The following is a 108457-nucleotide window of genomic DNA, read 5'->3' as shown; positions in this document are numbered from 1 at the left end:
CTCCTGCCCCGCTTCCGCCCTCGCCTGGAGCGGGAACAGCAGTCACCTCCCTCCTCCAGTGCAGGTGTTTGTCCGGTCTCCCGGTGAGGGCCCAGCCCTCTGGCTCTTTCCAATCTCACAAGACCATTTTACAGGCGAGGAAACTGATGCGCCGCCAGCCCCCTTCAGCACCAGAATGACACCGGGCAGAGCCTGCTTTACGACCGGCGACCCTGTTGACTGTTCCCCGAGACTGTGACATCCCTAGGCTCCCAGAAGAGCCGCTAAGTCCAATATATGTTGATTGATTGACCATACCAAGTGAGCCCAGAAGGACTACGGGACAAGAAGAAAATAACTTAGGCCACGCTGACCCCCACCCTCCCAGGACAGGAAGGCCTCCTGCATTCACCCAGTGCACGTTGTACATTTGCTGAATACCCATGCCCAGGTCCCCAGGTGGCTCAAGTGTAAAGAATCCACCTGCCAATGCAGGAGACAGAAAGAGATTCCAGTTCGATCCCTGGGTGGGGAGGATCCCCCTGGAGTAGGAAATGGCAACCTGCTCCAGTATTCTTGCCTGGAAAATTCCATGGACAGAGGAGTCTGGCGGGCTACAATCCATGGGGCCACTAAGAGTCGGACAAAACTAAGCACATAGCACAGGCCTAGGTGTGTACACTTGCTGTATACACAGGCCAGGTCCAGTGCGTTCACAGGTGGACACTGGAGAAACAGATTTAAGGGTCAGATGTCACAAGACCAACTTCAGAAGTTGATCTTTGATTTTGGCCAAGTTGAAGCATCATCACTCATCTACCACCCTCTATTGAACACTTGCTGTATGCCAAGGCCTGTGTGCTGGGGGAAGGTTTAGGGCCTTCCCTTACCACCTCTAAGCTGACTGGACTCTCAGGGCGGATGGGAAACCACCACCATAACAGAGAAGCCCACCTTAGGTCAGTGTCATCATTTATTTTTCCTTTAAGTCGACCCCTTTTCAGCTTTTACTTCGGTAAATACATCTCCAAAGGGAAGCTTCGAGTCACCACCAGGAATGGAAAACCAGTTTCTCTTGCCATAAATAGAAGGAAACTGAAAAACGAAGAAATGAGAGCAAAACTCAGGCATTCCCTCCTTGGGGACACTCTGGGTCGATTCCGGACCCCAAATTTCCAGTATCCAAAAAATGTTAAAGGCTGGGAAGCCCCAAACCAAGAGAACAGGCATGTGTATTCACAGGGCAGGAAGGGCCGCAGGGACCCACACAGCATTCCAGTCTCCAAGGGGGGGTCAGCACACAGTAGGAGCTCAATAATGTGTCCAGCCTGGGTGATAAACACCTACTATAATATGTGTGGGGATTGCCTGCATCAGCCAGAATCCTCCCAAGGTCCCTGGAGGTACTGAGCTGTTTGGGGGGCAGGGGGGACAGATGGCAGTGGCAGGCAGCTGCCTCTTGGGTGTGCGTCGCCAGGGGTCTCTCTGAGGAGGCTTCCAATTGGTTCAGTGGAAGCTCTCATTTCTGCCTAAAGACCTTGGGGCTGCCCCACCCACACTACTGTGGGACCCTGACATCCTTCCCATACTACCTGGGTGGGGCTGGGGGGATGTCAGTCGTGTCTGACTCTGTGACCCCATGAACTGTAGCCCACCAGGCTCCCGTCCTTGGAATTCTCCAGGCAAGAATACTGGAGTGGGTTGCCATTCCCTGCCCCTGGGGATCTTCCCAACCCAGGGGTTGAACCCAGGTCTCCTGCATGGCAGGCGGCTTCTTTACCATCTGAGCCACTAGGGAAGTTGGGAATCAATGGATACAGTAACAAATAATTAAATGAATAAGTGTATAATTTAGTGAAGTAATGAGCAGATGCTTCCAGGAGGCCAAGATGGGAAACCCACTCCTGACATTGTTCTTTAAAAGCCCCACAGAAGCCCCCGAAGAGGGACGCCTGTCCCCGTTTTTCACATAAATAAATCGAGGCTCTGAGCAAAGCATAGGCCCAAACTTTGGAGGAAGACTGGAATCCAGGTGAATCTCGGGGAGCTGGGCATCTCGAGGAGATGAGGCTGGACCTGGGGCTGCGGGCCCTTGGCGTAAGGCACCACGTCGGCAGCTCTACAGGATCCTGGCCCCTGTAGGGGAGTAGATCGAACGGGGGTGAGGCAGCAGGGAGGAGGCGGTGGGGGCCCCCAGGGTGGGGAAGAGCAGGCGGAGTCCGCATCGCTTAGGAAGAGGCCCCAAGGAAGGAGCAGATTGGGGGCGAGGGCCTACATATGGGGTATGTATTAACGCCAGTCGTGCCCTTAATGGGCGAGGGGGCAGGACGACCCTTCCTCTGAACCTGAGGACGTTCTTCCGAACCCCCTCGCCCGTCTCCTCCTACTCCTCCCCCCAGGCCCCGCCGCCGCCGCTGCCTCTCCCAGGGAGGAAGTGGTGAGGATGCGGGGGGGAGGGCCCCCCATTCTCACTTCCCCTGGGGCAGGGCGGGGCCTGCAGGGTTCCCTCCCCCGCAGCAAGAATCGAGGGCCCCCATCCCAGCACACACACAGGGGTGGGGGCCAAGGAGGGCTGCCAGAGCTGGGACTAGCTAGGGTTGCACGCCCCGCCATCCCCTACCCAACCCCGGTACAATAAGTTCTCTAGGCTTTGACGGTTCTCATGTTAAATATGGGGGTAATGAAATAGAGACTTGAAAAACTGAAATAGTGAATTGCTGGGTGAGAGGTCCCCGTCCCGGGCCTGACGAGCCCCCCACCCTATCCATTCCCCACCCCCACCCCCGGCCCGGGGCGGGAAAACCCAGCCGGACAAGGACACGCCCAGCCTTGGAAGGGTCAGGGCCGGGCCGGAGGGAGCGATGTCGCAGTAAACACGGACTTGGAGGGAGGAGGGAGGCGCATTCCGCGGCGCAGGCAAAGACCTGATCCCGAAGGGGCCTCTTCGGCTCGCCTCGCGGCTGCGCTGCCCAAAACCTATCTCACGTCGGTCCCCGCAGCCTGGCCCCGCCTCTGGCGGGGATCGGGGAGAAAAAGGTTACGGCGGGGTTGGGGGGTGGGGGGGTCGGCGCAGCGGGCGGCAGCGCAAGAGTTAACCTCGCGCGGCGACCGGACTGTGTGGCGTGGGGGTGGGTGGCGTCAGAACCGACGTCAAGGCCAGGAGGAGCGGCGTAGACGCGGGTGCTCCGGCCGCCCGGCCCGCGCCCCTGCCGCTCGGGAGGCGGTGGGTGTGGTTGGTGGGGGGAGGCCTGCCCCCGCAGTTTCCCCCACGCCGTGCAAAAGGACGGGGCAACTGAGGCACGAGAAGGGGCGTGGCCTGCCTGGAAGCGCCGCGGGTCTCTGGGCTCCGGGCGCCCGCCCCTCGGCCCCAGCCCGCCCCTGTCCCACCTGGTCACCCTCATCCCTCCGGCCCCCCGCCCGGGGTGGCCGGGCTGGCACGGACTGGTATTTTAGTTTCGTTCTCCAGCACGCGGACAAAAGCGCCTAAACACTCGCTGGGCGGCCCCGAGGGGTGCCATACGTAATCGCCACTTCAACGTGGTCCTCAGTTTTCTCCACCCGACAATGGGAGAGAGCTGACATTTACTGCGAGTGCCCGCTCGGCCTTAGGGAGGGGGTTGGGAGGGGATTCCCACCCCAAGGGGCGGGGAGGGGAACCGAGAGCCCAGAGGTACGAGCTGGGGACTCTAGCCTGGCGAGATTCGAATCCCCCACTGGCTCCCGGCCCCCCTCCTTACCTCCAGCCCTCTCTGGTCCCTCTCCCTCCGTCCTCTTCCACCCTTCCACTTCTCCCCCCTCCTCCCCTCCTCCTTCCCAACGCCCCGCCACCCCCGGGCAGGCTTGGCCTCCCCGCGGGGCCGCTAATTAAATGCAGGGCTGGGGAAGGGAGGACCGCACGCCTTAACCCCTTCCATGCCGGGCCCTGGAGCGCTGTTACTGCCCGGGAAGGAGGGAGAATGTCTGCTGCCAAACTCCCCTCTGTCCAGAACTTCGGGCCCCAGGACAAGCCCATCTGATGAATGGGTTGTTGTTGTTTAGTCGCCAAGTCACGTCTGACTCTTGCGACCCCAGGCTCCTCTGTCCATGGGATTTCCCAGGCAAGAATGCTAGAGTGAGTTGCCCTTTCCTTCTCTAGGGGATCTTTCCCACCCCGGGATGGAACCCGAGTCTCTTGCATTGGCAGGCGGGTTCTTTATCACTGAGCCACCAGGAAAAACTGATGAATGGATCAGTAAAGGCTTAGGGGCTGGCCCCAAGATTCTGGACAAGGCAGACTCTTCATGGCCTCCTAACAGGAGGGCTGGAGCCGACAAATAGTTGGGAGGGGGAAAGGAATTATAGTGAACAAAGGGAGAAAGCCAGAGATGGAGGAGGACAGCAGGAGAGGGAAGGAGGCAAAGTCTGGTGGAGACAGAGACCAGAGAGAAAGGAGGTGGGAAGACAGACCAGTTATAGAAGGCAGAAGACACAGCAAGAGACACTTGATTGTTATAAAATCAAGCCAGTTTTCACTGGGATGCATGGTTCTTGGCTGGGGATTGGAACCAGTCTTCAGTCTTGGCATGATGAGAAGGTGACATTATAAATCCTTGTACAAGGAAGATACTATCTGAAGTGAGTGTCGGAGGGCAGCACAGTTGGAGCTAGTGAGGACATGGTGGCCCTAGTGGTGCTCAGTATGTGTGGTGATAAGGGATTCAGGAGGCCACCTTGCGAGCTGGAGGTCTCAGCTACCCTGGAGGCTCAGAGGGCAAGATCCCTGATGCTGGCTTCTGGCGGCGGTCTGGCTCACCCCCTGCTCAGTGACCTCTGACAGTGCTTTGTGGCCTGAACCACCCAGGGAGCTGTAGCTCTCACTCCCAAATCCCCAGCCTGGCCCTGCAACTTTGGGTCAGGTGGAGAGGACCCAGACACTGGCATTTCACTGCCTGGTTTCCCCTTCCCTCGGCACACTGGCTACTGCCATCGTTGGATAGACCGACAGTCTGAGAGGGGCCCGCATTCTTGGGGTGGGAATATCTGAAAACATAGGTAATATAGTATCTGGCAAGAGCTGTGAAGAAATCTCACCAGGAGGAGGGGAGTGGGGAATACAGAGGGCCCATGACCTCTGCAAGGAGGCACCAGGGAAGGATATTCCTAAACGCTGGGTTAGCAAGTGCAAAGGCCCTGAGGTAGGGATATAGGATGTGTTGGAAGACAATCAAGGAAGAGGCTGGAGTGGGGTGAGCAAAGGGGAGATGGGGGGAGGTAAGGGCAGGGGCGAATCACAGGGGCATCCATGTTGTCAGCTGCTGAGGTGGGGGTAGGTGGAGTCCTTGCCAGTTCAGGTAGAGCCTGTGACTACCCTCCCTGCCTCCGTTTCCCCACCAGTGCCCATGTTCCAGAGGATGCAGGGGAGACACTGGGTATAGAGGCGGCCCAGGGTCACAAGGGTCCATCTTCTGCTCTCTGTGAGTGCCCCCCTGGCCTCTTCACATGCCCTGTGGCTCCCTGCTCAGCCCATCTCCCTGTCACCCCCTAGCTCTCTGCCCACTGCTGCCATCCAGCCACCTAACCTTTGCCCATGATGTTCCCTCACTAGTGCCCACAAAACACTCTGCAGCCCCCCCATCTAGCTGAGCCTGAAGACTTTCCCTCGGCTGGCTCCCCAACCCCACTGGGCCCCTCACTCAGCCCCCTCACCCCATGTTTGGCTGCAAGCTCTGCAGAGAGGGGGTGGCTTAAGAGACAGAGAGGCTGACAGATGGGAGAAGGTGGGCATCGGGGTCTTTGAGCTCTGCCCGCAACCTGATTAAAAATAGCTGCCCCTCTGCTCCAGCCCCCTGAGAGGAGGTGGCAGTGACGGTGGCTGCAGTGATGGGGGATGTGCCCCGAGGAGCATCCGGCAGGGCCCGCGTTGCCATGGTGATGCTGACTCAGAGGCAGAGGCAGGTAGCGGCATCTGGTACCCGGCGGCCGCCTCTGCACGCAAGGCACCCTGCCCAACCCCCACCCTTCAGCCTCCACTCCACTCATCTTCTGAGACTAGAGAAGGGTGGGTGAGGCCCTCTGGCAGCTGGTTAAGCTCCTCCACAACCCCCATCCAATCACCTACTAGCAGGTGGGAGATCATGTTCTCACTGCAGTGACTGGGTACCAGCTCTTCCTCCCTCCATCCACCTGTCATCCTGTCCATCTGTCTGGCCATCCATCCATCCACCCACCTATCCATCCATCCCTCTGTTCATTCATCCACCTAACGTTTATGGACCACTTCCTGTGTGACCACACTGTTCTCAGCACAGGGCAGTTAACTCTTGCTCATGCAGTCAGAGTATCAGTGAAGGGTTTGGACTGAGAGGATGCTGGTGAAGACCCTTGGCCACTTGGGCCCAGGCCTCAAGATGCTGAGGCCCTCTTTTCTCCCTTCTGCTGTCAGTCTCTCTCTCTGTCTCTCCATCTCAAAGTCCAGCCCAGACCCTTCCCCACACCCCTCAGGCCTCACAGCTGTGCCCACCTCCCTCTTAACTTATCCTGCTCTAGCCACACCAGCCTTTGTGCCTTTCCTCTGGTACATCAGCTCATTCCCACCTCGGGGCCTTTGCACATGCTGCTCTCTCTGCCTGGAAGACCCTTAGGGTCTTCACCCGGTATCCGTCTTGTTTAATTCTTGGTTTCCTGATTATCTCTCTCCCCCACATCTTCAGAGTATATAGACCTAAGAGATGGCCTGTTGTTCCTTCGGTTCAAACACAGAGTAAACACTCAACCAACAGTCCAGGAGCTCATGAAGGATAAACACAATGTATCCAGTCATATGACATATTATTCAGCCAAAGAGAAGAATGAAACACCGATACACACCGCAACATGTGTGAACCTTAAAAATCCTATGCTGAGTGAAAGAAGCCAGATGCCAAAGGCCACATAGGATGTGGTTCCGTTTATGTGATATGTCCAGAACAGGTCAGTTCATAAACATGGCAAGCAGATTAGTGGTTGTCAGGGGCTGAGGAGGAGGAAGTGGGTGTGAGGCTTCTTTCTGGGGTGATGTTCTGGAACTAGGTACAGGTGGTGGTTACACAACATCGTGAATGTACTAAATACCGCTGAATTGCTCCCTTTTTGTTGTTGTTTTCAATTTGGCTGTGCCAGGTCTTAGATGTGCCGTGCAGGATCTTTGGTTGAGGCAAGTGGGATCTAGTCCCCCTGACCAGGGATGGAACCCTGACCCCCTGCACTGGGAGCCCAGAGTCTTAGTCACTGGACCACCAGGGAAGTCCCTGAATTACTCACTTTAAAGAGGTTGATTTTATGTTACTGAATGTTACTTCAATTGTTTTTAAAGCATTTTAGGTAAAAACTGTCTCTGTGTTAGCTGCTTGGTCATATCCAACTTTTTGCAACCTCGTGGACTATAGCCCGCCAAGCTCCTCTGTCCATGGGATGTTCCAGGCAAGCATACAGGAGTGGGTTGCCATTTCCTTCTCCAGGGGATCTTCCTGACCCAGGGATTGAACCCTGGTCTCTTGCATTGCAGGCAGACTCTTTACCTTCTGAGTCATCAAGTGTGGACTTTAGGCAATAATGCTCAACTTGCTGTGTCTCCAAGACACCCAGCATGTGCCTTCCCCAGGGCCTTTGCACCTGCTATTCCCTTTGGCTGGAGGCTTCAGGGGATAGAGAAGTGGATTAGATCCCAGTGGGCCAAGCCACATTCCAACTCGAATCATTCCCCTCACCTTCCTGGGGCCACAAGAAAGGTCAGGGGGCTTGGTGGCTAGGATGGGGCATGCCCGGGAGACTGAGTGGTTAGGATGATATCAAAGATATTTGGGTGCATTGGAGGGGGACAGCCTGCTCCCTGGGGGAGGGAGAAGGACCAATAACCTATGTGGGGTCCCAAAACAAGTGGGCAGGGGAGGCAACAGGATTGGATCCAGCTGGGGGCCCTGTCCTAGGAGCCTGCTTCCAGCAGCCTCATGAACACAAACAGCAAGATCCATTTTCTAATTTTGAAGGAAAACTGCTGAGTAATGAAGATCTCCCTGATCAATGTTGCTGCGCCCTGGCCTCCCTCTCCAGGAATCGAGACTTCTAAGGGTTGTGGAAAAGGCTTTGCCCTTCCAGAGAGTTCTGGGGAACCTTGTGGAGTCTCTCCATGGCAACAGGGAGGAAGCAAGGCCACCTCACCACACTCGACAGGGATGTGGGCACTTGGGGACCTCCCACAGCCCTGCTGGCCAGGGAGGCATAACCTGCTGGAGGGGTGTAGCATGGAGGGACGGGCCCCGGGGGTGCTTATAGGGATGGTTTTCCAAGGAACAGAGAAGGGACTGAGGGAGGAGAGATGCATGCCTGTATTCCCCAAGTATTTTTAGGCACTGAATGCAGCCCTGAAATATTTCCACGGCCACTCCCAAGAGTGAGCTGGGTGACTATTTTGGTGCCTGGTTCCAGCGGGGGCGGAGTGGGGGTGAGTCATCCCTGGGTGGCTGGGCCCAGACCAGGAGGGGGGTCTCAGGGCAGGACCCAGGGCCTGTAAGGTGACAGCTTTCGGACCCGGGGCCAAGCATCTGGTGTCGGCCTCTGGGGCACAGAGGACAGTGGCCTGGCCCCTCCCTGTGGCGTGGCACCACTGCCCGGGACCCCCTGGCCAGTCAGTCACGCTGCCCCCACAGCTTATGGAGATAAAGCGGGTCCCAGGTAAGGTTTCAGACATTCCACAGGTGCTCAGGGAGGCGCTTCTCCTGTGTTTTCAAGCAGGAATGAGAGACGTCCCCAGAGGTCCAGTGGTTAAGACTCCGTGCTTCCATTGCAGGGGGCATGAGTTAATTCCCAGTATGAAAAAAAAATTTTTTTTAAAAGCAAGTATGGAAAAAAAAATAAATAAAAGCAAGTATGGAGCACTGGCTGTATGTCTGAGGCCCAGTGGGGTTACATCTCCCAGCGTGTGTCCTGGGGTGGCTGGCTCACGCTCTCTGTGTTTGCGCATGGGCGCTGCCTGGGCCCTGCTCTGCCGTTCCTGGGACCAAGCCCCGGGGTCTGTCCGTCCTCGCTTCCCTCCCTGAGCAGGCCCCACAGTCTCAGGGGCTTTGTGTTTACTGCTCCCTGCTCTCTTCCCGAGGCCAGAGGCTTTCTGTTTTTGTTTTTTTTTAAGACTTTTTTGATATGGACCATTTTTAAAGTCTTTATTGAATTTGGACAGTCTTGTTTCTGTTTTATGTTTTGGTTTTGTGGCCCAGAGGTATGTGGAATCTTAGCTCCCTGACCAGGGATCAAACCTGCACCCCATGCATTGGAAGGCAGTCTTAGCACTAGACTTCCAGAAGAGTCCTGACCAGAGGCTTCCTGTCCTTCAAAAACCGATTTGACCATGTCCCCCTTCTAGTCTTCAGAAAGCTCCCACCCCAGCGTCCTGAGCTTGCAGAACAACCCAGTCTGGGCCCTCACGGCACCCCTGCCCCTTCCCCCGCCACCTCTGTGGCCTCTCCCGTGGGCTGACCCCACCCCTACCCCAGCACTGCTTCCCCTGGTCTCTTGGCTTCCACGCTTGCCTCAGTCTGTTCTGGAACCTTCTGTGGCTTCCTCTCTCACTCAGAGCCTGCGCTTGCCCCACTTCCTGCCCTCTCACTCTGCTCCTGTCACCGCCTGGCACAGGACCTTTGCACAGGCTGCCTCCCTGTCGGGAACACTCTTCCCCCACGGGTATGACTCCTCTGTCTGGAGCCCTTTTCTCAAATGTCACCCCTGGCCTGCCCTGACCACCTCTCTTCCCCACCCTCATTTTCTTCTTGGAATTTATGCATTTGGCCTGTCTGTTGCCACTCACCCTCCTGGAAGGTAAGGGTCCCTGTGGTGGGGGACTCTGTTTAATTCACAGCTTAGTCTCCAGTACCTGGGATGCGGTTGTGGCCCCAGTTCCTCCACCCCCAGCCAGGCCTCTCTTCCCGTTATGGTGAACAGCTGCCCCCATTGAGACCGTCAGAGTGGACATCAGACCACCTCCTGTACCTCCCACAGACCAAGCGGCCTTGTCCACGGAGGGGGGCCAGAGGACACGGAGACAGTGATGGGCGGGTAGGGACACATGGGCCAGGGCGTGCAGACCCCAGGGCCCAGCTGGATGGGTGGGGAGGACACCTGTCATCAAGCCTGCCTGGAGGAATTGGGAGGCAGCAGGCTGGGGCAGGGATTCGAGGGGAGGTGCTGATGGAGCAGCAGGTGAGGCTCAGTGGAGGAGGAACCAGTGCTGAGGGTTGTGCAGGCAGGATTGACACAGGAAGGCAAGAGTCGCCCTCCTGCCCACCACTACCTTGGGGGGCTGCTGTTTACAGCCGCCCACTGGCTCCAGCTCCCTGAAATGGACTCATGGCCCCAGGTTGAAGCAACAGGGCAATCCAGGCTGGCCCCAAGCTGAGTCACACCTGGGTGTGTGGGCCTCCCTGGCCTGACAGCTGGAACAAACTCCAAAGGGAGAAGGTCGGCCCACGGGAAACACCTACACTTCACCACCTACTCTTAAGGTAGCCCGCAGGCTGCAGGTTATGCAGCAGTCAGCTGATGGGGGCGCCAGCCCCCGGAGACAGACCATCAGGAGGGCAGAAAGGAGGCCGACTTGTGGGAACCAGGCCGGCACTTTTGGTTTCTCTTCTTGTTCAGGGCGTTGAGGCTGGTTTCTTGAAACCAACCAGGAAGAAGAACTGGAAAACCGGGCTGTCCTGACACCCAACTCAGGAAGACGGAGCCTTCCGGAAGCCCCTTGGCACCTAAGCGGCCAGTGCCGGGGAGGCGGCTCACGTCACCAGCGGGCTCGGAGAGAACTGGGCCGTGAGCCCGGGCTGCCCGGCTGGAAAGGTCAGGGGCGGCTGGCGGCGCGGGCAGGAAGCCGCGATTACGCACGCCGCCGGGGATGCGCCCCTGTGTGCAGACGGGGCGCGTCGGAGACCCAAGACCTTGAGCGGCGAAGGGGCCCTTGGGAACGTCTGAACGTGTTCTTGGTCCAGAGCTAAGGAAGAAAAACCAAACCGCGAACAGCAGGAAGGGGCGGGGCTTCTAAAGGGCTTTTCGTTCGCAGGATACCCGAGGCGGAGCGCCCGGCTCTCATCAAAGCCTCACCAGAGACATCAGACCCCTGGCAAGTGGGAAACCCAGACTCCAGACCAAGGCCCCCAAAGGCCATAATGGGATTCTGTGTCCAGGGCTATGGGGGAGGGGAGTTGTGAACCCAGCCCCCCCCCCCCCCCCCCCCCGCCATTCCTTTTGTGTCTTCCTACCAGCCTGGCCTGGCACCGCCCACGTCTGAGGGAGGTGGGTTCCCCGGGCCCAGGTCGCACTCAGTCGCACCCCTGTCCCAACCTATGCCAAAACGGACTCAGGCAGCAGCAGGTCGCTGAAGGGGTTGCAAAAGGAGAGAAGCAATGGTGAGGCACTGGCAGGGAACAGCGCTCTCCAGATAGGATCAGACTGAGAAATCGTAAGGGAATCTTTGAGATAGCTAGGCCAGTACTCTGCAGACCTAAGGGGAGTTTTACAGGCACCACCCTCTTTTCTTCCAATCACCCTTCAGAACCGGTCTCAACACGGTATCGGCGGCAAGTAGACTTCACATCCATAGGAACCAGCCTCTTAAACACCAGGCTGTCCAGAAGTATCGGTCAAAGCACCACATCACCGGAAGCGTTTTGCACAAGTGCTGGCTCAGCATCTCAGGCAAATCGCAGAGTCGTGGACAGGCAAGTGCCCTGACTCTAAGAGGAGGTGAAAGGTTCACGAAAACCTTCCTCATGTGTTCCTGGAGGCAGCTCCCTGTCACAGCTTCTCAGGGAGCTCTGGTGTGAACAGAGCTTGCAACACAGGGACGGAGGGTGAGGACAGGCAGTGTGGGTGTCCCACTGGCTCCCGCCTAGGACTTCCCTCCCCCACCTCCCCACAAAGGGGAAGGTGCTGCCCAGACCCCCATCTTGCCTTCCACCTTTTGTGAGAGGCTGCTGAGGGTCATGGGAACCAGTGTCCCACTGAAACGCTTCCCCTCGGTGAGAGGCCACAGGTGCAAAGGGGAACTTCCTGCGTGGGGGCTGTGATTTCCTGGGGACGCCACTGCTGGATGTGCCCAGTGGTTCAAAGGAGTTACGGATCTCGCAGTCTGTGGTTGTGTTTGTTTTTATTTTTGTAAGACAGAGAGAAAGGACGGAACAGGGCCCAGCATCACCCCCCAGAACAGCTTCCGAGTCATACACTTGCCTGGATTCACTTTGAAAAGGCAGTTTCACGGTCCGTGTTTCAGGAGACCCTCCAGGCTATCTATCTCAGTGCAAACAGCTGAAAATAAAAACCTCCTGTCTGTTTACCACACAGAATGCAAAACAAACCTGTTTGGGAAATGCCTGCCCTTAAAACAAGAGTGAGGGCTTTAAAGATGCGTTAAACACAGAATCTTCCAGGAATCCAGTTGGCTGTGGCTTCACAAAACCAGAAGCACAGGATAACATTTCCAGCCATAGAACTGCTGGTTAACAGAAAAACAGGAGGATCGCAAGACGACAGGCAGGGTCCTCCCCGACCCCTGCGTCTTCTTTCTGTTCTGAACAGCCATGAACTGGAGAGCAGGAATGCAGCCTCGGGGTGGGAGCGGATGCTCGGAGCAGCAGCTCAGTCTCGGGAGTGGAGGGGCGGCTCACTGCTTGCCCGCCTGTCTGCCTGGTTTCTTTTCTGGTTGACCTCTGCCAGTCCCGGGGATCCCACCTCGACCCCGGCCACCGAACACACCTGTGAGACAGGGGGGAGCTTCAGCAGAGCTGGGCTGGGAGGGGCACTGTGGGCAGGGACCAGGAACTGGAACCTTCAGACTACAGCCAAGTCGTTGAACCCCTCTGAGCCTCAGTTTCCACCTCTGTAAAGTGGGGGCAGGGACTGTACCTTCAGTGGGAAGAGCAGGCTGAAAACCTGAGGTGGAGCGTCTGACCAGGGCTGGGCAGGGGTGCTGCTCCACAACGTTCTGTGTCACAAGGGCTATCAGACTAGGCTCCCCAGGGGTGCGAAGGATGCCAGGGAGGACAGAGGCTGGCACCAAGTCACACTGGGGCTTGCCGGGGGGCGGAGGGGATGCTTCCTGGAAGGGAGGGCTGAGGGCCAAGGTTGGGGGTGGGTGGTCATCAGGACAGTCAGAAGGGTTTCCGGGAGGAGCAGGGAGTACAAGCGGGGAGGAGGCCTGGACTCAGCCCAGGGGTGGAGCAATGGTGCTCAGCTGTGTGGCTGGGGCTGCAACGGGGCACCCCAGCCTGCCTTGCTGTGGCACCACCCACATCTGGCCCAGGAGAGAAACAATGGGATGCGGTGGGCTTTCTGTGTCCAGCCCAGAGAAGGGGCGGGGGAGCCTCCTGAGCTCTGACCTCTGCAGCCAGAGGTGGGGCTGTTTCCGAAAGACCTTGTACGTGGAGCACACAGCACTGCTGCTAGGCAAGGTGAACAGCACAAGGGTGGGTGCAGCCCCTGCCCAGGAAGCCGCAGAGAGCCAGCCTGGCCTTCCAGGGCCCCCTTCCTCCACACACACGCAGGGTGCAGAGCCAGTGCTGACAGGGTCTGCCTAGCCTCACCTCTAATGGAGCAAGACCCAGGTTGGCCAAGGGGAGCCTGGTCACGCAGGGGCCCCTGTGCAAGTGGGCCGCTTTCCCTGCCCTCCCTGCTCCTTCAGGCAGTTTACTGGGCAGTGTGGCACCCTGGCTGGAGAGCCTAGCCCTGGGGCAGGTCCTGGGACCCCTGGGGCCCTGCTCATCCCCATCCTGGGTTCCTCTCCACCTGGGGGGCCCTCCTCTCTCTGGCTCCTTTCTGACTGTCACTCGAGCCTCAGCTCAGGGCGGGCTCCTATGTCCTTCCTGGCTCTGCCTATAAGCCCCCAAGGTGGGTTCCCGGGACCTGGCATACAAGGCTCTCCAGGTGGCAGAGACAAAGTCAGGTCCCTCCAAGGACAGAAGTCGGGTGGGGGAGGCGGGGAAGGGTGGGGCCCACAGCTGGCCTCTGGCTCTAGCTGACGGCACAATTTTATGCTAGATTTATGATTTCAGGGTGGTGTGGGGTGATCTACCCAAAAGGTGTGACCTTGGTTTTGTCTAAAGGAGGCACAGCAGGAAGGGTCCCAGCCTGGGCACCACGGGGGTCTTCTCTACAGGGGGCAAACCGAGGCTCGCGAGGTGCCCACAGCACCTTCGCGGACACAGGCAGGGCTCAAGCCCCAGGTCTGTGTGGGCACTGGGTTAGTCTGCCGGGCAGACAGCCACTGCGGGGAGGAGGGTCCAAGCTGCGGTGATGGGCGCGGCTAGCACTGACCGCCAGCACTCAGCTGGGCTCCTGGAGCTGGGGACACGGGGCATGCAGGCGGCAAGCAGCAGTGTCAGCTCTTCCACAGAAGAGCCCCATGAGTCACGGCCCCCCAGTGCCATGGAGGAGGGGCTCAGAGCCAGGCCCTCGGCAAGATGACAACACCAGTGGAGAATGTCAACACCGGGCCAGGCCAGATGCCGTGTGCGGCGGTCACCCCCCAGCGGGGAGGCCCCGGCTGCCTGCCAGGGGAGAAGGGGGACAGAAGGGCCTACCTCGCCCGGCGCCCCCCATCCCGCGGCCCTTCTGCTGCTTCTGCTGCTGCAGGCCACCGCGGCCGCGGCCCTTGGCCACCACCTCCTCCTTGACCATGTCGATGATCTCGTCGGGGATGCGCAGGTACTTGATGGTGCTGCCGCGGATGTAGCACTCGGGCATCCGCCAGAATTTGTCCCCGTCCTGCCAGAGAGGTGGTGCGTGTCAGGGCCATGGGGAGGGACATGTAGACAGCCGGGCAGCATCCATCCCTCAGGCTCCCTGCACCTGGCATCGCCCCCGTCGGGTATGAGGTTCTTCCTTCTGCACAGGACACGGGAGGGGCCACCTCCAGCAGGCTCTCTCCAGACCCTTGGCAGCCCTTCACGCATGAGGGCGGGCGGGGCAGGGCCTCGTGAGCAGCCTGTCCTCAGCCTGTCCTCTGGCGGGGGAGGCCATCCAAAGCCTGGAGAGGGGTGAGGCTGCCTCACGTGCCAGGTACGCCACAGTCCAGCTCCTCCCCCTTCTGCTCCCAGTCTTCCGAACTCTCCTGGAATCCACTCCACGCACCGTGACTCATTCATTCACACAAGTGTCTGGTGGCAGGGTCAGAGCTGGGCACGGGACGCAGGTGAGCAGGACACAGACCGTGTGTGGTGGGTGAAGAGGGCCAGGAGGGGGGTAGGGAGGCAGGTTTGGGGCCGGCCGGGGCAGCACCCGGTGATGCCAGTTTACAGGGGAGCTAATGGAAGCTAGAGAGACAAGGGGGCTGGTACAGCTGTAGACTCTGGAGCAATGCCGACCTTCAAGTTTTCAGGATGCTGTCTCCCCCTGACCCCCATACACCCTGTGACCAGCACAAGGCCTCGCCCCACCCTCCTGCTGCCCTTGGGCCAGAGCCCCGGACCTCATCCATCAGATTGCTTCTCCCGCCCCACCCCTGCTGCCCCAAGCCAACCCCTCCCCCCATACCCCTAAATCAGACCAAGACATCTCCCTGCTTAGATCCCAATCAGGGCCCCGTTGGCTCAGGAGGAGGTCCAAATCTCTCGGTGTGGCTCCAGAGGGCCTGAGATCCAGCCCCACTCTGGCTGCCCCCTCTCGGCACTCAATGTGCCTTCCAGATGGAACATTCTGGAACACACACAGTGGGATTCTGGCCTCCAGCATTTTGCACACGCTGTTCCCGCCTTTTCGTGTCTGGCTAACTGCAGCCCTCAACAGGCCTTGCCTCTAGCCTCCTTGAAGCCCCCGGTCCTCCTGCATGACATCAGTGGTGCCTAAGCCACTCAGCCCAGCCCAGTGGAGGCGCTCGGCAGGGACAGTAGAATGTCTGAGGGCCAACTCTTCCCAGGAACACACATAAGAGCCCCGACCCATACAGGAGCCCCAAGAGGCCTCAGAGCATTCCTTTCCCAGCAAGGGGAGGCGAGCGGCCAAGTCCGTGGGGATGCAGAGTACAGCCAGACAGAACGATGATTCTGTGGAAGCTCAGGGCTGGGACTGGGGCGGCCATTCAGCGTGAGGCTTTTCCCCAGCCAAGGGCAGGCCCAGCCCAGCGCACTCCCTGGAGGAACCAGGCTTATGTGCTTTCCACAGGGGCAGCGTGCCTCCAGACGTTTGCTCTCCTGTGTACACTCAGCCCCTGGGGTCTCTGCATCCAGCTGCCCAAGGGGAGGATGGACTGCTGTCACCTGTTTACAGGTGAGGAGGCCTGATGGCCTGCATAAGATGGTTCCTTACACCCAGTCTCTCCTCCCAACCACTGGGTCCTGAGGGGAACCCTGCAGGGGGAGCCATGTGTCCCGGCTTGGCCATGGAGGTGGGACTGACCTTGCCCCAAGACCCAGTGATTGGCTCGACATCCTCAAAGCGGACAGAAACCTGCTGGCCGTGTGTAAAAGGACATGTGCCCAGCTGTGAACCACGGTGCCGTGGAAATCCACAGTGGAAATCCTCAGCCACCTGCCACCTGGAGTTCGGCCCCAAGAACTTAGTCACAGAGCTGAGCAGGTGAGGGGAAGGGGGGTGGTCCCCCCGCTCCCGTCTGCCTTCTGGGGCAGGAAAGGTCCCACAGGCCGAGAGTGGCTCTCTTGTGCTCTGCTGAATGCTGGCGGGGCGAGCCCTGAGGGTACCCTGTCCTTGGCTCAAGACGGCCCAGGCCTCCCAGCAGCTTCTTCCCCATAACATGGGGGGCTACCTTGGGCAGGTGGTGGAGACGGGAATCAAGGGGAAAGGAAGCACTGACTAGCAGAACCCAGTGCAGGCAGGGGGAGGGAGTCTGCCCCAGAGGCCACCCCCTCCCTGTAGAGAACAGGTTTATAGCCAGAGGCACCCTTAGGCCCAAGTCCTTCCTGGTCAGGAGTGGCGCTGGGGGGAGGAGGAGCGGCTCAGTACCTGCGGGGCAGCATCCACAGGTGCCAAGTCCAGGGCACCAGACTTGGAGCCTTGTCCCTCTGCCCAGCTCCACATCCAGCCCAGTCCCTCGGGCCCCGCCCTGGCGGGATGACCTGCAGTAGAGGCTGAGGTGTGGACCGTCCCACTCCTCCCAAACGTCCCGGAAGAGGGCTTGGACCGGACTTGGAAGTGCGAACGCTAAGGCCCTGGAAAATCATCCGAGGTCCCAGTGTGCGACCCTGGCCACACAGCCTCCACTCAAGATGCCCACCAGGCTAGCCCCACCCGAAGGCCCCCAGACAGGGGGTACAGGCTGAGGGCACAGGGTACTCACCCTGGACGTGCAGATCACTTCACGCAAGTTGATGTTCATCCAGTTGTCACAGCTCACCAGGTGCCCGTTGTATGTCTCCCCGTTTTTAAGCTCCACCAACTGGAGAGAAACGGGTCCCACATCAGTCACAGGCCCCGGGGAAGGTGCAGACCTACCCCAAGGAGCAGGTCGCCACCAGCGGGCCTTGCTCAGACCCGTCCCTGGCTCCTCTTGGGACCCAGGAGGCACAGCGCACGGTACCCAGGCCCCCAGCGGCCCTTTTTACAGGAGATGCGCTCTGCTTTCTCAGTACACTTTGCTCACACTGTACACTTTCTATGATGAAACCGTTTTCCTGTGGTGGAAGAAATGAACACCACCCACACATCTTTAAAAGAACGAGTACGGTTAGGGCAACAGGGTGGCCAGGTGCCCACTGATGCCACGCGTGTGACCTATGGTGGGCTAGTCTTTCACTGCAGGAATTACTTGCCTGTCTTGATGTGTTTCGGGAAAAGCACCTCATTCAGAAGACATGCTTTTGTTAGGAAAAGCCTGTCTTAAAAAAATATCAACTCGGAGAACAAACTTATGGTTACCAGAGTGGATGGGGGCGAGGAGGGAGTTAGGGAGTTTGGAAGTGACGTGTGCACACAACTATGTTTAAAATGGGTAACCAGGACCCTGCAGTCCAGCACGGGGAGCTCAGCTCAGCGCTGTGTGACGACCCAGACGGATGGGGAGCGGGTGGGCGGGGACGGAGGGCCAAGAGGGAGGAGATGCAAGTGTGCATATAGCTGATTCGCTTCATTGTACAGCAGAAACTAACAGAGCACTGTAAAGCAAGTACACGCCAAAAACAAACAAACAAAAATTGAGCAAGGATCTACTCTACAGCACAGGGAATTCTCTGCTCAATATTATGTAACAACCTAAATGGGAAAAGATTTTAAAAAAGGACAGATACCCGTGTATACATAACTGAATCACTTTGTTGTACACCTGAAACTAACAAAATGTTGTGGATCAACTATATTCCAATATAAAATAAGAATTTTTTTAAATAATCAACTCTTGGGGCTGAGCGGCACTGGGCTGCCCAGACACCACCTCTGCACTGTTCTGTGGGCCGGGCCTGAGCACTGGCATGATGCTGGGTGCTGGCATGATGAGAACCAGCAGCAGCCCAGTCTATGCCCGTGGCTTCCTGCTCAAGTTCCTGCTGGTGGGTGGCAAGTGACGTGAGCGAGGGTGAGACCCTGGTAAGCCTGTAGGACAACTCAGCTGCGTCCCCGGATGGCCACCAGGCATCACTTGCTCCCCTCTGCCTTCCATGGTGCTGCAGACATTTCACAGCGACTCTGCCTGTTTCCCTTGGCAACCACTTTAAGGTTTAAAACATGATTTAGAAAGTCATCACTTTCAAGTTTGAAAAAATTTAAAAAAAAACAAAAAAACACCAACTTAGCTATCTGCCTAAGAGAAATGAAGGCATATATCCATGGAAAAACATGTACATGAATGTTCCCGGCAACTCAAATTTTCAGCAGCCAAAAAGCAGAAACAACCTAAATGTTCGTCATCAGGGAACAAATGGATGTGGGTTAGTTGCTCAGTCATGTCCGACTCTGTGACCCCATGAACTATAGCCTGCAAGGCTCCTCTGTCCACAGAAGTCTCCAGACAAGTATACTGGAATGTACTGCCATTCCCTTCTCCAGAGGATCTTCCCGACCCAGGGATCAAACTCTGGTCTCCTACACTGCAGGCAGATTCTTTACCATCTGAACTATCAGGGAAGCCACCAGGACAAATGGATAAAGTGTGATATGTCTACACAATGGACTATCACCTGGCCATAAGGAATGGAGCTCTGACACACGTTATAATGTGGACAAACCCTGAAAACATCACGCTGAGTGAGAGAAGCCAGACATGAAAGGCCACATGTTGTGTGATCCCATTTATGGGAAATGTCCAGAACAGGCAAGTCCACAGAGACAGAAAGCAGAGGAGTGGTTGCCAGGTGCTGGGGGAGGGGCCCGGGCTGCCTTTTAGGCTGATAGGATTACTCGGCAACAACAGAGGTGGTGCTCGCACAACCCTGTGAACGTGCTGAATGTTCCTGAACTGTCCACCCTGAAAAGGGTGAACGGTATGGTTGTGTGAATAATATCTGAATTAAAAAGAGGACAGACAACAGAAAATATTGACAGATATCACACTCTATCACAAAAGAACAAAAGCAGATGAACCCACCCACATTTTAAAAATTCATTCATGCTTATACACACATGTTAAAAGTCAAAGTGTGTAAATGCCGAAGAATAAATTGTTGGGAAGATTAATGAAGAGGGGCTTCCACTTCCTCTGAATCTCTAGCATTTGACACTTTTAATAAGTATGTATGACTTGGAACAGGAGCAGAAAGGACACAGGCCCTGACGTGTGGGAGGGAGAAGAGGACAAGCTGCTGCTCCGTGGACAGGCAGGAGGCGGGCTTGGCTGGAAGCACCTCACCCTTTACCCAGTGTCCGTGTTCCTGTGCTGAGGTCGGACCCTGCTGAAAGGCACTGCTTCAGAGAGGCACATACTCACCATTGGGTGATTCTGAGCCGTTTTCAGCAGCGACAAGGGAAGCTGAAAGGCAAACAAAAGCGCATGACTTGTCTGCCTCATCAGTGACGTGGAGCCCTGGCCTCTAGGCAGGGCTGGCATATCCCTCAACAGAAACAGTCTCTGAACTCTGCCCAACCCCAGGTCACATACCCGCCTCTCAGTTTAGCACAGAAGTCTAGAAAAATCCTCATTTCAGTAATTCTGCAGCTGGGGAGATCCCAGCCAGGAGAAAGACATTAGATCTTTGCCCTCCCAGCCTTTTGACCCTCCCCTGAAGTCCTTCAATAAAATGGTTTGATCTCTCCCCTGACAATCTCAGCAGCAGCTGCCCTCTGGTGTTGGGGCTTATGTTCTGGGAGCTTCTCTGTAGCTCATGCTGTACGTAGTCATACCTGACAGGACCAGGTGTAGCCCTCCAGCTTTATCAACAGAATCAGGGCACACGGGTCTTGCTGCTGCTTGCGTGTTTTGCTCTGCTAATGTTTCAGAGATATGTCCAGGTTAACACATGCAGCTCTAGCTAAGCCTTTCATTTTCAGTATGGTAGATGGTCACACCCACTTTACAGATGGGGATGATGAGCTTAGAGACTGAGGAACTTGCCCAGCACCAGAGACCCAGTGAAAGACGGAGCCTGGTTCAACGCTATCTGTCAGAAGCCAGCTCATGCTGGGCCCACACCTTGGGGGGCAGCCCTGACTGTCCCCTGGCAGAGTGATCCATCAGGCTCAGCTGGCCTCTTGATCCAAGGAGGTCACATTTGAGCTGGGTATTCGAGTGGAATTTACCAGGTGAGAGGAAGAAACATTTCAGAAAAAGTCTGTGGTTACTGCAAGGGACAGCAGATAAACGATGGGATTTAAAAACTCACCCAGATAAGGTGAACTTTCAAGATCGTTCTGTTTCCTTTATTACTGAATTTCTTTTTCATTAAAAAAAAACCATATAGTGTTAGCTGGGGGGTGAAAAATCAGTTTTTATTTTTGGAACACAAAATCTTGAGCCTTACTCTGGGACCTGTCTTTGGGCCTCCAGAAGGGTGACTCAAGGGGCAGTGCTTGGGTTCAGGGTCCAGTGGCAGTCTATACAGCACAGGCAGGTGAAAGTTCTAGAACTAGGGCCCCACCAGACAGGAAATTGCCTCAGGGAAAACCGTATCATGCCCCAGTAACTGGGGAACTCTAAGTTGGTCTGACCTCTAGGAGCTCTTTGCTGGGGAGTCCCAGCCTACCCTCAGGCTCTATCTAATAGGGGGTAGCTGTTTCTCCAGGTGGTGGGGGCTGTGAGCCTCTCTGTCAGGAGGCCACAAATGGCCCTCAATCTCCAGAGGAAGGCTCCCTGTGGAAGGGCTTGGAGGGAGGGGAATTCCACATCCCAGGGGCCTTCCCTACAAGCCACCCGGGGGAGGTCCAGAGGCGGCAGGAAGCTAGGCCCAAGCCCACTTCCTGCACAGGCTTCCTGGAAGGGCAAGATAAGGAGGAAGAAGGGGCCACGTGGAAAGGAGATGGTTGTTCCCAGAAGGGCGGGTGGGTGGCCAACCTGCCCTCTGCTCTGGAATGCATCTGTGTAAGGCTGCCCAAGTGCAGTGAGCTAGAGGCTCAGACACGCATGTAGCAGCCACACACCCAGGTGGTATTTACAGCAGAGAAGCCTCATACTCTTCCTGAGCAAGTCTGTTCTCCTGTGACCACAATGGGAATCTGGACCGGGGCACACCTAGGTCCTCCTCCCAGATCACCAGGTTAGCCCTGGAAGGCGAGAAGGAAGATGGACTCTGAGAGGTGGTGGGCGGATCAGAGCAGTCCAATCACAGAGCCTCTACATGAGACACCAGCGGCTAGAGCAGGAGGAACCTGCCCAGGGCCACAGAGCAAGGTCCTGGTAAAGCTGGGGAGAGTAGGCTGATGCCTGTCAGCAGGGAACCCACAGATGTCCTTTTATGGCACACAGCGCCTCTAAGCTGGTCCCTCTCAGGCTGCCACCTTGTTCCAGCTACCAGCAGTCGCAGACCTGCAGGACCCAGAGCCTCCGCAGCTGTTCCTGGCAGTATGCCCTCGGAGGATGGCTGCGACAGATGAGACCAGCACCTGCTCACAGCCCTCCCCTGTGCACCCGCTCCCTAGGCAGCCCACAGGGCCAGACCTGATACAACTCCAGCAAACCGGCCCACTCTGCGCCTCACACACCACGCCTGGTGCTGCTGGCAACCTTTGTTCCGAGGTTCCCTCTGCCTGGGGTGCCCTGCCCCCAGCTGGTGACTGTTCCCTCAGCCAGGCCCTCATTATAACCCTGTCGAGGGAAGAAAGGTTTCCACCTGGGTCACCCTCTGCTGCTTCTATTACAGGACATAGCCAGTCTCTAATTAACTTGTTTATTTATTATGTCTCCCTGGCTAGACTGGAAACGCCAAGCCTCCTGCTAGACTGGAAAATTCGGAGGGTGTGGACTTTGTCCAGCACTGAACACCCGGTCAGGCACACGAGAAGGTCTCAGTAAATATTTGCTGAACAAATACAACGCACACCGCCCCCCGGACGCACGTGGGGCGGGGGGATTCCTGCTCCACCCCCAGACGAAGAAAGGAAAGGCTTAGGTAAGGGAGAGGTGGGGCTGGGACAGCGCTCGGCCTGGAGCCACGGTCACAGCTCGCCATCTTCTACAGCCCCAAACTGTGCTGAAGACAGAGGTGAGGGGCAGGGGAGGATCCTGGTGAACCTGAAAGCCGAGGGGAAGGGACGGCACCACAGGTGGGGGATGGAAGATGCGTGAAGGTGCCAGGGAGACAGGAGAGGGCTGAACACTCAGTTCTGGGGGAGACAACGTCCTCTGGAGTCAGGGAAAAAAGGTTGAGGAAAGAAAGGCCTTTCTCAGAATGCCTGGGGCCTGGTCCTCAGGCCTAGACCTCACAGTATCCTGAGGCTCCCAATTCAGGAAGTTGTTGCAGACCACCCACTCCTTCACCCAGACCTCTGCTTCCCGCCCAGCAGGGACCACACGGAAGAAGCCTTGTCCACGGCCTCAACACTCCCCAGAAGGCAGAACAGGCTGAACGAGTCTGTCCTTCATGCAGGCACTACTCTAGGCTCTGGGACTCCCATGAGAATAAAAAGCAAAAATCCTGTCTCCAAAGAGACACATGGACTTTTCCAGTTTTGCTCATTCCCTGAGACCAACTCTACCCTTGAGCAGAAAGGAACCTGCTCCCTTCTCTCTAGCCTTACACTGACCAGGAGAAATTTAATGAGCCCTCATGGTAGGCTCAGAGAAATGTGCAGCGACCACCTCAGAGCAACCTGGGTGCTGACAGGCCAGGTACTCTCTCACGAAGCCCTCAGCTCTCAGTTCCATTGTGGGGCCACAGTTTCCCTCTCATACACTGGGGGGTACAGGCACTCTCTGCTTTAGATCTGTAACTTGTCCACAACTTGTGAATAGCATGCATTTGGAGAGGTTTCCTGTCAGGGTCTCAGTTTTTCCTTCTGTGAATTGGGAGGATAGTTAGCCCATTTTGGCTCAAAATGCCCCCTCTCCCTCTAAACCGCATGCTTTGTGACTCTGGGAAAAGCAAACCCATCTCTGGGTGTTTTTCAGCCTGAAAAGGAGAGGCACAGGAGATTGTGCGGCTAGCATCCTAAGGGGCTTGTTGTTGTTACTGTTGTTCAGTAGCTAAGTCAGTCCAACTCTTGCGATCCCATGGACTGTATCCCGCCAGACCCACCTCTTCATGGGATTTCTCTGGGAAGATACTGCCATTTCCTTCTCCAGGGGATCTTCCTGACCCCGGGATGGAACTCGCGTCTCCTACACTGACAGGTGGGTTCTTTTCCACGGAGCCACGAGGGAAGCCCTCTAAGGACCTTACAAGCTCAGAAATTCCCCAAGTTGGCTTAATTTCAGAACGCACAACGGGGCTCTACTTCCCGGCGCTCTAGCTTTACATTTTACGAGGTCAGACTGGGTCGAATGCACTCGGAGCCACTTCCCTAACTGAGAAGTCATTCTGTTTCATTCACTGGGGTTCCAGGGCGGGTGGGAGTCCCCTTCCTCTCCGGCTTCATTTTTCCCATCCGGAAAATGAGAAGACTGCGGCTAGGTTGCTATACTATGATTACACGTTCGTCCAATCCTCTATTCCCCTGAGACCGACGTGCCGGGTGTCTTGAGAGAAACCCCTGCATTCTCCGGTCTGTTTCCCCCGCTCCGACCGGGCGGCAGGAGTCGAGGACCGGATGACACACTCGCTCTGCATCGCCACTGCCCCAGCACCCGCCCCAAAGGCCTTTGGCAGCCGGTTCCCCCGTCGCCTCACCATGGTGTCGGCAGGGACCGGCCTCCCCGGCCACTTCCGCCACCGCCGCCGCTGCTCACGTTCCCGCCGGTAGCCGCCGCTGCGCGCCACTAAGCTGAAATAGAGTGGCAGCGACGCGAGCCAGTCAGAGCGGGGCTCGTGGGAAGGACAACCAATCCACTCAGAGTAAGGCGGGGCCTACTAAGCCCGGGGGGCGGGCCGGGCCGTGTTCTCACCAGTGAAATGAGGACCAGAGTCGTAAAGTGCCGCCGTGAGTGCTGCAAAAGGGGGCGGAACAATATGTGTCAGAGCAGGAGGCCTTGTGGGTAAAGGCGCTCGCGCAGGTCAGACGCTCGAGAATCTCATCGGCTCCACGCTGTGGGCAGAGTCGGTTATTACTTCCAATTTCCTTGAGAAATGGAGGCTCTTCGGTTATTATTGGAATGTGCTTAATGTCTGCCTTCCCGCCCCTTTTCTGATTCTCATTATTGTTGTTGTTCAGTCGCTCAGTGAGTCGGACGCTTTGCGACCCGCACGGACTGCAGCACACCAGGCGTCCCCGCCCTTCTGTGTCTCCTGGAGTTTAGTCAAACTCACGTCCATCGAGTCGGTGATGCCATCCAACGATCTCATCCTCTGTCCTTCCCCTTCTCCTGCCTTCAGTCTTTCCCAGCATCAGGGTCTTTTCCAGTGAGTCGGCTCCTCGCATCAGGTGGCCAAAGTATTGAAGCTGAAGCTTCAGTATCAGTCCTTCAAATGAATACTCAGGGTTGAGGATTGACTGCTTTGATCTCTTTGCTGTCCAAGGGACTCTAAATAGTCTTCTGCAGCACCACAGTTCAAAAGTATCCATTCTTCCGGCGCTCAGCCTTCTTTATGGTTTAATCCTCACATCTGTACATAACTACTGGAAAAACCATAGCTTAGACTATACGGGCTTATGTCGGCAAAATGAAGGCTCTGTTCTTTAATACGCTCTCTGGGTTCGTCAGAGCTTTTCTTCCAAGGAGCAAGTGCCTTTTAATTCATGACTACAATCACCATCTATTGGTAGGTTGGAATCCTGGCTTTGTCCCTCAGAGCCTCAGTTCACCTCCCTTTAAAATGGACGTAATAAGTGCTGTAGAAGGTTGCAGTGAGGAGGAAATGAGGTAAGCCATGGGAAAGCACATAGAACAGTGTCTGCTTGATATATACAGATATGCAATATTTACTGAGCACCTACTATGGGCCTGCTCTGGGAAACACAAAGTGAATAAACTAGACAAAACTCCTGGCCCTCCCAAGGCTTAGGAGGGGTGACAGTTGGTAAACAAGACAAATTGGCAAATGTATTAGTTCCCTTGGGCTGCCGTAACAGCAATCAAACTGGGTGGCTTTAAACCACAGAACTTGATCCAGAAGTCTGAACTCAAAAGATGTGGGCAGGATTGGTCTCTTCTAAAGGAGCTGAGGGACAATTCATCCCAAGCTTCTCCCCCAGCAATCCAGCAATGCTTGTAGTTCTTGGTTATAAACATGTCACTCCAATCTCTGGCTCTGTCATCACATAGCTTTTCTCTTTCCTCCTCTTTTCTTATGAGGACCCTCCTTTCTCTTATTGCGCGCTGTGCATGCTAAGTTGCTTCAGTCGTGTCTGACTCTTTGCCACCCTATGGACTGTAGCCCACCAGGCTCCTCTGTTCATAGGGATTCTCCAGGCAAGAATACTGGAGTGGGTTGCCATGTCCTCCTCCAGGGGATCTTCCCGACCCAGGGAATCCAACCTGTGTCTCATGTCTCTTGCATTGGCAGGTGGGTTCTTTACCACTAGTGCCACCTGGGAAGCCTACCCACCCTAAATCCAGGATAATTTCATCTTGAGATCTTGATTAAATCTGCAAAGAATCCATTTCAAATAAGGTCATATTCACAGATATGGGGACTAGAACTTATCTATGTTATCTAAGTTATATTAGAACGTATCTTTTTAGGGCCAATTCTCAACCCACTGCATCAGTATTAGCTATGATTCCTTTGAACATTGACATTTATTTGAATAATTCACATCGCCTAGGTGACCGTGCATGTACTTTCACACACTCGTGAGCATGTCTGCAGCCTAAATTTCCAAGAGTGATCCAGCTGGGTGACCATCGACTGTTCCTTTCTCTGTTTTGGCTTCCACACATGCCTTGACTCAGGTTTATAAATGAGACATAGGTGTCCTCCTCCAGTGCTACCCTTTTCCAGGCCTCCTTACTACCAGCATTGGCCTGAGAGATTTTTCCTTTCTTTGTTTGCCAGCGTTGCATGACTTGTGGAATCTTAGTTTCTGAATCAGGATTTGAACCCAGCCCCTGGCAGTGAAAGCGTCAGGTTCTAACCACTGGACTACCAGGGAATTCTCAAGAGCCCAGAGCCAAGCTCTTCCAGCTGAGAAGACTCGATGCCTTTCAGAGCTGACTCAGGAAGCCCCTGATGCTCAGCTTCTCAATGAAAGATTCCCCTGCATCAGGTCTCAGAGACCTGGGCAGAAGAGGATGAGAACTGCCCAGCCACATCCCACTGGGCAGGGCACTAGAATCTCCTCTCCAGGACCTAGTGAGGGGAGACGGTCTGGGGGTCAGTTTTGTTATGAAGGGACTGAGTGGTTGAGGCTTGTTCCTTCCTTTTCTTGCTAAAAACAAGAATACAGATTTCCCTTCATTCGTGATAGGGTGGTTGTTGTTTAGTCGCTGAGTCGTGTCCAACTCTTTTGTTACCCCATGGGCTGTAGCCCACCAGGCTTCTCTGTCCACGGGATTTCCCAGGCAAGAATATTGGAGTGGGTTGCCATTTCCTTCTCCAGGGGGTCTTCCCAATCCAGGGATTGAACCCAGGTCTCCTTCATTGGCAGGTGGGTTCTTTACCTCTGAGCCACCAGGGAAGCCCTGTGATGGGGTTATGTCCCAATAAACCCATTGTAAGTTGAAAATATCATAAATTGAAAATACATTTAATACATTTAGCCTACTAAACATCGTAGCTTAGTTTAGCCTAGCCTATCTTAAATGTGCTCAGAACACTCACATAAACCTACAGTTGACCAAAATTATCAAACACAAGCCTATTGGATAATAGTGTTGAATACCTTATATAATGTATTGAATACTGTACTTACTGAAAGTTAAAAAAAAAAAGTCAATGTATCAGGTGTTTACCGCTGTAACCACGTGACTGACTGGGAGCTGAGGCTCATTGCCAGCTGCCCAGAATCACGAGAGAGCATCTTACCACATATCACTAGTCCAGGAAAAGGTCAAAATTCAAAGTTTGATTTCTTCATGAAGTTGAAAAATCTGAAGTCAAACCGTCACAAGTTGGGGACTGTCTGTGATCATCTCTACCAATCAGGGTTACTGTGTAGAGTGATCAAATGTGGAACCGGATAAAGACTGAAGCAGCAGATAGCCCTGGACCCATAGCTCTTTCATGTCTCTGGGGACTTCCCTCCCTCAGAAGCTGACCCTGAGATGAGGACTCAAGGATACATAGAGTACTCAAGGGGTGACCCTAGGACATCCCCATTGGGGATGGAGACCTGAGACAGGGAGGGGAGGGTTCCTGCAGTGGATGCCAATGAGCAGGTGACAAAGTGGGCACCTGAGGGTTAGTCCAGCTGTGGATCTTAGAGAGACAACATAAGAGCTTGTGTCTCAAAGAGGTCCCACCCAGGTCAGAGCACTGTTTATTTTCCTCTCTATCATGGACTTGGGGATGATCCCAGGGGTGCTGGTGAGGTCTGGGAAGTGTTTAGGACATTAGTAGCAGGCAACAGTGATATGCCAACTGGGATAGAGGGATCAGCGTGACCAGCCAAGCTGTGTTTGGCAAGGGTAAAGGCCGCTTTGATGTAAACAGAAACTGGGGCACATGATGTGCTCCAATGTCAACACGGTGCTGGCAGAAAATTGCATGGTCATTCACCTCTTCCTGACTTTTCTAGATCTTTCTATGTGCAGTCTTTCTCTTTTTGCGCGATTGATAAACTCGTTTTCATCCTTGAAAACTCTGCTTGGGTGACCCCTTGTGGCAGAATATGGTTACTACAGTTTGCTCAGCTCTTTCAACACTCAGTTCAGTTCAGTCGCTCAGTCGTGTCCAACTCTTTGCGACCCCATGAATCGCAAAAGCACGCCAGGCCTCCCTGTCCATCACCAACTCCCAGAGTTTACTCAAACTCATGCCCATTGAGTCGGTGATGTCATCCAGCCATCTCATCCTGTCGTCCCCTTCCCCTCCTGCCCCCAATCCCTCCCAGCATCAGGGTCTTTTCCAATGAGTCAGCTCTTTGCAAGAGGTGGCCAAAGTATTGGGAGTTTCAGCTTCAGCATCAGTCCTTCCAATAAACACCCAGGACTGATCTCCTTTAGGATGGACTGGTTGGATCTCCTTGCAGTCCAAGGGACTCTCAAGAGTCTTCTCCAACACCACAGTTCAAAAGCATCAATTCTTCAGCGCTCAGCTTTCTTCACAGTCCAACTCTCACATCCATGCATGACCACTGGAAAAACCATAGCTTTGACTAGATGGACCTTTGTTAGCAAAGTAATGTTTCTGCTTTTCAATATGCTGTCTAGGTTGGTCATAACTTTCCATCCAAGGACTAAGTGTCTTTTAATTTCATGGCTGCAATCACCATCTGCAGTAATTCTGGAGCCCAAAAAATTAGTCTGACACTGTTTCCACTGTTTCCCCACCTATTTCCCATGAAGTGATGGGACCAGATGTCATGATCTTAGTTTTCTGAATGTTGAGCTTTAAGCCAACTTTTTCACTCTCCTCTTCCACTTTCATCAAGAGACTTTTTAGTTCCTCTTCACTTTCTGCCGTAGGGTGGTGTCATCTGCATATCTGAGGTTACTGATATTTCTCCCGACAATCTTGATTCCAGCTTGTGCTTCATCCAGGCCAGCGTTTCTCATGATGTACTCTGCATATAAGTTAAATAAGCAGGGTGGCAATATATAGCCTTGACATACTTCCCTATTTGGAACCAGTCTGTTGTTCCATGTCCAGTTCTAACTGTTGCTTCCTGACCTGCATACAGGTTTCGCAAGAGGCAGGTCAGGTGGTCTGGTATTCCCATATCTTTTAGAATTTTCCACAGTTTATTGTGATCCACACAGTCAAAGGCTTTGGCATAGTCAATAAAGCAGAAATAGATGCTTTTCTGGAACTCTCTTGCTTTTTTGATGATCCAGTGGGTGTTGGCAATTTGATCTCTGGTTCCTCTGCCTTTTCCAAAACTAGCTTGAACATCTGGAAGTTCATGGTTCACGTATTGCTGAAGCCTGGCTTGGAGAATTTTGAGCATTACTTTACTAGTGTGTGAGATGAGTACAATTGTGCGGTAATTTGAGCATTCTTTGGGATTGGAATGAAAACAGACCTTTTCCAGTCCTGTGGCCACTGCTGAGTTTTCCAAATTTGCTGGCACATTGAGTGCAGCACTTTCACAGCATCAGCTTTCAGGATTTGAAATAGCTCAACTGGAATTCCATCCCCTCCACTAGCTTTGTTCATAGTGATGCTTCCTAAGGCCCACTTGACTTCACATTCCAGGATGTCTGACTTTAGGTGAGTGATCACACCATCGTGATTATCTGGGTCTTGAAGATCTTTTTTGTACAGTTCTTCTGTGTATTCTTGCCACCTTTCCTTAATATCTTCTGCTTCTGTTAGGTCCCTACCATTTCTGTCCTTTATCGAACCCATTTTTGCATGAAATGTTCCCTTGGTATCTCTAATTTTCTTGAAGAGATCTCTAGTTTTTCCCATTCTGTTGTTTTCCTCTATTTCTTTGCATTGATCGCTGAGGAAGGCTTTCTTATCTCTCCTTGCTATTCTTTGGAACTCTGCATTCACATGGGAATATCTTTCCTTTTCTCCTTTGCTTTTCACTTCTCTTCTTTTCACAGCTATTTGTAAGGCCTCCTCAGACAACCATTTTGCCTTTTTGCATTTCTTTTGTATGGGGATGGTCTTGATCCCTGTCTCCTATACAATGTCACGAACCTCCATCCATAGTTCATCTGGCACTCTATCAGATCTAGTCCCTTAAATCTATTTCTCACTTCCACTGTATAGTCATAAGGGATTTGATTTAGGTCATACCTGAATGATCTAGTGGTTTTCCCTACTTTCTTCAATTTAAGTCTGAATTTGGCAACAAGGAGTTCATGATCTGAGCCACAGTCAGCTCCTGGTCTTGTTTTTGCTGACTGTATAGAGCTTCTCCATCTTTGGCTGCAAAGAATATAATCAATCTGATTTCAGTGTTGACCATCTGGTGATGTCCATGTGTAGAGTGGTGGCCAATCAGAATTCAATCCTAGAGGAAATCAGTCAGTCAGTCCTAAAGGAAATCAACCCTGAATATTCATTGGAAGGACTGATGTTGAAGCTGAAGCTCCAATACTTTGGCCACCTATTGCAAAGAGCTGGCTCATTGGGAAAGACCCTGATGTTAGGAAAGACTGAGGGCAGGAGAAGAGCGGGGGTGACAGAGGATGAGATGGTTGGATGACATCACTGACTCAATGGACTTGAGTTTGAGCAAACTCCAGGAGATAGTGAAGGACAGGGAAGTATGTGCTGTAGTCCATGAGGTCACAAAGAGTCGGATGTGACTTAGCAACTGAACACCACCAAATCAGTCCTCTGTCCACCTGGGCAAAGTGATTGATTGGTTTAATAGGAGCAAGTGACCAACCAAGGCCGATCAGACTCTCCCTTGAAAGGGATACTGAGGGCTAGAAGGGAGAAAAGCACTTTCTATAGAGGTTTTTGAAAGTGCAATAGTGAAAGCCCAGGGCTAATACAACTGATCTTCTGGAAGAAGCTCTCTATTGATTGAATCTAATGTACAGAAGAACTCTGTGGAAAAGAGGCATGTTTTCAGCTACTGGATCCAGCTATACCTGAAGTTATAGGTATACTTTCTACATATATGAATACAAGTAGTTGTCCTTTGTTGCTTAATCCACTTGAAGTTTAGACTCTGTCCCTAGCAATTGGTAAGCCCTCCACTAATGCATCAGTTCAGTTCAGTTCAGTCGCTCAGTCGTGTCCGATTCTTTGTTACCCCATGAATTGCAGCACACCAGGCCTCCCTGTCCATGACCAACTCCCAGAGTCTACTCAAACTCATGTCCATCGAGTCGGTGATGCCATCCAACCATCTCATCCTCTGTCGTCCCCTTCTCCTCCTGCCCCCAATTCCTCCCAGCATCAGGGTCTTTTCCAATGAGTCAACTCTTCGCATGAGGTGGCCAAAGTACTGGAGTTTCAGCTTCAACATCAGTCCTTCCAATAAACACCCAGGACTCATCTCCTTTAGGATGGACTGGTTGGATCTCCTTGCAGTCCAAGGGACTCTCAAGAGTCTTCTCCAACACCACAGTTCAAAAGCATCAATTCTTCGGCGCTCAGCTTTCTTCACAGTCCAACTCACATCCATGCATGACCACTGGAAAAACCATAGCCTTGACTAGACACATAGCTCTCTGAATTCTGGAGTGGCTGTCCCCCAGAATCTAATAATTCCGTTTCTTATACTTTGAACTTCAGTACCTTGTATTAATTTTCAGTCAATACCTGGTTTGGCCCCAGTTGTAACTGCTTGTTTGCACACTTAATCTCAGTTGATCCTGACTTACAGGAACAACGTCAGAGTTTGCATGGGCCACTGTTTGAGGCTGCAGCACAGTTTTTTCTTCCCCTCATCATGGACACTTGACATAGGTTCAGCCAATCAGAGGTCTTCCCTGGGAAGCTGCCGGAATCGCAGAGCTGGAGTAATGTGAGTCAGGTACAGACATAGCCATCTTTCCACTTTGGCATCTTGGCCCTGTTTAATCCTAGATCCAGCTGTACCTGAGACTTCATAAATTGTCATCGTTTCCTATCCCTTGAAAATACTCCTCCATTTTTTGCGGTCCAATTTAAATTGTATTTCTGACAGTAGAAACCTAAAGAGTTTCTGCTAAACCTATCAAATTAAAAAAGATACACTAGAGACTTCTTCGGTGGTCCAGCGGTTAAGAATCCACCTTTCAATGCAGGGGACAGGGTTTCAGTGGATGGATCTGGGAACTAGGATCCCACATGCAGCAGGGCAGCTAAGCCTGAGTGTGCCACCAAGACCCCACAGAGCCAAAAATAAATAAATAAGTTAATTAACTTAAAAAAAAAAGATACACCACCCTGCACTTTAAAAATGAGAGGAGTATTGTAAAACTCAATGCTGACAAAGTGAAACCGGTAGACATATATTTTCTTTTAAGTGGAGGAAAATGGCATTATGTTTCAAAATCCATAAAAGTGTCACACCCTGCAACTCAGTGATTTATTTCTGAAAACTTACACTAAGGAGGTCTTGCAAATGAAGGGAACTACTCTGTGCCAAGGCCTTGCAGCAATGTCACCAATTTTAAAATAGCAGAAAGAATATAAATATCTAACAACAGTGGACTAGTTGATTAAGCTATATTTCTTCCACTACACAGAATATTTTCCATTCATTAAAAAATTATATTTTAATCCTCCCCCACCCCTACCCTGGTGGGGGGGGGTACAGTGGGCTGAACTTAGTGGTTAGATTTTAAACAATAGAGAAAAGGGAAAATAGAAACGCAACAGCAAAAATACTGGCAACACCTCCTGTAGTGGGGTGAATGTGTGGTGTGCATGTGCTTGCGTGCTGGGTTGTGTTCGACTCTCTGTGACCTTATGAACAGACTTGCTCGCCAGGCTCCTCTGTCTATGGAATCTTCCAGGCAAGAATACTCGAGTGGGTTGCCATTTCCTCCTCCAGGGGATCTTCTCAACCCAGGGATCAAACCCGTGTCTCCTGCAATGATAGGTGGATTCTTTACCAAGGAGCTACCTGGGAAGCCAGTGGGTTGAATGGTGGCCCCCTAAACACATATCCAAGTCCTGACCCCAGTTAAGTGACCTTATTTGAATAAAGAGTCTTTTCAGATGTAATTCAGCTAAGGAGCCAGGGGTCATCTGGGATTTAGGTTGGAGCTGGAACCCAGTGACTGATAAGCTTCTAAGAAAAGGCAGAGGGAGATTTGAGATGCAGAGAAGACAGAGGTGGAGATAGGAGTGATGCGGCCACAAGCCAAGGGATGCCTGGAGCCCCCAGAAGCAGGGCATGACAAAGAAGGACTCTTCCCTACAGCCTCTAGAGGGAACGTGGCCCTGTCAGCACCTTGACCTTGATTTCAGACTTCTGGCTTCCAGGAGTGCAAGAGAATAAATGTGTGTTATTTAAGCCAGAGTCTGTGGTCATCTGATATACAATCATGAGAATCTCATACACCGCCTTAATCAAGTAATTCAGATTATGTCACTGTGACAAGTCATGTGGAAGTCAGGGATCCCCGATATGGCGAGATGAGAAGGGCGCCTCAACTCTGGTTTTCCTCGGACTCCCATCCTAATCATAACAAGGACATCAGGCAGACCCAGATCAGGGGAGCCTGAAGGACGCCTGGCCCGTCCTCCCCAAGACTTCAAAGGTCATGAGCAACAGGGAAAGCTCAAGGAGCCGTCCCAGCCAGAGGAAACTGACGAGGTGTGATGACTTAATGGAACAAGGTTCCCTGGCCAGGGTTCTGGACCAGAGACAGGACATGGATGGAAGAACTGGTGACGTCTGAATAAGGTCAGATGGTTGGTTGACAGCAGTGCACTGGTGCTGATTTCTTAGTTGTACAAATAATAGAACTCATAAGGTAAGCTGTTCCTATTTGGTGACTGTGGGTGAAGAGATAGGGAACTCTCTGTGTTGTCTTTGCAACTTTTCTGTAGATCCGAACTTATTCCAGTATTAACAGCTCATTTAAAAAGTCACATAGGGAACTTTCCTGGCAGTCCGAGCTCCTAATGCAAAGCACATGTGTTCAATCCCTGGTCTGGGGACTAAGATCCTGCATGCCGCATGCCGCATGCCGCAGGGTTGGGCCAAGAAGACCAAAAACCAAAACAAAATTTCAAAATCATATGACCAAAACATGGAAGCAATCTAAATGTCCATCAACAGATGAAAGGATAGAGATGTGATATATTGCATATATAAATAAATAAATAAAATGGATATTACTCAGCCATGAAAAGGGCTTCCCTGGTAGCTCAGCTGGTAAAGAATCTACCTGTAATGCAGGAGACCCCAGTTCAATTCCTGGGTCATGAAGATCTGCTAGAGAAAGGATAAGCTACGCACTCCAGTATTCTTGGGCTTCCCTGGTGGCTCAGCTATAAAGAATTCGCCTGCAATGCGGGAGACCTGGGTTTGATCCCTGGGTTGGGAGGATCCCCTGGAGAAGGGAAAGGCTACCCCCTCCAGTATTCTGGCCTGGAGAATTCCATGGACTGTAGAGTACATGGGGTCGCAAAGATTTGGACACGACTGAGCGACTTTCACTTTCAGCCATGAAAAAGAATGAAATAATGCCATTTGTAGCAACAAGGATGGACTAGATATTATCATATTAAGTGAAGTAAGGCAGACAAAGACAAATATCATATGATATCACTTGTATGTAGAATCTAAAAAAGATACAGATGAGCTTATTTACAAAACAGAAATAGACTCACAGACATTGAAAACAACTTACACTTACCAAAGGGGATAGTGGTAGCTGGGGGAAGAGATAAATTAGAAGTTTGAGATTAACATATACACACTACTATATATAAAACAAGAAAACAACAAGGACCTCCTGTATAGCACAGGGAACTATACTCAATATCTTGTAATAACCCATAATGGAAAAGAATCTGGAAATTACATTTTCCTTCCCCAGAAACCGGTATCAGTAGATTGACTTTACTGTGTGCATGTGAGCTGACCCAAGTTTGGTTCATTAACAAAAGCACCCCTTCCATTTTCTAGCCTGAGACACCTAAAGGACTCAGAGGTATCAAGACCACCTGGAGAAAAAGAAGCATTCACCTTTTTAAACACACATATCTACCCAACTATCCCTCTGTCTGATTTGGTCATCCAAGTCCCTGAACTGGGCCCAATTTGCCAGTCTCAGCCCTTGACAGAGTCTAAAGAAAGGAGCCCCAAGAAGGAGTCATGGGGTCATTTGGGCTTCCACTCTCTTTCTTCCTCCCTGAAGGCCACACCCAGCAGGAGCTGGCAAGGTGAAGAGCTTTGAAGATCCCCAGGGGTAGGATCTGAATCCAGCTCCAGTCCCAACCTCCCCAACCTGGCTGTATGTGGCCATGTGTCTCTAATCTCCCAGTGTTGTCACAGTGGGCGCCCACAGGAGAATGCAGCTTCCTTCCCAAGCCAACCTCCAGCGTGGTGGGTTCTGTTCTACTCAGCACGTTTATTGAGCATCTACTGCATACTGGGCCCTGTGAAAGCAGTGACCAGTCAGACCAGGTTCCTGCCCTCCCAGACTCACAGTCCAGAGGGAAAGACAGTCTGCAGCTGCATAATCATATGAATAAGTATGAAATTACAGTAATGACACATGTCAAAAGAGACTGGAAATGTTATCTGGAGGGAGGGCGTGTGGAAGACTGGATAGGCTGTGGGTTTGTTGATCAACTAAGTAATACACCACACTCATCTTTCCATATTCAAACACTCAGACCATCCTATTAAAAAAAACACTGTAGAGTACAGGGTACTATATTCAATATCTTGTGATAAATCATAATGGAAAAGAATATGAAAAAGAATGTATAGGTATGTATGCATAACTGAATCATTTTCCTGTACAGTAGAGATTAACACAACATTGTTAATCAACTATACTAAAATACATTAAAAAAAATTTTGTCCCAAGAAGACACACTGCCCACATTGTTATCTATGCCGCTGCTGCTAAGTCACTTCAGTCGTGTTCGACTCTGTGCGACCCCATAGACGGCAGCCCACCAGGCTCCTCTGTCCCTGGGATTCTCCAGGCAAGAACACTGGAGTGGGTTGCCATTTCCTTCTCCAATGCATGCATGCATGCATGCTAAGTCACTTTAGTTGTGTCCAACTCTGTGCGACCATATGGACAGCAGCCCACCGGGCTCCTCTGTCCATGGGATTCTTCAGGCAAGAACACTCCTATTACAGACTTTACCTTCCTTCCCAGGACTCAATGGGGCCTTGGCACTCTTTGATCCTCATTTTACAGACAAGGAAACAGGTTTGGAATGTGAAAATAACTCATCCAAGAGTGCACACCATGTGAAGAGCCAGGAAGAATTTGAACCCAGGACAGTTTTCTCATACTTCTTGTCCTCCATTCTCTCCCTAAGAAAAATGCATAATAATTTTAAGAGGGACAGTTCTCTCTTTTTTTTTTAGGAACAATTCTTGACAAAAGAACTTTTTTTTGTTTGTATTGTGACTCTGTGGCATTTGGGATCTTAGTTTCCAACCAGGGATGGAACCCACAACTCCTACATTGGAACTGCAGAGTCTTACACACTGGACTGGCAGAGAAGTTCCTAAAATGTTTTTTTGTTTGTTTTTGTTGTTGTTTTTATTTTTTAACAAGTCTGGGAAATAAGATGTGGTACCTGAGTCTACGGGGCTTTCCAGGTGGTGCAAGTGGTAAAAAACCCATCTGCCAATGCAGGAGACATAGAGATGTGGGTTTGACCCCTGTGTTGGTAAGATCCCCTGGAGTAGAAAATGGCAACCCACTCCAGTATTCTTTCTCGGAGAATCCCATGGAGAGAGGGGCCTGGCAGGCTACAGTCCATGGGGTCACAATGAGTCAGACATGACTGAGCAACTACTATTTTGGGGCTTCCCTGGTGGCTCAGAAGGTAAAGAATCTGCAATGTGGGAGATTTGAGTTTGATCTCTCGGTCAGGAAGATCCACTGGAGAAGGGAATGGCACCCCACTCCAGTATTCTTACTTGGAGAATTCCGTGGATAGAGGAGCCTGGTGGGCTACAGTCCATGGGGTCACCAAGAGTCCATGGGGTCACCAAGGGAAGGATGTTCTGACACATGCTACAGTTTGGATTAACCTTGAGGACATTATGCTAAGTGAAATTAGCCAGGCACAGAAGGACAAATACTGGATGCTTCTGCTCTTATGAGTTTCCCAGAAGTAGTCAAACTCACAAAGAAAGTAGAATGGTAGGTGCCAGGCACTGGGGGAGGGGAGAATGGGGAGTTGTTGCTTTTTCATGGATACAGTTTCAGTTTTGCAAGATGAAAAGAGCTCTGGGCCTTCCCTGGTGGTGCAGTGGGTAAGAATCTGCCTGCCAATGCAGAAGACACAGGTTCAATCCCCGGGAAGATTTCACATGCTGCGAGCAACTAAGCAGGTGCGCTGCAACGAATCAATCCGTGCGCTGCATGCAGCTGCTGAAGCCCACTCGCCCAGAGCCCGCGCACCACAGCAAAGAGTCGTCCCACTCGCTGCAACCAGAGAAAGCCCAAGCAAAGTGCAAGACTCAAAAAGACTCAAAAGAAGATCTCTGAAGGTTGGGTGCACAACAATGTGAAGAATGTTCTTTTAAACATCACTGAACTGTACACTTGAAAATGGTCAATTTTATTTTACCACAATAAAAAAAAAAAAATCTAGGACTTCCCTGGTGATCCAGTGGTTAAGACTCCACACTTCCATTGCAGGGGGCATGCGTTCAATCTCTGGTCAGGGAACTAAGATCCCATATGCCATTTTGCATGGCCAAAAAAAATCTAGTGGTGTTTTTCAAAGAAAAGAGTGTCCAAATCATCTTTATTTCTGAGTAGTACAGTTCAGTTGCTCAGTCGTGCCTCTTTGTGACCCCATGGACTGTGGCTTCCCTGTCCATCACTTAACTCCCGGAGCTTGCTCAGACTCACGTCCATCAGGTCAGTGATACCAGTAGAAGAAATGTGGAAGTGTCTCCCTTCCACCCCCACCTTCACCTCCCCCACATCTTGGTTCCCTCCCCAAAGGCCCCACTATTATCACTCCTACTCTTCCTTCCTCAGATAGTTTCTGCATTTGCAAACAAATCTTTCCTTTCTCTGACATTTGTATTTCCAACAATGCTTCCACACTTAAATCATTATGACAAAATACACATAACACTTAACACTTCAACCATTTTAAAGTGTATAATCCAGTGGTATCAAAGACATTCACCATGTCGCACAACCATCACCTCTTATCTAGTTTCAGAATGCTTTCATCACCCTCAGAAGAAACCCTGTCCCCATTAGCAGTCACATCCTAGCCCGCCTCCCCTAGCTCCTGACAACTACTAAGCTACTATCTGTCTCCATGGATTTGCCTGTTCTAGACATTTTGTATACTTCGAATCATACACTGTGTGACATTTCCTGTCTGACTTCTTTTACTCAGCATGATATTTTCAAGGTTCCCTCAGGCAGTAGCATGTGTCCCTGCTTCATTTCCTATTGACCAGTATTCCACTGTTTGAAATAATGGAAAGTAAACAGTTTTGTTTTTTTTTCCATCTGCTAATGAGCATTTGTTTTCTTTTCTTCCTTTTGGTGGTCCTGAATTGTACTGTCATGAACATTCAAAAACTTTCACAGTATTTGGACACTTGTAATTAATTGGGGAGTATCCCTAGAAGTAGAATTGCTGGGGCCTTCAGTAGCTATGTTTAACCTCTTGAAGAACTGCCAAATTTTTCCACAGTAGCTAGACTTTGCAGGAGTGGCTTTCCAATGTAACTTTTTTTTTTTTTTTTAAAGCTGTACATCCCTCCCCTTCCCTTTACCTAGGGGTGTCCCAGGCACTGTGCTGCTGGTTACACTGTTGCTAAGCCAGACTGAACTCACAATTTGGCTCCTCCAGCCAACTTTCTTTCACCTTGCTTGTCCCTCTCCAAGGAATCAGTTACTCCTGATCCAAGTCCTGGCCCCTTCCGCGTGTGACTTGGGACAAGTGACTTAGAGGCTCTAGGTTCCTTTTCCTCACTTGCAAAACAGGGTAAGAACAGTTCCTCCCTCCAAAGGTTTGTGATATTAAAAAGAAACAAACATACACTAGGGACTTCCATAGTGGTCCAGTGGCTAAGACCCCGCATTCCCAAAGCAGGGGGCCTGTGTTTGATCCTTGATCAGGAAACTAGATCCCACATGCTGCAACTAAGTGTTTGAATGCCACAGCTAAAAATCCTGAATGTCACAACTAAAGGTTCCACATGCCACAACAAAAATCGAAGATCCTGAGTGCCACAACTAAAACCTGGCACAGCCAAATAAATAAATGTGTTTTGTTTTTAAAGACCTTAAAAAGAAAAAAAGAACACTAGTGATGTGCTTAAACAGGGACTGCATCTAGTGAACATGAACTTTTATCCCCAGTCACTCGTGGCAGTAGCATGTGACTCAGTTTCTCTGATCACCATTAACTCTGGGTGTTAACAGTTCCCCCCCGCCCCCCCAGTGCAGTGTGGGGGCGGGGGGGAATGACACCCACTGTGGTTTCTCTCTTTCCACAGTCCCGGCTTCTAGCAATGCATGCACTTCATCCAGACATTCATTACATGTTTGAATGATAAAATCTGATTCTTGGTAAGATTTTAGTTCTATTCTCTTCTTCCCATTGGCTGAGCTCTCACTCCCAAGCCAGCCCAGGCAAGATCTCAGATTTTCTGAATTCTACCTGAAGCTGCCAGAGACCAAAATAGCCACTAAGTATGTGATCTCGGGCTTGAGCTTGCAAACAAGGCTTTGGGCAGTTCGGAGAATGCTGCATTGGGTATTCTGAGGCCTGGGTCAGAGACAGACGGTCCTTGGTCAGCACCCTGGTTAATCCAGGCCAAGGCTGCTTGGAATGAGAGGTCAGTGACCCAACTCCAAGGTCCAACCCTGTTTCTAAGGATGCGGCCAGAAACTCAGTATTATTTTTCTGGCTATCTTGGGAGGAATTCTGACCTCTGATGAATGTGGACTGGGGACCTACTGTGTGCCAGGCACAAGCCTCTAATGGAGACATGCCCCTGCTCTGGAATTTAGGGCAGGAAGTGGGAAATAAACCAGAACAGCAGTGCCTCTAAAGGGATGATTTCTGAATGTGACTGCTGCTCTGAAGAAAGTGGAACAAGGAAGTGAGATGGACATTCTTGGGTGGTGGTGAAGTGGGGTAGGGATTTCAGCCGAGGTGAGGGACACCCAGGAGTTTATATTCCAGCTGAGTTCTGAAGGAGAAGCATTTGGTTTCGCAGGAATCTTCAGAACATGTTCCAGGCAGAGGGAGCAGCAAGTGCAAAGGCCCTGAGGCTGGGCCCCTGGAGGACTGCTGGGGTTAGGGCAGCTGTGTCCTGGAGAAACAAGCGGGGGAAGGCCTGGTCTCTGGGGCCACATCAGCCTCCTCAACATACGGGCCTGCTTCAGGCACCACCCAGTTGTGCCGTGTTTTCACTTTATTTCGTCCCCCCCGCCCCCTCAAACTCCTGGCCTGAATGCCGCATCTGTGGCCCCAGGAGGCTTTAGGTGAGTGGCTTCCCGAACTATGCCTCAGTTTTCTCATCTGTCAAAGGGACCGAATAAAGGAGCCTTAGTCACAGGGAGAAGGGGGGGCCTCCGATATAATTCACGGCAGCGAACAGTGAACATTTGTGGACAACATGATCAGCTCGTCCCCAAGGCATGACTGAGTTCGAGCGGCCACAGCCTGCGAGATGAACCGTCCGCATCTTGCAGGTGGGAAAACAGGTTGGGGACCGCGACGAGCCACGTACTTCTCAGCCGAGAGTTACGGACGCGGCGCGCGCGCTGCGTCTCGGACCCGGGCACGCGCACGCCCGGCGGCCCGGACGGGGGCGGGGCCGGGCGGAGGCGGGGCCAGGCTCGGGGGCGGGGCCGAGCTCGGGGGCGGGGCGGCGCGGGTCCGAGCGGCGGCAGCTGACTCGCCAGTGCGGACCGGGAGCCGGTCAGAGGCACAGCCTGAGCCGGCCATGGAGCAGCCCAGGAAGGCGGTGGTGGTGACGGGTACGAGGGCATCGCGCGCATGGCGGCCGCGGCGGCGGCGGCCCGGGGCAGGGCTGGGTGGGGCGGTTCGGGAGGCAGCGGGGCGCGTCGCGGGGAGGGACGCGGCGGCCGGGTGGGGCAGGTGCTAGAAGTCGCCTCAGGTTTGGAAGGTGTCATCGCCCGCGGGAGACCAGCGCAGTCCGCGCGAAAGAGAAAACGTGAAGGGGGCGCCCCTGGGGTCCCACTGTCAGGGGTCGGGGCAGCCCAGGACGTGGGGGTCCTGGCAAACGCCCCGCACGGAGCAGGCCCCTCTGGCGTCCTCCCTTCCCCGGTTAGGGACAGTGACCCTCCGGACACCTGTTTGTTGTGTCTGCCCTCCCGAGGTCGGGTTTGTCGCCACCCCCGGTCCCAGGGGACAAAGGCCGATTTGCGGGCAGGAAGTGCCCTGGTGACAAATGAACGTCTTGCCGGACACGGCTCCCCGAACCCTGCGCTAATGAGGGGCTGCTCCCCCGAGGCAGGGACCGGCGGAGTTCAGGGGACCTCGGGTGCCGGTCGTTCTTCCGGTTGTTTCAGGGACTGTCTTCATCAAAATCTTTCCTGCCCGTGCTGTTTGTGGATAAGCCTGCTCCCCCCTCCCTCCCCCCACTCCTCTGTCACCAACTCCCCGAAACTAACTGCGCCTCCCCCTCGGAGAGACTCCGCCTCGGAGCCTCGTGGGCGTCAACTTCCGCCGGGCCTCTGCGGGGAGTGGGAGGGGGGACCCGTCATGAGGGGTGACAGTGAGCAATCCGGCCAAGACTCAAACAGGTGGTGTGTGGCCCAGGAAGGTCCGGGCTGGCCCTGGAATTCCTAGGAGGATGAAAGAAGCCACTTACTTGGCAGGTGTGTCACGTTGCCAGGGGGTCACTTTGCCCTGCAGCCCTCCTGTGTCTGCTTGTTTATTACTTTAGGGCTGACTCTGGCGGCGGCCCTGGGAGGGACATTTTTCTGGCCTGAGGTTATTAGATCTTTACCGTCTCATTTTGCAGAAGGGGAAACCGAGGCTCACAGAGGTGCCCTTGTTTGTCCGTGTCTGAGCTGGGACCCATGTTTGGTCCATGCGGGAGGAGGAAAAGGGTAGTGAGATTCTGACCCTACTTGGGGGCCCCCTGCTGTTCCAGGGCACAGTATTCCTCCCAGGGCCATGATACCGCTTGGGGCACTTGGCCCAGCTGGAGTGACCCATGACACGTGATCAAGGACAGCCTCTCTTCAAGAGATTTATTTTTTAGATAGTGTGTTTGGGTTGGTCAGAAGAGGCAGGCCACAGACTCTGCTGGGTCTGGGTTTGAATCCCTGCTCCTCCGTCTTCTTGCTGTGGGACCGTGGACAGCTGGTTTCACCTCTGTGCTTCAGTCAGGAAACACCCTTGCCTGAAAGGGAGGCACAGGGGGGCTGAAGGCCACAGGGCATGCAGAGCACCCGGCACATCCTCAGGTACCGTCTGGTTTGTAAATAAATGGGGCGCAGTGACTAGGGAGGAGGATGATGGGATGGTGCCTGGACAGCCTGACCTGGGAGATAGCCACGTACATCCCTTAAGGGCCATTTCTTATCAGACCGTGAATCACAGAGCACCTCCAGCCCTGTAATTCCAGAACCCAGGAAAGGTGCACGAAGACAGTGATAAAATCGTTTTATTTGGGGGTCACAGCTAGGGGAAGACACTGTGAGGGGAACAAAGTCGGCCTTTTCTGGAGCAAAAGCAGGTGCTGGCCCCTTGGTGCACGAGGCCAGGTGAGAGTGAGAGCAAGGAAGGACTCGCAACTTCAGTTAAGAACAGTTACGTGGTGGGGCGCTCTGAAGCCTTCTGCACCCCAGAACTTGGACCAGACCCTGACATTGTCCCAGGCATGGCTGCTCCTGAAGCTCCGTGCTCCGTTCTTGTGGATACACGCAGCCACCTGGCCCTGGGTGGTGATGTGCTGCTTTTACTTTTTTTTCAGGATTCGGCCCTTTTGGGGAACACACTGTGAATGCCAGTTGGATTGCGGTCCAGGTAACTGAATCCAGAGGGGAGGCATCAGGCTGGGCTTCCCCTGGCAATATTTGGTGCCAAAGAAAGCAAGGAACCTATGAAGAGAGCATCTCCCGTGAAGTTTCCCGGAGAGAGAGAGGTTATGAGTCATAGATATTCCTGCTCAGATAGTTACCGCTGTAATGTTTGTTGAGTGCTTGCTCAGTACCAGGCATTTTTTTCTGCCTAGAGCACTGAGTTCTTCCAACAACCCTTAGGTGTGTTTATTCTTGTGCCCACTTTACAGATGAGGAAACTGAGGCCCACAGAGAGTTATTTGAGGTCATCCAGCTGAGAAACCAGAATGGTCTTTCTTCAAAAGGGCCCCATGCCCCAGCCAGGTGTAGGGGGGCCAGGCAGGGATATTGGGAATTGTGGCAACCTTGTAGAGGGGATTGCAGTGGTCCTCTGTGTTGCCTCCTGGCAGCTGAAGGAAGCAAAAACTGCATATTGAGGGTGGGGAAGGGGGGAGTCTTCCCTGTTGTCCCAAGCCTTCTAGTTTCTTTGTCAGCTGGGGCATTTGGAGAGACAGACTGGGGAACAATGGGCAGAGAGAAAGAGAGAAACGTTTTCTTCTTATATAAATCAGATCTGCAGAGACCCGAGCCAAACTAGTGTTAATCCTAGCCCATTAGCTGCTTGATTTAAAGCACCCCCTGCCCTGGCTTTCTAGTCCAGAGCCCTGAATTTGGAGGAAAATCCAAGCTGAAACCTCAGCGTGTCAACACCTAGTTGGGAGACCCCCACATTTTTTTATACCCTTCTTCCAGACCTCAAAATCTCAGCCACATTCGTCTCTCTTTTTTTAAAAAAATTTCACCCCACTTTGGAAGCAGGACAGAGGGACGGGATCCCCGGGACTCCACAGATGGGAACATGTCTGAGGCCCTGCTCGTCGCACCCGCTCCCTGGAGCCCCAGACAAAAAAGAAACAGCGTGTTTCTCAAGATGTGTGTGTCTGGCTTTGTGCAAGTTTCAGACAGGAGTCTTCACGGGACTGAGTGGACACAAAGCCGTGTGTCTGAATTCCCGGGCCCCCAGACACTATGATCTGCATCTAAATAGGAGAAAAATCAATTAAACAATCTTTGGAAATCCCTCCGAGCATCAGGACTCGGATGGTGAAGGATGGCAGCTTCTCCTCCTGCTGCTGGAGGGGAGATCTACTTTCTGTTTCAGTCAACCCTCCCTCCAGACCTCACCTCTAGAAGTCTTTCAGTTTTCTTCCTTTACTTTATGAGACAGGAAGAGAGGGTTCTCCACCATTCCCCAGCTAAAAACATGCCAACCTTCCCGGACCTGATCGTTTCCCTTTTAAAAAGCTGGAGCTGCCCCCATGTACCCTAAGTGCACGCAGATGTCTAACTCCATGATGTTCGATGCCTGTGCACCTCTGTGGTGCCTGAGTCCAGATTGAGATCTAGAACATTCTCAGCCCCTTCTCTGCTCTTCTGCATTGCAGAAGCCCCTTATGTCCTTTCCCAACTCCTCCCACTGCCCCCTGCCCCCCACCCAGGTGCAGATGTCTCTGAAGACTTTATGGCCGCCATAGGTGCATTCTGCATTGGTGTCAATGCAGTTGCAGTTGGGGCCCATGCCTTTGCACTCCAGTATTCTTGCCTGGAAAGTCCCATGGACAGAGGAGCCTGGTGGGCTACAGTCCATGAGGTCACAAAGCGTCGGACATGACTGAGCGACTAAACAACAACCCACACCTTCTGTATGGCAGGGCATCTGCAGGATCCCCCATGGGGTACCTTGGAGCTGCTGGTGGTGCTTCTCAGTTACTCTGGATGGAACAGATTTGCCCCTAGGAGGGGCGTAGCCACCGGATGGGTCTAACCCATTCCTCAAGAAAATCTGCCTAGGAGTGCCCTTGGTGTGGTCCAGGCATTAGCTGTGGGCAACCACTGATGTCATCAGCTCAAGCTGAAGATGGATGTTGGGTGAGGGGAGGTGAGCAGCAGTCACCTCCTGTCCCAACTGCTTTTTCCTGAAGCTTAAGCTGCCACCTGCGGAAGGAACTCCTCCTCCTCTGCCAGGGACCAGATCACCCCTCTCGGTCTGTCTCTCCACGTCTCTGTCTCTCTTGGTTTTTCTCTGGGTGTCTCTTGCTCTCTGGACCTCTGTCTTTCCCCTTCTGTCTTCATATCTCTTTCCTTCTGTCTCTCTCTTCCAGTTTCCCGTGGCCTCTCTGCGTGTCTGTCTTTCCCTGTCTCTGTCGCTCAAGCTCTTGCTCCCTCTCCCCCCTTCTTTCTCTCTCTCTCTCTGTCTGCCTCTCTCTCCCTGTCTCTCTCTCTCTTCTCTCCCTCATCTGACCTTCCTTCTGCATGCCCTGGGTGAATTTGTGCCCCAGCAGAGAGTGACCTGTTTCCCACCAGCTCCACGGGGGAGGTGGGAGTTCTGGGGACAGAGGGGCACCCCACCCTTTCCTCTTGCCCAAGACGCCGCTGTGTCTCAGCACCTCAAGCAGGAGAGGAGTGCATTTTTCAAGTGTCATATCTCCTCGCGGGTCTTGGGTGGTTAGCATGGGATGCTGGCTGTGGGTGTGTCTCTCCCTAGGAGACTCAGGTGGGTGTCAAGGGCTGGGACCCCTTAGCTGGGGGAAGTCTGGAGCCTTCCCTGACCGAGCAGGGCAAGGAGGAACCGGGTCACAGGTCCTAGTGACATCACGGAACAATCACCGCCACAGTGAGTCTAGACAGACCTGTTAAGGATATTAACCAGGGAACAAAGCGGGTCTTTGTTTTGGGGTCAAGGGAATCGGTCAGACACAGCCGAGCGGCAGGGTCTTGTCAGGTAGATGGGGTGTAGACAATGTGTTGTCTGGGGCGCCCAAGTCCCTTTCCTTTCACGGTATGTGCCTGGCGGACTCGGGGTGCACTGCTACCCTCCCCCCCCAGGAAAACCGTCCAGACCTTTTGGAGCAGAAAGTATTCAGAGGCCAAGAATTGAGCTTTTCCAAACGTTTCCTAACTTCAAATGAAAAGTGTAGCTATTCCTCTCCCACCCTTGCCCTTCTTAAAATTGGGGAATCATTTGCATAAAGTCATGTACCCATGTCTTCAATGCCCCCATCACTTTGGTGAAAAGTATTTATGCCTAGGACTTCCCTGGTGGTCCAATGGTTAAGACGCTGCACTTCCACTGCTGGGGACTTGGGTTCAATTCCTGGCCCAGGAAGATCCCCATATACTGTGCTGTGCGGCAAAAAAATAAAATAAAAAAGTATCTATGTCCATGTCACTAATGCTTTGAGCAAGATAGTTGTTTGATTCCCATCAACCCAGAGCATTCTTTCCTGCTCAGCACCCACCCCCTGCCCCCATCGCCTCATCCCGCCCTGCAGGCCGCTGATTCCTGAACTCTGCCACCGCAGATGGGTGCTGCCTGGTCTCACGCTGCAGGCAAGGAGATGGTCCATGGAGCAGGCTCCACGGTCCTCTCACACCGGCTGCTTGTGCTCAGCCTGCACTGGTGTGTCTCTGGGGGCAGGGACAGCTGTCTTCTCTCCCGACCGCCCCCTTCCCCTTGGCACTGGCACTGGGGGTTTCAGGGTTCGCTCCCCAAGGATAAAGCAGCAAGGATGCCCCTCTCAGGGTCTCTGATGGACGTGTGGACGCCTCTCTGGGGATGCTGGCCACGTGACGTGTGTGTATCTTCAATGATGATTTTCTTTTCTTTTAAAATTTCAGCTGCACTGGGTCTTCACTGCAGTGTGGAGCCTTCTCTAGTTTCAGCACATGGGCTTAGTTGCCCTGAGGCCTGTGGACTCTTAGTTCCCCCACCAGGGATCAGACCCCACGTCCCTTGCATCGGAAAGCAGATTCTCAACCACTGGACCACCAGGGAAGTCCCAGAGATGGTTTTCTTAGTTTATTTTACCCCCAGCTGGGGAGGGGGTAGGTGAGGACCCAGAGGACATGAGGAGAAAAGGTTAGAACTAGAAGGTGACCCACTCCGTGATACCATGCTGGCATCAGGCGATTTTTGAATCATCAGCTGTCGATGTCGGCAGTTGTTCCCACTAATGCTGCGTAAACATCACCCAGTGGGAGTGAGCCTTGAGTTACTCTGTGCAGATGAGGGTGATCGGCATGCAGGAACCCGTCTGCTAGATGAAGGGAGAGGGGCACAGAGAGGCTCCGTGGGGGGGCCGCTGCGTGGCCGTCTGGCACGTCACATCGTGGTGGCCACCGAGACGGTTCCTGTGCCCGCTAGAGTTTCCCTGGCTGATTTCTAACCGAGTTAGCAGCATCTTCAGTCTCCCAGCCCCCCACCCACAGAGATGGTCCCCCAGTTGACTTGCCCACACATTGGGTGGCCTGTTGCGTGGACAGCAGTCTCGCTTTGAGGACAAGTCCCCAAGCGAAACTCTAATCTAAATAAAGAAGTCCTCACTTAACCTGGGGGATAGATTTTTTCCTTGAGGGTTCTTTTAAAAATTATTTATTTTAGGCTGCACTGGGTCTTCATCGCTGTGTGCGGGCTTTCTCTGGTTGTGGAGAGTGGGGGCTATCCTCTGGTTGCAGTGTGTGGGCTTCTCCCTGAAGTGGCTTCTCTTGTTGCTGAGCACAGGCTCCAGGGCTCCATCCTCAGTAGTTGCGGCACATGGGCTTAGTTGCTCTGCTCCACGTGGATTCTTCCCGGACCAGGGATTGAACCGGTGTCCCCTGCATTGGCAGGCCAATTCTTAACCACGGGACCACCAGGGAAGTCGTGGATTCTTTTAATTACTGGCCTTTCATCTTCTGTTGCCAGAAAGGGCTGCCAAGTCCATGGGGAAAAAAAGCCGGAGAGGGGACAGGAAAATTTCAAGCTGCAAGGGGCAGGAGGGTAAGGAAGAATGAGGTTGTCGTTGACAGGATATAAAGATAGATGAAATTGTTTACCTTATGCCAAGAGAGGGTCTTTACTGGAGATTTCTCCTCTCAGCAGTGGTGGGAGAGAAAGCCATCTTTCAGTTAAGTTCAGTCGCTCAGTCATGTCCGACTCTTTGCAACCCCATTAACCACAGCATGCCAGGCCTCCCTGTCCGTCACCAACTCCCGGAGTCCACCCAAACCCATGTCCTTTGAGTCAGTGATGCCATCCAACCATCTCATCCTCTGTCGTCCCCTTCTCCTCCTGCCCTCAATCTTTCCCAGCATCAGGGTCTTTTCCAATGAGTCAGCTCTTTGCATGAGGTGGCCAAAGTATTGGAGTTTCAGCTTCAGCATCAGTCCTTCCAATGAAGACCCAGGACTGATTTCCTTTAGGATAGATTGGTTGGATCTCCTTGCAGTCCAAGGGACTCTCAAGAGTCTTCTCCAACACACAGTTCAAAAGCATCAATTCTTCAGTGCTCAGCTTTCTTTATAGTCCAACTCTCATATCCACACATGACTACTGAAAAAAACATAGCCTTGACTAGACAGACCTTTATTGACAAAGTAATGTCTCTGTTTTTCAATATGCTGTCTAGGTTAGTCATAACTTTCCTCCCAGGAAGTAAGCATCTTTTAATTTCATGGCTGCAATCACCATCTGCAGTGATTTTGGAGCCCAGAAAAACAAAGTCAGCCACTGTTTCCACTGTTTACCCATCTATTTCCCATGAAGCGATGGGACCAGATGTCATTCATAGTTTTCTGAATGTTGAGCTTTAAGCCAACTTTTTCACCTTCATCTTTCACTTTCAGATTCACCATCAACCTCTTTCACCTTCATCAAGAGTTCCTCTTCATAAAGAGTTCCTTTAGTTCCTCTTCACTTTCTGCCGTAAGGGTGGTGTCATCTGCATATCTGAGGTTATTGATGATTCTCCCAGCAATCTTGATTCCAGCTTGTGCTTCTTCCAGCCCAGCGTTTCTCATGATGTACTCTGCATATAAGTTAAATAAGCAGGGTGGCAATATACAGCCTTGATGTACTCCTTTCCTGATTTGGAACCAGTCTGTTGTTCCATGTCCAGTTCTAACTGTTGCTTCCTGACCTGCATACAGGTTTCTCAAGAGGCAGGTCAGGTGGTCTGGTATTCCCATCACTTTCAGAATTTTCCACAGTGTATTGTGATCCACACAGTCAAAGGCTTTGGCATAGTCAATAAAGCAGAAATAGATGTTTTTCTGGAACTCTCTTGCTTTCTCAGTGATCCAGCGGGTGTTGGCAATTTGATCTTAGTTTTTTCCTCTGCCTTTTCTAAAACCAGCTTGAACATCTGGAAGTTCACAGTTCACATATTGCTGAAGCCTGGCTTGGAGAATTTTAAGCATTACTTTACTAGCGTCTGCTGCTGCTGCTGCTGCTAAGTCGCTTCAATCGTGTCTGATCCTGTGCAAGCCCATAGACGGCAGCCCACCAGGCTCCCCCATCCCCGGGATTCTCCAGGCAAGAACACAGGAGTGGGTTGCCATTTCCTCCAATGCATGAAAGTGAAAAGTGAAACTGAAATCTCTCAGTCATGGCTGACTCTTAGTGACCCCATGGACTGCAGCCTTCCAGGCTCCTCCATCCATGGGATTTTCTAGGCAAAATTACTGCATGTGAGATGAGTGCAGTTGTGTGGTAGTTTGAGCATTCTTTGGGATTGCCTTTCTTTAGGATTGGAATGAAAACTGACCTTTTCCAGTCCTGTGGCCACTGCTGAGTTTTCCAAATTTGCTGGCATATTGAGTGCAGCACTTTCACAGCATCAGCTTTCAGGATTTGAAATAGCTCAACTGGAATTCCATCCCCTCCACTAGCTTTGTTCATAGTGATGCTTCCTAAGGCCCATTTGACTTCACATTCCAGGATGTCTGGCTCTAGGTGAGTGATCACACCATTGTGATTATCTGAGTCGTGAAGATCTTTTTTGTACAGTTCTTCTGTGTATTCTTGCCACCTCTTCTTAATAGCTTCTGCTTCTGTTAGGTCCCTACCATTTCTGTCCTTTATTGAGCCCATCTTTGCATGAAATGTTCCCTTGGTATCTCTAATTTTCTTGAAGAGATCTCTAGTCTTTCCCATTCTGTTGTTTTCCTCTATTTCTTTGCATTGATTGCTGAGGAAGGCTTTCTTATCTCTTCTTGCTATTCTTTGGGACTCTGCATTCAAGCCATCTTTAACCTCATTCATTAAACAAAAATTTATTTTTTGACAAGTTATAAGGATAGTGCAAAGAAGTCTTTTCACACCCAGACTCCCCAGATGTTAACATTATATTACATTTCTCTATATATAATTAGGGGCTTCCCAAGTGGCTCAGTGGTAAAGAATCTGCCTATGTAGGAGACTCAAGTTAGATCCCTGGGTTGGAAAGATCCCCTGGAGAATGAAATGGCAACCCACTCCAGTATTCTTGCTTGAAAAATTCCATGGACAGAGGAACCTAATGGGCTACAGTCCATGGGGTCACAAAGAGTTAGATGTGACTGAGCATATAGATAGATAGGTAGGTAGATAAATATAGTTTAAAATATTTTCTTACTGCTAAGTAATTTTTTTAATTGTGGTAAAATATATATAACATAAACTTTACCACATTAACTGTTATTAAGTGTGCAGTTCAGTGACTTTAAGTACATCCACGTTGTTTGCATCCATCATCATCATTCATTTCCAGAACTTTTTCATCTTCCAAACTGAAACTCCGTTGCCATTAAACCCTAACTCCCCATTCTCCCCTCTCCCCATAGCCCCTGGCAACTATCATTGTACTTTCTGTCACTAAGACTCTGACTACACCAGGGACTTCATATAAGTCAAATCATCCCGTTTTGTCCTTTTGTGTCTGGCTTATTTCATTTAGCATAATGTTTTCAAGGTTCACTCATACAGTAACATGTGTCAGAATTTCCTTCCTCTTTAAGGCTGATTAATAGTCCATTGCATGTATATACCACATTTTGCTTATCTATTAATGGGTCAGTAGACACTCGGGTTGCTTCTAAATTTTAGCTCCTGTGAGTAACACAGCTATGAACATGAATAGGGAGTATCTCTTCAAGACCCTGCTTTCAGTTTTTGTGGGTACACACCCTGAAGTGACATGGTTGCATCATATGATAATTCTCTGTTTCATATTTTGAGGAACTGTCATGCTTTGTTTTATTTCGGAGTCAGTTGCAGACATGAGACCCTCTATCTTTAAATATGTCACTGTATATTTCCTAAAACACAACCTCAGCACAGTGATCGAAATCAGACTCCTTGAACACTGATACAATTCTATAATATACGGCTCTGATTCAGATTTTGCCCACCATCCTATTAAAATTCTTCATGGCGAAAGAGAATTCTGGATTGTGCATAGGGTTCAGTTGTCCCATTTCTTTAATCCCTTGTGATCTGGGAAGTTCCTCAGTCTTCCTTTGAGTCTCATGGATGACGTTGTTGGCTAAGAAGCCCTGGGTTGGAAAGATCCCCTGGAGAAGGAAATGGCAACCCACTCCAGTGTTCTTGCTTGGGAAATCCCATAGATGGAGGAACCTGGCAGGCTAGAGTCCATAGGTTCGCAGAATTGGACATGACTGAGCAACTAAACAACACCACCACCACCAACATAGTTGATTAACTATTAGTTTCAGGTGTCCTGCAAAGTGGTTCAGTTATACATATACATATATATATATATATTTTTTTTTTTTTTCAAATTCTTTCCCCATTTAGGTTGTTATATAATATGGAGTAAAGTTCCCTGTGCTATACAGTGGGTCCTTGTTGGTTATCCATTTTAAAAACAGCAGTATTTTGAGAGTGCCCAAACTCACACCCATTTCTGTATCAAAACCCTGGAATTTGCACAAATACCTCCAAATTGGATCCAACATCACAGACATATAACTCCTTCCTCCGACAGTGTGGACCTCCCCCCCACCACCATGATCCCCAGTGTGTTCACTTCTTTGATCAATCCTAGAATAAATAGAAAGGAACTTCAGAATTGCTAACCCACGCTTCCCCCAAAGAAAACTTACTCACTAGAATTTAGTATTTGCTGATGGTTCTTTTTGTCTTTAACCTGAGGGCAGAGTCCAAACACCATGTTCAAAAAAATTAACTTCAGTTAGTTTTTATTTATTCATTTAGTTTTAGTTGAAATATAGTTGATTTACAATGTTGTGTTAGTTTCTGGTGTATAGAAAAATGATAAGATGTATATATATATACAATGTTATATACATGTGTGTATTCTTTTTCAAATTATTTTCCGTTATAGTTTATTGCAAGATATTGACTATGGTTCCCTGTGCTATACAGTAGGACTTTGTTGTTTGGCTACTTGAGTTAGTTTTCTTTTTTTTTTTTTAGCTTGAGTTAATTTTTAAAGGAATAACTTAAAAATACTTTTGGAAAGAGAGAGAAGTGCTTTAAATTATTTTTGAAATATTTCTTTTATGAAAAGTATATGCATGCTGCATATAAGACAGTCGTGAAATTATGGTGGCCATGTCTAATAATACACAACTGTTGGACTAAGCACAAAGTGCCCGTCTTTAATGTAATGTATTTTATATTAAAGTTACCCTGTAACTCACAGGTATTGTCACCTAGTATTTGTGTGTGTGTGTGTGTGTGTGTGTGTGTGTGCGCGCGCGCACGTGCTTATTCAGTCATGTCCAACTCTTTGTGACCCCATGGACTGTAGCCTGCCAGGCTCCTCTGTCCTTGGAATTTCCCAGGCAGGAACACTGGAGGGGGTTGCCATTTCCTTCTCCAGGGGATCTTCCCCACCCAGGGATCGAACTCATAACTCTTGTGTCTCCTGCATTGGCAGGCGGATTCTTTACCACTGTGCCACCTGGGCACCTAGGGATAAGGCTAAATTTATTTAAGGAAAAAATTAAGTGATTGAGCTTGAGGAAAATAGTAAGCAGTATTAGCTTCATTGGGGAAAAGGAACTGAACAGGGTGGACTGTTCAACCTGAGGCTTGGGCAAAGGTGTACTGTGCTCTGAACTCGTGACTTTCTGGGAAATTCACATTTCTTGAAAATGAAAAGCTTGTATATCCCCATTTCCCCTACATGTTCAAGATCCTGATAAAGGGACACAGTTCATCATTTCAGGAAACCGAGGAGGACTCCATACTGGGTGCCTTCGCATGTCTGGGTCCTTCCTGTTGGGAGATTGAAATTCCTGCAAGTCGTGAGTGTGCGGAGGGCTTGTAAGTGGGTATTTACTCCGTGGTGGCGGTTTAGTCTGTCAGTGTCCGACTCTCTGTGACCCCATGACTGTAGCCCGCCAGGCTCCTCTGTCCGTGGGATTTCCCAGGCAAGAGTACTGGAGGGGATTGTCATGCCGTCCTCCAGGGGTTCTTCCTGACCCAGGGATGAAACCTTGTCTCCTGCATTGCAGATGGATTCTTTACTAACTGAGCCACCGGGGGAGCCTATTTATATTTACTCTGTAGATTTCATTTTATTTTATTTATTTATTTGGCCATGCTGTGCGGCATGTGGGATATTAGTTACCCCTCACCCCTGCAGTGGAAGCTTGGAGTCTTAACCACTGGACAGCCAGGGAAGTCCTATCCTGTGTAGATTTTAGATTTTTCCATTGAGATTGGGAGAAAAAGCAGGAAGGAATTCCAGAAAGTTCTGGAGGATTTATAATTGGAATCTAATAGTTCCGAGCTTCCAACAAATGAAGTACAGTTGGTAAGGAGCCAAATTCAAAATCTCCAATGTGGAGAGTCTGGTGTGCAGGGAACAGCTCGGACCACAGGGAATCATGTGCTAAGATCCCACAGTCAGGGAAAGAGGGCTGATGGAAGCTGTTTGTCTTCCTGATAACAGGTGCCTGAGAGTCCTTGGTGTCAGCTCTTCAGCAGATGCTTTTAGTGTCCCTGCTCAGCAAGGTGACTGATACAGACTGTAGCTTCCAGAGCTTCCAGTTTTTTCTTTGTCAAATTGCAATAAAATATACATAACGTAAAATTTCTGGAGGAGGCAGTGGCGACCCACTCCAGTACTCTTGCCTGGAAAATCCCATGGATGGCGGAGCCTGGTAGGCTGCAGTCCATGGGGTTGGGAAGAGTTGGACACGACTGAGCGACTTCACTTTCACTTTTCACTTGCATGCATTGGAGCAGGAAATGGCAACCCACTCCAGTGTTCTTGCCTGGAGAATCCCAGGGATGGGGGAGCCTGGTGGGCTGACGTCTATGGGGTTGCACAGAGTCAGACACGACTGAAGCGACTTAGCAGCAGCAGCAACTTAAAATTTGCCATTTGAACCGTCTGTAGGTGTACAAATCAGTGCCACTGAGTACATCCACACTGTTGTGTAGTCGTCCTTAGCATGGGCCTTCCAGGTGGCACTACTGGTTAAAGAGCCTGTCTGCCAAGGCAGGACACTCCAGAGATGCAGGTTTGATCTTCCCTGGTTGGGAAAAATCTGCTGGAGGAGGAAACGGTACCCCACTCCAGTATTCTTGCCTGGGAAATCCCATCGGCAGAGGAGCCTGGCAGCCTACAGTCCGTGGGGTCACAAGAGTCACACACGGCTGAGCACCACGTCGTCACCACCATTCATCTCCAGAACGTTTCCATCTTCACAACTGAAACCCTGCCCACAGTAAACACTAACTCCCCACCTCCCCTCTCCCCAATCTCTGAGTCCCACCGTTTCACACACTTTCTGTCTATAAATCGGACTGCTCTGTGCACGCTCAGTCACTCCAGTCGTGCCTGACTCTTTGCAGCCCCGTGAACTGTACTATCTATGAAGTTCTCCAGGCAAGAATACTGGGTGGGTTTCCATTTCCTACTCCAGGGGATCTTCCTGATCCAGGGATTGAACCCAGATCTCCCTCACTGCAGGCAGATTCTTTACCATCTGAGCCACCTGGGAATCCTTAGGCAGCTCAGATGGTAATAGGGACCTCATATAAGTGAAACCTTTCAGTTTTTATCCTTTTGTGTCTGGCTTCTTTCATTCAGCGTAATTTTTTCTTTTTCTTCTTTCTGGCCATGCCCCATGCATGTGGGATCCTTTTTCCCTGACCAGGGATCGAACCTGGGCCCCCTGCATTGAAAGCATGGAATCTTAACCACTGGACCACCAGAAACATCCCTGATTTTTTTTAAAGGAAACACATTAATGATTTTAAATATAATTTAACATGTTTTGAGCCCTTTTCAGCACTATGCCTTTCACGTGTATTGTGTTATTATTATTTTTCCCCTATGATATGGGTACCACTGTTCATCCATCTACAGATGAGGGCACTAAAGTACCCAGAGAGTGAGTGACTTGCCTGGAATCACCCAGCCAGGAGGTAGGGGTAGGGGAGGGAGAACAAACCTGGTCCCCGGGTTCTGGAGGCTCTGCCCCAGCTCCCACCCTCCACCATCTGTGCAATGAAGAGCTGCTTTTTTTTTTTCCCTTTTTTTTTTTAAAAAAAAAAATTGAGATGAACTTACATAATATAAAATTAACCCTTTTAAAGTATGCAAATCAGGGACATTTATTACATTCACCATGCTGTCCAACCACTGCCTCTAATTCCAGGATGCTTTCTATCATCCAGAGAGGGAATCCTGTCACCATTAGCAGTCACTCCCTATCCCTAGGCCACCTGGCCACCCCCGATCTGCTTTCTGTCCCTGTGGATTTGCCTGCTCTGGACATTTCGTATAAGTGGAATCATGTAACGTGACCTTTTGCGTCTAACTTCTTTCACACAGCTTGATGTTTTCAAAGGTTATCCACATTTTAGCTTGTGTCCGTGTTTCCTTCCTTTTCATGGCTGAGTAAAATTCCACTGTGTGGATGGACTATGTTTTCTTTATATCCTTTCATCCATCAATGAACACTCAGGCTGTTTCTGCCTTTCAGCTGTTGTGAATGGTGAGGCTACTTTTATTTTATTTTCTTAATATTTATTTATTTAGCTCTGCCAAGTCTTAGCTGTGGCCCCTGGGATCTAGATCTAGTTCCTGATCAAGGATCAGATTCGGGCCCCACTGCATTGGGAGTGCAGAGTCTTAGCCACTGAACCACCAAGGAAGTCCTGAGGCTACTTTTAAAAAAAATTTATTTATTCTTAATTGGAGGATAATTGCTTTACAATATTGTGTTGGTTTCTGCCGTACGTCAGCATGGATCATCCATAGGTATACATATGTCCCCTCCCTCTTGAACCTGCCTTCAACCTCCCGCCCCATCCCACCCATCTAGATTGTCACGGAGCACTGGCTTGAGCTCTCTGAATGCCACAGCAAGCTCCCCCTGGCTGGCTGCTTTACATATGGCAGTGTATGTTCCCATGTATGTTCCCATGTATGTTCCCGTGTATGTTTCTTGCTGGTCTTACAATGCGTCCCACCCTCTCCTTCCCGCACTGTGTCCACAAGCCTGTTTGTGTCTGCGTCTCCTTTGCTGCCCTGCAAGTAGGTTCATCAGTACCGTCTTTGTAGCTCATGGAATATATGTGCATTAATGTATGATATTTGTCTTTCTCTTTCTGACTTACCTCACTCTGTATAATAGGCTCAAGGTTCATCCACCTCATTAGAACTGACTCACATGTGCTCCTTTTTAGGGCTGCGTAGTATTCAATTATGTACATGTACCACAGCTTCTTCATCCATTCACCTGCCGATGGACATCTAGGCTGCTTCTGTGTCCTAGCTATTGTAAATAGTGCAGCAGTGAGCACGGGGGTACATGTGTCTTTTTCAAGTATGATTTCCTCAGGTTGTATGAGCAGCTGTGGGGTTTCTGGGTCGTATGGAAGAAGCTCCTTTTAGATGTAGGAAAGGATAAAAAGGAAAGAAGGGTCTTAGCCAACAGCAAGTCCAAACCCATTTACACTTAAGGAAAGTGAGGCACCCTCAGGAGCGTCAGGCACTTGCCTAGGCTCAGCTGGTTCTTGAGCTGCTCACTTGTTCAGCTGACACTCGTCAGCATCTGTTGTGTGCACATCCTGGGCTGTGGCTGGGACATTGACCTGTGGGGTCGAGAGAGCATGTAAAGCGGCCTGGGCTTCCAGAAGGTCTCGGGAGGCTGAGACATGAGGGCTGAGAAGTCAACTGACTCCTCAAAGAGAGGGAAAAGCATTTTAAGCAGAAGGAACAGCCAGTGCAAAGGCCCTGAGGCAGAAGTGAGTCTGCTATATAGGCGACTGTACTGGGGGAATTGAGCAGAAGGGGGACACAGGGAGAGGAGGGCAGCATCCAGACCCCCAGGGCGTCGTGGGCCACGGTGGGGAGGTAAGAGTTTTATTCTGAGCGTGGCAGGAGTCGCAGCAGGGAAGAAGCAGGAAAGGCTGTGATATGATTTCATTTTATTTATTTATTTATTTGGTCAAGCTGGGTCCTAGTTGCAGCACATGAGATCTTTCATTGTGGCATGGGAACTCTCAGCTGTGGTATGAGGGATCTAGTTCCCTGACCAGGGATCGAAGCTGGATCCCCTGCATTGGGAGGCCAGAATCTTAGCCACCAGATCACCAGGGAAGTCTCATGATGTGATTTTTAGATTCTGCCTTCGGTTGGGAGGATCCCCTGGAGAAGGGAATGGCAACCCACTCCAGTATTCTTGCCTGGAGAATCCCATGGACAGAGGAGGGGCAGTTCCGGAGAGGAGATGAGATTTGGTCTCCAACAACTTGCCAAACAGAACTTGTGCTGTGCTGTGCATAGTCGTTCAGTCATGTCCGACTCTTTGCGACCCCACGGACTGTGTAGTCCACCAGACTCTTCTGTCCATGCGATTCTCCAGGCAAGAATACTGGAGTGGGCTTAGCAGTGCAGTCAAGATGCCACCTCCTGCGTGGCCCCTCCTGCCAGCCTCAGATGAGAGCAGTGCCCAGGCCAGTGCCCACAGCTCAGCCACCAGCAGCGGCTCCCCCATCTGCCGCTGGCTCCCCATCTGCCGCTCCCCAGCAGCCAGGTCTGATGGCCCAGCTGGCAACCACTGCTGCCGGCGTGGCTGGGTGTTCTGCCGTGGGCCACACTCTGGGTCACACCATCACGGGGGGCTTCAGTGGAGGAAGCAGTGCTGGGCCCTCAAGGCCTGAATCACTTTCCAGGAGGCTCAGGGAACCAAGGGGGCACAGCTGCAGCAGAATGGCCCCTGCTTCTATGAGGTGAAAGTTTTTAGAGTGTGCCCAGAGCCAGGGTGACCTTAAACTTTGTGAGGGTTTCATCGAGGTGCTGAAACAGTGCAGATTGGCCAATGGATTAGCTTAATCAAGAAGTGCCAATTGAAGACATGAATGATCACCTCTCATGACCATGTTGATTTAGCAATTAAAGTAAAATTAATAGTGAGGATAAGAAGTGTGAGACCACCTTTTAAACTTCTCCTTAATCTTTATTAGCTTTTGTGCTTCAGGATTACAGTGGAAGAGGGTATTGCCACTATATAGAAGTTCATTGAGATGGTATTGAGTTTGGGGTTGGGCAGAAGAGGCAGTTGCCTCTAAAATGTGCTTTTCTGATGTTGTTGTTTGTGAACTAATTAGAATAAAGTGATTTTCTTTCTAAAAAAAAAAATACTAGAGTGGACTGCCATGCCCTCCTGCAGGGAGTCTTCCCAACCCAGGAATCAAACCCTGGTCTCCCTCATTACAGGCAGATTCTTTACCATCTGAGACACCAGGAAAGCCCAAACAAAACTGGGGTGTATCCAATAAGCCTCAAGCAAAGTGGTCTGTAATGTCTTTTTTTGTTTTTTTGTCCACACCGAGCAGTATGTGGAATCTTAGTTCCCGAACCAAAGATTGAACCCAAGCCCCCTTCAGTGGAAGCATAGGGTTTTAACCCCTGGACCTCCAGGGAAATCCCAGATCTTATTATTTCTAATGTGTGGCCATTCAGAATAATCGCCCTGGGCGTGCAGTGTGCAGAAACAGGGTGAATATTGATAAAATCATGGGAATGGGAACAGGGAGCACAGAGCTAACACTTCCAGCTCTTCTCAGGGGTTCGATGGTGTAAAAAACAGTATGGTCAGGTAGAAATTGTGGCTGTGTACCAGGAGTACCAGGCCTGTCTCATCTCTGGATCTGCAAACCTTTAAGGAAAGTCCCCCCTGATTCCCATCTCCATAGACCAGGGAGTTGAGAGAACAAGGGAGCATGAAGAATAAAAATATTAGTGACCAAGAAAAATGATTGTGCAAGAAATTACATACTTCACAAAGTTTTTTCTTTAGTGCATTTTAAAATAGATTTCACATAAAATATAACCCCCTTGCCCCCCAGTCATCTACCCACCAGTGTCTGCAGCTCACCGTGCACCAAGTTTGGGGAGCAGGCTTGCACTCTGCCCTCATCTCTCCGGCTGTGGAATTTCTTGGGGAACCCTCCTGACCTTACACATCACTGGGCTTGGCAAGAGGGTTGGGGTCCTGGTTCCTGGTGTGGGCATTTGAGACTCCCCCCACACCCGCCACACCCCACCTACCCTCCAGATGCCCTTGTCTCCAGGTGACCTTGATATACCCTCTTTGGGGAGCAATTTGGACTTATCTGTCAGTGAGGGGGGGCTTCCCAGGTGATGCTAGTGGTACTGTAAAGAACCTGCCTGTCAACGCAGGAGACATAAGAGACGTGGGTCTGATTCCTAGGTTGGGAGGATCCCCTGGAGGAGGGCATGGCAGCCCACTCCAGTGTTCTTGCCTGGAGAATCCCATGGACAGAGGAGCCTGGCGGCTACAGTCTATGGGGTCTCAAAGAGTCGGCCACGACTGAAGTGACTTAGCACACAGCACATCAGTGAGCAGAGACCTGCCTTTCCTGGACACTCTCTAGAGCAACTGCAGTAGATGGGGCAGGGAGTTGGGACAGCGTGGGTAGCAAGGTCAAGGTGACTGGAGAAGGAAATCCTGCGGCCACTGCAGGAGATGCAAGAACTCACCTCTGGGGACTTCCCCTGGTGCTCCTGGAACCGTTCACCTCTGACTGGGGCTTGAACCCGTCTAATCAGGCCAGAACTCACGGTCTTCGAACTAAGATCACAGCACCTGGTTTAAGGACTTAAAGAAGCTTGGGTTCTTGATTAATATAAATCTACTTGGAAGAGATGCAGGCGGGCAAGCGAGGGAGTTCTGCCCCGAGGATTAATTGGGCTGCAATTTTATAGTCAAAGGAAAGGGGACAGGGAAGACTGTCTCCCTCGAGTAGATGTGAGGCTTACTTACATCACTAGCTCTTCCTTCATTTCGGGCAGGAGAATATCTGACCCTCTGAGGTCAACTCAGAACATTGTGATGCTTGTTCAAATCAGTGGAAGGATGGTGGCACTCAGCTCAGTTCAGTCGCTCAGTCAGGTCCCCATCCATCACCAACTCCCAGGTGGCGCTAGTGGTAAAGAATCCGCCTACCAATGCCAGAGACTCCAGACACACGCGTTCAGTCCCTGGGTAAGGAAAATTCCCTGGAGGAGGAAATAGCAACCTGCTTTGGTATTCTTGCCCGGAAAATTCCGTGGGCAGAGGAGCCTGGCGGGCTACAGTCCATGGGGTCACAGAGTCAGACGTGACTGAGCATATATACAGACATAAAAGGGTGGTGACATTTTTCTTCCACCTAATGGCCTGGGGCATATCTCATGCTTTTATTTTTGGCTTTATAGTTAAGCATACTGTTTCATTCCACGACATTCCAATAGGTTACATGAGTGATCATTAACTTACAGTAATCTCCCAAAAGTTCCTAGGGTTCCCTCTCTACTCTATCCATAGTCCCCTCCTGGAACTTCCATAGTCACCTGTATAACTATCCTGTTCTGTCCCTATCAGTCTAGTGGTTAGGACTCCACACTTTCACTGCCATGGGCCTGGGTTCGATTCCTAGTCGGAGAACTAAGATCTCAGAAGCCATGTGGCATGGCAAAAAAACCCCAAAACCATAAAAACTCACCTCTAGTGAATCCCACAAGTATTACGTATCCAACTCTTTATGACACTTTGGACCACAGCCCACCAGGCTCCTCTGTCCATGGAATTCTCCAGGCAAGAATATTGGAGTGGGTTGCCACCCCCTTCCCTGGGGAAATGTTCTGGGTCTGCTATGCACTGGGCCCTGTGCCAATCTTGAGGAAGAAGCCCAGTCATGAGCACGCCACACTGAGATCTGAAGAAAACCCCTGTGTTTCCCCAGAAACGTACACCTGTGGTGGCCCATCAATAGCCAGTTTTTCCAGATATATATTTGTATGCATGCGTGCGTACTCAGTCATGCCTGACTCTTTGCAACCCCATGGACTGCAGCCCACCAGGCTCCTCTGTCTGTGGGACTCTCCAGGCGAGAATACTGGAGTGGGTTGCCATTTCCTCCTCCAGGGGATCTTCCCGACCCAGGGATCAAAACTGCATCTCTTGTGCCTTCTGAATTGGCAGGTGGATTCTTTACCACTGAGCTACCTGGAAAGCCCCATTTATTTATGTAAATATATGCATATAATATATGTATATCCATATGTGTATATATGCATATAGATTTTTTCCATTATTGGTTGTTACAAGATATTGAATATAGTTTCCTGTGCTATACAGTAGGTCCTTATTGTTTGCCTGTTTAATATATAGTAGTTTGTGTATGTTAATCCCAAACTCCTAATTTATCTTTTTCCTTGACCCCCCCATCCCCTTTGGTAACCAAAAGTTTTTATCTATGTCTGTGAGTCTGTTTCTGTTTTGTAAATAAGTTCATTTGTGTCATTTTTTTTAGAGTCCAGATAAGCGAAAAGATCACATCACTTATATCATACAATATTTGTATTTCTCTGTCTGGCTTGCTTCACTTAACATGGTAATCTCTAGGTCCATCTACATTGCTACAAATGACGTTATTTTATTCTTTTTTATGGCTGATTAGTATTCCATATATATACATATATATAATACACACGTTTTCTTTATCCATTCATCTCTTGATGGACATTTAGATTGTTTCTATGTCTTAGCTATAGGGAATTGTGCTGCTATGAACATTGGGGTCATCACAGCCCATTTTTGTTTATAATCCATGATGTTCTTACACTTCTTCATTCCTGAGATGGTTAGAGACTGTCTAATGAGTTGGGTCCATCTGTAGACATGTTGGACCCTGCTATGTACCATGCACCAAGATCATAAATAATTCTTACAGGTATAACAAAGGAAGACCATAATAACAAACAGTAAAAATAATAGTAGTAATGGTAGCCAATATTATCTGAGCACTTATGATATGCTAAGCATTGCAGCATTGCTTGAAACTCTTCAGTGTGAATTAGTTCCTTCAATTATTACAGCTACCTGCTGAAGTAAATACATCACTACCCCCATTTTACAGATGAGAGAACTGAGTCAAAGAGAGGTTAAGTGACTTCCCCAAGGTCACACATGTGCTTAGTCACTTCCGTCCTGTCTGACTCTTCACGACCCCATGGCCTGCTAAGCTCCTCTGTCCATGGGATTCTCCAGGCAAGAACACTGGAGTGGGTTGCCATGCCCTCCTCCAGGGGAATCTTCCTGACCCGGGGACTGAACCTGCGTCTCTTGAGTCTCCTGCATTGGCAGGCAGGTTCTTTACCACTAACACCACCTGGGAAGCCCAAGGTCACACAGGGAGGGCTCAAATCCAGGAGCCTAGCCTCAGAGGCCACAGCACCGTGCTGCCGCCCACGGAGATGCTGAGAGAATGGATGGAGAAGGGGCTGAGGGAGGAGCTTTGGGATGGATGAGCACAGGTGCCTTCCTGCTCTGCCGTGAGTCAGAAGCCCTGCTTGTTTTCAGAGGACAGGTCAGCTTATCCCCAAAGATTGTGTTATCCCTGCAGCCCGGACCTAAGACCACAGCATTTTCTCTGCTTTTGCTTCCAGGAACTGGAGAAGCTAGGGCTTGGGGACAGCGTGGATCTACATGTGTATGAGATTCCAGTGGAGTATCAGACAGTCCAGAGGCTCATCCCTGCCCTGTGGGAGAAGCACAGTCCCCAGGTAAGCAGGGCAAAGGTGAGTGGGGTAAAGGTAGGTGCTTCCCTATCAGGATCCGTGGCTGGTTGCCCCAGGCAGGATGGTTTGTGTGGCTTTGTTCCTGCTTTGATCACATGGTTGATGGCCACAGCCTTATCCCCCCAAGTGCCACACTTTTCTGGGTTACCCTTGAGGTGAGAGAGGAAAGCAAACATCTGAAACTTCACAGAGGCTGATTCTGTCCCACTAGAGTTCTGTATCAGTCATAACATGTTCCGTTATAAGTTACAGTCAAAACACACCTCAACCCAGCTTGAGCATCAACATTCGTATGCTTCAGGTATAGCTTGATCCAGGTGCTCACCCAATGTCATCAGCCTCCTCTCTTGACCACTCATCTTTGCTTTGCACTTTGCTTTCGTTTTGGCAATGATAGGTGGCTGCTGACTGATATCCTCCCAACTCAGCCCCTCAGCAAAAAGAGAACACCTGTCCTCCAAATAATTCCCCAAAGTCTATAGCTAATTCTCATTGGCCAGCTTGGGTCACAGTCCAGTCCCTGAGCCAGTCACTATGGTTGGGGGAGAAGGAATGCTGTAATTTGTGAAGCCTGGATCCCACATGCCCACTTTGGTGGCCAGGGGTTGGTGTCACCTCTCCCCAAACCTCCTAGAATGAGCAGGAGTCGGGGGTGGGGGGGATGTTTCCCAAAGGGAGAATGGCTGTGGGAGGGAGCTGTGGTTTTTAACCAGATGTAATGGACTGGAGGCGGACAGGCAGGGATCACACCCTCCTACCAGAGGTAGTTGTGACCCAGCCAAGACCTTGGGCACGAACTGCATAGGAACTTGGCTGGTATCTCTGACAAGTGAGATCCCAGTCTCCTATGGGGGCCCCAGTTTTCCACTCTAGCCTGTTATTTCAGATTCTCCCGGGCTGGCTTGAGGCATCTTGCTTTCTAAGGAGCCCTCTCAAGTGGAATTTGCCTGTTTTTACAGAGGGGGGCCTGGAGGCTTAGCGAGAATGGGTTGAAGTTTCTTTGAATGAGCTTTTTCCTCTACTGTGTCTAAGCAGCCCTGCCTTGTTCTAGTTAAAAAGAAAACCTCATGCATGAAAATGTTTTTAGGAAACTTCACACCATACAGAAAGGCTTCCGCATGCCTCAGTTTCCTTCTGTGACAGGTGGAAATAATAATAGTCAAGATTCAACCCAGCACAGATCAAAAATATTAAAAAAAAAAAAATTCCAGGAAATTTCCTGGTAATCCAGTGGTTAGGACTGTATGCTTCCACACCCTGGGTTCCATCCCTGGTTGAGGAACTAAGATCCTACAAGCAATGCAGTGCAGGGAAAAAAAAAATCCTGAAAGTTCCAAAAAGCAAAATTTGAATTTCCTTGAGCAGCAAGCTATTTATATACATAGTGTTTACATTCTGTTAGGTATTATAAGTAATCTGGAGGTGATTTCATGACTACAGGAAGATGTGAGTAGGTTATGCAAATACTAGGCCATTTTAGATAAGGAACTCGAGCACCCCCAGATTTTGGTATCAAAGGGAGAAGAGGGGACCTGGAAGCTATCACCGGTAGATACCAAGCCAGGGAGTGACCGTAGCACTGAAATTCTACCACCCAGTCCAGTGTGTGTACGGGATTATCCGCACACCACGAAATCCCTGGACAGCAGCTGGGAGTCCTACAGTTCAGCTCGGTTCCCATACTCCAGGACTTCCGTGGCTCTCTAGTGGTGAAGACTCCGCCCTTCCACCACAGCGGGTGTGGGTTAGATTCCTGGTTAAAGAACTCAGCCCACATGCCTCAGGTGTGGCCAGAAATATAAAAAAATAAAAAGAATAAAATCCCACAGGTTAAGGACTGCCCTCCAGATTCCAATCTTTCTTTTTTTTTTAAATTGAAGTACAGTTGATTGACAATGTTGTGTTAATTTCTGCTGTATAGCAAAGTGATTCAGTTATATACACACACACAGACACACACATTCTTTTTAAAGCTATTTTCCATTATGGTTTATTATAGGATATTGACTATAGACCTTGTTGTTTATCCATTTTATATAGAATAGTTTGCAGATGGCAGTCTTAAGTCCAGGTTGTTACCTGTGTTTCTGTCCAATTGACTATAAATCAGATCCCTTCTTTGGGTTCAATTAATTTTGCTGAAGTGGCTCACTACTCAGGAACCCATTTGCTCACTGGATTACCAGTTTATCGTAAGAGCACGTAACTCAGGAGTAACCACTCAGATGAAAGAGACGCAGAGGGCAAAGTATGGGGGGAAGTGTGTAGAGCTTCCACGCCCTCTCTGAGTGCCCCACTCTCCCCAAATCTTCATTTGTTCACTGATTTAGCAGCTCTCCCAACCCTGTTGTTTAAGAGTTTTATGGAGGCTTCATGACATAGGCATGACTGATTAATTGCTTGGCCGCTGACATCTGGACTCTATGTCCGGGCCCTCTCCCTTCCCCTGAGGTGGGGGGACAGGGGGTTGGAGCTGAAAGTTTCAGTGTTCTAATCAGGTAGCTGGTTCCCCTGGCAACCAGCCCCCATTCTAAGGTGCTACTGGACTTCCCCGGTGGCTCAGTGGATAGGAGTCTGCCTGCCAGTGCAGGGACAGGGTTCGATCCCCGGTCCAGGAAGATTTCACAGGCGGCAGAGCAGCTGGTCTTGTGCGCCTAGAGCCTGTGCCCGCAGGAGAAGCCCCTGCAACGAGAGGCCTGAGCACTGCAACCAGAGGGTAGCCCCGCTCTCCGCAATTAGAGAGAAAGCCCACAGCAATGAAGATCCAGTGCAACCAGAAATAAATTTTAAAAATATTTTTTCATTACCTCATTCACAAAACAGGGGATTTCCTTTGCAGTCCAGTGGTTAAGATTCTGCACTTCCCTTGCAGGAGGCATGGGTTTGATCCCTGGTCGGGAAACTAAGATCTCGATGCCACGCGACCCCAAGAAAAACACAACAGGACACCTTATTGCTTTCATCACTTAGGGAACTCTAGGGGTTTTAAGAGCTCTGTGCCTGAAATAGTGGACTAAGAACAAATAAATATTTCTTTTTTTAAGATTTTTTTGGATGTAGTTCATTTTTAAAAGCTTTATTGAATTTTTTACAATATGGTTTCTGTTTCATGCTGGGCTTTTTGGCCACAAGGCATGGAGGATCTTAGCTCCCCAAACAGGGATCAAACCAGCACCCCCTGTGTTGGAAGGCGAAGTCTTAACCGCTGGATCACCGGGGAAATCCCTATATTTCTTACTACAGATCAGAATATCACCAGTACCAACATCCTGAGTTTGTGGTGGTGATGAGGGAGATGAGGCCAGAAGGGTGATAAACGGTTCCTTAGCCCACCCCAGGATTTCTGAGCCTCGCTGGGGCAGAGCCTTCCCTGTGGTGGGCACTGTAAAGGGGGTAAGCAGCATGCCTGGCCACCCCCCATTAGATGCCAGGAGCTGTCTCCAGTCTGATACCCCATAATGCCTCTAGATACTGCCAAACCCCTGGTTGAGAACTCCTGGCCTACAGCAGGCTCTCAATAATGGCTGACTGGGACCATGGTTATTGTCATCACTCACATCTTCACACACATGCATCTGCATATACAAATGTGCCCACCTACAAGTACTGTTTAAGCAGTGTACTTCACCGTTAGGGCTTTCCAGGTGACGCAGTGGTACAGAATCCGCCCGTAGTGCAGGAGACGCAAGAGATGAGGGTTTGATTCCTGGATCGGGAAGATCCCCTGGAGTAGAAAACGGCAGCCCACTCCAGTATTCTTGCCTGGGAAATTCCATGGACAGAGGAGCCTGGTGGGCTACAATCTATGGGGTCGAAGAGAGTCGGACGCCACTGAGGAACTGAGCATGCGCTACACGGATTAGCGTGACTGCTGGAACAGCTGACTGCCAACGAGACATCTTGAAACAGAAATTTGTCTGTACACAGTCCTGGAGGGCAGAAGTCCACGGCCACAGCGGAGCTGTGGCTCCCTCCAGAGGCTCTACGGGAGGGTCCTGCCTGTCCCTTCCAGCTCCTGGGGGCTCCAAGCATTCCTTGGCTTGTGATTGCATCACTCTATCCTCTGCCACTGTCTTCACAGGACTTTCTCCTTCCCTCTTCCTCTGTCCCTCCTCTGTGTGTCTTTTTAAAGGGCATTTTTCAATGGATTTCGGGTCTATCCAGATAATCCAGGAGGACTTCATCTTGAGATTCTTTACTTAATTGCATCTGACTTGACCCTTTTCCCAAATAAGGTCCCGGTCACAATTTCTAGGTGTTAGCACAGGGACATACCTTTTCCGTGTGTGTGTGTGTGATGGCAGAGTCACCACTGGGCCCTATAAAGTATAAACCACAGCTGCTTGTTTGTTTTTACGTTCACAGGAGATCACTGTGTTACCTGGTGCTACTGGTTTATGGAGGACCAGGTAACAGCCTTAGTGCCAGGCATCCAGTGGCAGATAAAGCAGCCCAGGAGCTTTTAATCACACAGGTCATTAAAAATTCCCCCTCAACATTATTTTAATAGCTGGGTAATATTTAGTAATTAATATAACCATTTTTCTATTATTGGGCTTGCTATTCATTTCCATTTTTTTTCTCATTTTTATAAATTACACTGAAGTGACCATTGGCAGATTATTATCTCTTTGATTATCTTTAGGTTAGATTCTTAGAAATTATACCTTGCCTTTTGCATCTGGCAATATGTCTTGAAGATTGTTCCATACAAAATTGCCTTGACCATAGCAGCTCATAATTTATTTAGTCAACCCCCCTCCCCATGAATGGCCAATTAGATTGTTTCCAGTATTGTAATGACAAAGCTCCTATGAACATCTTGGCGTATTTCACATTCTTGCGTGGTTCACCTAGCACACTTTCTGTAAGAGTGGTTGCAGGATCTATTCCAGCAGCAAGGTGACAGAAAGCACATAACCACCAGCAGTGCTCTGTGAGGATGCTGTCCTCCCCTTGGCCTGGGGGGATGCCCCAGTCCCGTGACCAGACCTTATTAAGCTGTACCCATCTGTCTGCAGCTGGTGGTGCACGTGGGAGTGTCAGGCATGGCAACTGCAGTCACGCTGGAGAAGTGTGGACACAACAAGGGTTACAAGGGCCTGGACAACTGCCGATTCTGCCCCGGCTCCCACTGCTGTGTGGAGGACGGGCCTGAAAGCATTGACTCCATCATCGACATGGATGCTGTATGCGAGAGGGTCACTACACTGGGCTTAGATGTGTCAGTGACCATTTCGCAAGATGCAGGCAGGTAAGGCACCATGGGGCCCCTGTGGTGTAGGTATGAATGGGGTTTCCCTCCTATCAGCCCAGGCTGAGTGTTGAATAAGCCAAGTGTGTTTGACTGTGACCTCTTTGGGCCAAGTGCTAACTTATTTATTTATTTATTTATTTACTTTTGAAAAGGTTATTGATCTATCACTTGATGGACTATTTATTTATTTTTAATTTTTTTTAAATTGTGGAAGTGTGATAACACATTTATAGGAGACTTGGAGGATACAGAACAAGGTTACATATAATTCTACTATGTGTTAGTCACTCATTCGTGTCCGACTCTTTGGGATCTCATGGACTGTAGCCCGCCAAGCGCCTTTGTCCATGGAATTCTCCAGGCAACAGTACTGGAGTGGGTTGCCATTCCCTTCTCCAGGGGATCTTCCCAATCCAAGGATTGAACCCAGGTCTCCTGCATTGCAGGCAGATTCTTTACCATCTGAGCCACTAGGGAAGCCCAGTTCCTCTATATATTACAATTATTTTTAAGTAGATAATTTAAGATTTTTAGTTGGAATTTCAATATCAAATCTTCAAAAATTAATAGAATGAATATACAGAGAAGTAGAAGGATATAATAGGCCTGAAAAGCACTGTGAACCAATTCAGCATAATTAAGATTTATACAATTTTCACAGAGCAGTAGGATACAAATTCTATTTAAGTTCCCATAGACTGTAAACTCAGAGACATTGAAACATATCCAGGGACATAAACCAAGGTACAAAAATTTCATGGTCTAAAGGTATTGAAATTAAAGCACGGACTATTTAAATAGTATGGTTGAGAAGAGTGACCTGACTGAAACGACTTAACATACACACGTGCTAAGTCGCTTCAGTCATGCCCAGCTCTCTGTGACCCCTGGACTGAAGCCTGCCAGGCTCCTCCACCCATGGGATTCTCCAGGCAAGATTACTGGGGTGGGTTGCCACGGCCTCCTCCAGGTTTCTTCCCGACCCAGGGATCAAACAGCATCTCTTACATCTCCTGCGTTGGCGGGTAGATTCTTTGCCACTGAGCCACCAGGCAAGCCCAGCACACACACACAATATTTTACACAGTAAACTTTACATAGGATTTCACAGAATATAATTCTCAACATGCACAAGGCACACAGCTAAGTATATATTCATAACAGGTCCCGTCTGCAACTCATGCGTGGCTCTGCCCACTTTTCCCACCCCAGGCCCCTGGCATCTCCTGGCCGTGGCTCCGGCTGCCTCCCTACTGTTCCTCCTGCCACCTCTGCTCCAACCCTGATGGTCCTCTCCCCTAAGAAGTCAGCTTCTGTATTAGTTTCCTGTGGCTGCTGTAACCAATCACCATGTTGGTGGCTTAGAACAACAAACATTTATTCTCTCCCAGTTTGGGGGCTAGAAGTTCAAAATCAAGGTGTCAGCAGGGCTGGTTCCTTCTGGAGGGCCTGAGGGGGCGTCTCAGACCCTCTCCTGACTTCTGGCGGCTTCTGACAACCCTGAATGTCCCATGGCTTGAGACACTTTACCCCAAGTCGCTGCCTTCATCACCACATGGCTTCCTCCTGATATGTGTCTTCACGTGGCCTTCTTACAAGGACACCAGTCATTGGATGTAAGGTCACCAGTGTGGCCTCATCTTAACCAATTATGTCTGCAAAACTCTGTCTCCAAATCAGGTCACATTTTTATATTCTAGGTAAACAGAAATTTGGAAGGAGAAACTAACTAGTCAGCCTATTAGAAAGTCTTTTATTAATTTAAGGCAGATGAAGTCCCTAACTTGCTTAATTCTTCCTGCAGTTCCCACTGCACCTCAAATAGAATCCCAGCTCTCCGCCATCCCCAGGCCCGTGTGCTCTGGCCCCTGTCCACCTCTGCAGCCTTCTCTGCCTGTAATCTCCCCTCACCCATTGCCTTCTACACCCACAGCCCAGTCTCCTCCTGCTCCTCACACGCCGCAGCCTCACTCTAGCCTCAGGGCCTTTGCACATGCTATGCCTCTGCTCAGAACTCGCTTTCCGCTGATAAGACTGTTTCAGGTCTTAACTCCGCATGTTGGCTGTTTGGGAAGGCCTCCCCTGCCTCCCAGACTCCTCTGTTCTATGCCCTCGCAACACCAAGTGCCTCAGTTTCTCCACACTGTGTACACCTCAGCAGCCCAAAGGCAGCAGGTAGCAAATTCAGTTCATGGAATGAAAAAGTAACTGAATTTACCATCTGTCTTTTTTTTTCTTTTTTTAATTGAAGTGTAGTTGACGTACAATATTATACATTACAGATGTACAGTACACTGATTCACAATTTTAAAGGTGTATATACTCCATTTATAGTTGTTATAAAATATTGGCTATATTCCCTGTGTTGTACAATATATTCTCTATTCTTTAGCTTATTTTATTTTATGTTTATTCTTTAGCTTATTTTATACCTAATAGCTTGTACCTCTTAATTCCCTACTCTTGCATTGTCCCTCCTCTCTCCCATCAATCTTTTTTTAAAACTGACCATTTTTTGTTTTGACTGGGCCACACACATTGCGGGCCCTGTCAGTGAAAGCCTGGAACCCTAACCATTAGGCCACCAGGAAACTCTCCTGAAGCTAATTTTAAGTTACTCAGATAATTCTGAGATATATTTTCATGTGTTCCCGTTGTGAAAGATTCCCTTGACCTCTCTCTCCCCGCCTCATTCCCTGCCAGGGACACCTCTGTTAAATCAGAGACTTAAATTGTGACACTTCCTTCTTAGCCTCACATGTCTCTCTACGGTATAGGACACTTCATGTGCTGCTTTTGCATTTCGTTCTGTTTCGCTTTGCTTTTATGTGGGTGAGGTTATATGGTGTGGGCTTCACGAGAGTTCCCTTCCTTGGCCTCCTCTGTGGGCATGTGCTAGGGGTCTTGAGTTCTGCCTTCCTGTGGACCCACCGCATGCCTTGTAAACCACCGCATGGTATCCTGCCGTGCAGACGAACCAGTTTATTAAGTCACTCCTCGGTCAGTGGACGGGCTTCCCTGTGGTTCAGCTGGTAAGGAATCCGCCTGCAATATGCGAGGCCCGGGTTCGATCCCTGGGTTGGGAAGATCCCCTGGAGAAGGGAAAGGCTGCCCACTCCAGTGTTCTGGCCTGGAGAATTCCATGGACTGTGTAGCCCGTGGGGCCGCAAAGAGTCAGACACGACTGAGCCTCTTTCACATTCACTGTCAGTAGGCATTTAGGTGGTATCTTATTCTATTCAGGCCTCTATAACCAAGAGAACCTAACTGGGTAGCTTATAAACAACAGAAAGTCATCGCTTATAATTCTGGAGGCAGGGAAGTTCAAGATCAAGGAGGCAGCCCAGTGGCATTCTGACGGACCCTTCCTATAGGGCGCAGACTGCCGACTGGCTGTGTCTCCCACGGGGCGTGAGGGGCTTGGGAGGGGACCACCAGTGTTCGCATCTAGCAGTTTGCTTCCTGTTTTTCTGTTTTTACACATCATGCTGCAGCAAATACCTTGTTCATCGTTCTTCTGCTCTGGTGCACATGGTTCCTGAGATAGATTCTAAAAACTTGAAACATCAGGTCATAAACTCTGTGCGTTTGTAATTTTTTAAAAAATTGTTTTTTTAAATAAATAAATTTTTAAAAATAATTTTAAATTATTTTTTAAAAAATTATTAAAGTATAGTTGGTTTACAACATTACATTAATTTCTGCTGTGCAGCAAAGTGATTCAGTTATATACATGTCATATCTGCGTGTGTGTGTGTGTGTGTGTGTGTGTGTGTGTGAAGGTCGCTCGGTGGTGTCCCACTCTTTGCCACCCCATGGACTGCAGCCCACCAGGCTCTCTGTCCATGGAATTCTCCAGGTCAGAATACTGGAGTGGGTAGCCGTACCCTTCTCTAGGGGATCTTCCCAAACCAGCTATTGAACCCAGGTCTCCCTCATTGCGGGTGGATTCTTCCCCATCTGAGCCACCAGGGAAGCCCATATCTATGTGTATGTATGTGTATGTGTATATATATATATACACACACACACACATGGTATAAATATACATATATTCTTTTTTGTATTCTTTTCCATCATGGTTTATCACAGGATATTGAATATTGTACACCTGTAATTTTACTAGCCTGCCAGATTGCCCTCCCCTGGGGCAATTTGCATCCCAACCAACAGTGTCTCATATTGCTTCTTTCTCCACATATACACCAGCACTTGGAGTTACTGTTTTTTTTTTTCATTTTTGCTGTCTGGGGAGGGAGGAGCTGTATTCCATCTTGCAGCTGACTGGTGAGGTTGAGGGGCTGTCTTCTGATGGATTTGGGTGGAACATTCACTCTCTAACGCCATTGTGGTCTCCCTCCCATCCCCCATGCCCTATGGCTTAGGTACCTCTGCGACTTCACCTACTATACCTCGCTGTACCAGAGTCACGGCCGCTCAGCCTTTGTTCATGTGCCCCCTCTGGGCAAGCCGTACAATGCAGACCAGCTGGGCCGGGCGCTTCGGGCCATCATTGAGGAGATGCTGGACCTGCTAGAGCAGTCAGAAGGCAAAATCAACTGTTGCCATGAACACTGACGGCTGCCCAGGCCTCCCAAGACCTCATCCTGCCGAGGAACCTGGGAGAGACGTCCGCCCCCCCGGGCCCTGACTGGGCAAGACAAGCGCATCCAGCCGGGGATCTGATTTGGATCAAATATGCCAGCTTGCACACCTCCTCTCCCTTTTTCTCTGCGTAAGCACTGGTTGGTTGGAAGGCAGCGACTGAAGGTTTTTTTTCTATTTCTCTTTGCACCTGGGGATACAGCTGGGGCAGTCAGGAAGCTGGGAAGTCCTGATTTCTACCGAGAACCCCGATCAGGTGGATCTCCACTCTGGGATGACTGGGGCCACCTGCTTTTCTAAATCTGTGGTGGAAGGATTCCAGAATTTCCTCTGTCCATGACTGGTATTTTTTCCAAATTGAAAATCCTCACGAAGACCCTTTGCCCTGATCCATGTCCCAGCAGCCGGGACAGCTCCAGCAAGGACCAGCTTGGGATCTGGCGTGGGTTCTTTTTTCTTTCTTATTCTGTTTTTAAAAGCAATAGTGCCAGTTTGGGCACAGAGTTATTTATATTCCCTTTGGTTAAAATACGGGCTTTAGCCGAACACAAAAGTGTCTTTTCTCTTTCCTGGAGTGTAGCCGCTTCTGCCTCTGGCTTTGAACACTGGACCTACATTTTTTGTTTTGGGGGTGACATTAAGATCCCCTTGTTCAGCGGGGGTGGAGGCTAGGCCCTTGACCAGACCACGGGGAGAGGGAGTTGCTGCTGCCCCAGGAGACTGAAGGGGCTGGCTAATCCTTTAACAACCGAGCTGTGAGCTGTGCCCATAGGACCTCCGGAGGTGGGCCACTGGTGGGAAAGCAGACTGTCATTTCAACACACACACTTTTTTTTTTAATATGTAAAAGTGTGTAGCAACTACAAACCTACCCCACATCTGGCCTGGATCTTCAGTCTTGGTCTGTGGGCCCAGCTTGTTGTTTTCCTTAAGAGGTGGGCAGAATGGAGGCTGCGGGCTGGGCTCCGTGTGTGCCGGTGTGTTTGGCCGGAAGGGCCGCAGGGCAGCCAGCGAGCTTTCGTGCAGCTAGGTTTTGGACACGCCTTGGACTTGGTAAATTTTTATCTCACTCCCTGATGACTTTGCACTGACCAGCCAGGGATGCGCATCTCTCAGGAGGCAACTAAATTCAGCTGGACCTTCACACCCATCAGAGAGAGGGGTTGGCAGCAGCAACCATGAGGAAAACAACCGTTTGGAAAGTATTCTTCTGTTTCTTTGGAGAACACGGAGTTTGATCTCTTCCCTATGTGTGAGGCGTGCTGGTGTCTGATGTGGTGTTAGATCATGTTGGTGTCTCCCAGCAGGCGGTTCTTCTGAAAACAGCGGAGATTTTTGTTTTGTTTTCTTATATGTTCACCCTCTTTCCCTCCTGTTCCGAAGCCCAGGGTAGTTGCTGCCTCCATTGAGCTGCTGTGTCACTCGGAGACCAGGTTGACGGGTTTCTGAGTGAAATACATTTTGGGTCCTGTGTTTTCTCTGGAAGAGTGATGTGGGGTCAGCATATGGCAGTGGGTGTGGACCATGCCCTGCAGGGTGAAATGATCAGGACCTTCTCCCTCCTCCATGCCAAGCCCTCCCTCTTCCAGAAATCCCTCCTCCACACCCCAGTCTGCGTTTGCAGTCTCCTGAGGAATCTGGAGTGTAGGAGGTCATTGATCTACTCGGTCAGCCAGCTTCTGTGAGCTGAGCTTGTGGCTCTTTTTAATGAGGGTCTCCCAGAGGTCTCACTCAGAATGGCATTAAACTCTAATGAGCTCTCTTCTCTAAAGGTCTGAGGGGGGAGGCTCTGAGGAAGAAATGGGCCTAGGCAAGCTGCAGAGGGAAGGGGGGACTGGAAGTGAGTCAGAATTGAGCTAAGCTGGGCACCCACTGGAACCCAGACACACCATCCCCAGGCTCTGCATTTTCATCTTTCTTTTGTCCTCATTTCTCTCTGTTTAAAGCAACGTGAGATTTAGCCACTTAGAGATATAACTTACTGTCTGATCATTATCGTGTGTGCGTGTCATTTCTGTATTCCTGCAGTGGTGTTAGATCTCCTCATCGAGTCAAGCCAAAGCCTTGTCCTTGTTCACGATGCAGACCATATAGCTCGTCTTTATTCAATCAGACAGCCATTAAATATTTCACTCGCTCCCTGCCAGCTTTTTAATGTTCCTGTTTTAATTTATCTTTTTCCTTTTGGGCAAATTCATCCATTCACTCCATGGCGTATCTGTCTGCATTTGTTGGGCCCTGGACTGAAATGTCCTTGTGTAACAAAGGGGGGCCAAGTCCCGTTACTTCTCCCTTGTCATCTCAGAGTCTCAGATTGTGGGGGGGTGGGGCGCAGAACAGGCAACGGGATGGTTCTGTGAAGTGGGCGCAGCCTGGAAGATATGAAGGTGAGCGATGCCAGAAGGGGCGGGTGCAGTAAGTGTTAACGGTGAAAAGATGGGCTAAGCAATGTTGTGCGAAGGCTGGTAGAGGAAAGGAGAAAAGTGATGCTGAAAAGTGGAGGGGATCCTGTCTCTGATAAGCTCCTGTGGAGGGTACAGAGGTGGGGGATAGTGTCAGGTAATGGCATCTCCCTTAAGATGCCAGAACCTCTGCCCCTTACAACTTTATGCTTTTTTTAGCCCCTTTGCTTCCCCACTTCCCACCAAAGAGAAGGTCGGTGGCCTGTGCGTGAGTATGTAGTTTGAAAAAGAAATTTAAAGGAGTGGATAGAAAGAAAGCAAGGTGGAAAGATGCAGCAATGCCAGTGGGTGAACCTGGAATTCCAGTGGTACGACCTGGCTCACGTGGTCCAGTCTAGAAACAGTCAAGGTGCCCTGGTCACTGAGAGACACAGGGCCGCGGGGCAGCGGGGGAGGCGGGAGCCCCCAGTCAGGGCCACGTCTTTGGGGGGAAGGTCAGACTCTGACCTTTCTGATAGTTTCAGCAAGAAAATTAGTTTTCCCTACTCTGCTCTTTGCTGGTGTGAAAACTCGAACAGAAAGGACCTGCTCAGGGGGATGACTCGAAAAGTATACGTGTGATGCCTTTTTCTCACCTTGGAGGTTTCTGCCAAGAAGCCCGGCCAGAGGTTGTGCCTGTGCACCCCCCAGGCCTGTGCGCCCCGCCCCCTTCCCGACTCAGGGGTACCGGGAGGGGGAGGGGAGCTGCTCCTGGAAAGAGGCCCACCACACTGGCCTCTTTTTTTTCTCTGCTGCTGTCTAGACTGTTGACCTTTGACCTCCCCGCCCCTTGGCGTGTCTGAACCCAGAAGTCCCTTGTCGTTGTCGGGGTTGGTGGAACAAAGCCTCATTCTTCTCTGTGGCCCCAGCCTCCCCCCAAGACCACTGGAAGCTCTCCTGAGCCTGCAGCCAGCATGGGGCTCTGATGGAGGTGCCTCCCCTCGTGGCCACGAGCCCCATGGCCTTCATCCACAGGCTTCTGTGGAGCCGCAAAGGGCTTTGATTTTATATCCCCAGTTAAATTTCCCTTCTCCTGGAACAAGTGCCTGATAAAGGGCCCGGGGCTGCCACTGGGAGAAGAAGCGTCTCCATTTCTGCAGAAAGGAAGTGTGTTAGAGGCCAGGACCCCCCTCACAACTCCACGTCTTGTGAGTCGCTTCTTAGATGAACGCCGCTCAGAGACTCCATCCTCCAATTCGGGGGCAGTGGTGGCAACTGAGTTTCAGAAGCTCCCAGACCTCCAGGGGCTCCAGTCCAGCCTGAGCCGCTCCCCCGACTTGAAATTCGTTCCCCCTCCTCCCTCTCTTCACCCAAGCCTCCCCTTCAGCTGCCCAGAGACCCACAGAAGTGCCTGCCCCCACAGTACACATGGGGCACAGACAGGAAAGAGAGAAACACCCCCAGACCCTGGCTCCCCGCTCCCCTGGGTGGGGCTCACCCAAGCCGTTCACAGGGGTGGGACCTGGGACGGGGCTTTTGGGTCCTGCACCCTTTGAGGAAGCCCCAGGGAAAGCTGGTGGGGAATTGGCCTCTCTGCCCGCAAGGCCTGGCTGGAGGCCACAGGAGATCCATCTGGGCCATGGGGGTACCTGGCATATTTCCAGGGCTCCCTCCACATCTCAGGTTTCTATCTTGTCCTAAATCTCTCTCCAGGAAGAGCCCTGCCTCCTGGAGGTGACCCTGTGTCCTGTTCCCAAAGGAGAGACCAGCCCCTTCAGGCTTGGGGTGGCTTCTCCCTGACCCCAGGGAGACCCCTTGAGTGCCTTGTCTGAAAGCCCCATGTCTGGGACTCTGGGGTGGGCAGCGGTCTGCCAGACTTTGCTGGGGGCTGGGCCCTGGGACACCCCAAACTTGACATCCCAGAAAGCAAATAAAACAGCTAAAATGTGCAGTCTCTTGTGTGTCTTTATGAGCAACTGGCGTCCACTAGGGTCACCCTCAGGCTGGGGTTATTGGCTGGCAGAGGGGGCCCCGAAGCGGCAGTGTTTCTGTCCTTGGCATGTGACCTGGTTCTTGGTTTGTGGTGGGTGCTATGAGTGTGCCAAATGGATAATGACGAGAGCATTTCTGTACTGAGTGTTCTTCCTCCTGCAGCCAACCCCCTGCCTTTGTTTTGATGCCCAGAGAGGTTGAGTAACTTGCCTTTGGTCACACAGCAAGAGGTGGGTAGGAATTTGAATCGTGATCACATTGATCCCCAGGATGTGTGGAATCCCCCTGTGGAGATGCCGTTACCACTTTTTACAGATGGGGAAACTAGCCTTTGTCAGTTGAAACCCTGATCCCAGGGACAGGAGGAGTGAGAATGGGAACCCAAGCTAGCTTCCCTGGATCTGAGAAGCTTAAACTCTAGAAACAGAATTCGGTCATCCCCCAGTGTCTGATCTCAGCCAGAATGGGGATGTTCCAGGGTCAATGGCATTCCAGGAAGAAGGGGCTTCAGCAATAAGGAAATGGCTTGTCTTTGGGAACATGAGTCCCGGGGTCTACACACCTCCCAATGCATAAGTAAGGTACGGGAGGTAGGGGGCAATCTGTGTCCCGCTTCACTGAGCCTCAGTTTCCCCATACTCAGGTGTATTGTGTGAGCTCTGGCACATAGGAGTTACTTAATAAGTACAGATGTTTTTACTTCCTCCTCTGGGAAACCCTCCTGGCTGTCTAGGTACCTCCTCTGCCTCCCATAGCTGCCTGCCGGCCCCCATCCCCAGGCCAACATGCTCTGGGTAGTAACTGACAGGTCCTGTGGGAGCCCTCAGGACAGTCAGATCTGTCTGGGGTCCCCGGTGTGTGTTGCCCCCAGCACAGCGCAGGGCAGGTAATGGTGGTGGTTTAGTCACTAAGTCGTGTCCGACTCTTGCGACCCCATGGGCTGTAGCCTGCCAGGCTCCTCTGTCCATGGGATTCTCCAGGCATACTGGAATGGGTTGCCATTTCCTTCCCTCGGGGTACTTCCCTACCCAGGGATCGAATCTGCGTCTCCTGCATTTGTAGGCAGATTCTTTACCAGCTGAGCCACCAGAGAAGCCCTGGGTATGTAATAGCGGTGCAATGAACCCCTGGGAAGCCCCCAAATCAGATAGTGTGGAAGGGTTTCCTGAAATGTCTCCTTCCCACTTCCCACTCTGGAAAGTAGGTCTTTATCTCAGAGGTAAACCCTGTCGGCAGTTTCCTGGGTATCACTGGGTTGCCGTTTCCTCCTCCTGGGGGATCTTCCCAACCCAGGGATCCAACACGCGTCCCTTTTGAGTCTCCTGCGTTGGCAAGGGGGATTCTTTACCACTGAGCTACCTGGGAAGCCACGCGCGAGGTTCAATCCCTAGGTCGGGAAAACTCCCTGAAGGAGGAAATGGCAAGCCCACTTCCACTCATTGCCTGGAAAATTCCGTGGGCAGAGGAGTCTGGCGGGCTCCAGTCCACGGGGCTCGCAGAGTCGGACACGGCTGAGTGAGCGCACGCTCACCACTGTAGGAGAGAGGAGGGGCGCGAGTGCTGGTGTTCTGTCCCCCGCCAGCAGGGGGCGCAGGGAGGCGCAGGCGCCTCGGGGACGGGGAAGGGGATGTCGAGCCCCTGAAGGTCAGGCACCTCCTCCAGCTGAGGCCCCATCCTGCCAGTTCTCTGCCTCTAGAGCCCCGTCTTCTGTTGGCTGAGCATCCTAAGAATTGCCTGCCGTGCGCTGGGCTTGGGACTGGAGACACACCAGGAAATCAGCAGCTCCTGGTCTGGGGGTGCAGTACAGGGGTCCCAGCTGTGATGGAGGACAGACAGGCAGCTGGAGGGTCCGGGGCACATTCAGGGAGGCTCATTCAAGGGTAGGGCTTGGTCCCCTTCAACAGAGTTTCCCTCAGCTCCCACCTGGATAGTCTCCATCTTAAAGGTGAGGGTCTCAGACTAGCGTCCTTCCAGTTCTACCCATCTGCCTGGGCCCCCCTCCACCTCTCACACTCTCGGTGGCTCCTGTTGGCCCACAGGAGAAAGCCAGGTTCTTATGCTGGACATCTGAACCCCTTTTCCCTGGTCTCTGCTCATCCCAGTTTGTCTTTTCTGCCTGAAAGTCCACCCCCCACCCCCGCTCCATTTACACCTAGAGAACTCCTATGCATTCCTCAAAACCCTAAGTTTTGGGGGAAGATGCTGATGTCATCTTGGGACACTTTGAGTGGGATGGGTCTGGGAAGGGGTAAAAAGGGCAAAGTACCACACCGGAAACCCCAAGCTAGTCCTTCTCCCACACCCTTTCTAACCTTCCTACCGGCTCCTTCCTGCCCTGGCAGCTTGCCAGGCATTCAGCAATTTCTGCAAGTGCCCAGACCTGCCTGGACATGTCCTGGTCCCCTGGAAGACAAGAAGGATGGGTTCAGGCTGCCCACCCAACACCCCTGCGCATGCACACACAGACACACACAGACGCACACACTATGGCACTGGTGGTGATTACTGAAAAACAGAAATGCAGTGAGGGCAAAGTGGGGCAGAGGGAGTGAGGGAGGCAGAAAAAATGTGGACACTTTTTAGCTGTTTTTCTTCTAAGTTGCTGTGTTTAGGGTGAGGACACCCAGAGACAGAGAGGTCCCCACCCAGCCAAGGAGGAGGACTTGGGGTATTGGGTGACTGGACCTCCACACTAAGTCACCCACAGGGCTGCCCCATTCTGGGCTTCCGTCTCCCCTGTATCAGGGAGCTGGCTTCCACATGCTCACACAGCAGGTGCTCCATAAATGCACATGACCTGTGAAACCATTACAGGAACAGGCATGCAAACCAGGGTGCTGGAGCAGGCCATGTGGGGGCGGCTTGGGGTTCCGGGCAGTGAGCACGTGGGGCCTCAAGCCCGAGGCCTCAGCTGACCCACTTCCTGCCTGGCCTGGGCTGCCTTGGTGACCCCCGCCCCCCATGGCCAGGGTCTGAGCTGACCACTTCCGTCCCCCTTTCCTCCTGCAGTCCGGGCACGCCCTGCTGACTCATACTCAGCTGGCCTCATCCTTCCCCAACTAAGCGGTGACTTGGGGGGTCTGGCAGAGCCCCAAACCCAGAAGGCAGTGAAGTCACGGCTGACTGGAATCATCACAGAGGAAAACCATACCCCAGACTTAACTGCCTGACAAATGAAAACCTGCCCTTGATAAGGAAAAAAATGAATACTTTAGGGATAGTCCATTAGGACCCATTTCAAACTTTCCAGCCACCAAAGAAATCCATTTAAAAAAAAAATGAAAAGATAATCCAGGGACAGAGAGGTTGATATCTGTGATGCATTTAACTAACCAAGAAATAACTTCTAGGACATAGAAGCCCCCCCCTCCCCCACAAGACACACTAGACAGAAAAATGGGTAAATGGTAGGAATTCCCTGGCAGCCCACTGGTTAGGACTAAGTTCCTTCTCTTCCAGGGCACAGGTTTGATCCCTGGTCAGGGAACTAAGATCCCACAAGCTGTGTGATGCAGCCAAGAAAAAAGAGAGAGAGAGAGAGAAGAAAAGAAAGAGAAATGGGCAAATGGTATTTTTTTTGCCATAACAACAACCACAAACCGGGTGACTTACAACAGCAGAAAGTTTATTCCTTCACAGTTCTGGAGGCTGGAAGTCCCAAATCAAAGTGTCACACAACTGGAGGCTATGGAAAAGAATCGGCCCCAGGCCTCTCTGTTGGCTTCTGATGGCTTCCGGCACTGCTCAGGGTCTCTTGGCTAGTGGCTGCATCACTCCAATCTCTGCTTCCATCTTCATGTGACCCCTTGCAAGGAAATCAGTCTTGTAGCGGGGGTTTAGGGCCCACCCCACTCCAGCATGACCTCAGCTTAACATAATTACATTGACAGAGACCCTCATGGTCACAATCTGAGGTTCTGGGTGGACATGAATTTGGGGACTCATTGTGCTTCCTGGGTGGCACAGTGGTAAAGAATCCACCTGTCAGTGCAGAAGACACAAGAGATGTGGGTTTGAGCCTTGGACTGGGGAGACCCCCTGGAATAGGAAATGGCAGACTGCTCCAGTGTTCTTTCCTGGAAAATTCCATGGACAGAAGACCCTGGTGAGCTACCATCCATGGGGTCACAAAGACTCAGATATAACAGAGTGACTGAGCACACACATACACACATTCAATGCAGTACAGGAATGAACAGGTAATTCCAGGAAGATGAACCCAGGACAACCAATAGCTAGAAACTCAATCTGGTCACCAGTGAACAGAAGTCACTGAGATGTCTCTTCACTCTCAGGAAGGGGACAGAGTCACTGGTGATCAGGCCTGAGAATTGACTTGACCATTGAGAAGAACAGTTTGCTCATGCTAGTATAGCTGAGAATGGCTAGAAACTCCCTCCTGGCCGTTCTGGTCTTGGTGTGAACCCCAGAGAACTCTACATGTGCATGCCTTCCCAGCAGCATGGTTCATAATAAGGATCTGGAAACTAGGGAAAGGTGAGAGTGTGCTCCTATGAATAGAGTACTATATAGCAGTGAAAAAGGATGAGCCAGACTTACAGTCAAAAATCTCCAACTCAGATCATTCAGTGAAGATAACTGTAACAGTGTGATACATTTTTATAAAGTTTTTTTAATTTGTATTTTTGTATTGTGAAAAACTATGTATAGCATACATAAGATTTGCCATTTTAACCATTTTAAAGTGGACTGTTAGTGACTTAAGTATATTCCCAATGTTGAGCACACACATAGCACAAACCCCTGGGGACTTCCCTGGAGCCCAGGGGGTCAGGGAACGAGATTCCACATGATGCCATCAAGTCCTGGTGCAGCCAAATAAATAAGCAAATTTTTTAAAAAAGCACAAAACATCACTGTTATCTACTTCCAAAGCTTTTCCGTAATTTTTTTAAAAAGCACAAAACATCACTATTATCTACTTCCAAAACTTTTCCATCACACCTAAACAGAAACTCTGTAACTATTAAGCAATAATTTCTCATTTCTCCCCTTCCTCCTCCAGCCTCTGATAACCTCAAATCTACTTTGTCTTTATGAATTTGCATGTTCTAGATTCTCATACCAGTGGAACCATATAATGTTTGTCCTTCTGTGACTGACATTTCACTCAGCATAATTTTCAAGGTTCATTTGCATTGTGGCACAGATCAGAATGTCATTCCATTTTTATGGCTGAGTAGTATTCCATTGTGAGGATACCCCAAATTTTGTTTACCCATTTGGCTCTTGGTGGACATTTGCATTGCCTTCACCTTTTGGCTGTTGTGAACAGTGCTGCGGTGGACATTGGTGTACAAGCTCAGTTTGAGTCCCTGCTTTTCAATTCTTTTTGAAAAATATCTAGAAGTGGAATTGCTGGATTATATGGTCATCCTGTGTTTGGATTTTGAGGGATGCCAAACCATTTTCCACAGCAGCTGCACCATCTCACATTCCCCCCAGAGGCACAAAAGGGTTCCAATTTCTTCACACCAACACTTGCTGTTTTCCTAACAGCCATGCTAATGGGTATAAAGTGCTATCTCCTCGTAGTTTTGATTTGCATTTCCCTAATGATTAATGATGTGAGCATCTTTTGACCTTCTTTATGGCCATTTGTATATTTTCCTTGGATGTAAAATTCTTTGCCCATTTTTAAATTGGATATTTGTTGTTGAGTTGTAGGAGTTCTTTATATATTTTGGATAATTAACCCTCATGAGACATATGACATGTAAATATTTTACAGCTTTTTTTGTAAATTCTTTGGGGTTTTCTATGACATAGGGTCATGTCATCTGTGAATAGAGATAGTCTTACTTCTTCCTTTCCAATTTAGATGTCTATTATTTATTTTTCTTACCTTATTGCTCTCGTTGAAACTTCCAAATATCACATTGAAACAGCAGGGGTCAAAGTATACATTCTTGGCTTATTTCTTGTCCTAGGGGGAAAGCTTTCAGCCTCTCCCTACTGATGATGAAATTAGCTGTGGCATTTTCATAAATGTGTTTTATCATGTGTGAGAATTTTCCTATTCTTCTGAGAGTTTTTACCATAAAAGGATATTAGATTTTCAAGTGCCTTAAATGCATCAATTGAGATGATCAAGTGGATTTTTTTCTCTTCATTTTATTAATAGGATGTGTTACATTGATTGATTTTCTTATGTTGAGACATGCTAACCTTCCTGAGATCAATCCTACTTGGTTATGATATGTAGCTCTTTTAATATGCCTTTGGATTCAGTTTGGGTTTGCTAACGTTTGGCTACCAATGTTTCATCTTTATTTGTAAGGGATATTGATCTGCGTCTTAAGAAAACCTCAGTCTTCCTCCTTTGTTTCTCCCTGTTTTGTTTTTTTTTTTCAGTCACACCACACAGCAAGTCAGCACATGGGATCTTAGTTCCCCAACCAGGGCTCAAACCCACACCCCCTGCATCCCTGCGTTGGAGGTTCAGAGTCTTCACCACTGGATCTCCAGGCAAACCCTCTCTGCTGCCCCTTACCCTCACCACTGCCCCCTCACAGCACTTCTGACCCCAAAAATGCTTCTGTATTTTCCCCCACAGCAAGCAATTCTCAAGCAACTCACCTGGGTGATAATTTAACTCCATTCTGATACTTTCTACCTGGAGATAGCATCAGATTCCACAGGTTAAGGGCTTAGTCTTGCAAGACGGGCCCCACTTGAGATGCCAATCACAGGTGCAGGTGGTCACCTGTGCTTCTGACCACTGGTCATAAACGGAAGGTTCCCACAGCCCGGTGCTCGGGTGATGTTAGTGAGAGCAGATCGAAGAGCTCAGCACAGCAGTTTGCTTCATGTCTCTGAATCTTTGTGACCCCAGGGACTGTGGCCCACCAGGCTTCTCTGTCCATGGAATTCTCCAAGCAGGAATACTGGCGTGGGTAGCCATTCCTTTCTCCAGGGGATCTTCCCAACCCAAGGATGGAATCTGGGTCTCCTGCATTGCAGGCAGATTCTTTATCACCTGAGCTACCAGGGAAACCCTTCACTTAGTGTAGATCTGTTTATTATATTAATAAAAGAACATGATAAGAGCTTAAGGCTCACAGAAATTTCCAACCCTAAGGCCACAGTCCAAGGTAAATTGCTTACTCACTTGGCGAAAATAAGAGAAAAATTGGAATGACTTCATTGGAACGGTAGATCTATGGAGAGTAACATGATGTGCTCTTTCAGCTCTTCTCTCTTCTTTTTGGGAAGGACCAGTGAAAGGGGCATCCTCCCCATGGGGAGGACCCACTGAAGAGCTGATTGACAGGTGAAATCAAGTTATAATGAAGTCATACTGCAGTACATGGACCCCTAATCCAATGTGACCAGAGACAGGTACACACAAGAAAAAGAAAGCCAGTGGGGGCAGAAACAATCTTGGGGGCAGCACACATTGTGGCATGTGGGATCTTAATTTCCACCCCAAAGATGGAAACTTCAACCCCTGCAGTGGAAGTGAGGAGTCTTCACCACTGGAAAGCCAGGGCAGTTCCTGGAGGCAGAAATTGGAGTGATGTATCTACCAGCCTGGCAAGAATACAGAGAAGAACTGTACAAAAAAGGTCTTCATGACCCAGATGACCACGATGGTATAATCACTCACCTAGAGCCAGACATCCTGGAATTCGAGGTCAAATGGGCTTAGGAAGCATCACTACGAACAAGCTAGTGGAGGTGATGGAATTCCAGTTGAGCTATTTCAGATCCTAAAAGATGATGTTGTGAAAGTGCTGCACTCAATATGCCAGCAAATCTGGAAAGCTCAGCAGTGGCTACAGGACTGGAAAAGGTCAGTTTTCACTCCAATCCCAAAGAAAGGCAATCCCAAAGAATACTCAAACTACCGCACAATTGCACTCATCTCACACACTAGTAAAGTAATGCTCAAAATTCTCCAAGCCACGCTTCAACAGTATGTGAACCATGAATTTCCGGATGTTCAAGCTGGATTTAGAAAAGGCAGAAGAACCTGCCTTTTAGAAAAGGCAGAGATCAAATTGCCAACATTCGCTGGATCATCGAAAAAACAAGAGTTCCAGAAAAACATCTACTTTTACTTTGTTGACTATGCCAAAGCCTTTGACTGTGTGGATCACAGCAAACTGGAAAATTCTTAAAGAGATGGGAATACCAGACCACCTGACCTGCCTCCTGAGAAATCTATATGCAGGTTAAGAGGCAACAGTTAGAACTAGACATGGAACAATAGACTGGTTCCAAAGTGGGAAAGGAGTGCATCAAGGCTGTATACTGTCACCCTGCTTATTTAACTTATATGCGGAGTGCATCATGCAAAATGCCAGGTTGGATGAATCACAAGCTGGAATCAAGATTGCCTGGAGAAATATCAATAACCTCAGATATGCAGATGACACCACCCTTATGGCAGAAAGTGAAGAAGAACTAAAGAGCCTCTTGATGAAAGTGAAAGAGGAGAGCGAAGAGGTTGGCTTAAAACTAAACATTCAGAAAACAAAGATCATGGCATCTGGTTCCATCACTTCATGGCAGATAGATGGGGAAACAATGGAAACAGTGAAAGACTTTATTTTGGGGGGCTTCAAATCATTGTAGATGGTGACTGCAGCCATGAAATTAAAAGATGCTTGCCCCTTGGAAGAAAAGCTATGACCCACTTAGACAGCATATTAAAAAGCAGAGACATTACTTTACCAACAAAAGTCTGTCTAGTCAAAGCCACGGTTTTTCCAGTAGTCATGTATGGATGTGAGAGTTGGACTATAAAGAAAGCTGAGCACCGAAGAACTGATGCTTTTGAACTGTGGTGTTGGAGAAGACTCTTGAGAATCCCTTGGACTGCAAGGGGATCCAACCAGTCCATCCTAAATGAGATCAGTCCTGGGTGTTCATTGGAAGGACTGATGCTGAAGCTGAAGCTCCAATACTTTGGCCACCTGATGTGAAGAACTGACTCATTGGAAAGACCCTGATGCTGGGAAAGATTGAAGGCAGGAGGAGAAGGGGATGACAGAGGGTGAGATGGTTGCATGGCATCACCGACTCAATGGACATGAGTTTGAGTAAGCTCTGGGAGTTGATGATGGACAGGGAGGCCTGGTGTGCTACAGTCCATGGGGTCGCAAAGAGTTGGACATGACTGAGCGACTGAACTGAACTGATCTATCAGCCTAGGAGCACCAAGGATTGGCAGCAAATGCCTGAGGTTAGAAAACACAAGGAAGGATTCTTCTCTATAGATCTCAGAAGGCCCTTGTCAATACCATGATTGCAGACTTGTATCTTCCAGAAATATGAAAATATAAACTGTTATTTGTTGTTGTTTTTCAGTTGCTAAGTTGGGTCCGACTCTTTGCCACCCCCTGGGCTGCAGCACACCAGGCTGCCCTGTCTTTCACTATCTCCCAAAGTTTGCTCAAAGTCATGTTCATTGAGTCGGTGATGCCATCCAATCATCTCATCCTCTGTTGCCCACTTCTCCTTTTGCCTGCACTCTTTCCCAGCATTGGGGTCTTTTCCAATGAGTCGGTTCTTCCTATCAGGTGGCCAAAGTATTGGAGCTTCACCTTCAGCATTAGTCCTTCCAATGAAATTGCTACTATTTTAAGCAAAAAAAGAAAAAAAAATACAGAGATGTAGAAGGCAAGGCATGCAGGAAGAGGCTCAGGGGTTCCATGCCGTTTCCCAGCACCTCCGCATGGCCACCAGCCCGGAGGCTCTCTGAACCCAGTACTTTGGGGATTTTTATGGTGGCGTCATCACATCAGCATGATCAATCATTAACTCCATTTACAGGCCATCTCCTCTCTCTGGAGAATGGGGGAGGGGGCGAGGAATGGGGCTGAGATTTCCAAACTCCTAATCATGGCTTGGCCCCTGTGGTGACAGGCTCCTATTCATGAGCCATCCATATACCCTGCCAGAGTCACCTCATTACAATGAAAGACACTTCTGTCACCCAAGAAATTCCAGAGGGTCTAGGAACTCTATGCAGGGAACGAGGGTTAAAGACCAAATATTAGCACAAAAATTACTCATAGTAGGAAGTTACAAGGGCTTCAGGAACTCTGTGCTGGGAACCTGGGGGGCAGAGCCCAATGTAGATATACACACATATATATTTTCTATTATCTCATGGTGTATAATTTTATTTTCTGGTGGCATGATTATCTGTCATTATTATCAGAGTAATTCTAGCGTCCTTAGAACTGTTGCTTCCCCTTCCATTTTTTTGGAAGACTATGATAAGAATTGGAAGAATTGATCTTATTCCATAAATGACTCAGAACTCACCAGTGAAGCCATCTGGCCTTGGACTTCTCTGTTGGAAAGTTTATTATTATTAATGGCCGCACCTCAAGGAATGTGGGATCCTAGTTCCCCAGCCAGGGCTCAGACTTGTGTCCCTGCATTGGAATCTGGGAGTCTTAACCCCCGGACCACCAGGGAAGTCCCAGAAGGTTTTTGACTTTTGATTCCATCTCCTTATGTGTTATGGGTCTATCTACTCCTTTATTCTATCTACTCCTTTATTCCATGGACAGAGGAGCCTGGAGGGCTACAGTCCGTGGGATCACAAAGAGTCAGACCTGACTGAGGGACTAACATTTCCACTTTCCAGATTTTCTATTTCTTCCCTTTTAAAGAAAATGTTTTATTGTTTACTTATCCTGGCTGTGCCGGGTCTCTGCTGCTGTGCGCAGGCTTGCTCTAGTTGCGGTGAGTAGGGGCTCCTCTCTTGAGAAACGTGATCTCAGTAGTCGTGGCTCTTGGGCCTAGTTGCTCTGAGGGATGTGGGATCTTCCTGGACCGGGGATTGAACTGGTGTCCCTTGCATTGCAAGGCAGATTCTTAACCACTAGACCACCAGGGACACCCTCCGTTTCTTCTTGAGTCAGTTTAGGTAATTTGGTGTCCTTAGGAATTTGTCCATCTCATTTAGGTTTTAATTTGGCATACAATTTTTCATGATATTCTCTTACCGTTTTTTTTCTTTATATTTTCTTTATTTATTTTGGCTGTGCCGAGTGGCATGGCATATGGGATCTTAGTTCCCTGACCCAGGGATTGGAACCCACATACCCTGCATTGGAGTCTTAACCACTGGACCACCATGGAAGTCCCTTCTCTTTTTTATTTCTTTTGAGTCAGTAGTTATGCCCCACTTTTATTTCTGATTTTAGTTTTCTGAGTCTTCTCTCTCTTTTCTTTGTCAACCTAGCTCAAAGTTTGTTGATATTGTTAATCTTTTCAAAGAAGCACTTTTTGGTTTCATTAATTCCTGTGGTTCTGTTATTTCTTTATTCTCTACTTAATTTGTCTCTGTTCTAATCTTTATTATTTCCTTCCTTCTACGAGCTTTTCTTCTTTTTCTACTTCCTCAAAGTATAGATTTAGGTTATTGATTTGAGTTTTTTTTCTTTTTCAATGTGGTCATTTAAAGTTGTCAGTTTCCCTATGAGCACTGGCTTTGCTGCACCCCATAACTTTTAGTATGTTTGATCAGGACTCTATGGGGCTTCCTGGGACAGAACCCCCCCTCCCCCAAGCCCTCACCACGACTGCAAGGCAGATTAGGAGAACATTAGCCTCCCAATCCTTCCTCAAGTTCCAAAGAATAAATTTAATCAGAGATGTGAGAAAAGGCAGAAAGAAGGAAAAATAGCCAAGCAAGACAAAATAATAATAGTTTAGCCGTTAAACAAGTCAAGGATCTTTAGTTCCATCTCAAGGGCTATAAATAATATTCTGAGTCACGTCCTCTGAGCGGGTTTTTAGATAATGAAACCTCTACCAGGAAGAAGAAATTCTCCTTATGATGTCACCGAGGACACAGACCTCAGAACAGTGGGAACAAGAAGGTCGATGGTGTTGACTCCTGATCACCTCACCACCAGCCACGAGCAGATCACAAACCCACAATCCTTTTCCCTCACCTTGTCCTTAAAAACCGTTCACTGAAAGCTATCAGGGAGCTCTGGTGTTTTGAATACTAGCTTGGTATACTGCAACAAATGCTGCATTTTCCTTCGCTACAGCCAGGTGTCAATAGATTGACTTCACCGCGTGAGGGTGAGTGGACCCAAGTTGGGTTCGTTAGCATGTGGTGTTTTTGTTTTCATTCATCCTTAAGTATTTTCCAATTTCTTTCATGATTTCTTCTTTAATATATTGTTTTTTGAATAGTATGTGGTTTCATATCCACATATTTGTGAACATGCCACCTTTCCTTCTGTTATTGACTTCTAGTTTTATTCCATTGCTGTTGGCAATGATTTGAGCCTTTTAAAAATTATTGAGCACACCTACAACATATAATATTTTACATCAACTATACTTCAATAAAAATAAAATTTTAAATGCCCAAAAATGTATTGAGAGTTGCTTTTTTGCTGAATAACTGATCTGACTGGAGCATGTTCTAGATGCATTTGATAGGGATATGTGTGTGCTGTTGAAGGAGTGTTCTTTCTGTAGATGTCCATTTGGGCTAGTTAGAGTGTTGTTCAACCCTCATATCTTTAATCTTCTGTGTAGATGTTCTATCCATTATTAAAAGTAGGGTATTGAAGTCTCCAACTATTATCATAAAACTATTTACTTCTCCCCTCAATTCTTAGATTGAGTAACAGCTTTGAGTTACTATTTAGGATAACTTTCAACCAGCCAGACTCCTTTTAGCATTTCTTGCATTGCAGATATAATGGTAACAAACTCCCTCAATTTTTGCTTATCCGGAAATGTCTTGATTTCTCCCTTTTATTTCTTTCTTTCTTATTTTTTGGCTGTGCCACACGGCTTGCAGAATATTAGTTTCCTGACTAGGAATTGAACTCAGACCCTGGCAGTGAAAGCACCAAGTCTTAACCACTGGACAACGAGGGAATTCCCTCTCCCTTGTTTTTGAGAAACATTTTTGCTGGGTGTAGAATTCTTGGTCAACAGTTTTTCTTTCAGTAGTTTGAATATGTCATTTCATTGCCTTCTGGACTCTAGGGTTTCTGATAAGAAATTGGTTTTGATCTTATAGAGGATCCCTTGTACTCGATGAGTAGCTTTCTTTTGCTATTTTCAAAGTTCACTTTTCTCTTTGGCTTTCAACAGTTTGATTACAATGTGTCTCAGTGTGGGTCTGTTTGCTTATATTCTACTCAGAGTTCTTTGAGCCTCTGAGATGTGTAGATTTGTTGCTGTTGTTTAGTCAATAAGTTGTGTCCAACTCGTTTGTGACCTCATGGACTGTAGCCCGCCAGGCTCCTCTTTCCCAGGCAAGAATACTGGAGTAGGTTGCCATTGCCTTCTCCAGGGGATCTTTCCAACCCAGAGATTGAACTGCTCTTTTACATCTCCTGCACTGGCAGGAGGATTCTTTACCAGTGAGCCGCCAGGGAAGCTCACCAGGGTGGTTTTGTATCTTTCGTCAAATCTGGGAAGTTTGGGCTGTTATTTCTTCAGATATTCTCTCTGACCTTCCCCTCTCTCCTCCCCCCGGAACTCCCATACCGTATATGTAGGTCCTCTTTTTTTTTCTTTTTTTTTTTTTTAATTTTTTTTATTTTTCAGTGGGTTTTGTCATACATTGATATGAATCAGCCATAGAGTTACACGAATTCCCCATCCCGGTCCCCCATCCCACCTCCCTCTCCACCCGATTCCTCTGGATCTTCCCAGCCCAGCAGACCCCGAGCACTTGACTCATGCCTCCCACCTGGGCTGGTGGTCTGTTTCACCACAGATAATATACATGCTGTTCTTTCGAAACATCCCACCCTCCCCTTCTCCCACAGAGTTCAAAAGTCTGTTCTGTACTTCTGCGTCTCTTCTTCTGCCTTGCATATAGGGCCATCGTTACCATCTTTCTAAATTCCATATATATGCGTTAGTATACTGTATTGGTCTTTATCTTTCTGGCTTACTTCACTCTGTATAATGGGCTCCAGTTTCATGCATCTCATTAGAACTGATTCAAATGAATTCTTTTTAACGGCTGAGTAATATTCCATGGTGTATATGTACCACAGCTTCCTTATCCATTCATCTGCTGATGGGCATCTAGGTTGCTTCCATGTCCTGGCTATTATAAACAGTGCTGCGATGAACATTGGGGTGCACGTGTCTCTTTCAGATCTGGATTCCTCAGTGTGTATGCCCAGAAGTGGGATTGCTGGGTCATATGGCAGTTCTATTTCCAGTTTTTTAAGAAATCTCCACACTGTTTTCCATAGTGGCTGTACTAGTTTGCATTCCCACCAACAGTGTAAGAGGGTTCCCTTTTCTCCACACCCTCTCCAGCATTTATTGCTTGTAGACTTTTATAGCAGCCATCCTGACTGGCGTGTAATGGTACCTCATTGTGGTTTTGATTTGCATTTCTCTGATAATGAGTGATGTGGAGCATCTTTTCATGTGTTTGTTAGCCATCTGTATGTCTTCTTTGGAGGTCCTCTTGATGGTGTGCTACAGGTCTTTTAGACTTAGTTCACCTTTCCTCACTCTTTTTATTTCTGCTCTTCAATTGATCATTGATCTTCAACTCGACCATTTCAATCAGATTTGCTGATTCTGTCTTCTATCTGCTCAAATCTTCCATTGAATGCCTCTAGTGAATTTCTCATTTCAGTCATTGTACTTTTCAGATTCAGAATTTCTGTTTGGTTTCTTTTCATAATTTGTATCTCTTTATTGATGACCTCAGTATTGAACATCTGGTGACGTCCATGTGTGGAGTTCATCTCTTGTGTTGTTGGAAGAGGGTGTTTGCTGTGACCATGTGCTCTCTTAACAAAACTCTGTTAGCCTTTGCCCTGCTTCATTTGTTACTCCAAGGCCAAACTTGCCTGTTACTCCAGGTATCTCTTGACTTGCTACTTTTGCATTCCAATTCCCTATGATGAAAAGGATATCTTTTGTGTGTGTATGTGTTAGTTCTAGAAGGTCTTGTAGGTCTTCATAGAACTGTTGAACTTCAACTTCTTTGGCATTAGTGGGGCAAGACCTGGAGCTGAGATCATGAGCTCTTTATTGGAAAACTCAGACTTAAATTGAAGAAAGTGGGGAAAACCACTAGGACATTCAGGTGTGACCTAAATCAAATCCCTTATGATTATACAGTGGAGGTGATGAATCAAGAGATAAGATCTGGTAGACCAGAGTACCTGAAGAACTATGAATGGAGGTTCATAATATTGTACAAGAGGCAGTGACCAAAACCATCCCAAAGAAATGCAAGAAGGCAAAGCGGTTGTCTGAAGAGAACTTACAAATAGCTGAGAAAAGAAGAGAAGCAAAAAGCAAAGGAGAAAGGGAAAGATGTACCCACCCAACTAAATGCAGAGATCCAGAGAATAGCAAGGAGAGATTTAAAAAAAAAAAAGCCTTCTTAATTGAACAAAGCAAAGAAATGGAGGAAAACAGTAGAATAAGAAAGACTAGAGATTTCTTCAAGAAAATCAAGGGACTATTTCTTGCAAATGTGGGCACAATAAAGGACAGAAATGGCAAGGACCTAACAGAAGCTGAAAAGATTAAGAGGAGGTGGCAAGAATACACAGAAGAACAATACAAAAAAAGATCTTAAAAACCCAGATAACTATGATGGTATGGTCACACACCTGGAGCTAGACATTCTGGAGTGAAAGTCAAGTGGACCTTAGAAAGCATCACGATGAACAAAACTAGTGGAGGTGATGGAATTCCTGATGAGCTATTTAAAATCCTAAAAGATGGTACTGTCAAAGTGCTGCACTCAATATGTCGGCAAATTTGGAAGACTCAGCAATGGCCACTGGACTAGAAAAGGTCAGTTTTAATTTCAATCCCAAAGAAACGCAACGCAACTACCATATAAATGCACTCATTTCACATGCTAGCAAGATAATTCTTAAAATCCGTCAAGCTATGCTTCAATAATACAAGAGCCAAGAACTTCCAGATGTTCAAGCTGGATTTTGAAAAGGCAGAGGAACCAGAGATCAAATTGCCAACATCCACTGTATCATAGAAAATGCAAGGGGATTCCAGAAAAACTTCTACTTCTGTTTCATTGACTACACTAAAGCTTTTGACTGTGTGGATCACAACAGACTGTGGAAAATTCTTAAAGAGATGGGAATACCAGACCACCTTACCTGTCTCCTGATAAACCTGTATACAGGTCAAGAAGCAACAGTTAAAACTGGACATGGAACAGCAGATTGGTTCAAAATTGGAAAAAGAGTACATCAAGGCTATATATTGTCACCCTGTTTATTTAACTTATATGCAAAGCACATCATGCAACATGCTGGGCTAGATGAATCACAAGCTGAATTTAAGATTGCCAGGAAAAATATCAACAATCTTAAATATGCACATGATACCACTCTAATGGCAGAAAGTGAAGAGGAACTAAAGAGTCTCTTGATGAGGGTGAAAGAGGAGAGTGAAAAAGCTGGTTTGAAACTCAACATTAAAACACAAAGATCATGCCATCCAGTCCTGTCACTTCGTGGCAAATAGATGGAGGAATAGTGGAAACAGTGACAAACTTTATTTTCTTGGACTCCAAAATCACTGTAGATGGTGATTGCAGCCATGAAATTAAAAGACGCTTGCTCCTTGGAAGAAAAGCCATGACAAACCTAGGCAGTGTATTAAAAAGCAGAGACATTACTTTGCCATCGAATGTCCATATAGTCAAAGCTATGGTTTTTCAAGCAGTGATGTAGCAATGTGAGAGTTGGACCATAAAGAAGACTGAGCAGCAAAGAACTGATGCTTTCTAACTGTGGTGTCAGAGAAGACTTTCTTTTTTTTTTTTTTTTTGGCATTTTTCCTTCATAGAAGTACACTATAGGTTATTCACTTAGCCTGTGCCTCTTTTTATAGTTTTTTTTTTTTTTTAATATTATTTTATTAGTTGGAGGCCAATCACTTTACAACATTTCAGTGGGTTTTGTCATACATTGACATGAATCAGCCATATAGTTACACGTATTCCCCATCCCGATCCCCCCTCCCACCTCCCTCCCCACCCGACTCCTCAGGGTCCTCCCAGTGCACCAGGCCCGAGCACTTGACTCATGTATCCCACCTGGGCTGGTGGTCCGTTTCACCATAGATAATATACATGCTGTTCTTTCAAAACATCCCACCCTCACGTTCTCCCCCAGAGTTCAAAAGTCTGTTCTGTACAGAGAAGACTTTCAAAAGGACAGCAAGGCGATCAAAAAAGTCAATCCTAAAGGAAATCAATCCTGAATACTCATTGGAAGAACTGATGCTGAAGCTGAAACTCCAATACTTTGGCCACCTGATGCAAAAGGTGATCTCTTCATTGGGAAAAAACCCTGATGTTTGAAAAGATTGAGGGCAGGAGAAGAAAGAGGAGGCAGAGAATGAGATGGTTGGATGGTATCACTGACTCAATAGACATGAATTTTAGCAAACTCTAGGAGAGAGTGAAGGACAGGGAAGCCTGGTTTGCTGCTGTGCATGGGGGTGCAAAGAGTCAGACACGCCTTCATGACTGAACAATTGATAATCTCATTTTGTTCATACACTATTTAGGCTGCACTGGGTCTTCGTTGCTGCATTGGACTTCCTCTAGTTGTACTGTGCAGGCTTCTCATTGTGGTGGCTTCTCCTGTTACAGAGCGTGGGCTCTAGAAGCATGGGCTCAGAAGTTGCAGTGCTCAGACTTAGTTACCCTGTGGCAAGTGGAATCATCCCAGTGTGTACGTTTAGTTGCTCAGGCATGTCTGGCTCTTTGTGACCCCATGGACTGCAGCACACCAGGCCTCCCTGTCCTTCACCAACTCCCAGAGTTTGCTCAAACTCATGTCCATTGAGCCGGTGATGCCATCCAACCATCTCATCCTCTGTCGTCCCCTTCTCCTCCTGCCTTCAATCTTTCCTAGCATCAGGGTCTTTTCCAGTGAGTTAGTTCTTCGCAACAAGTGGCCAAAGTATTGGAGTTTCAGCTTCAGCATCAGTCCTTCCAATGAATATTCAGTGTTGATTTCCTTTAGGATTGACTGGTTTGATCTCCCTCTTTGCTGTCCAAGGGACTCTCAAGAGTCTCCTCCAACACCACATTTCAAAAACATCAGTTCTTTGGTGCTCAGCTTTCTTTATGGTCCAACTCTCACATCCACACATGACTACTGGAAAAGTCATAACTTTGACTACACGGACCTTTGTCGGCAAAGTGATATCTCTGCTTTTTAACATGCTGTCTAGGTTGGTCATAGCTTTTCTTTCAGGAGCAAGCATCTTTTAATTTCATGACTGCAGTTACCATCTGCATTGATTCTGGAACCCAAGAAAACAGTCACTGTTTCCATTGTTTCCCCAACTATTTGCCATGAAGTGATGGGACCGGATGCCATGATCTTTGTTTTTTGAATATTGAGTTTTTAAGCCAGCTTTTTCAAGTTACTCTTAACCTTTTATCAAGAGGCTCTTTAGTTCCTCTTTGCTTTCTGCCATAAGGCTGGTGTCAGCTGCATTTCTGAGGTTGTTGATATTTCTCCTAGCAATCTTGACTAGACCTTGTATTTCAACTAGCCCAGCATTTCTCATGATATATACTGCATATAAGTTGAATAAGCAGGGTAACAATATACAGCCTTTGATGTACTCCTTTCCCAATTTTGAACCAGTCTGCTGTTTCATGTCTGGTTCTAATTGTTGCTTCTTGACCTGCATATAGGTTTCACAGGAGGTAGGTAAGGTGGTCTGGTATTTCCATCTCTTCGCTGCACCGTTTTGCTGATAAAGATGTAAATACACTTACTGTATGTATGTATGTATGTATGTGTATGTATATATGTATATATATAGGCTTCCCAGGTGGCGCTAGTGATTAAGAATCCACCTGCCAGTGCAGGAGACATAAGAAACTCAGGTTCAAACCCTGGGTTGGGAAAATCTCCTGGAGGAGGGCATGACAATCCACTCCAGTTTTCTTGCCTGGAAATTCTGTGGACAGAGGAGCCTGGTGGGCTACAGTCCATAGAGTTGCAAAAAGTCAGATGAGACTGAAGCGATGTAACACACACATATACACATATAGATACATACATGTATATATACTCATATGTACACGAGAATTCCCAGGTGGCTCAGTGATACGGAACCCATCTGCCAGTGCTGGACCTCAGAAGACATGGGTTCCATCTCTGGGTCGGGAAGATGCCCTGGAGAAGGAAATGGCAACCCACTCCCATATTCTTGCCAGGAGAATTCCATGGACAGAAGAGCCTGGAGGGCTACAGTTCATGGGGTCACAAAAAAGTCAGGCATGACTAAGCAACAGAGCATGCAGGTGTGTATATACATACATGTATATGGGGATGACCAAATCCCAATTTTAGACAAGGGCTTGATGAGTGGTAGGGGTGTACAGTGGCTTCAACGGTCTTGGGAATGTTTTTTCATCAGGGCACCAGGTACATGGGTATTTGTTGTTTTATTATTGATACCTTTCTGTATGCCTGGAATATTTCATAATGAAAAATAAAACTAACAAGAGAAGGCTTGGTGATTTCTCAACAAGTTAAACATAAAATTACTACACGACCCAGCAATTCCATGCTTTGGTACATTCCCAAGAGAACTGAAGACAGGTGTTCAAACAGAAACTTGTACACGCATGTTGATCCCAGTGTTACAGAACTGGGTCCATTTGCCTGGCACGCAGCGAGCCAAATGCTGAAATTCTGAAGTTTGCAGCAGAGAAAAAATTTATTCACCAGGCAGTCAAGCGAGGAGACGAAAGAACAAGGTGAGGGGGCTGGGATAGTTACAGGATAAGCAGCGTGGTCCTGGGCATGGGGAAAGGCTTGGAGGTAGGAGAAAAGGTGACGTAATTGGTGTTCTGCACAGGTGTATACGGGTTACATGCTTCCACATGTTCAAACGTGGAGGCACTTAGCATGACCCGAGGGTGGACTTTTCTGACCCTCTGACGTCAAAAGGTCATTCATCCAACACCTACACGGGCCCAGTTTTAGGGTCAGTGGGCCCCATCAGCCTTAGTTGGACAAGCGCTGACTCCAAGTTCCTGTAAAACAACTGGGCTACGTGACACTGGGGAAGCTAGGCAGTCAAAGAGAGGAAGAAAAAAGTGAAAGAGAAAAAAAGAACTAAAGCAAGCTTAATCAGTGAAAGCAGTTTACAGCCAGAGGGGTTTCAGCAAGCTGTTCCCCTCTGTATTGCTTGGCAGACAAACTTGAGAATCCCCGCTTTTCATCTGCTTCTCTTATCTCTCTGCTGTCTAAGGCTGGTTCAGTGGTTGCCAAGGGCTGGGGGAGCATCATGAGGAGTGACAACTAATGGGGACATGGTTTCCTTTTTGTGCTGATGGAAAGGTTCTGGAAATAGATAATGGTGATGGTTACACCACACTGAGAAGGTACCAAATGACACTAAGGTGCACATGTTTATATGGTTAAAATGATACACTTCATGGTGTGTGTATTTTGTGTGTGTGTGGTCAGTCACTCAGTTTTGTTGGACCCTGTGCGACCCATGGACTGTGGGGTCCACCAGACTCCTCTGTCATGGAATTTTCCCGGCACGAATACTGGAGTGAGTTTCCATTTCTTACTTTAGGTGATCTTCCTGATCCAGGGATTGAACCCTTATCTCTTGCATCTCCTGCATTGGCAGGCAGGTTCTTTACCACTGGGAAGCCCCTGTGAGTATTTTACCACAATTAAAAAAAATTTTTAAAGACAAGGTCCTATTGAAACTTCCCTGGAGGTCCAGTGGTTAAGACTTGGTGCTTCCACCATTCAGTTCAGTCGCTCAGTTGTGTCCAACTCTTTGCGACCCCATGAACCACAGCATGCCAGGCCTCCCTGTCCATCACCAACTCCCAGAGTCCACCCAAACCCATGTCCATTGCGTCAGTGATGCCATCCAACCATCTCATCCTCTGTCATCCCCTTCTCCTCCCACCTTCAATCTTTCCCAGCATCAGGGTCCTTTCAAATGAGTCAGCTTTTTGCATCAGGTGGCAAAGTATTGGAGCTTCAGCTTCAACATCAGTCCTTCCAATGAACACCCAGGACTGATTTCCTTTAGGATGGATTGGTTGGATCTTCTTGCAGTCCAAGGGACTCTCAAGAGTCTTCTCCAACACCACAGTTCAAAAGCATCAATTCTTCAGTGCTCAGCTTTCTTTATAGTCCAACTCTCACATCCATATATGACTACTGGAAAAACCATAGCCTTGACTAGACGAACATTTGTTGGCAAAGTAACATCTCTGCTGTCTAGGTTGGTCATAACTTTCCTTCCAAAGAGTAAGCGTCTTTTAATTTCATTGCTGCAATCACTATCTGCAGTGATTTTGGAGTCCCCAAAAAATAAAGTCAGCCACTGTTTCCACTGTTTCCCCATCTATTTGCCATGAAGTGATGCCATGATCTTAGTTTTCTGAATGTTGAGCTTCCACTGGAGGGGACATGAATTCAATCCCTGGTCCAGGAACTAAAATCTCACCTACCTTACAATGCAGCCAAAAAAGAAAAAACAAAAACAAAAACCAAGGTCCTATTGTATAGCATAGAGAATGATATTCAATATTAATATCAATAGTGATAGTGATAGTGAAGTCACTCAGTCGTGTCCGACTCTTTGCGACCCCGTGGACTGTAGCCCACCAGGCTCCTCCATCCATGGGATTCTCCAGGCAAGAATACTGGAGTGGGTTGCCATTTCCTTTTCCAATTAATATCAATAATGTAATTTAAAAAATTCTTTTCCATTATGGTTCATTATTGATATTACTATAGTTATTAACTAATATAATTAACAATTAATATTATCAATAATAAATTGCTTATTAACCATGACTTTGTTCACGTGACCCTGGCCAACAATTGGGCACTTTTGGGGGTGCATTTACATACTCACAGATTTTTTTAAACTTACCTTGACTATGAAAGGGCTTAAAAAAAACCAACCACTCCAGGTGAGGAAAACTACCTTTGAAAAGCAAAAGATTACAGGATGTGAAGTGTTTGCTTGCCCAGGTCACAGAGTCAAGGAGAAGTCAAACTGGGGTTTGAACCAGGCCTGCTTGCTGTGAATGGCCTCTTGGGCCTGGGTCAACTTTCAAGTTCCTTTGCCAGCCTGGTGCTTGGCATTGCCTGTCTGACCTCAGGGCCTTTGAACATGCTGTGTTCCCCTGCCCGGGTCACCCTTTCCTCTCCTTCTCCCATGTCTAGAGCCTTTCTTTTGCTACTTGAAAGGAGACCAGGCACATAATAGAGGTGAAAGAAATATTTATGGAATGAACAAATGAAGGAGTGAACGGATAAATGAGCAGATGTGTTCCTTTAAAACACCTCCCCAGCAAGCACAAGGAGCAAGACCTGTGGATCCTCACAGCTGCGGCCAGTCCAGGGCTCAGGACATTGAAGGGAGAGTGGCCAGAGCGGCCACTTGCTCAAGGCCACCCGGCCAGGGACCGGCAGAATCAGGACTCGGACCTGGATCTCACTTCCCGCAGCTGCGTTCCTCCCACAGCGCCCAGGTACTGCAAGCCTATTTCATGCCTGACATCACCAGTGTTTCAGTCCCGTCTGAAGGCAGCAGAAGATGCCTCTTCAGCATAAGGATTCTTTGGAAAAACTGCAGATACTGGAGAAGCTCCGAAAACTGAGTAGAAGTTATGCTTTTGTAAGAGCCATTTCCATTTCCATTTATAAAGGAAATCTCCATCTGTAGGTTTGGGTCCCTTTGTGTAGCTGGAGGAGAAGCGTGGCTCTAAATGACTGGAGAACCTTCTGCATGGAGAAAGCATGAATTAGAACCTGAAGGTCCAGGGGTTAGGACTCCACGCTTTCACTGCAGGGGGCCCAGGCTCAGTCCCTGGTTGGGGAACTGAGATCCTGCAAGTTGCATGATGCAGTAAAAAAAAAAAAAAAAAAAAATTAGATTCAACGCAAACACACAAAATCCAAAAAAACTGCAGAACAAATCCTTGTTTACTCTGCTTTTCCTGGTCACTTCCCAGAATTGGCCCCAAGAGCCCCCACCAACACCCTTTTTTTAAAAAGAAAGAAAAATTGTGTTTCTATTTTGATAAAAGTCACACAAAACATACTATTTTAACCATGTTTAACCATACAGCTCAGCGGCACTAGATACATTCACATTGTTGTCCAACACTCACCATCATCTGTCGCCTGAAATTTTTACCTTCTTAAACTGAAACTCTGTTCCCGTTAAACACTAACTCCCCTTCTCCACCCGCCAGTCCCTGGCATCCACCAATGTATTTTCTGACTCTATGAATTTGAGTATTCTAGGTGCTTCCCACAAGTGGAATCAATCCCAGGTGGCACAGTGGTAAGGAATTTGCCTTCAAAGTAGGAGATGCAAGAGACTCGGGTTCCATCCCTGGGTCGGGAAGATCCCCTGGAGGAGGAAATGCCTACCCCCTCCAGTATTCTTGCCTGGAGAATCTCATGGACAGAGGAGCCTGGTGGGCTACAGTCCCTGGGGTCGCAAAGAGATGGACACGACTGAACACACACACACCCTATATATTGGAATGCATCTTTAAGGTTAACTTAATATATGTCCCGCAAACAGATCATACCTGTTGAGGTAGTCCAAGCGCAGGTTGGAGAAGAATTTCCAGACACAGAGCATTTCAGCAGGGAGTGAGTTTATTAAGAACAAGGAACGGAGATAAAGTGGGCACTGCGGGTGCAGTGCCGACCTCCTGACCAGGGAGAGTCAACAATTTTCGTGGGTTAACAGCCAATTTTTATAGCCTCAAGACAGAAAATCCCTGCCAGACGGTTGGCATTAGATGCTTGGTCGGGGCGCTATAGAGTGTTTGCTAGAGTAGACTCACTTAACTGGGAGTCAGGAAGCTTGTTAGTGATAGTCAGGGACTTTTGACAATAGTTACAAAGGGCTTCAGTCAGCTTCAAAGGTGACTTTGGTTCTGGGCTCCGCTTCTGAGGCCTGGGTGCAAGGCCTCACACCTGTGACCTTGGGCCAGGACTCAACAATACCTTTTTATGTTTTCTCCCCCTGTGCTATGCTATAGGTTCTCCTTAGTTATCTATTTTATATATGGTAGCCAACACCCTTCTTTTGTCTTTAGGTAAAAACTCTAGAGAGTCCCTGGGACTGCAAGGAGATCAAACCAGTCAATCCTAAAGGAAATCAGTCCTGACTGATTGGAAGGACTGATGCTGAAACTGAAACTCCAATACCTAAGCCAGCTGATGCGAAGAACTGACACACTGGAAAAGACCCTGATGCTGCGAAAGATTGAAGATGGGAGGAGAAGGGGACGACAGAGGATGAGATGGTTGGATGGCATCACCCACTCGATGGACATGAGTTTGAGCAAGCTCTGGGAGTTGGTGATGGACAGGGAAGTCTGGTGTGCTGCAGTCCATGGGGTCGCAGAGTCAGACAGAGCTGAACGGCTGAACCAAACTGAAAGATGGTATTTAAAGGAGTGGCTTAGGCACTTTGGGGGAGCTTTACTCATTTCCCTCTGAAGTACACATGTCAAACTTCTGTGTGTTTCTCTCTTGCCAGTCTATTTTTATTACAGGGGGTCTCAGCCAGTAACTCGGAAGGGAGGAGGGCAAATTCTTCTCCGTCCCCATCCCCACAGCGCATGCTCATCCCTGAGGGCAGCCGTATTCCCCGTTTTAAAGGCTCCAGTAAGCTGACTGCCTGGGGCTCCAAGCCCAGCTTCACTGACTTCTGACCTTGGCACAACTGCCTCTCTGGCCTCAATCTGTCACCCTTGAGATGAAGACACTGCATCCACCTTATCAGGTCTTACGAGAATTGTGTCTTACCTGCTGGACTGAGCCCCCAAAAGAGTTCCCTTACCAAGTTTATGGTTAGTTCATCTGTCCCAAACTTTATTCCCTTTCTTGTCCCGTGTGACCTCAATCTTGTTGCTAACTGAACACTGATCAACCAGTCAGATGATTACAATTGCTGATGTCGATAACAGCATTAATGTATCAAAATGATCGTTGGAGATAATATCGCTAATGTACAAACTCAGGTTGTTTCTCCAGGGCAACATGAACTCACAGATCCTGGAGGCATGGAGCACCTGGCCGGAAAATCATAAACCAGAGACATCTGATGCTTGGAACTATGATTAAGAAATGTCATAGCGGAACTTCCCTAGTGATACAGTGGATAAGAATCTGCCTGCCAATGCAGGGGACACGGGTTTGATCCCTGGTCCAGATTCCACATGCCTCGAAGCAACTAAACCCGTACACCATAACTACTGCGTTCGAAAGCTGTGGCTACTGAAGCCTGCCTGCCTAGAGTCTGTACTCCACCACGAGAGGGTCACCCCCGCTCTCTGCAACTAGAGAAAACCCGGGCACAGCCACAAAGACCCAGGGCAACCAGAAATAAAATGACACAAATGGGGGCCTCCCAGATGGCACAGGGGTCAAGAATCTACCTGCCAATGCAAGAGATACGCGAGATGCAGGTTTGCTTCCTGAGTTGGCAGGATCACTGGCATAGGAACGGTTAACGCACTCCAGTACTCTTGCTTGGAAAATTCCATGGACAGAGGAGCCTGGCAGGATACAGCCCATGGGGTGGCAAAGAGTCCGACACAAGTGAGCGACTGAGCACACAAAAATCAGTGAATAATAAAAGAAAGGAAGATATGTCATAGCGGGACTTCCCTGGTGGCCCAGTGATTGAGAAACCACCTTCCGATGCAGAGGATGTGGATTCGACGCCTGATGAGGGAACTCAGATCCCACACACAGCAGGGCGGCCAAGCCCCCGCACCGCAACTAAAGAGAAACCCACACTCACCAACAAAGAAAAGATCTAAATTTTTTAAAAAGCCACAACAACGCCACAAGATGATTAATTTCTGCCTCCTTGTTCTCCCCCTTAAAAACAAAACAAAACAAAACTCCTAACTCAAGGTCCAAGGTGCAGGGGTTTGGAGGCTTGTCTTCCCTTCCCTTGCTCGACACCCTGCAATAAATGTCGTACTTCCCTTCAATGCCACCATGTTGCGTGGAGAGTGAACTGACCTGAGCGCACTCTGGCAACAGTAGTCGTTCAAAAACTTTTCACCTGGTGCTTATTTCTTTGCTCCACACTCTGCTGCAGATCTGGGTGTCCCCACACATCACCACCACTCCCTGCGGCGATGTCTCTCGGGGGTTCGTGGCTCTTCTCTGCACCACACCTATTTGAACATCCATACCTAACCTCAGTCCCTGTGAATGTGACCTTATTTGAGAAAAAAAAAAAGGTCTTTGCAGATGTAGTTACATTAAAGATATTGAAATGAGGTTGTTTTGTTCTGGATTCACACTGGGCCCTAAATATATTGACAGATTGTCCTTAGAAAACAGGAGAGAGAAGGACTTTTCTAGTGGTCCGGTGGCTAAGACTCTGAACTCAGGGTGCAGGGGATGCAGGTCTGATCACTGCTCAGGCAAGTAGCTTCCAAATGCTGAAACTAAGAGTTCACATACCAAATCTAAAGACCTGGCATAGCCCAATAAGTAAATACATGTTTTTTAAAAAAGAATACAAGGGACTTCCCTGGTGGTGCTGTGGGCAAGAGTCTGCCTGCCAGTGCAGGGGACATGGGGTCAACCCCAGGTTCAGGAGGATCCCACAAGCAGAGGAACAGCTGAGCCCATGTAACATACTACTAAGCCCACATGCTGCAACTCCTGAGGTCCACACACCTAGAGCCTGTGCTCAGCAACAAGAGAAGCCACCGCAACGAGAAGTCCATGCACCACAAAGAAAAGTAGCCCCCACTCGCCGCAACCAGAGAAAGCCTTTGAAGACCCAGCACAACCAAAAATAAAAATAGATAAATAAAGTTACTTTAAAAAGAAAAGAGGAAAGATGGAGGAGAAGGGAAGGCCATGGGAAATCAGAGGCAGAGACTGAAGTGATGGAACCACCAGCCAAGAAATGCCTGGAGCCCCGGAAGCTGAAAGAGACAAGGAAGCTTCCTGTCCTGGAGCCTCTGGAGGGAGCACGGCCCTGCTGACACCTTAGTTTCAAACTTCTGGCCTCCAGAACTGCGAGAGAATAGATTCCTGTTGCTTCTAAGCCGCGCAGTTTATAGCGACTTGTTATGGCAGCCACAGGGCCCTAACAGTGACCGAAGGACGTGGTCCTTGAGAAAGCCCTGGGCCGGCAGGACGCAGAGCCAGGCTCGGACACCCCGGCTCTGTGCAGTCAGGATGGAGCCAGACGGAGGCCCCTTAGCCTGAGGGACCCAGGGCAGAGAGCGCGGAAGACCTATGGGAAGACGGGCATCAACGCTGGGGCTGAAGCGATAAAGAGGAGTTTGCCAGTGGGGGGCCATTCTTTGTAAGCAAACTTGCCCAGGCTTGTCTGAACCCAACTCTGGCTGAAGCTGAGACATTACTGATTGGCCAACTACCCAAAATAGTGAGCTGTTAGTTGTAAAACATTGGGATTACACTCCAACCAATCTAACCAGCCCTACCCTGTAAGAGGGTAACACAGAGAAGCAGCTTGCACTGAGGAACCGAGGTTTGGAGAGGAACTGAGGTTCCCAAATCCACTTGGCACTTCAAGGACTAAGCCAGGATGTGAACCCAGGCTGCCCGTGGGCTCCCCTCGATGACACATACACGTGTTGACCTGGAGGTATGTTTGCAGTGGTTCGCCGGTGATTATCCTTGCCTGTTGAACTCAGAGATTTTTAAATAACCTGCTTTTTCACCTCTTCCAGATTTCGTGTCGTGACCCTGTTTGCCTCATGAGACATCACGAGATCGTTACATCATGAGAAACAAACAATCGGGTTTGGCTTGTCTCTTATGTGGGGAGTCTGTTTGATGAAGGTGTCTATGGCCAATAGTAGGTAGAGGGGAAAATTCTAGGTGGTTGGGAGCTAAGCCAAGTGGAGGGAGCAGCATGACTGGTCACTGTGCCCTGTTCATACCGCTGCCCTGGCCTGGCCTCCAGAACCCACGGAAGCTGTCAGTGAAGATTACAGCACTCATCACTGGCTGGCTGCCTGCAGTCTGCCCCACCGCTCCTCCCAGCTTGGCCAAGGGGACAGGCTGTGAGGTCATCGGCTAAAGATGCTGTGAAGGGGAGCCAAATTGGCCTGGTTGCCAGCATTCCAGAATTTGACAAAGTGGAAACACCAGGGAGCTAATGTTCCCTCTTCCTGTCCTGGGGGACCACCCATGGGCTGTGTCCCCTTGAGAATTTCCAGGAATAAAGGGAACTAATTACTGTCCTGCTCGTAAAGTGACAGACACCCACTCATGAATCATCAGCTCCACTCCTGGACATGCCAGTGGAATACTATACAGCAAGCAGAAATAATGAGCCACACGACAGATGAAGAACACAGCCGTTCACAGACTTGGTATTGAGTCAAAGTCACGAGACAGAAGAGAGGACGTATTGGCTGGTTCTGTTCATATCAAGTTAGAAAATGGGAAAACTCACCCAGGGTAACAGAGGCGGGCACAGTTGTTACAGGAGGTAGGGAGAGTGGTGAAGCTGGGAATGTTCGGGAAACTCATTTTGGGAAATGGTTATGTGAACTGTCATCAGGTTCAACAGTTAGGTTAGTCCTTTTTTCTTTCCATAGCTTATATCTTGATAAATGTTTAAAAATAAAAGGCATACGGGAGCTTCCGTGACGGCCCAGTGGCTAAGACTCCATGCTCCCAGTGCAGGGGGCCTGGGTTCAATCCTTGGTCAGGGGACTAACACCTGGCACAGTGCAGTAAATAAAAATACTGAAAAATAAGTAATAATAAAAGACAGAGGGCTATAGAAAACATTCTGGTCATGCCTCAGAAAGTTAAACACAGAATGACTATATGAGCCAGCAATTCCATTTCTGTGTACAACCTCACGAGAATTAGAAACAGACCCTCAAATCTTCACGTGTGGATGCTCAAGGAAGCACTACTCAACAGTAGCTCAAAAGGTGGAAACAGCCCAAACGACCATCAGTGGATGAACTGATGGACAGAGCATGGTGTCTTCACTCCCTGGAATATTATTCAGTCATAAAAAGGAATTAAGCACAGATAGACGGCCCAACAGAGAAGAACCGTGAAAACACGCTGAGTGAAAGAAGCCGATCCAAAAGGTCACATGCTGTGTGATTCCATTTATATGTGTATGTTGTGACTTATGGGCTTCTCCGGTGACTCAGCTGGTAAAGAATTCGCCTGCAATGCGGGAGACCCCAGTTAGATTCCTGGGTCAGGAAGACCCCCTGGAGGAGGGCATGGCAATGCACTCCAGTCTTCTTGCCTGGAGAATCCCACGGACAGAGGAGCCTGGCGGGCTACAGTCCACGGGGTCGCAGAGTCGGACAGCCCTGAGCCGCCAAGCACAGCACAGCATGATGTGACTTATGAGATCTGTGGTCTACCCCGCTTCTGACATTGAACTCCTAAAACCCTTGGTGTTTTCTGTGATGAGACAAAGGTGTCTTTTGGCACAGAGGTGACTTTGGGGAAACACCCAAGGGTGGGGGTTGGTTGCTGAGAGCACCAACCATGTGATCAGAGGGTTGGGACATTCAGCTCCACCCCCTCCTGCCAGTTTCAGGGATGGGAGAGGGGTTAGAGATAGATTTCAGTCACCAACAACCAATGACTTAATCAGCTGTGCCTGTGGAATGAAGCCTCCATACAGCCCCAGAAGATGGGCTTTGGAGAGTTTCTGGGTTGATGAACATATAGAGGTCCTGGGAGAGTAGTGCGCTTGGGGAGGGCAGAGAAACCCATGCCCTTCCTACGTACCTTGGTCTATGCACCTCTTCCATCTGCCGGTTGATCCATTTCCTTTAATATCCTCTGTAATAAACCTGTGGTCTAGTGAGTAAATGGGTTCCTTGAGTTCACCTGTACTTCATTTGATCAGAAGTACAGGTGACAATTTGGACTCCTGACGGGCATCTGAAGACAGGTGGTGATGGAGGGCAGTCTGTGGGACTGAGCCCGTAAGCTGTGGGGTCCGATGTTACCTCTGGGTTGTTGCTGTTTAGTCACCAGGTCGTGTCCAACCCTTTGGCCACCCCATGGACTGTAGCCCGTCACACTCCTCTGTCCATGGGATTTCCCAGGCAAGAATACTGAAGTGGGTTGCCATTTCCTTCTCCAGGGGATCTTCCTGACCTAAGGATTGAATCTGCATCTCCTGGCAGGCGGTTTCTTTTCCACTGAGCCAGCAGGGAAGCCCTATCTCTGGGTGGACAGTGACATGAAGTAAAGTGAAACAGTGGTGTCTGACTCTTTACGACCCCATGGACTGTAGCCGGCCAGGCTCCTCTGTCCAGTGAGATTCTCCCAGGCAAGAATACTGCAGTGGGTAGCCATTCCCTTCTCGAGGGGATCTTCCTGACCCAGAGATCAAACCCAGCTCTCCCACATTGCAGGCAGATTCTTTACAGTCTGAGCCACCAGGAAACCCTAATTGAGTTGAATTAGAAGGCACCCAGCTGGCATCAGAGAACTGTTCATGTGGGAAAAGAATGTTTAATGTGAAATGTCCAGAACAGGCAAATCCATAGAGATAGAAAGCTCTATAGATAGAAAGACAGATGTCTTTCTATAGCTCTACAGATAGAAAGAAAGGGGTTGCCGGGGGCTCGGGGAGGGAGGATGGGGAGTGACTGCTAACAGGGGTGGGGTCTCCTCTTACCGTGATGGGAATCTTTCAGAACTACAGGGTGGTGGTACAGCATTGTGAATGTACTAAAAGTCACTCAATTGTTCATTCTGAAAGGTGAATTTCCTGTTAATTTTCTGGGGAGGCGCATACCTGGGAGGCATGAGAAGTCCTGTGAAAGTTTCCCAGAAGAGGTAGGGAGGGGAGCAGAGATGACTTCCCAAAAATTCCTCCCAGGCCTCCAAGCTCTGGGTTCCCAGGGAACCCAGGCATTCTGACAAGCCTCAGATGAAGTCTTGACCTGTATGGACTTGGATGAAGTCATGGCCTATGTGGTCACGTGCACGATCCCACAGTGGAATTGTCCCTGACATGCCCACCTTACTTCCCCCAGAGCCTTGGTTTCCTTATCACTAGAAAGGGGTTAAGTTGTATGGGAAGAAGACTGGTCCAGTCTCCTAAACAGCTGCAGTCACATGGACGTGAT

General features: G+C 49.3%; 2 protein-coding genes and 1 long non-coding RNA gene across 7 annotated transcripts; 2 read left to right on the top strand and 1 right to left on the bottom strand.

Moving 5' to 3' along the window:
* Window positions 1–12107: 12107 nt before the first annotated feature.
* LSM4 (LSM4 homolog, U6 small nuclear RNA and mRNA degradation associated) lies at window positions 12108–24286 on the bottom strand. Its single transcript, XM_065917446.1, has 5 exons — window positions 24171–24286; window positions 19841–19882; window positions 17264–17362; window positions 14553–14736; window positions 12108–12729 (listed from the first exon to the last, which is right to left on the bottom strand). Exons 1-5 carry the CDS (start codon window positions 24171–24173, stop codon window positions 12638–12640), a joined length of 420 nt encoding a protein of 139 aa, XP_065773518.1. The 5' UTR covers window positions 24174–24286; the 3' UTR covers window positions 12108–12637.
* On the top strand, window positions 21906–38576 carry LOC136155573 (uncharacterized). Of its 2 annotated transcripts, none has more exons than XR_010660845.1 (3): window positions 21906–22547; window positions 23525–23674; window positions 35077–38576. It is a non-coding gene; the product is annotated as an uncharacterized lncRNA (long non-coding RNA). The 2 variants fall into 2 exon arrangements; XR_010660844.1 differs by having other exon boundaries at window positions 23453–23674.
* Window positions 38577–40986: 2410 nt separating this feature from the next.
* PGPEP1 (pyroglutamyl-peptidase I) lies at window positions 40987–77255 on the top strand. Of its 4 annotated transcripts, none has more exons than XM_065917442.1 (5): window positions 40987–41113; window positions 43081–43133; window positions 62932–63048; window positions 68085–68317; window positions 72706–77255. In XM_065917442.1, the coding sequence occupies exons 1-5, from the start codon at window positions 41080–41082 to the stop codon at window positions 72896–72898; spliced, it is 630 nt and encodes a 209-aa protein (XP_065773514.1). In that variant the 5' UTR covers window positions 40987–41079; the 3' UTR covers window positions 72899–77255. The 4 variants fall into 4 exon arrangements, with proteins under 4 accessions (XP_065773514.1, XP_065773517.1, XP_065773516.1 ...); XM_065917445.1 differs by having other exon boundaries at window positions 72746–75068; XM_065917443.1 differs by lacking the exon at window positions 40987–41113 and adding an exon at window positions 41891–41977.
* The last annotated feature ends 31202 nt before the right edge of the window (window positions 77256–108457 follow it).

Source organism: Muntiacus reevesi, chromosome 1 (genome assembly GCF_963930625.1).
Source record: "Muntiacus reevesi chromosome 1, mMunRee1.1, whole genome shotgun sequence".
NCBI lineage: Eukaryota > Metazoa > Chordata > Mammalia > Artiodactyla > Cervidae > Muntiacus > Muntiacus reevesi.
This window is presented reverse-complemented; position numbering and strand designations above follow the sequence as displayed.

Excerpts from the sequence above, each read along its gene's own strand:
- LSM4 (XM_065917446.1), bottom strand. Across the intron at positions 17,363-19,840 it reads CGGCTCAGAATCACCCAATG|TTGGTGGAGCTTAAAAACGG; the intron begins GTGAGTATGTGC and ends GTTTCTCTCCAG. Across the intron at positions 14,737-17,263 it reads AAGTGATCTGCACGTCCAGG|GACGGGGACAAATTCTGGCG; the intron begins GTGAGTACCCTG and ends CCTCTCTGGCAG.
- PGPEP1 (XM_065917442.1), top strand. The coding sequence starts at position 41,080 with ATGGAGCAGCCCAGGAAGGCGGTGGTGGTGACGG. Across the intron at positions 41,114-43,080 it reads GAAGGCGGTGGTGGTGACGG|GATTCGGCCCTTTTGGGGAA; the intron begins GTACGAGGGCAT and ends CTTTTTTTTCAG. Across the intron at positions 43,134-62,931 it reads CCAGTTGGATTGCGGTCCAG|GAACTGGAGAAGCTAGGGCT; the intron begins GTAACTGAATCC and ends TTTTGCTTCCAG.